At 40.5% G+C, this 144179-nt stretch overlaps 2 long non-coding RNA genes and 1 pseudogene across 2 annotated transcripts; 2 read left to right on the top strand and 1 right to left on the bottom strand.

Annotated features, from left to right (window-relative positions):
• Positions 1–30918: 30918 nt before the first annotated feature.
• LOC122917666 lies at positions 30919–55672 on the bottom strand. Its single transcript, XR_006386428.1, has 2 exons — positions 55535–55672; positions 30919–31289 (listed from the first exon to the last, which is right to left on the bottom strand). It is a non-coding gene; the product is annotated as an uncharacterized LOC122917666 (long non-coding RNA).
• Positions 55673–65071: 9399 nt separating this feature from the next.
• On the top strand, positions 65072–130175 carry LOC122917662 (annotated as a pseudogene).
• Positions 130176–130196: 21 nt separating this feature from the next.
• On the top strand, positions 130197–135758 carry LOC122917663. The gene is made up of 3 exons (XR_006386423.1): positions 130197–130231; positions 130348–130495; positions 135183–135758. It is a non-coding gene; the product is annotated as an uncharacterized LOC122917663 (long non-coding RNA).
• Positions 135759–144179: the final 8421 nt, after the last annotated feature.

Genomic DNA, 144179 nt, shown 5'->3' with positions numbered 1-144179 from the left:
CCCAAAGAAGGAAGATGGTGTGTAAGTTCCCTTCCAGCTCTGCTTTTGGAATTTGTGATTCAATCCGATAAATGAAGGCAATGATAATTATTCTGAAAGTGGTCCAAAATGACATGAGTTAAATTATTTGATTAAGGCTTCACATTTAGGCTAACAGACACATGAAAAAATGTTCATCATCATTAGCCATCAGGGATATTCAAATCAAGACCACACTGAGATACCACTTAACACCAGTTAGAATGGCCAAAATTAGCAAGACAGGAAATGACGTGTGTTGGAGAGGATGTGGAGAAAGGGGAACCCTCTTCCACTGTTAGTGGGAATGCAAGTTGGTGCAGCCACTTTGGAGTACAGTGTGGAGATTCCTCAGGAAATTAAAAATAGAGCTTCCCTATGACCCTGCAATTGCACTCCTGGGTATTTACCCCAAAGATACAGAGGTAATGAAAAGAAGGGCCATCTGTACTTCAATGTTCATAGCAGCAATGGCCACAGTCGCCAAACTATGGAAAGAACCAAGCTGCCCTTCAACAGAGGAATGGATAAGGAAGATATGGCCCATATATTTGTAATGGAGTATTACACCTCCATCAAAAAGGATGAATACCCAACTTTTGTATCAACATAGACAGGACTGGGAGAGATTATTCTGAGTGAAATAAGTCAAGCAGAGAGAGTCAATTATCATATGGTTTCATTTGTGGAGCATAAGGAATAGCACGGAGGACATTGGGAGATGGAGAGAAGTAAGTTGGGAAAAACTGGAAGGGGAGACAAGCCACTAGAGACTGTGAACTCTGAGAAACAAACTGAGGGTTTTGGAGGGGAGGGGTGGGGGGTTGGGTGAGCCTGGTGGTGGGTATTAAGGAGGGAATGTATTGCATGGATCACTGGGTGTTGTGCATAAACAATCAGTTTTGGAACAATGAAAAAGAAATAAAATTATTAAAAAAAAAAAAAAGGCTGCACATTTAGTTTCCTTAGAGCTGGATCTAGATCCAGGGGATGGATCCTTAGCCTAGTGCGACTTCTGGTCTATCTGATTTCCTGCCATCTTGCAAGTATTGAGCCCCTACCACGTGTGAAGACCCCAGGTTTTGGTGCCAGGGATATCAGAGAAGAGGTCTTTCTCCCTGAAATGTCCTCTCCTCTTGGTTTTGGTGATGCCAGGCTCTGTGGGCTTTCTTCTATGTCTTTGGTAGCCTTCCTGGACTTCCTGAAACCACATGTCACGTAAAACAAACCTATTATCAGAGAGAAGCAAGTCTGCATTGCTCTCTGCATACCATGTCCTCTTTAGCTCTAAGTTCCAGCTGTGCCAGACACTGGTAACATCTGTAAGCAACTCTTCACTGCAATGGCAGTGATAGACCTTGTATTTCTTTTCAACATCTCCGAGAGATGGTTCTTTCGCAAAACACAGTTTGACCAAGTGATTGGAAGCACAAGATGAGGCAAAAAATCAACCCTGGTATCTCCTAAGTTGCTTTTGGAAAAGTGATGTAATTGCCCAGTGCCTTAGTTTTCCAGTTGCAAAATGGAAATAATATTTGCCAACATACTCCCTTCTCCATGTTAGAGTTCATCAAAGTTCAGCACTATTGCGCAACCCTCCCTTCCCGGGCCATTCTTGTGGCATCAGTCCCCATCTACATACCGCTGCGTATGGCTTCATTCCCTTCCCTGCCTGAATGTCCAATCAGTCATAAAGCCCTAGCAAGCCTCCATTTTCTCTGTCATAACCTTCCCTCCTACTGCCTTTCTCCAGATGCTTTGCTCTCCTTCAACGCTTTCTCCACACCAGTGGTGTCCTGAGGGCTGGCGGGGCGGAGGGTGGAGATGTGTCCTGGGTGCCTTAGGAAGGAGTTACATTGACTGTAAAGAGTTTAAAAGCAATAAGAAAACCTATTAAAAGTTACCTACTAAACCTATTATCACCATGCAAAGGCAATTCTAAATGGTTTCAGCAATAAAGTACTCATTGCTGGAAAAGAAAATCTTTTTTTTTTTTTTAAGATTTATTTATTTATTTATTTGACAGAGAAAGAGATCACAAGTAGGCAGAGAGGCAGGCAGAGAGAGGGGGAAGCAGGCTCCCTGCTGAGCACAGAGCTCAATGCAGCTCAATCCCAGGACCCTGAGACCAGGGCCTGAGCTGAAGGCAGAGGCTTAACCCACTGAGCCACCCAGATGCCCATGGAAAAGAAAATCTTAACCTAAGTTGTATACAACTGTTGCAGTTGCTCTGGAATTCTAATAATTAATATATGAACTTTAAATGAATCCATTTGCAATACTTACCCTTTGATAAACATTGTATTCTATGTGGAAATGAATCCTTGAATACTCAGTAACACAGCGGGCCCCTGACTCACATGGCCTCATGAATCCACATCTTTTGAAAGTTTAGTTCATGATTGTGTGTCTTCTGGAGTTTCATATTCAAGTATTTAAATGGCTGATCCAAATTGCATGATCACAGCACAGGGAATATAAAAATAAAGAGTTACTTTAGTTCCATTATATCATATAACAACGTAGAGAATTTATAGGCTTAAAATTTTCAACAGCAGAAGTTTGATATGTCCGCTTTTTTGCTCATACACGAAGTGATTTGCTGATTTTAGATAATGTCTTAAGAAAGTCCATTTGGGGTGCCTGGGTGGCTCAGCAGTTAAGCCTCTGCCTTTGGCTCAGGTCAGTCCTGGGATCGAGCCCCACATCAGCTCTCTGCTCAGCAGGGAGCCTGCTTCCCCCGCCCCCCTCTGCCTGCCCCTCTGCCTAATTGTGATCTCTGTCAAATAAATAAATAAATAAATCTTTAAAAGAAAGTCCATTTAAAGGTATTGCAACATTTCCAAACCTGAACAGTTCTAAACCTGAACAGTTCCAGGAAGCAATAATTGTTGTTGGAAATCATTTTGCCCTATAGAGAATGGGGAGTGTTAACAATGACCTATCATATCTCCACAAGGTGGCTGGAGTGATCTTTTTTAAAAACTCAAGATAGATCCTTGCTTAAAATCACTGGGTTCTGACCCTCATCCTAGGCCACAAGGTCGCATGCAGTGTGACCTTTGCCACCTCATCTTGGGTCACCGCATACCCCCACTGTGCAAATGCAGGTCACACCAACCTTTCTTCCCTTCCCTGTGCCAGGCTCTTTCCCTTCTCCCTTCCATGCGGATTCTCACATCAGCACAAATGTCTCTTCCCCGGGAAGGCTTCTCTAACTCCGACATTACCCTTCATACAATCTTCTAGCATCTTTACTCGAGCATTGGTCAGGGTTACTGGTGACCTTGCACACATGACCGTCCCTTGGAGGTCTGCCTCTCCCAGCTGAGCAGCCTGAGAGCAGGGTCTATGTGTCTATATGGTTACATCTCCACGTGCACCACAGTGCTTAGCACTTGCTGGTGCTCAGTAACCTTGATGGCACAAGAGAGGACACCTGGAATGGGACTTATCCTGAGGGTGCTATTGGAGGGGAGCTCCTTACGGTCTTTGGTTTTATGTATTATTATTATTTTTAACTCCCAGGGAAGCAGGTCTGGATCACAGACTGCTGCATCCTACAGGATGACTGGCTAGTGGCTGCGGCTGGCCACCGGCCCTGTTCTCTCTCTCTGCACTGCTGCCGCCATGTTGTCCAGGCCATGATGGAGCAAGGGCCGAAGGACTTCTCCAGAGTTGTGGGTCTGCTTTTCAGGTACCAGTACTGGCTGCATGCCTGACGCTGTTTCTCCCGGGGGGAACAGTATGGATTGGGTTCTGATGGCTTTCTCCCTCCCTTTCCCCTCACTCCGCATAAAACATTATCTCTTTGGCATAAGACTGCACAAAAATGTAATCTGTTGGATGGGTACTACATTTGCTTGGTGTAAAAAGTGAAAAGAGTATGAAGAGCTATCCTCTGAGACTGCGCCCAGATCCATGTTGTATTAGCTGGGGAGGATGGTCATAGCAGGGTACCACCAACAGGCTTATGGGATTATAGGCCCGCCCTACACCAGTTCGACCTCATTGTCACTAATTGCATCTGCAATGAACCTATTCCCAAATAAGGTCACATTCTGAGGCACTGGGGATAGGGCTTCAAAATGTAAAGTTTTGGGAATCACACTTCAACCCATAACACATATCCCCCATTATATTTTAATGTCTGATTCGACTTTCATGCAGGTAAAAAAGCACTTTATAATTATCTGAGCATAGATGACTTTACATAGACACTCAAAGTAATTTTTGCACAGTTTTACTATGTGCTGAATTTCTCAGAAATGCAAGTACCATACTTACTGAGTTTGTTTTGTTTGGAAATTTACAAGGAGTTGTTCATGTCTTTGGAAAATTGGGATCACTACGATAATACACTAAAAGCATGCTTCATTTACAGAAAAATGTCAGGATCCTGCAACTATAAAAATGATCTGGAGTGTGCTTTTCATTTTGTTACACAGTTTTCTTCTTTTGAGGTGGGAAGAATGGGATTGCAAATGTTCTAAGCCAGATTTACAGATATTCCCAAAATAGTCCCAAAAATATTATGGGAAAAATACACAAAGAGATGTGTACACACATATACATACACATATATGATACATGCATGATATATGCATAAAAATATTTGTGGCATTGGGAGGTTCAGAACATAATGATTTTGTACAATATCTTGAAGATTTAAAATTTTCTTAAAGATTGTTAGTTGTTGTTGGTCTCACTTCTTTAATTTTCCTCCAACTCCTGGGGGCTCTGTCTTTTCTGCACTGTTTTGTCCCCACGTTTTCAAAATTCCAACATTTCTAGTTGTGTCTTTTTAATGGTGGGAAACATTCCTGGCATTTTGAATACAAAGACTTTAGGACAGTGAGGTGCTCAATGGGATACTATGCACCCATCAAAAGAAATGAAATCTTGCCATTTGCGATGACGCGGCTGGAACTAGAGGGTATCATGTTTGGCGAAATAAGTCAATGGGAGAAAGACAACTATCATATGATCTCCCTGATATGAGAAAGTGGAGATGCAACATAAGGGGGTTAAGGTGGTAGGAGAAGAATAAATGAAACAAGATGGGATTGGGAGGGAGACAAACCATAAGTGACTCTTAATCTCACAAAACAAACTGAGGTTTGCTGGGGGTAGGGGGGAGGGAGAGGGGAGTGGGGTTAAGGACATTGGGGAGGGTATGTGCTATGGTGAGTGCTGTGAAGTGTGTAAACCTGGCGATTCACAGACCTGTACCCCTGGGGATAAAAATACATTATATGTTTATAAAAAATTAAATTAAATTTTAAAAAATTTTAAAAAAAGACAGTGAGGTGCTGAGTGCCTCATTTAGCATATGCACCCAGTTACATATTTGTTTGAAAATTTCAGTCTGACAGAAGGATTCAAAAGGAATTTTAAATACTCAGGGAGAGTTTCTAACCTTCATCTGGGTTCAAAGATAAACAATTTAGGAGGACAGAAGGTGCCTGCTCTCTGTTCACATTCATGGATCAATTGGTGTGCAAATATTGGATTCTTTCCTGCTATAATAACAGGCAAATAGCAGCAAATCTACTCTCCAGAAAAGCACGATTAGGAAATACTCAAAGGGGTATGTACACCTGTATGTGCGTGGGTTTAGAATTCCTTTTAATCCAAAGATATATCACATAGTAGGGGCTCAGTAAAAAAAATTCACCAAGAATCACATTACTTAGCCATAAAAAAGACTGAAATCTTGCCATTTGCCATGACATAAATGGACCTAGAAGGTATTATGACAAGTGAAAGAAGTCAGAGAAAGACAAAATCCATCTTACTTTTATGTGGAATCTAGAAAATAAAACAAATGAATAAATAGATTCTTTTTTTCTTATATACATTTTTAAAAATTTATTTTCAGCATAACAGTATTCATTATTTTTTCACCACACCCAGTGCTCCATGCAATCCATGCCCTCAATAATACCCACCATCTGGTACCCCAATCTCCCACCCCCACCCCTTCAAAACCCTCAGATTGTTTTTCAGAGTCCATATTCTCTCATGATTCACCTCCCCTTCCAATTTCCCCCAACTCCCCTCTCCTCTCTAACTCCCCATGTCCTCCATGCTATTTGTTATGCTCCACAAATAAGTGAAACCATATGATAATTGACTCTCTCTGCTTGACTTATTTCACTCAGCATAATCTCTTCCAGTCCCGTCCATGTTGCTACAAAAGTTGGGTATTCATCCTTTCTGATGGAGACATAATACTCCATAGTGTATATGGACCACATCTTCCTTATCCATTTGTCCGTTGAAGGGCATCTTGGTTCTTTCCACAGTTTGGCGATCGTGGTCATTGCTGCTATAAACATTGGGGTACAGATGGCCCTTCTTTTCACTACATCTGTATCTTTGGGGTAAATATCCAGAAGTGCAATTTCAGGGCTATCAGACACATGAAAAAAATAGATTCTTAAATACAGGGAACTGGTGATTGCCCAAAGGGAAGGTGGGTTGGGGGATGGGTGAAATAGATGAAGGGGACTAAGGGGTATAAATTTTCACTTAAAAAATAAGTAAGTCCCAGAGCTGAGAATAGGATAGGAAATGCATTCAGTAATACTGCAATAACATTACATAGTGACAGTTGCTGGATATACTTAAGGTGAGCCCTGAGTAATGTAGAGAATTGTTGAATCACTATGTCCTACACCTGAAACAAATATAACATTGTATGTCAATTACACTTCAATAAAAACTATAAAAAGAATCACAGATTTTTTTTTTTTTTTAATGGGGAAGTGACTGTCACTGCCTCTTTGGGAGTGGGTCCTTGGGGAGTGGCGCTGGCAGGGGGCGGTGGTGCATTGTCGTCAGGTAGCCGAGTTGGGAGGGGCGTCATCAGAGTCCGTGTCCTGGTCTTCATGCCTCTTTGTAAAAGACGCCCGACTGGTCAGTTTGATTTTCGATGCTTGGCTGGAAATAAAGCTTTGCTCGACTTTCACTTTGCATCAGTCTCGTTCCTTTGATCACGGACCCTAACAGTTTGGGGTGATTTAAATTGTCTTTTTTGAGTTCACAGATCATAATCCTAGAAATTAAGACTAGAAATGTTGATGAGAATCGAACCCATATTATTAATACCTTGCATAAAAATTGTACTTTTGTGTATTAAGTATTTATAAAATGTAAGGGGATTTGGATTATTAAGGTAAAATCCTTGTGATTCTAATTTAAAGAGCAAAATTGAATAAATGATTTATACATGGAAACTAGGATTTGCAATCATAACAATCTGAGCCCTGGTTTTTCTCCTCCTCCATGCGGGATCCTCTAAGAAAGTAACTGATTAGTGTAACTCAATTGCTCTCCAGTAAGTAAGTTAATGCTTCCTTTCTGGGTGCTGTTTCCTTTTGTTTACCAGCTGTCTCATTCTGTCTGTGTGCGCTGTATACTTTCTTACCCCTGTGTGTTTCTTCATACTGTTCCAGATAACCACCACCAGGCCTATCTCTGCGTGGAAAAATTCAGCCCAGTCTGTAAGGCACAGCAGAAATGTCCCCCTAGCTGACACATCCCCCCTGTCCCTCCTCCCTAAGCAGGAGCAAGATGTTCAGCAGCCTCTGTGGTGTTCTACCTTCCTTGCCCAGGAGGAAGTATGTGTGACTGTCAGCTGTGTGAGACCATATCCATAAAGGGACAGATCATGACCTGGACACAGTGTCCATCCGCAGAAGTCACTTAATGCCTGTTCAGTTGAGCTAACCAAATGAATTAAATTGGCATTCAGTATGTTGACCAGCTGGCTCCCGGATCATAACCTGGCCAACCTTAGGATCTAAAATCATGGGGATTTGAAATATAATTTAATTCTCTCTGTTTAAAATTCTTCTGTTCTGCAGAGAATTTAACTCGAAGACAGACTTCTGTAGCATGACATAGCATGATAGCCACGGATTCTGGACAAAACCCTTCATTTTCAGATGCAGAAACTGAAGATTCTTTAAAATATTTAAAAAAATGTAGATATCAAATTTCTCTTAAACATGAGAAGACTCAGCAATATGGGTTCCCATTCTTGCAAAGTGTCCATTGGCTGGCACGGCCCCCCCATGTTTGCCATGGTCCTCAGCATCCCTGCATTTCCCTGATGCGGAAGCTAAGTGCCAAGATTAGGGTTAACACTCCAAAAAGAGGTCGCTGTTGTACCATGGTATTACACCTGACCTTCTCCCCTTGTGTATGTTACTTGCCTGTCCCCAAAGGCAATTAACTTGAGGCGCTAGATTTGCAGTAGATGTGGATCTGTGAGGTGGGAAAAATATTGTTTACAAATCAAACTTCATCTGAACTGCGTGTAGTTTGCAGTTCAGAGAAATCCACTGTACTGTAAACCAACTCTTTTGTGCATCAAATAAACACACTTGATTATAATTCTTTGGCCTTGATAAAGAGCTACATCTTAGCTTGGCATATAATATTGAGAGCTCAACTTGTTCTATTAAAATTATGTAAAAATTTCTTTTTATTATGATATTTACATTCACACAGGTGAAGACTAGGTTCAGTGATTACTTTTCTTCTGCAAGTTATCTGTTTTTCTGGTTTTCTTTTCCCACATGGATAAGATTGTATCACCTATACAATTTTTATCATGATAATAAAACTGTTGCCAAGACAAGCTGAAGACTTGTTAATTAATTAATATTAAAAATATTCATTTTTGCGAGATACATGGTGAGTTCATTAGAGCTATCAGCTGAGACATTGTTTTTTAATCTTAGAAAGTTTTCCTTTTTGTATGTAGTCTTAATTCTAAACATTATATGAAGGCTTAAATTTCAGATGAAGTAGAAAGACTTCATTGTGTGGTTTAAATGTCATTATTCAGCCAAGATCTGCTCCTTGGCTTCAACTCTGGCCTCAGCCTTTGAAAGTCCAATTAATAAAACACAACTTCAGTGGCATATCTGGTGTCCTTGGACTTGTGCATGACCAAGTAATCACTTTGGTTACGACCATATGTAATCAGTGTAACAGAAAGGGAGATCACATGGATTAGCTGTCAGTATCTGAATATGCAGTTGCAAATACTAACAAGTAATTGAGGGTAGAAAAGCTCAGATACTTTATATGTTGAGATATAAGAGCATAATTTTTACTGCAGAAGTTAAATGTTGCAATAATGGTTAGTTGGGGCCATAGTTTTATGTATAAAACTATTACTTAAAAATCTTAAAAAAGGAAAAGAAATTGAAAGTTAATACATATATATATTTTTCTTTTAAGATTTTACTTATTTATTTGACAGAGAGAGAGTGAGAGGGGGAGTGGAGGAGGGAGAAATGGACTCCCCACAGAGCAGGGAGCCCAATGTGGGGCTCGATCCCAGGACCCTGGGATCATAATCTGAGCCAAAGGCAGACACTTAACGACTGAGCCACCCAGGTGTCCCGAAAGTTAATACATATAATAAAGAGAGAATAAATTTGCTAAGTAGTTTACAAGGAATATTTTATCTTTCGGCAGTTTACAACTATTTATTAAATTAAAAAGTAATTAACTTACAAAGTTAAGAAGGTATCACTTCTATGCTTTATAAAATTGTTTGATATATCAGCATTCATAATACTAAATAAAATAATCTTTAAAAATTGTAAAAAAAAGACAATAAAAATAAAATAAAAACACTTTTATTGGTAAATAAATGTCATATAAAACATATGCATGCTAAGAGTACAGTTCAGGGATTTTTGATTTCAGAACATTTTCATGATCCCAGACAGTTTCTACATGTTCCCTTGTGGATAATCTTTGCTCCTACTCCCCAGCCCTCCCTAGCCAGTCCTGGGCCAGGAATATGCTTGCTCCATCAGGACCTCAACCTCAGGCAGTAGAGCGACTGCTTCCCTGATCCCCAATTCATTCAATCACCTCTTTCATCACTGTCATCAACAATGCCATTGGGCCTGCGGCACCTGGGTGGCTCAGTCAGTTAGGTGTCTGCCTTCAGCTCAGGTCATGGTCCTGGGGTCCTGGGATGGAGCCTTTTATAGAGCCCCCAAGGTGTCTTGCACTGAGCTCCCTGCTCAGCAGAGACTCTGCTTCTCCTTCTCCCTTTCCCTGCTGCTTGTGCTCTCTCTCTCTCAAATAAGTAAAATCTTAAAAAAATAAAACAAAAAACAAAACCCAATGCCATTGGGTATGGGGGTCACCATCACCCCAAAGGGACTGAACCATATTCCCTGGAAGCACAGCATGCCCCTTTCTTGGCAGAGCCTCATGCCTACAGAACTGGAACAAGCCGGGGGAGTGACTGGGGCTGTCTCATGCAGTCTCCCATTATTCCTTCCTGAAGTTCAGCTGTTTTTTAAGCATAAATACTTGACAGATTATTGTTTACAGTTGTCCAACTCATTCAGATCTCTGTGCTCTGTGATCTATTGCTTTCCGTTTATCTAATCATGTTCATCTCTTTTTCCTACTGGAGCTTTCCTAGTTGGTCTTTGATCCCATTTATTCTGTTTTGTAGTTGGTGCCATCACACTAGGTCCATTTTCTGCTTTGTGCTGCCCCTCAGCTGTGTTTTAGTTAGCTACTGCCATATCCCTTCCTCTACATTTCTTACATTTCCTTGTGATTTACCTTTCTATAGGAGCCTTGTGTCTCAGTGAATTCTTTTTTTTAATCATTTTTTCTTAATTTTTAAAGTTATTTTCTTCTGTGGTTTTGAAAATAGAAGGGCTTTCTAAAATTTGTATCTGATTCTTCAGTACTAATAAGAATAAATTTTCCTGAAACACCTGGGTGGCTCAGTCGGTTAAGTGACCACCTTCAGCTCAGGTCATGATCTCAGGGTCCTGGGATCAAGTTCTGCATTGGTCTCCTTGCTCAGCAGGGAATCTTTTCTCCCTCTGCCTGCCGCTCCTCCTGCTTGTGCGTGTTCTCTCTCTCTCTCTGTTTAATAAAAAAATAAAATCTTAAAAAAAAGAATAATTTTCCCCTGCCCATGTGAAGAAATAATTAATCCTTCTTTGAACTTCAAAAACCACCTTTTACATACTTTTCTTTTCTGATTTCTGAACTTTGAGTGAGGAAGATTGCTTCCAGTCTGATGTTTGGTAGCTGATAGGACTCCCATATTTTATTTGGATTCTCTGTGTACCAACATCAGTCAGAATTCTCTTTCAAGATGTAAGCCGGAGGTCAAACAGAAGACATTTATCCTGCTCAGTATTACTTTACTGAGGCAGATAATTTTGTTCCTATTAACTGGTTTTCTATGAGGTTGTGTATTTACTACTGAAAAATTTGAATCAGTGTGTAGCTCCTGCTTTGTTAGAGGTAGAACATGGGTAAGTTCAGTTTCCCAGTGGACCGCTTCCTTTTTATGCCCCCAGTTACTCATCATGTGACAAGACAGGATGCAATGCTCTACTGCTGGACTCTTGACCTCATGGCCAAGTTGAATTACTGGGCATTATAGACTGTAAAGTCAACTCAACAATGAGGGACTGAAGAATTCCCAGTAAATAATCTCTTAGGGAGGAAGTACTTTTCAGGAATTAGGTGTCTAGTATAATAATGAATTTTTATGGCTGTATTGCATTCATACATGAGCTCCCTGGCCATCATGTTTCAGTATGACCCATCTACACCACACTTAGGACTAATTCCTCCCAGTGATTGAAAAACATCATTAATATTATTGATTTATATCTTTAGTTTCCACCGCTGTTATAATTTCCCCAATATGTTGGTATTTTAAAGTGTGAAAAAAAAATTAGCAGCCTGTTACCATATGCTAAAAATATCCTAATATTGGCTACATTAATGAGATGTTTTCATATTAAGTGGGGCTTTCATTTCCAGGACCTTTAAGATTTTTAGCCCAAATCCATTTATACACTCTACATTTTCTATTATTAGTTCATACAGTTTCTGTTCTAGTTTATATACCAAGAAATATTTTGGAGGGGTGTGTGCTAGAGCAATAGATCTTTCTATTTTTTTTTTTTTTAATATACAGTGCTTCTAAAACTTGAACATGCACGTAAATCCCCTGGGGATCCAGTTAAAATGCAGATTCTGCACTGGTAACAAGGTCCTGGGTAATGTCGACACTGCCGATCGGAGCAGTAACGTGCCAGAGCTGGTCTGCTCGTGATTTGGAGCCCCCATCACTCGTATTTTGATTACCATTCAGGAAGACACAAACAGGGACAATTCTGCAATGTCATATTTCCAGATTCACTGACAAACGGAGGTTGTTCCCAAGTAGTTGCTCTGGTAATAACTGTATTCCATTTCATGTTCAAATATTCATGGCCTCTCCACCTACTTGTGATCTCTGCTTGTCAAATAAACAAATAAAATCTTTAAAAATAAATAAATAATTTTTTCAAAAAGCTTCTAAGACTTTGAAGTAGGGCTGTTTGCAACAGTTGATGTCATAAAATTTCAGACCTTTCTTCGAGGCATGGATAGAGGTTACATAGACCGAGAGGTCACAGAGCTCCCCAGGGGATTTTTGAAAGGAACACAGTTTTCCTAGTAAAATAGCCCAGGGTGTATTTGGCGCAATGGGAAAAAGAGCCATGTTGAAAAAGTTGGCTCTAGTCTAGAAGAACTGAGCTGTTCATCACGTTTAATGACAATAACGCTCCTATTGATCTAGAAGAAATGTTGTGGGAGAAACTCCAAACAGATTCCACTGTGGTCCTTTCTCTGCCCCTTTGGACATTTTTAGGGTGTCAAACCTAAATCGGAGTTAATTTTCAGGACATGACTGCTTTTTTCCCTACTGCCTGCTTGACATCCATTATTTTCCAGGCTTCTCCTCCAACATTAAGTACTTTCTTATTCTTACATTTTCCTTAAAGGACCATCTTCACCATTGGCAGTTTATGAGTAATGCCGACTCTAAGAGCTGCGGCTCTAAGAACATAACTATAAAGGCTTAACAGGTCAACTTGAGACCTAACGGAAAGGACTGATAGTGGTAGCATTTTCTAAGGTGGTGCCTTCTGAAACTAGCCCGCTGGGAGTGTTTGGTCAACGGACGCAGGTAAGAAAACAATGTGCCTGGGAAGCTTTGAGGGTCTTAGATGTTTGGAAAAACAGGTTAATGCAAGTACCACTGACCCAGGTTCTGTAGCTTTGGATAAATCACTGCTGGTACTATTTAATTTCTTATGCTGTGTGGTCTTTGTAAAGTAACTAACAATTAAATTGCATTTATATTTTCAAATAGGGCAGCTCCTTCCATGGATAATGTTCAAGACAGTCTTTTAAGTATCTTTTATCTTTCTTTTTTAGAAATGCAACAGCGTGTTGCCAGTTTAACCTGCATCCATCCATCTGGCCCTTCCTTCCGCCTCCCTGGCCTCCTTCCCTGCCTCTTAGCATTTTTTTCTGCTCCACGTGCATTCCTTTTTATTCTCTTCATACATAAAAATCCCTTGTGGCTGCTCCACGGCTGCTCCTGAATTTCCAGCCTTCTCACCCTCCATGGCTACAAACTGTGCTTAAATAAACTTTTCCTGCCTTTCCATAGCATTCAAATCAAGTGACATGCACTGGCCCCCTGCCCCAGCTGATCTAGCTTCTTTCTGACTTCAGTCAGCAAGCTTTGCGGTATCTATCTGGACCACTTGCCTTTTCTTCTTCCCAGCGTGAGCCTGTCTGTTACTGTCTTGCTGCCTCTAGCTCTTTAATCCTTCTTGACATTCACCATTGTCCTGTCCTGTCCTGTCTACTGAGTGATGTCCCACTATTACAGGAAATGTCACTTCGAGACAGACCGAGCAGTAATATTTCTCAAGATTGACTTTTTTTTTTTAATATGAATGTTTCACCACACTTAACTCCCGACTCCAATTGGTTCCATCTCTATGATTATAATCTTCATTATGCACTTACTATCTTAATTTTGCATCCAGGGAATATGTTCTTTTATCATGTGTACTATCAGGCTTAGTCCATAAACCAACAATTCCCCAGACAGTATTTTGCTACAATGAAAACGGGACTATCAATGAACACAACAGATTAGAGAGCAACATAATGTGATAGATACATGAAGATATATGTACCAAACTGCATGTGTTTGAAAAGGTTTAAGGAAGTGTTGTTTAATAGAGGGTATTATAGAAACAAGATTACATTTCAGTAAAATTAAGGTGAAGCCCTGCTTTATCGTGTTTCAAAATCAATCCATTCGGAATAAAAATATAAAAGTCATATCAGTTTATAATAAAAATTGGCAAAGCCTAGGACCTTTAGTCAATAACATACAGCAGGGAACAACTTCATTTTTTAGGAGATAAATTGTAAAGGGATGATTGATATCTTCAACACTATTTAAAATTTCTATACCACTAAAAAATCCCCAAAGGTGCTGATATATACAATATTTTTAAGAACTCATATTTATGAAGCTGACATTCAAACTTCAAAGGTTCACTAAAGAGGATATGGATGCATTTCACTAGACTGTGAAGTCCGTAAGGAAAGGGACATTTCCATATATTACATTACACACCTAATACATATGTCTTAAATATTGAATGCATAGTTAATTAAAGGGAAACATATGAAATAGAAGAGCTCATCATTCCAGAAATAAATTCATGAAATAAACAACTCTGGACAACTAAAATAGGCCAACTGAAATGTTTTGTTTTGTTTTGTTTTAATTTTTTTTTCAGCATAACAGTATTCATTATTTTTGCATCACACCCAGTGCTCCATGCAATCCGTGCCCTCCCCAATACCCACCACCTATTTCCCCCAACCTCCCACCCTCCGCCTTTTCAAAACTCAGATTGTTTTTCAGAGTCCATAGTCTCTCAGGGTTCACTTCCCCTTCCAATTTCCCTCAACTCCCTTCTCCTCCCCATCCTGGGTGGCTCAGTGGGTTAAGCCTCTGCCTTTGGCTCAGGTCATGATCTCAGGGTCCTGGGATTGAGTCCTGTATCAGATTCTCTGCACAGTGGGGAGCCTGCGTCCCCCTCTCTCTCTGCCTGCCTCTCTGCCTACTTGTGATCTCTGTTGAATAAATAAAGAAAAATCTTTAAAAAAAATTATACCTTATAATATAAGCAATGTTATAGTAGAATTGGTACACATTCCTTGTAGTGGCTCTATAAATTGGTTACCTTGTGAAAGGAAAATGAGAATTTGCAATGAGAGCTAATCATCCACCATGCAGAAATTTATCTTAATGAAGTACTAAAGGTTAAATAAATCATATGTGTATATTAAATAGATACAACTATTTAGTATTTCCTTATTCATATGTATTTCTATATTAAAGGTGTTCACTTTAACTGTGTTATATTTAATATTTGGGATATGGAATTCTCACTTTGCACAAGTGTATGTTATGAAACCATGCAAATAATAGTAAAACTAAAGATGCAGAGAGACAGTTTAAATAAAAAAGAAAACATGTTATTATTATATTATGATTGTAATTATAAAACATCCTGTTAGCCGATAGAAGACAATAGACATATATGCAGAAATAAAAGCAATTTCACAAGAGTGATGAACTTATGGTCTTACTATTATTGTTTTAATGTATTTTTAATATTATAGCTTTAATTAAAATATATAAGATGATATCTCTACTATTTATATTATATATGTAACATACACATAATTTACATTCTCATGAATGTAGTGAAGCTGTTGGTCTTCTAGGGAAATTATAATAATTACATATTGACCAAGGACTCTCCACTGAATATTGATATACTCTGATGAGCCAGGTATAGGGGCAGTTTCAACTAAGGGTTGAGGGATACCTTGGAAGAAATATTCTTGAATCACTGTCTACCTTAACACGTCTGTGAAATGCAAATACAGGTAATGTTTCCTGCCTATAGAGAAAAAAGGCTTAGAGGCATTTGGGCTGTGTCTGCATTGACAACGGGGTTATTTTGGAGTGAACTCACTGGTGGATACTCACCAGGACATAACTTGCAACACTGAAAATATTAATTGTACTTATTTTTATGTCTTAGAGTTATGGTTGGATTTTAAAGGAATAACTGGTTTATTGAGATATGATTTACAAACCATCATAAAATTCCCACCTTTAAAGCATACAATTCAACGGTTTTTAGTATAGTCACTGAGATGTACAACCATCACTGCTATGTAATTTAAGAATGCCTTCAGTACCCCAAAAAGAAATCCTGTACCCACTAGCAATCAATCCCCATCTCCCCTCCTCCAGCCTAGATCTAGCAATACTCATCTACCTTCCATGTCTATGAATTTCACTGTTCAGGATGTTTCAAATAAATGGAATTAGAGGTGTCTTTTGCTTCTGGCTTCTTTCGTGTAACATGTTTGCAAGGTTTGTCTACATTACAGCATGCATCGTTATTTCATTCTTGTTTTATGGCTGAATAATTCCATTTTATTGATATATCACATTTTGTTTATCCACGGACATTTGGGTTGTTTCCACTTTTTTGCTACCATGAACAATGCTGCTATAAGCATTCATGTACAAGTTGTTGTGTGGACATATATTTATTTCCAATCCTCTTGTCTACATACCTAGGAAGGAAATTGCTGGGTCACACGGTAACTACATATTGGACATTTTGAGGTGTTGCCAAATGGTTTTCCAAAGCAGTTACAGGATTTTACAACCCTATTTGCAGTTTGCTTTTACTTTCTTCCTTCATTTACTTAGTCTTTTATAATGGGCATATATCACTTTAATAATAATAAAAAGAGAGTTATTTTTTAAAAATCTGAGTGCCAATCTGTGTACCACAGTCATTTTGCAACTTCAAATCCATTTGGGTACCATCTTTGTCCTTAAATTTAACAAAGACCTTATCTCCTATCCGTCTATCCATCTCTCCACCCATCCACCATCTACCCAAAGCTACTATGATCAAAGAGGAACAAATTTTTTTTTTAAGATTTTATTTATTTATTTATTTATTTTTAAAGATTTTATTTATTTATTTGAGAGAGAGCATAAGCGAGGAGAAGGTCAGAGGGAGAAGCTGATTCCCCATGGAGCTGGGAGCCCGATGTGGGACTCAGTCCCAGGACTCTGGGATCATGAACTGAGCCAAAGGCAGTCGTCTAACCAACTGAGCCACCCAGGCGTCCCAAAGATTTTACTTATTTGACAGAGAGAGATCACAAGTAGGCAGAGAGGCAGGCAGAAAGAGAGAGAGAAGCAGGATCCCTGCTGAGCAGAGAGCTCAATGCGGGGCTCCATCCAAGGACCCTGAGAACATGACCTGAGCCGCAGGCAGAGGCTTAATGCACTGAGCCATGCAGGCATCCCGAAAAGGAACAAATTCTTTGTTGGATGAAAGAATCTTCTCCCAATCAGTCTGACCAAAGTGAGGGACTCGTCCCACTAGGAAGAGATGCAAACTGCATGTTCTTCACAGGATTTCTCTGTGTAAGTCCTTGAGTTCCTATCCCGTGTGTTCTCTGTTACACTTACCTGTTAAAAGTACAGTCAAGCTACCTTAGCTGTTCAGGGGACTGAGAATAAGGAGGGGAGAAGAGGGATGAGAAAGCCTGTGTGTGATGGAAAAATCCATTTCAGTACATTAGGAATACAGAGCTGTATCTATATATCTGTAACTATATGTCTGTCTCTATATCCATATCTGTATCTATAGCTATTAAGTTTGGCTATCAGAGTTTTGACTAGCACAGAGTCCCAAAGTAATTTGCTTAAATAAATAATATGCTCTGTATGTAAAATAGTGTTTCTCAGTTGCAGAGGGGAACCCAAAACAATGTAAGTATTGATCACTAGTCTGTCATACTTACCATGTGTGATGAATCGGTGTTCAATTTACCTTACTCTTAAGGGCTTCATAATAGCACTGTATCTTGCCATATTGGAACTTGAGGCAAAAAGAAAAATCAGTAATATCGATCCTGCTTTTTTATTGGAAATTTTGACATCGGTTCATTAAAGATTTCATTTGCATTAATTTTGATTAAAAAAACTATTGCAGTAAATATTTTATGTGTCGATAACTGAGATTTTGAACACCATCTTCAATTTTACATTCAAAGGGACTGTCTCGTTGGCCTCATCTTTGTCCCAGTTGTAACTTTGACTCTATTTAGAGTTCCTTAGGTAAAAGAGCTTGAAAACTGAGTCTGGTGAGTCTTGCCCAGTGTGGGGACCAGAGGGCACTGAAGTCCAGGCATGAACAACTCCTGGATAAACAGGATTTTTATCGTGACCACTCCCTGTGGAGAGAACCTGCTGCCTTTTCTTCAAGTTTTTATTTGCTTTTTAAACAGTTTCCCATACACATTTAATATTAAAGTAGGTTGTTCTCTGAAGTTTAATTAAGAATTGTAGCTGGAAAATAAAATGGGAGGAAAAATCAAAATAAGAACAATTTATTGAGATACATACATATTTTATTAAATTTGTATTTCAGTGTCCATAAAAAAAAATAAAGTTTCCTAATGTTACCAGTCTGGGAAAATCTAATTGAACAGTACTTAGATGTGATAATGTGTTAAAAACATGGCAGATGAGGAGTGTGATGTGAATTGGGAGTTCGATATTTTCTCAAGGATCTGTTTGAAACATCATCACTTCAATTCACTCTCTTATAATTTCATAAACCACAAGGCATAGGAATCAGTTTAATATTGTGTTTTTGGAAAGAGTGACTGAGAAACTAGGTATTTGCTTAATTAAAACTGCGGTTGTTTTTGGTACCTTAGCTTTTCTACTTTATAAGAATAAAAGTATTCTACTAAATTGACTCCAGTCACTGATCAACTTATTGTGAGGAGGGAGTATTAGATGGATTATAATTTATTTACAGAATATCTATCCTTCTACATATTGACATGTTATTCCTTTTTTTCCCCCCTCAAAACTTTCTCTGTGAAATGTTCTTTTAGTAGCAGGAGAAAAAATGGAATCATATAAGCCTGCTCATTAGTTATGTGGATTTAGGAAAGTTACATATATTTTCTGAACCCCAGTTACCTTACTTATAAAATATGGGTCATAATGATTATCAGGGAGAGTTGTTATGAAAATTAAGAGAAAGTATATTTAAAAAAAAAACACAAGTCTCAGTAACTGGTATTTAGTAGGTGCTCAATAAATGCCACTTTGTTTCAGCCTACACCGATTATCCCCTTCTCTGAATGCCTGTAGCATACACTGTTTATTTCCCAGTATTTCTACAATGATAACCTTGTCTCCATAAACAACTTTTTTTTTTTTAAAGATTTTATTTATTTATTTGAGAGAGAGACAGTGAGAGAGAGCATGAACGAGGAGAAGGTCAGAGAGCGAAGCAGACTCCCCATGGAGCTGGGAGCCTGATGTGGGACTCGATCCCGGGACTCCAGGATCACGCCCTGAGCCGGAGGCTGTCGTCCAACCAACTGAGCCACCCAGGCGTCCCCATAAACAACTTTTAAAGCAAGACTACCTTTTGCACTTGCAGGATCTGGCACAATACACAGAATAATTTGGGGGAATACCCTGAATCCTCCCAAGGTCAACAGGCTGTGAATTGTGTAATAGATTGTTTGGTAGAAAAACACAAGAAGGAGCATGGCCCTCTGTGATTAAAAAAACAAACAAACAAAGCAAAAAAACAGTTGCAGCTGGCCAATAAAAACCTCATCAAATTGAATTCTGATTGGCAAAGTGGATGAGTAAATTAAGAAGGCCAACATTTCTTGAATAAGTTGGCAGCAGGCTGTGGTTTCTCTGAATTATCTCGTTTTTTGAGTCCTTGCCCTTGGATAATCTTGATATATGTCAACTTTAATTGGAGAGATAAAACTAGAAATGAAGTCTTGGCAGGGATTTCCAAAATGTTCCCTGATGGTTTTGAATTTCACCTTCACTCACTCTATAATATTAATCCTTCGGTTTAGAAAAATTCCAGTGTATTTTCCTTGTTTCTTTGTTTTAGGTTTTACTATTTGCATATATTTGCTTCTAACTGTTTTTAATACACAGGTTTGTTTTTTAATAGTTTTATTTCTTGCCTTTAACATTTTAGAAAACACACACAAAAAAAACATTTTAGAAAACACTTTCCTACATTATTGAAAACTTGTGATTAAAATCAGTTTAGTGTTTCCAAAATTTATTATCCATCTCTCAAATGTTGAATAGTTAGCAGTTTCTAATATTTGAAAGTAAATACAGCCCCAGTGATGTTTCTGCATGGAGATTCCTACCTCCCCTTTTATGACTATGTATTTAGATTAGAATATCCAAAGGGAGATTTCTGGGTCTAACCACAGGAAAATACTGTAAAATCTTGATTCACATTTCCAGATGATTTTAAGGATTCCATCAAGTTATACTCCATCAATGGTAGAACAGAAAGCCAGCTCTTAATACTCTGGCCTGTCACTCTGTTGTTTGGGATGGGGTGGAGAGTTGAGGGCTGAGGACAAATTGAGCATCACTAATATGTTAGGGAGAAAAAGATGTTGCATGATTCCTTTAATACTCCTGTTTTTTCATTACTTGGTTTTATCTTGATTCATATGTTAGCTCTTTGCATTTCTTCATGTGGACATTTTCCATTCAAGTTCTACTGAAGGCATAGTGTTTTTTGTAACAAGGTTTTTATTCTTTTAAGATAACACATTTCTTTTCTCTGTAGATATTGGGTTATTATATCTATATTTTATTTTATTTCTTCTATATTTGTTGAAAATTGACTCTTAAACCCAGAGGGATTTTTAAATATAACACTTATTTTTATTTTATTTATTCTTTTATCTTGTAAAAGGTTTTATTTATTTATTTGAGAGACAGAGAAAGCAAGAGCAGCAGAGGGAGGGGGAGGGACAAGAAGACTCCACATTGAACATGGAGTCCAATGCAGGGTTCAATCTCAGGACCGTGAGTTCACAACCTGAGCCGAAACCAAGAGTCAGACGTTTAACTGACTGCGCCACCCAAGTGCCCCACAATGCTTATTTTTAAAATATAAAACAATGTATATTAAAAAAATTAAAACATATAGAATTAGATTTAAAAGAAATTAAAATGGCTCTTAATTCTACTACCCTGTGAGGAGCACTGTTCACATGTGATCTATTTCTTTCAGTCTTTTTTCTATATATTAAAAAAATAATTTAAATAGAACCATGATTGCTAGGATAGTTTTGTAGTTTTTACTTTCATTGACTGCATTGAAAGAATATTCTCAATTCATTAAATATCCCTTGAAAGAATTACTTTTAATGGTTGCATAAAATTTATGTACAAACTAACAGATATTTGGATGGTTTCTGAATGTTTGTTATTATATGTAATATGATGAAAAATCTTAGAATAGAGACTTAGAGGTGGAATTACTGGATCAAGGGCATGAACATAAATATTGCAAAATAGCTTTCTAGAAAGTGGTAACAGTAGGTATTTCAGCAGAATGTAAAAATGTCAATCAAACCTCATTTTACTGGCATTGAGCATTATTATAATTTTAAATAAATTTTTTTGCTTCTTAGATAGAATTAGGTTATATTTCACCATTTTTAAAAGACTTTATTTATTTATTTGACAGAGATCACAAGTAGGCAGAGAGGTAGGCAGAGAGAGAGGAGGAAACAGGCTCCATGCTGAGCAGAAAGCCCAATACGGGGCCTGATCCCAGGATGCTGGGATCATGACCTGAGCCAAAGGCAGAGGCCTTAACCCACTGAGCCACCTAGGCACCCCATATTTCACTATTTTTATTTGCTTCTCTTTGATAGCAGAGTTAAAAATTTAATAGAATTTTTTTTTAATATTTTATTTATTTATTCAAGAGAGTGAGAGCATGAGCATAGGGAAGGGCAGAGGGAGAGAAGCAGGCTTCCTGCTGAGTAGGGAGCCTAAAGCAGGGTCAATCCCAGGACCCCAGGATCATGACTTTAGCTGAAGGCTAAGCCTTCAGACTGACCCACACAGTGGCCCCAATAGAACATTTGTTTATCCCAAGTTTATTATTTGCTTCTATTCTGTGAAATATATGTTCATATTTTAGAGGTTTTATTTCTTTTTAAGAGCTCTCAATATAGGGGTACTAACTTTCCATTACAGCTATTGTAAGCATTTTTCCAGATTGTCACTTACATTTGAAAACTCCCATGTTCAGATTTATAAAAACTATTTAGTTATATTAATCTCCTTTATGTTTTCTTCCACTGTTTTTCATTTAAAAAAAAGCGTCAAAAACATGAAAAAATGTTCATCATCACTAGCCCTCAGGGAGATTCAAATTAAAACCACATTGAGATATCACCTTACACCAGTTAGAATGGCCAAAATTAGCAAGACAGTAAACAACATGTGTTGGAGGGGATGTGGAGAAAGGGGAACCCTCTTCCACTGTTGGTGGGAATGCAAGTTGGTGCAGCCTCTTTGGAGAACAGTGTGGAGATTCCTCATGAAATTAAAAATCGAGCTTCCCTATGACCCTGCAATTGCACTCCTGCGTATTTACCCCAAAGATACAGATGTAGTGAAAAGGGCCATCTGTACCCCAATGTTTATAGCAGCAATGGCCATGGTCGCCGAACTGTGGAAAGAACCAAGATGCCCTTCAACGGACAAATGGATAAGGAAGATGTGGTCCATATACACTATGGAGTATTATGCCTCCATCAGAAAGGATGAATACCCAACTTTTGTAGCAACATGGGTGGGACTGGAAGAGATTATGCTGAGTGAAATACGTCAAGCAGAGAGAGTCAATTATCATATGGTTTCACTTATTTGTGGAGCATAACAAATAGCATAGAGGACATGGGGAGTTAGGAGAAGGGAGTTGGGGGAAATTGGAAGGGGAGGTGAACCATGAGAGACTATGGACTCTGAAAAACAATCTGAGGGTTTTGAAGGGGCGGGGGATGGGAGGTTGGGGTACCAGGTGGTGGGTATTATAGAGGGCACGGCTTGCATGGAGCACTGGGTGTGGTGCAAAAATAATGAATACTGTTATGCTGAAAATAAATTTTAAAAAAATGAAAAAAAAAGCGTCAAAAGCCCTGAACTTAATATTCATCCACTTTTTCTATTTTCTTGATTAACTCTTTATTTATATTTATATTGATTTATATATATATATTTACATATATATTCATATTGATTTATATTGATTTTATTCTTTGGAAACTAAAAATGTACTAAGAAAATATAATTCCTTGTATTCTTTTTTTTTGTTTTCCTTTTTCTTATCTTTTTAAAGAAAAAGTTGTCTTATTTGCAAACTCATTGTGCAGAAATCATTTTGCTCCTCAAATTTTCAGGAATTGCTGAGAATTTCATCATTTTGTTACCAGCACCAATCCTGGGGCTTCAGGTGGGACTGGGAACCAAGTCATACTGATCCTTCTTGGCTCCAGAATCTATTTATTTTCTTTCAAAGGTGTTTTAAGTGTATTCCCTTCAATGACCTTTGTTTTTGGGGGGTTTGTTGTTGAAGAGCTGTGGATGTTTTCACTTTTCTCAGGTTTTGGTCATTCATTTCATTGGCTACTAGGAAAAGAGATTCAATGTTAAAGATGCAAGAAGGAAAAATCCATTCTTACATATTTCAGTCACTAGTGGAAAGTGATGATTTGGAATGACTTCTGTGAGAGGGGCCAGTCTTCTAATACCATTCGCTAGGTAGTATTAGATATGTTTCTAAATCGTATCTTGTTGGGTTAGAAGCTTTATTAGATAGTAAGCTTTCCTCCTCATCAGAATGCGTAGAAAGTCTACCCATTCTATTACATTAATGTGTCTGCCAATTCTTGTGTTAACATCACATTTCTCTATTATATTTCTATTAAATAAAAAGAGAAGTGCTTCATTTTATTTTTAAAATTTTATTCTCCATTCTTTCCCGTTCCATTTTTCTTGACTATATTTAGAATGTTTTCTCAATTTCCTCCAAAAATTCTCTCTGAAATTTTCTTATTAAAATTTTTTTAAGTGTTATGTTAACTGGGAAGATCAGTGTCTTGTCAAATTTGTAAACGTTTGCATTCTGCATATAACCTTCAGCTCAATTTCTAGCTCATTAACTCTCCCACTGCATGCCCTTTAATCCATCAATTGAATTCTACATTAAAAAAAAAGATTTTATTTATTTTATTTATTTCTTTCCAGAGAGAAAGAGAGAGAGAGAGAGAGCACAAGCAGGGGTTGCAGCAAGCAGAGGGAGAAGCAGGCTCCCCATTGAGCAAGGAGCTAGATGTGGGGCTGGATGCCAGGACCCTGGGATCATGACCTGAGCTGAAGGCACACACTTAACCTACTGAGCCACCCAGGCATCCCTGAATTCTACATTTTAATTATTACGTTTTCATGCTTGGATTTCTTTCCTTCCTTCCTTCCTTCCTTCCTTTCTTCCTTTTTCTTTTTTCCTTCTCTTCCTCCTTCTCTCTTTTCTTTTCTTTTTTCTCTTCAAATCTGCCTATCCAAGTTTGATAGTTTTTCATTATTTGCAAATACTTCTAATATTTTCTGGAATTTCTTTGGAAATATCATCATATACTCTTATTTTATATTCTGTAACTAAAAATTCCAATATCTTCAGGTTCTGTGCCTCTGACTTTGCCACTTGTTGTTTCTGGCAATTCTTGCTCATGGTGCCTTGTTTCTCATGTGGCTTCTGAGTTTTTAATGTCAGCTCATGTTTCAAGCTCCTTTCAGAACACCAGGAGGACAGGGCAAATGTACATTTCTCCAGTAAGAATTTGCCTTTTTTTCTTCCTGGTTCTAAATCAGAATCACCTTAAAAAAATCTGGACTTGGACTTGGGATTTTTTCAGATCAAACAAGTGGTACAAATTTAGGGCACCAAGGAGTGTGAGGGCCAATTTGTGATTATAAACTGAAGGGCAAATGGAGACTTTCTGTGGTGTCTCCTTTTTTGGGGGTGAGCCCAGTTTATTCTTTTACTGAAGGTAGAGACATTTAAGATCCTGGTTCTATGTGCCCATTTCTGTTCTGACTCCTTTCTTCTTATGTTTGCTAGGGTGTTAGATCCTGTCCTCTGAGTTGCCATTAAAATACAAGGTTTGAGAAAATACCCCCATTTTCATTCTAAATTAAGATGCCAGACCACCCATAGAGGACGTGCTAAGAGAGTGTAAGGTTAGTTTTGCAGGATTGGCAGTTACTCTCAGTCTGTAGGAGAAGTAAAGGTTGTAGAGCTGGAGAAGGGATTTTGAGGAGGAAGTTAGCAGTATACTCTAATGAAAGAGGGAAGTGCACCTTGACTTCAAGCCATGGGGGAAGGGATGGAGAGTCACTTTGAGAGTTTGGCCCATGTCCCCTGTGGCTTAAGAGCCACAGGGACTAGTGTCAGTCTTAAAGAAGCCATTTTGGCTTCTAAATATGGTAGTTCTGATAGTCATCATTTGTCCACACTGAGATGGCCACTTTGCATAGGATGATCTATACCTCTGAAGCCTTAACAATTCTAATGACCACAAATGAACTGGCACATTTAATTTTCTATAAAAATATAATTGCGTGGGTAATAAAATGCCTTTTTGATAAACTTAGGAGGTCTGTGTCATCACAGATCTGTGGATTGTTATTGACCTGATACCAAAAATAGCAAATGTATTCAGAAATATATTCCTTCCATTTTGGTATTTGATTCATTGGAATGAGACAGATTTAGCCTCCTGATGAACCCATAAAGCCTTTTTACTGTTAGGAAAACATTCAATTTCATTGAAGGGAGAATATATAACATGGCATTTGAGAAGAAAATAAGATAGGCTAAAGCCTTGCACAATGATAGAAATGACGATTTTTTGATTAGCAAATTATCAGCATGGGGCACATTCCTTCAATATTCAGCAGTTTGAAATCCTAGCATTAATCAGCTTTTGTAGAATGCCACCCACTGTTGGTATAGCAGCTAGGAAGGCAGTAATGAAAAACTGTAGAACTAGCATTAGATCAGAGATCATGTTGACTGGAGTGTTTTTATTTTGTGTGAAGATCCTTTATAATAATAATAATATTATTATTATTTAGGAATTGCTCAAAACATGCCATGTCCTCCTCAAATGACTCTGTGAGTGCTTTCTTTTAGGATAGTAAGTAGTGCTAATAAGTTGGCAGACCTCCCACCAACTAGACCTTTGATATATGTTGTGTGAGCACATTAATATGAAATAAGCATTACAGAAACACAAGGGCTGTTCCTCACTCATAATTGTCTTTTTATGCAATGCAAAATGAATTAAACTATCGTGTTGCTCCCAGGAAGCCTGAAACACTTATAAAATAATGACTTTTGTTTTTATAAATTAGTATAATTTATCCATTTCTTTATTGCCTATGAGTTTCCTGCAACATTCAAGGTGCTGCAGGGGCTGAACAGATGTGTGGGGATGGCCCTGCTGTGAGAGAGCTCAGGGTATCCACATACATGCCATTGTTTGGTCCCCATGTTTTTACTTCCTCTCTATCCTTGGTCTATTGAATAAACATGACAATATCTTCACATGTGAATGTGAGATTGCTCACCCCTTGTCTGTAAGCTATCACTTTGTGCTTTTTTCTAGTATTGAGGCTAAGGACCACCAGTTCATCACTTCTGGTGTTGTTGGTCTAATTTGGTATCAAACTAGACATTTTTAGAAAAAAATTTTAAGGCTAATTAGCATATAGACTGTCACCTAAAAGGAGAACAAAATACACTGACTGATGCAGGACTAGATATGGCAATTTTATTTTATTATTGGCTATACCCTGCGTAGTTCCATGGAGAGAATGAGAATGTGAAGAGGAAGTTCAATCGTTTGTGGTTCATAGAGCCAACCTGTGGACTCTTCTCAGTACAGTGGTTTAGTAGATGGTGATGGAAACCTCAAACAGGAGGTCTCAAGTTGGGGATGATGACTGTGCTTCCGAGGGTAGAACTTCCTAAGATGATAAGTAATATTTTATATTTAAGAACCTGTATATTTTCCTTTGGAGATGATCTATGGCTTTCACTGGATTCTCTGAGACAAAAATGAATCCCCCAGAAGTTACAAACTATTGGCCCAGGTCAGTACATGGCAATTTTTTTTTTTAAAGACTATTTATTTATTTGACAGAGAGATCACAAGTAGTCAGAGAGGCAGGCAGAGAGAGAGGGGGAAGTAGGCTCCCTGCTGAGCAGAGAGCCTGACACGGGGCTTGATCCCATGACGGGTCTCGATCCCAGGACCCTGAGATCATGACATGAGCCAAAGGCAAAGGGTTAACCCACTGAGCCACCAGGTGCCCCACTGGCAAATTTTTTTATGGAAAGCACCAGATAGTAAATATTTTAGGCTTGGAAGAATATATAGTCTCTATAAACAAATGGGTGTGTCCATGTTCCAATTCAACTTTTTGTTGTTGTTGTTGTTTTTGAAATAAATATGGTGACTGTAGGCTCTGGTTCTCCGACCTCTGGCTTAAGCCATGACTTGGTAGCATGAACTTTCGAAATACTGTGCTGAAGTAAGTTTATCCCTTTTATGAAACTCAGATTTAATGCAATGATTTTTATTTATTTATTTTTGTCTTCCTGAAGTATAATTTACATGGAGTAAAATGAACAAAGCTTTAAGTGTACTACTGAAAGTATGTGTCTACATCCATATAACCATCACCCACATTAAGATATATTCTATCACTCCAGAAAGCTCCCTAATGTTTCTCTTTAGCTACCATCTCTCTCCCTGGAAGTAATCATTCTTTATTCTTCTATCACCATAGCTTAGTTTTACCTTTTCTTGAACTTCATTTAAATGCAGTGTGTATTTTTTGTGTGTGTTTCGCTTCTCTCCCTCAACCTAATGCTTTGAGGTTCACCTGTGTTTTTGAACACACAGATTTTTAATATAGATATTCTGGTTCTTTATAGTGTTGTTGCTCAAGATCCCACTTGCTTCACTAGCAAGACTCTGTTGGTCCTTTTGGTTTTTATAGTGCTAGATTAGGGGTCACAAGGAGATCTAGGAGAATTCCTGTCTCTACCCTCCCACCACCTGGAGTCAAATCACAAACACAGAAACTGCAATTCAAGAACTCTTAGTTACAAATAACATCACAAATTGAAGCACGAACTGAGTACCCTTTCTCATTGAAGAATTTAAAGACTTAAGTGTATTCTTAACAAGTGAGGGCTCTTGGGGTGCCTGGGTGGCTCAGTGGGTTAAACCTCTGCCTTTGGCTCAGGTCATGATCTCAGGGTCCTGGGATCAAGCCCTGCATTGGGCTTTCTGCTCAGTGGGGGCCTGCTTCCTCCTCTCTCTGCCTGCTTCTCTGCCTACTTGTGATCTCTGTCAAATAAATAAATAAAATCTTAAAAAAACAAAACAAAACAAAACAAAAAAAACAAAGCAAACAAACAAAAAAACAAGTGAGGGCTCTTGTTTCTTTTTACCTTTAGATCATTACATGCCAATTTGGTTTTACACTACCAATGACCCATAAAATTGGGAGGAAGTTTCCAATGTCCTTTGGTCCAGGGCTTCTTAGACTTGTATGTGCATATGAATTACCTGGAAGTCTTATTAAGATGCAGATTATAATTCAGGGGGTCTGGGTCATGGCCTGAGAATCTGCATATCTGGCAAGTTCCCACATAGTGCTGATGCCGCTGACATGGGAAACATGTTTGAACAGCAGGGCTCTCATCTAGTAATTATTACCGATGTGGTCTGGACCAGAGACAATGGTATCCAGTGAAAAGTCAGAGGGAAGTAGGACATTTATGAGTTAAAATGGAGAGGCCTTGCTGAGAAACTGGAATAGTACATGAGGAACAGAAGACACTAGGGGATTCCCAGGGGTCTGCTTTAGGATATTAGATAAATGGCAGTAGCTCCGGACACCTTCCACATCGCTGTCTACCTCTTGACTGCTTCTGGCCCTGGGTCTCTTGCAGCCATGGGAACTTACGGATTTGGGTTCCTACTGGAGCAATATATATCCCATTATTTCTGTGTCTAAACTTTAAAGGTCTGAATATGCTTTGTCTTCCTCTACTGGCTTTATAGTGGACTTTTTAAAAATCTTAATTAAAAAATTGCATTCTCTACATCATAATATATATTGATTGACATAGATATATCAATCTGCATTCTCTATATCATAATATTTACCTATTTTGTTCTTATGATGCTACCTAACCACCTCTGCTTTTACAAGTTCAATTTTGGTGTAACATATGTTTTTAAATTGTTAACACATGTAGGGCTTATAATCTTCACATGGACTCATGTTCATCACATCTCCCACTGCTGTCTTTGTTAAGTAAGGCTTACTTTATTACAGGTACATTTTCAGACCCTCCTGCAACAGGCAGATCTTTTTACAAAGACTCCTGATTTTGTTGATTTTAGTCTTTTGCTTCAGCTTGCTCACAGTCATCTCCAGGAACTCCTGTACATATCAGCTCATGTTCACGCATGTGTTACCTCTCCACTGAACCCCCAAACACACACATGGTATTTGTTTAGGGACTTCATTTATACAGTGCTTCTGATGATTAGTTCCATATTTTATAACAAGCACACCCTAAATTAGTACTAGCAGGTTGTGCTACATTTTTACCTGTGACACCCTTCCTACCCATCTCCATAATTCCAGAGCTCTATTTTTAGATCCTCACATAAACATTTGCATTACAAAGTCTTTTCTATCTTTTAAAGAAATTGTGTGTATTTGAAAAATCCCTTGCGCCTAGACAGTTATTTGAAGACCTTGATGAGATGGAACAATGGCCACAGTGAGAATAGCTAGAAAAGTAGTTGTAAGCCGGAAGGAAAAGAAGTCAAGATCTACAGAAGGGAAGTCCTAGTCAGTAATTTCAGGGTATGACAAAGTTCAAGGCCATACTAACAGAGTAAGTGACTAATGCGGGTGCAGAGAAGATGATAAGGGATCAGGAGGTCGAGAACCCAAGGTCCAAGTGTTAGATGGGCCGTCCACTTGGCTACTAAAGTCACCCAGGGTATTGGCAGGACTGGGGTGGGGAGGAAGGCTGGACCTGTGCTAAAGTCTTTCATAAATGATGGCGATGGAGGGATGAGGGAATTTGATGTGTTGAAGGGTGACAAATGACATCTAAGGGAAGTTGGAGAGGCTGTCGTGTATCATGTGAGAGGAGGCGATCATTGTTGGCAAGTGATGATGGTGCACACAGAGGACAAAAATTCTCTGTCCAGATTTTGAGCTCCATGGCAATGAGGAATGAACAATTTCCACTTGTGAGGGATGTGGGAAAGTAATTGGGTGGGAGTGGGGCTTCTCCCTTAAGGCAAGGTTGAGGGATTTTTCAAACAGATAACTTCACAGATTTTAGTATGGAGAAGTATTTCCATAGAATGGAACTCAAGGGTTTAGATGGGTTTAGAGGGATGGGCTGGGTCAAGGGCCCAGAAATCCCAACAGATGGATGAGGGTGGAGGAGAGAACAGAAGGACAGAGACTCATACTTTGGATATTCCTGGTGAAAATACATAATGGGTTTTCAGTTAATCTCTCTAAGGAGAGTCGGCAATGGGCCTGTGTGCAGATGACTTCTCTTAGCTGATGCTGGTCCCAGCAGCTGCAGTTTCTGTAATCACTTGACCTCGAGTGGTGTTCTTCCAGGCTGCAACCCTGCAGTTAATGCATGAGATGGTGTAAAACCTTACTGTTATGCAGTCTTATCATCAAAATTCCCGTCTATGATTAGGTTCAGCTTTTATACCCTAGCAGCACACTTGCTTGCCATAAATTGCCCAGGATCTATAATAATGTAATCATATACTTTCATAATGTTTACAGGCCTTGAAACAGTTTTCAAGGTACTTTCAATTACATGATGCCATATAATGCCTTGAATTTTCTTTTTAAAAACACAAAGCTTTTCTCTTACAGTTTATTCACAATTATACGGTAAATTCGGGGTGAGAAAGGAGAATTTTATTTTGGGTTAATATTTTCAGTTAGATTAATTGTTTTATCAAGTGGAAATGAAAAAAACACATTGAGGGGGATTAAGATTTGAAAAATAAGCTTGAGGAGAGAGGGGCAAGGTGTATGCCTTCTCAGTTTTCAGTGACCTCGGATGGGTCAAGTTGAAGCTAGTTTCAGCTGGTGTATCTTCATGTTGTTCTCCAGGCTTGGTGGTGTCTTCCACTTTTTATTTCTTCACTTTTAACATAACGGTCCTCAGGGCTCGAGACTAATCTCTTTTTTATGACTCTTCAAGATTGGAGGGAAGTGGCCGATACTTTGACTATCTGGCTGGTAAAGTAAAGCTCAGCGTGGCCTTGGAAGTAGCAAAAAGAAACAGAGCATGAAAGGTGGAAACTTACCCTCTTACAGACGCTTTTAATGCTCAAGCTTGAGTCAGATACAAAACAGCTCTTGAACCCCATATTCCTCCCTATTAACAATATAAGTTATGAAACTCATTTACCTGGAACAAGGTAGACAGTCCATAAATGTGAAGCTTTCATTTCTTCCTCTTAGCTGAACTGTTGTTTACACTCAGCACTAAATTGGTGTTTGAAAGTACAGGAAGGGTGTGGAGGTCTTCTGTGAGGGCAAGCTAGCCTTGGTTGTGGGCAAGTATTAAATAATGTGACCTGTTTTATTTTATACTACTTGGGTGTCCCGATACCAATTTGAACATTTAGCTGGTTTTAGAGAGTGGACAATATTTTAATGTCATTGTCAGCTATATTAAAGTACCCAGACAGGGCTCACTGCCCTCTAGAGAGCAGAGGTAATCGATGTGAGGGGCACTGGGACTATCTTCTCTTTCTTCTACTGGCCAGGGTCCATGACGTTCCTTCCCACAGGCCAACCTTACTCTGTTGGGGTCCCAGGAGGTGGGGAGGGTGGGGAGAGTCCTTGGTACTCAGGACTGATCAGGACTGATCTTGTGGTTGGCCATGGCCTACCTGCTGCCCGGCTCTGTCCCCTCCCAACGACTGGCCCAGGCCGAGTTCCTCTTGCTAGGTGGGCTCTGGTGCAGGGTCTCATTCTTGCAGAGGGATCCCCATCCCAGGGGCAAGGAAGGGAATGATCACAACCTCTTCAGTGTGTGAGGATATCAGCCTGCCACAGAGAATTCCTTGGCCTGATCCCTCCCTGCTCTGGCACCCAGGGAAATAACTCTCAACCTTTTGTTTTTATTTTTTGTTTGAAATAAAGTTTTTAGCTAGCTAAAGAAAAAAAAAAGTATACAGAGTTAAGTGAGGGGTTTGACAGTTGATGCCATCTACCAAGAATATAATTGTTTGGAAAACAGAATTGACTCATCAGATGAAGCGAAGAATTTTCCAGGATTTGTCACTGAGGTTTTCTTGCTATGGGAAGATAAAGGAAGTAATTTCTTGCAGTTTGAATGGACCAATACCACCAAGTATATTTGTACAGATTCATCCTCTCTCCTTTTCTCTAACAGACCTTGATTATCAAGTGCTTTGTCACTACATATAGCTTTTTGATTAAAGGATCTCTTATGTTAGTCATCTCCTTTTATTGCACAGATGGACTCAGTGTTTCTTCAATCTTTTTCAGTAGCTTTACAGATATTGTGAAAAGAAGACTCTCCAAGGATTGCCTCCTTTTTAATTTCTTCTGTTGATTGGCTTAGAATTATGGTTTATGGTTTTTTTTTTTTTAAATTTTGGGAGGGTTGTTGTTTTAAGGATTCTTATTTTTCCAACAAGAATAATGAATTTGGGGAAAGAGTTGCTCAAAGCATAAGTTGATCACTTTATGGAAAGTTTAAGGAAATGCTTAAGTAAATCCAATGCCAACAATGTGCTTAAAGAAAAGTCCACTGATACTATTAATATCAACATATTTTCCTTTTCCTTCTGTTGGTAAGTCTTCCAGGAATTTTCACACCAAGATTTCTGAGTGTAGTCTTTGGAGGATTCTTTCATCAACTTGGCACAGATAGAAATGTCATCTTGACCTTGTTTCTGAAGGATGTTTTAACCTTACTAATTAAGCAACCTCCACCGCTATTCAGTGAAGCTCTCTTGAGAGTGAAGAGCCTTTGATTCGGGAAATCTCCTAATTGAATAGGACCTCTCATCATAAACCAGTCATAACATGATTATAGTTTTACCATTAGGAATTCCATTGCTTAACACAAATGGATTATAACAAGAATTTGATTAACCTAAGTCAATTTTAGCCTAGAGATACTTGGAACCATTGACAAGATCAAGTTGCTTTAGCAATCCAGGAGTCCAAGGAAAGAGGGCCTTTGATTCATGATGGGAAAAAAAATATTGTACAATAGAGTTTGTGTTCTTACATAATAGCAGTTTTCCAGTGATGGCTAAAGTCTAATGCTTCTTTTCTCTCTCAACTTACACTTAAAATTTTTGTTATGAAAATATTAGAAATATACAAAATTATGTAAAGAATTCCCACAACCCCATCATTCACCCTCAATATTACCAATATTTTATCAATCTTGTGTCATCAGTCCCCTCCACTTCTTGTTTGTTTTCTGGGGTTATTTAGAGCAAATCCCAGGTACATTATTTCGCCCATAAACACTTCAGTATTTGCCTCTGTTGATCTACTTTTATGTTATTAAAATTACTACAAATGCTGAAACTTACATAGTGCTTTACGGTTTTAAAGTGCCTTATCTCATTGGGTTATCACAATCATTTGTTATGTATTACTGTTACTGGTCAGCACATTACAAACAAAACAAAACAACCCAGAGGTTTTGAGTGCTGATGACATTCTTAGGAGCTACTGAACAGTGACAATGGGTTTGAAGCTTGGGTCTCCTACAAATAGCTCTGTGTTGAACTTGCCGTGGATATGACCACATCGAGTACAAGCCGATTCCTTGGGTATTCGACTTCACCTATTCTGGGCAGACGCTCTCTTCTTTTGCTCTTATGATACCTGAGAACCATGTAAAGGAGGCTGAAAATAGCCAGAGGGAAAGAGGTCATGGGAGATACAACTTTTTATTCTGATGCTTTGACATCTAGGGCCTTGGTAGCCCTAGAGAGACTGCTGTTCCCAGGGCTCCAGTTCCCAGAGAGTAAAGGACTCACTTGCAAGTGTGGTTTTCATATGCGAGCCAACCAATCCAAGTCCAAACCCTCCTACCCACATTCTTTACCTCTCTCTTACAGTCCATGCCACTATTTGCCTGTCCCAATCACAGGAGGGCCAGGCACCAGACAACTAGGACAGCCCCTGTGCCCTAAAGCCCACCAAAATTATCCAAACTAATCCTAAACTGGCTTACCCTGCCTCACCGATTCTTTCCCATGGAAACCACCATAACGGTTCTTGCCCATGTGGCCAGTGTCCCTGCCCATGTGGCATGCCCCTCCTCTTAGGAACTGTTGGTCTGTGGGCCTCGCTCTACTTGGATAACAATAACATTTTCCAACAAGGTGGTAAAAGCTGAGTAAAATCTCTTGAAACTAATATCAAGGTCTTTCTAAGATCGGATAAGCCTAGCTGGAAGCAGGTTAAGGGTCCAGGTTCAGGTAATTAAGTTAGAGATCAAATTCTATGAAAAAACAGCCACTGGGACAGATAATGAGGTCAAATGCACATGAACAACATCATAATGGAATGGCACTAGGCAATTGTTAACCTTGCTGGGCTTCAGCTGGGCTGAATTCCATGGAGAATTACATTTTTCCTTAGGTATGAATGTCATTCAAATACATTCCCTTAGGACCAGGAAGGCAGCATTCCCTTGTGCCCTGGCGTTGATGTCTCCCCAGTATTTCTTCCCTCGGGCTACTGTTCCTGCTGGTCCTGCCTATCCCATACTATCTTACAGTAGCTAACAGTGAACAACTGTACCTGAGGTTTCAGTTTCTACCTCTACCTCAAGTGCTTCCTCTTCTCTGAGACTCGAGTTCTCAAGCTAATGCTTGCATATCCACTCAGTGTCCCCTTCAGGTAGAATTTTAGATCAGGTGCCCTAGACTTCTCTAATATCCTCATTTTACAGATGAGGAAAGTGAGCTTCAGAGAGGTAAAGGATGGGTCCTAAGAACACAGGCTGCAAAAAAAGGGTAGAGACCTTTGACACTTAAGTACACATTCCCTTACTATGTTGGGAATTTTCAGTAAAATCTGGCTTTTCTTCAATATAGATCATATCTCACAATAACAAGTTCTAGCGGACTACTAGATGGTCAGAGTACAATCAGTATAATAAATATTTATTTAGGTTACTGGGAAATGACTTTCTTAAGAAAAAAAATGTTCTTTTAACAGTGTATGTCATATTTCATTATAATTCTGATACTGTAATATGATAGATTTTTCTTTTCGACTTTTGCTTCCATCTACACAACTGTCCTTACAAATTCCACTAACACACAACATAAAGACACCCCACATCTGAATATACGCTCTCCTTTTGCACTTTAAAAAAAAAAATTCTTAACTCAAATGAACGTATCTCAGTTGATGGGGCAATAATAGGCTATGTGTTAAAATACTTCACAATAACTGGTTAATTTTCATATAAGTTGATCTTGAAATAATGTCCTAAAAGCATGCCATCATTTGAGGTAGTTTATTATTTTGTACTGGTTCTGGGAAATAGGTAATTAAAGCTTCATTACTCACTAAGGAACTCACTTATCTGAGATGTCACTATGGATCCAGGACCCATGTCCCTGTGCTAAGGACTCAAGTGACCTGGACATGATGAGGAAAATTCCTGAGGTCCAGCTCTCTCAAGCTAGAGCTGCAGGGGGTGGGTGGGGCTCCACCACAGGGCCAGGGCGCTGCATTCCACCTTCAGAGCTTCTGAGACAATAGGTCTGGGGAAGCCCCAGTTGTTTGCATTTCTAACAAGGTTCTTCTGGTTCAAGAACCACATTTAGAGAGGGCTGCCAGCAGGAGCTGGCAGAAACGCCCAGATTCCTTCAGAGCCAACTCTTGATCTTGTAGCCTTATACCAAGTAGACACGCTATTGCTAACTACCTTCCCCTGCTTCTGCCCTGAACCAAAATTCTCTAAGACGAGGCTCCTAAAGCAGAGCAAGTAGTAACCCCAGTCAGACAAATGTGTGTGAAAAACAGACCTGTGCCAGCCATGTGATAGATACTGCACACTTTCAAGCCTTAGTGCTTTGCAGCAATCAGACAGGCTTTATATGTCCTGTAAGTAATTTGAGCATGAGGGATGGTTTCACACTCCTGTGTAGTATCAATCTGTAAGAATGTGATGATATTTTCGATCAACCTGCACTGCCCTTGAACATGGTTTCACCGAAATTCAGGGGTCCTTAGCACAAGCTAAGGTTGTGTTGCTTATTCTAGAAGCTGCCTTTAACCTCATCTATTATTGCTGATTTTAGTGTATTGATATTGTCGATCCTCCTTATTTGGGGATGCCATATTTGTGAACTTGCCTATTTGCTAAAATTTATCTGTAATTCCCAAGTCAACAGTCGAGGTGCCTCCCTGGTAACCAACCTGCATTGCCTGCGGTGCGTGTTCTGAGCTGACATCCAACAGGGTGAGGCTCTGCCTTCTTGTTTCGGTTCTCATAGTGTAAAAGTGTCCCTGAGGCAGTCCACTTAGTGCCATGTTTTTCACATTTTTGTGCTTCTGTTGTACTTGTTGATTCCATTGCTTAAGATGGTCCCCAAGCATAGTACTGAAGTGCTGTGCAGTGTTCCTAAGGGCAAGAGGCTGTAGAGTGTCTTACGGAGAAGTACGTGTCAACTTAATTTATTTCAGCAGGAGTTACAGCATTGGCCAAGAGTCCAATGCTGATGAATAGGTGACATATATCTTAAAATAGGCGTCTTTAGGGGCGCCTGGGTGGCTCTGTTGGTTGAGCATCTGCCTTCGGCTCAGGTCATGGTCTCTGGGTCCTGGAACCGAGCTCCATGCTGGGCTCCCTGCTCAGCCAGGGGTCTGCTTCTCCCTCTCCCTCTGCCACTCCCTGGCTTATGCTCTCAGGTGTTTTTTCTCTCTCTCTCTAATAAATAAATAAAATCTTCAATAAAGAAATAAGTGTCTTTAAACCAAAACACACATAAAACAGGTTACGTATTGACCAGATGACAAAAATGTCATGACCAGAGGCTTGTAGGAACCTAACCTTGCATTTCCTTTAGAAGCAACGATTAAGTATTCATTAATCCAGTTTTTGCAGCAACTGTACAGAACGTGACTGTCAGGAATAAGGGGAATCAACAGGACTTGTTTTTGTGAAAAATACTTCCACTCGTGAGGAATTTTATTTATCTGGTGATTAAATTTACCAGCTCCGTGTTATCAGCATCATATACTAACTTCTCGATACACAGGCTTTCCACCATGGAAGCTTCCCACCATGAAAAAGTAAAAATGCCACACAGGTAACATAAGGGATCTTCTCAGATGCAGTGGATCATGGAACGTGGTAAATTTTGCTAATTCTTCTTTCTTTCTTCCTGAATCTCCACAAAATAGGAGTATTTGGCTGCCTTGCTCTTACCGCTGGGAGTGTAGGTCTCCTGGCCATGCTCTGTCACACCTGAGGACCCTGAGCACAAGGAGAGTCCCCAGGCTTTCTGAGGCCTGCCTGGTCAGGAACCTGGAGAACTTAACGAGAAATTACCACACTTAATGCTGCTGGTCACAATATGGTGAGACCTCTTTGACCAGACTTTTAATGAAGTCTCCACATTCCTATGTTTCCAGAACATTAAACTAATAATGCTTCTGTGGCTTTCTAGCCTCATCATGAAGTAATACAGTGAAATGTGCATTAAGGAGGGGCGAAAGAATCCCACAGCACCGGGACAAAAAGGGTTTGGACATTATTTTTTCTACTTAAGAGAAAATGCTTTAAACTGTGGAGAAGCAAATATGATCTCCTTAGGGAAGCAGTGCCATGTAGTTATGGGGCAGGTGACAGACCTAAAAGTCAACCCATTAACTGCATCTTCTACCACTTTTGTAACTGAACTAGTATTTATTTATTCTGAACTAGTATTTATAACTGAACTAGTATTTATTCAATAAAACTCTTGAACAAACAAGAGATAGTGATAATTGTTATCAATTACTGAGCCCCTCTCATATTCCAAGAACTGTACAAGGCACTTGTTACAAGCATTAGTCCATTAGCTTCCCATCTATCTTCTTTGTGGGAGAAGAAACATTATCCCTAACTAGCAAGTGGAGTCATTGAAGTTCTGAGGGTTGAAAGAGATAGGGTACAGGTCACAAAGCTAGTATACCTGGACCCAGTTGTGCTGACTCCCTGCTTCTCCCCACGCTCTGCACCCCCTCCTCCCATAACCACTGGTTTCTATGTATGAGGAAGGACAAGGCGGGCTGAGTTCCCCCTCTAGGTATGATGAACTAAAAGGTGACATGACCATGGGACAGGCTGATTTTCAAAAACTGAATGTGGAGTGCATCCATGAACTTGGAGTGGACAACACTTCTGGATGAGAACATATTTTTATGTTTTTTGATACTGGTTGATTAGAAGCCAGTGAAAAGGTGATCTGTTGTAAGCAGCTGAATTAAAACTTCTTTTGTATTGTTTTCTCTTCTACAGCTTCATCTTGAGCACTGAATTGTTCTTGTCTTGAACACTGCTCGGAATGAAGTAATGAGAGAAGGACATTTCTTTTTCTGCACTTCTTTTTCTTTTAATCAAAACATCATGTCTTGAAAAGAATTCCCCATTGAAAGTTGACGGTCTGCTCTTAGCTTGCTTGATGATGTATTCAGATATGTTTGGGGAAGTCTTTCACAACCTCAAAATTCTTAGTCTCCTTTTGCTCAAAAGAGCAAACTGACATAGTAACAAAAGCTTAATCTTATTTAATTCTAGATGTTCGCTTCTAATCCACAAAGAGCTCCCAAATTAGCACTACCTGTGCCATGTTGGGTTATTGATATCCTGAATGAGAGGATGGATATTGTACAAAGCCAGAGCCTATCACTTAAATGATATGAGGCTAGTTTAAGAAATGCCCTATCACTATCAATTTTGAGGTTCCTTAGTTAATCTAAGTACAATATGGGATAAGCACCTCTATAACTCTCTGATTTATATATTTTAGTGCATTGGGAATGCTATAGATTCTAACACTAAAATAGACATACCAGATCACAGATTTGGAGCCCAGGCCCAAAGGGTCTTGGGGCTTTGGGTACTGATGTGTCAATTTAAATTTTGTGAGTCAAGTCTTATTTGGGGGGCTTCTTATATTTAAGAACTTTGATTAGAATTATTTTAAAATGAATAGCTGCTTCCTCATTTGCCCTCTGTTTAAGTTTGACTTTCTCTTATCTAAGGTTTCCCTGAAGTGTGGGTCATCTGAGTGTATGAGAAAATCACTTAGCTTTTGAAACTGTAGATGTGATTCAGAGCCCAAGGTTTGAAAAGTGGGCTTTGGACTCACTCACATAAAGAGCATAGATGTATATGTGCACTTAATCCAGACTATAAGGTAAAGGAATAACTATTACAGCACAAATATGATACATCATAAATAAATTCACAATGCAGATAAATACGGATCTAGATAAAGGCACAGAGATGGATAGATGTAGGGTGGGAGAGCATTGTAGGACTTGATTTCCCCTTCTCCATGGGTATATAAAGGGATGGGAGTTCCAAGATCCTGTTCTATTAAAAATTTTGAGAGTCTGTGTTCATTCAGTGCCTAGTATCATACTCATAGCAATTAGGTGATTATTAGTGATTTTTCCTGATGACGAATAATGTCAGGGAGAGGAATACAACCTTCCTAGTAAGGCAGTACTCAGCAGTCATTACGATGATGGTGATAAAACCATGATGAGTGGTGGTTAAGAGAAGCAGGAAACATGCGAATCCATGTCATTAATTACAGGTTAGATCTGATTTTCCAGTCTGCTTCTAGTTTGGTGCATTTCCATCCTTCATAACACCTCATTTTCCTGATGTTCCATAACTGATTTTATTCTAATAATAAAATTGAACCTAAAACTGAACTTACTAGGCCTATACCTGACATTCATTTTATAATCTTACAACTAAGTCCACTTTCTATCATTAATTTATCAAGGTCTCTCATAGTGCCTGGTTTTATTAACAGGGAACCTCGGTGCTTGCTCGCATCAGATGACCGACTCTTACCAGGTTAATTCTTAACAGAAAGTGCTTTGGGAAAAATACGGGCTTTGGAACCATCAGCTCTAGACTTGACTGTCTGCTTTGCACCTTCCTTAGGGACAGCCTCTGCAAGATGTTTAACTCCCATGTGCACACTTTCCTTATTGTAAAGTGACACTAATGTTTATTTTGTAGGACCACTGCAAGGAGTATAGTTAGTGCATACGAAGTGACTAGCTCAGAATCTGACATACCTCAGGCACTCCTCAATCAGAGCTGTTAGTATGATGATGACAATGATAATGCATCTAAAAAAAGGGCACATTTTAACCAAAACATTCCTGAATCACTGCCCTGTCTTTGCTGGGCAGAGAGCCTGGTGCTTGAAAAGAAATTCTTATTTGTTTCCTCCTGTACGTAAGAGATAGGATTGTCCAACTCATTGTGACACGGTGCCCTAAGGTGGACAGTCCTGTCCTCAGTGTTTGCTCTTGGGTAACAGACAGGAGCTTGGTGGAAATCAGTGCCCAAGTGCGAACCCTCAGGTAATCTCTTCTCTGTGAGCGCTGTCCCAGACCTCAGCACAGTGATCACGTTATTCTTTAGGACTGTGGCTTTGCTCTGTGCTTTTTCTTGATTTAAGTCACTGAAAAAACCAATACACACTTGTGGATGGATGAATTAGGAGCCAGAGTTCTGCCTGATATGTTTTTGTATTGAGCACAAAAGCCGGCATCATTCTGTGAAGGGACTTGACCCATCAACACTGACTGGAATGGAACGAAACAGAAAGGACTGGATGCATGGTTTGAGGAAGTGTGAGATTTGGTCTAATCAAAGGTTTTTTGAAGGGCAAATTTAGGGTAGGATTCCAACAACAGTTTAGCTTCTGGATAGGGATGACTTGAACTCTGGACTGAATGGATACTGTCCTCCGAAGAGCTTACACATGGCCTTTCCCTATGGTTTGGCCTTCCTTCCTCATGGCATGGCTGCCCAGGACAGTGCAGCTTTCTACATGGAAGCTCACGGCTCTAGCAGGAGTACCTAGGAAGCAAGGAGGCAGCTGTATCCCTCTGTATGATGTAGCCTTGGAATTCACATAGTATCATTTCCTCTGTGCTCTAGTGATACACGTACATAATGACTGTGCCCACTTTTATAGGGAAGGCTCACCTCTCAGCTGAAGGAATGTCAAAAAGTTTTACAGTCATTAAAAAAAAATGGCCATTCTATAGTTGAAGCACTTAAGGAAATATTAATGACTTATCATATAACATCTACGATAATTATAGATTTTGAATTTTTGAGCCAAAGAAAACCTTAAAGATTCCCCTAATCCAAACACTTCTTTAAATAATAAGGATAGTATCAAGACCCAGAGAGGGTGCTGTGACTTGCGTAAGCTCACAGGGCCGGGCAACGGCAGGACTGGGATCAGATCCCAAGTCATCTGGCCACCAAGTGCTCTCTCCCTCAGAACGAATGAGTATTAGCAACTGAGCGTCGCTCACTACAAACTACTCTCTCTGACGAAAGAGAGTTTCGGAAGGGGCGATGACACCACCAGCAGGAACAGTTGCAATGAATAGGGACTGCCACCGCTACTGAAAACATGGGGGACAGAGGAAGAGCTGGGAAATCCAGCAATATGCCACCTCTTTAATAATACTGCCTTCCATCAGAGTAGCACTTTCACAGACACATACACTGATCGCCAAAATAACTAAATGATAAACAATTACTCCCATTATTTTTTTCCCAAAGGGAAACGAGGGTTTAAAAGAATTAAGTAACTTGTCCAGATTTGCATAATTAGTAAATGGCACTGTGGGATTCCACACCAAGTCATCTGGCTGCACATCCTATGTTGTATTTTCCCCAACAGGAAACTGGTTTTAATCTTTCATTTGAATATAAGTAGATAAGGGTACCCTAATTCTATGGAAGTTTGCCTTCTGCGAGGGGAGGAGTTGAGTGTCATGGGATGCATCAGAGGACAAGGACACAAAACCCGCACTTTTGACTCCAGCCCCTGTACCTGTCTAATGAGCCTTTCATTTCCTTTTTTTTTTTTTTTTTAAAGATTTTATTTATTTGACAGACAGAGATCACAAGCAGGCAGAGAGGCAGGCAGAGAGAGAGAAAGGGAAGCAGGCTCCCTGCCAAGCAGAAAGCCCAATGCAGTGCTCGATCCCAGGGCCCTGGGATCATGACCTGAGCAAAGGCAGAGGCTTTAACCCACTGAGCCACCCAGACGCCCCAAGACTTTCATTTATTAAGAATGACCTGTTTCCTTTAGAAGAGGGAAAGGGGAGTAAAAGGCAAACAATGCCATTCTTGCTGCTAGAAATGCACCCCTTTTTATGGGCACCTATTGCTGGCTTTCATGCAAATCAAGCAAAGGCATTCTGAATGCTTGTTTGCTTCCTTGGAGAAGCCAGGCAGGAAACCTGTGGTGGTTTCTGGAAGTAAGACTCTAGAAGAGAAGACCCTGGAAGTGATTTTTGTCTCATGAGCTTGAAGGGTTGTAAACTGACTCTCCAAGGTGACTTTTGACATTAAACAACAAAAAAAGAGATTAAGAACAAAGAATATAAATAATACAAATAATAAAATGTTAAAATTTAGTTACTGTCATATCTGAGTAGATGTTTATATTACAAGCCCTTCCCTGTTATGAAAGCTGAAGCTGTTCTTGCTCTTGCAAAAATGACAATGATTTTTCAAATAGCTTTTCAATTAGAAACCTCTTTATTCTATGTCTTGATTTTGATACTTAAAAATACTTAAATGAAAGCTGCAAAAACATTTGAGCTTTATTTGAACTCTGGTCATAGAAATCTTGCTTATATTATCTTTATTGCTTTTTAAAATAACTCTCATGATCAGATCAATCTATGAAATTCTAGGTTAAGACTAAACTTGTTTAAATACTTAGAGCTCATGATAGTTAACTAAGTAGATGTGGGGGGCAGTGTAGACAGATCTCTATCTCTAGGAAAGTAAGACTCGGGCAAAGGACAATGTGATCTGAATTGCGTCGATGTGTGCCTTCTCTGTAACGGCAAATTCCAGTGAAGTGTCCTTTCCTCTCAGTGACTCAGTTAAATATGACACTAATGTTTCCCCATATAGAAACACCAACTCCTGATCTGCTGGCTAGGAAAGGGGAAACTGAGTGTGCCCATTTATGAAAAGTCCCTACTAAATCCTTTTTACTTAAACTCTACAGGTATCTCAATGTGAGTGAAAACTGACAGATTACAATGCAGGAATCCACGTGTTGGCAAGAAGCTGCCGCCAGCTCAAATATCTAGACCTCAGCTCTACAGGAATAAGCAAAAGAGGGTAGGGAAATGAGATTGCCCTTTTTTATCCAGTTGCTTTACAAAAATGAATCATGAGTTAATTATCCACTTCAGTTCGTCATTTTAAGGGCACCTAAAATGCAGCCTATAATGTAGACCATGATGTGGTAGGCCAAAAGGAATCTGAATCTGCTTATGGCATTCCTGGGCCCCAAGCAAGTCAAGGGATGTGACAAAATGCCTATTTCGGTGACTGTTAATATTTGATCACAGTTAATAACAGATACATGATATTCTATCATTGTGGTAGCTAGCTCCCAAACTAGCTCCCGATGATTCCCAGCTCCTAGAATTCATGCCCTGTGTAGGTCCTTCCAACACTGTATTAGCATTGATCTCGGAGACCAACAGAACACAGCAGAAGTGATAGCATCTCACATCTGAGACGAGGTGATAAAAGACTGAGCCTTCCATCTAGGGCAGCTTTCTTCTTTCTCTCTCTCTCTCTCTCATTATTTCTTGTGGGAGAGCCAGCAGTTACTCAGGCAATCTGGGAAGAAGTCCACACTGTGAGGAACTAAATTCTCTGGGCAACAGCCAGAAAGGAACAATAACCATGTGAGTGAGCTTGGAAGGAAATCTTCCCACAGCCAAGCCTGTGGATGAGACTCAGCCCTCCCAACAGTCTGACTACAATCTCATGAGGCACCTTGAGCCAGAACCACTCAACTAAATTGTACTTGGATTCCTGAGGCAGAGAAACAGAGATATTATGTGATTATTATTTTAAGCTAAGTTTGGGGATAACTTGGTATACACCATGTAACTAAAACTCATGGAGAAGTGTTCAGAGCTGGCATTATTTCCACTTTCTGAGTAAGACACTGATGACAGTTGTTGCCTAAGCCCATATATCAAATCTGGTTGCTTTTATAGCTGTATATTTTACCAGATATATTCTTGAGCTCTGAATGGGCCATCTCATAAAACAAAGATTTTAAGGAATTAATTATACTTCATTCCATCTCTCATAACACCTAACACATTTAGTACACCACAGGGTCATTAGTGGGTTAGCTCCAAATCAGGGTTGGTTACTTAAAGCATCTTCTTTGCCAAAGATACCTGAAAACATTCTAAAAAAATAAAAACAATAAAATAAACATAGAGGGCATATTGGCTTGGAATGTGTGCAAATATGAAAGGTCACACGCACTTTAATAATTACTGTCTGAAGTTTTACAACATTGTAAAGGATGCTTAAATTATTTCATCTCATGAAAATGGAGATTTTATATCTATAAAATAATTTAGAATAATCAAACTTATAGAGAATCAACTTTTTTCCCCAATTTATTTATTTTCAGAAAAACAGTATTCATTATTTTTTCACCACACCCAGTGATCCATGCAAGCTGTGCCCCTATAATACCCACCACCTGGTACCCCGAGAATCAACTTTTTAATGATTATAAGAAGTCAACAGATTCTCCAGCTTCTAGATGTTATTACTATCACTATTTTTCGTTTGCAGGGAAGTCGTAGGACAGGGTAATGGTTTACTGGAAGCATTTTATTTTCCTGGAAACATCAAATAATGTTCTTGTATCTATTTGCTCTTACTGGTACATATCTTTAAAATTTTTCACATAAACGATTCCTTTGTGGTTAAGTCTTTACTCCTTAGAATCACAGGAGCTGACTCTTCCCGGAGTAGACGCAACAAACTCCTGCCATCAAGTTTAATCGGCATACTTTAAATAGATAATAAATTTGAAATAATTAGGTGAGCTGTTTGCAGTAAGGAATAGAAAACAATATCCCAGACAAGTACTTCTTCAAGGTACTTATCACCTAATTTAAGAAAAGTCTCTCTCTCTCTCTGTCATACACACACACATGCAAAAATCTAAATAGCATACACATCCTTTAAGAGGGGGGCGACTTCTGGAGAATGGTTTAACCTCAGATAATCCTTGAAGGATTGGTAGGATTCAGGTGGGCAGAGGAGAGGAAAAGGAAGTCTAGTCAAGAACAAATTCTTTCATATTGTGATTTTTTAAAAAAGAGGTTATATTTGCCAAAAGCTTCCTTACAAATCACTTAAAATACTTAACTATGAATCATCCCATCAATATAGTCTTGTTTGTCCCTTTTCCATCTAAACTTATGCCATGTTCTCCTAATGAACCATTAATTGTCAAAAATATTATTCTGATGTTTGCTTGATATCCCATTACATAAATATGATATACTTAATTTAAAAATTGTCTTATTGGGCGCCTGGGTGGCTCAGTGGGTTAAAGCCTCTGCCTTCGGCTCAGGTCATGATCCCAGGGTCCTGGGATCGAGCTCCGCATCGGGCTCTCTGCTCAGCAGGGAGCCTGCTTCCTCCTCTTTCTCTGCCTGTCTCTCTGCCTCCTTGTGATCTCTGTCTGCCAAATAAATAAATAAAATCTTTAAAAAAAAAAATAAAAATTGTCTTATTGTTGGGCATAGAGATTGCTTCTGATTTTTTTTTAAAGATTTTTATTTATTTATTTGACAGAGAGAGATCACAAGGAGGCAGAGAGGCAGGCAGAGAGAGAAAGGAGGAAGCCGGCTCTCCGCAGAGAAGAGAGCCTGATGCGGGGCTCAATCCCAGGACCCTGGGATCATGACCCCAGCCGAAGGCAGAGGCTTTAACCCACTGAGCCACCCAGGCACCTGCTTCTGATTTTTTTTTTTTTAAATAACATAGTAAAAAATATTCTCGTATGCAAATATTTGCATTTTTGATTATTTCATTCATAGAAAGCTCTAAAAAAATAGAATTACTAGTTCAAAAAATTAGGAAATTAACATTTTTAAGGCTTTCAACTTAATATTGCTAAAGTGCTCTTGGAAAGGTTGTACAGTGCATTCTTCCAACAGCGGTGTGTGGACCTGCCTGCCTTGCCTCACGTGCTCTGGTACATACAGAGCCAATGTTATGGACAGCGTATCTTATTTTGATTTGATTTGCTGATGCTTCTTGACATTAAATTTTTAAATATATTTTTTAAAGATTTTTATTTATTTGAGAGAGAGAGAGAACACCATCAGGGGGAGCAGCAGAGGAAGAGGGAAAAGCAGGCTCCCCCTTTTTTAAATGGTATTTTGCATTTATTTATTTCTGTGTTGGGGGGTTTCCCTTTGTACTATTGAAACATATATCTTGGGGGGTGCCTGGGTGGCTCAGTCAGTTAAGCGGCTGCTTTCTGCTAGAGTTGTGATGTTGGGGACCTGGGACTGAGACCTGCTTCAGGCTTCCTGCTCACCGAGGAGCCCGCTTCTATCTTTTACTCTGCCCCTTTCCCTACTCTTGCGCGCTCTCTCTCTCTCTCAAAAAAAAAAATAAAATCTTAAACAAAGAGAAACATATATATGTGTAGCTTCATAGATTTGTAATATTCTTTATAGATATTACGGCATTGATGATCACTTTTTAAAAAAATTTTGTAAGTATTTGTTCCAGTATACCATTTCATGAAAAGTTTTCCAGGTGATTCTCAGGTTTTCTTGATACACTGAATACATTTTAAAGTAGAATACATAAATATGTATAAAATATACATACTTTACAATGTGTTACAATGATAAATACATACTGTCCTATTTTTCTAGAGCTAAACTGCTTGATTTACTTATTATTTTTATTGGAATTTAACTGATAACTAAGATTATATGAGTTTCAGGCATACAACATAAAAATTCAGTATTTGTATGTACTGCAAAATTATCACCACAGTAAGTCTAGTTAACATCTGTTGAATTTTAAAATCTCTGATTAAAGATAATATATGAGACATCATTTATCTTTGGAAGAGTCACACACGAAGCCGTTTTTATCGAATTCATTTGTTCTGCGGTGGTATTTTAGGGTGTGACCCCCTGTTGGTCTACAAAAAATATAAAGGTTATACTTGGTTTCCTCCTGTGGAACCGCATCTATATACTCTATGCAGGGTCTGGAAATGAGTCCAAATGGAAATAAGGGGGGCAAGTAAAATAGACATGAATTCAAACTACCCTGGTCTTTTCCATTCATTTACGACAGTATTTACTGCAGATCTATGCCCTTGGGTTAGCAGACCACTGGGCCCACACACACTTCTGCTAGATTTACAGAACCGACATGCTTCCTCTCCTCTTTGCAACTTCACCAATATCATCCCTCTTGCTAATCACGTCTGTCTATGATCGTCATAATGGATGCCGCAGTTGGTAGACAGAAGACGCTTGTCAGATCCTACAGATCTCTACATGGGAAAAAGCAGTAGAATAGAATAGAAAGGAAGACATCATAAATGTACTTCATTATAGCCTTGAGGCTGCTTTTCCTTCAGGCCCAATTTGTTATTTATGCTTAAGCCACATTACAGATGGAAACACACCCCCACTGACCTTTCTTTCATTTTGCCTTTTATCTGTACCTGAATAAAGACTGTGCTTATGATCCCGCTGATCAGCTTACTATACATGTTTGGATTTCACTTATAAACTTCTGGCTGAAATATAACAAAGAAAAAAGTGAATATACACTGTGCTGGGCTAATGATAAACCAACTGTTAGCTTTTACTGATTTGTCTCTGAGACAAAAGTCGCTCATCTGGGTGATACAGAACTAACAAAAGTGTGACTTGACTGGAACCCAAGTCTTTCCTGTGTTACTGTTGGTGGGGGGCTGCATGAATGATACACAGCTCAGGTCAGTTCCCTAATTAGGAGACTACCTTCACGGTAGAAGGGTACTGTGTCCCTAATTACACTGATATGTACCAGAGGCTTCACTTCAGAGAGGGTTTCATAAGGCTAGAACCTAGTAACAGGCAGAATTACAGACTTCTTTTTTTTCATTCTGGCTTGTCTCCAAAGGCTGGATCATACTAATTAAAGTACAGAGGAGAGAACAACCCCAGATTTGAGAGCTTATTTTGCTGGTTTTCTACCGACATGGAGATTGTAGGCTGTGTGTGTGTGTGTGTGTGTGTGTGTATGTGTGTATGTGTGTGTGTGTTTATTGGTAACTATGGCAACACACCCATTTTTGTTGGCTCTCCTGGCACTCTTACTGGATTACCTGCTTCATGCCACCTCAGGATCTGCCTTTTCTATTTTACTTTGTCTCCAATAAAACATTCAGTTAATTCAAATGTGAATTCAAAACCAGTTATGTTGCCTTGTTTACTGCCCCCAAGCCAGCCATTCAGTAGCTTAATTTAGAGAGAGGTGATCAAGTAGGCAAATATACGACATGAGTGGGTGTCTTATTATTTTATTGCATCTCTCAGAGCACGGGTACCTCTACAGCAGAGCCTATCTGAGCAGGATTTATTCGATTGTAAGAGAAAGGAATTTTCTATTCTGAAAGCGATGGGGACTTCCGAAAGTGGTTGAATAGCCTGAGAGAAACATTTATAGCAATGTGAAACCTGTCCTTACGTTGCCTTCCTCACGTTAGTGAACTTGTTTTCTTAGAGGAAAACATGGAACACTGTTTTCATGCTCATGAAAACACACAACAGAAACCTGGGTTTGCGTCCTGTGGTTTTTATATTATCATTGAGGTTTGGACCAGAAATGAACAGGAACAATTATCAAACAGAGTCTTGCCGGGCACCTGGGTGGCTCAGTGGGTTAAGCCGCTGCCTTTGGCTCAGGTCATGATCTCAGGGTCCTGGGATTGAGGCCCTCATTGGGCTCTCTGCTCAGCAGGGAGCCTGCTTCCTCCTCTCTCTCTGCCTGCCTCTCTGCCTGCTTGTGATCTCGCTCTGTAAAATAAATAAATAAAATCTTTAAAAAAAAAACAAAAACAGAGTCTTGCCCACTCATTTACTAATAGACTCTCAGGAATGAGAAGCAGATTACTTTTCTTTTCTTTTTTTTTTCTGTGAAGCGATAAGATCTCTAAAACGTTCAGGAAAACACTCATTTAATTCTTCTTGGGCAAGTAGTCTAAATCATTTGTTTCATTTGAGAGGCAGGATTGATTTAGCATGGACTTTTGAGCCCAATTCCCCGGCCCAAACCCCAGCTCTTTTATTAGCTGGGTGACCTTGGATGAGATACTAAACCTCTCTGCGCCTCACTTTCCTCATCAGTAACATGAAGATGAAAATGATAGGTCCTGCCTCAGGGTCTTCGTGGAGACTAAGTGACTTAACTCAGGAAAACATTTAGGGGCCCGGAATATGAAAAGCACTCTGTGTTAGGTATTATTATTTGTTTATAAATACCATTTAAATTTTTTTTATTCAAATCATAAGTATTATTCACTACGCATACACTCATGCTACTTACTTAAGGTGGTTATTTCTTAGAAAGTAAAAATGATAATTACTGAGTTTGAATAAACCCATTGTAAAGAACTTTGAATTTTCATAATTATTATAGGGAAGACTTGTGAGCACTGGCCTAATCATTCACTGGAACCCAAAGAGATACCAGAATTTCAATATTTATGGATATTATCAAGACATTTAAAGTCCTCTGATTTTTCTGTTATTAACTGAAAAGTAGAGAAAGTGTCCATTTTTTTAAAAATATTTTACTTATTTACTTGAGAAAGAGAGAGAGAGAGAGAGCATGAGTTGGGGGGGAGGGGCCAAGGGAGAGGGAGAAGGAATCTCCTAGCCGAGCAGTGAAGCCCGATGTGGGACTTGATCCCAGGATGCTGGGATCATGACCTGAGCAGAAGGCAGAGGCTTAACTGACTGAGCCACCCAGGTGCCCTAAGATAATGTCCATTTTAAAGATGAGGACAGAAATTGTGGATTTTTTTGAATGTATAATGTTCTTTTAACATTGAAAAGCATAGATTTCTTACTACAGATATGTGCTTTCACCAGTATGAAACATGGGGAATTATATCAGGGACTGTCTAAGGAAGCTTTTCCCCTTGCCCTTGTTAACATTAGGAGACCTCTCCATGGTATGCTATGTGAAATATTCAATATCCCCAACCAGATCATCTTTGATAGTGAGTACAGGCCACACATACTATCAGGGTCTACATCTGGAGAGCAAAGATGATAATACTTAGCATTTAAGTTTGAAAGTTCCTTTGCCTTTAACGTTGGCATGGCTTTATCTCCATGGGACCATCTCATGTTTCTGACACTGATGACTGTCCCATTTCCCAACAGTTCTGGGGATAGTGGGAATATGTTTGCTACAGACCTACTTGCCCTAACTTTCCCCTCTTCTTGCTATTCCTCATTCTTACCTGCCTTCCCACAGTCCCCCAATTTTAAATGGAGACCTGGTAACTAGCCTAACAGAAGAGTCTGAAATGGACAGAAGAATTAATGCTTACAGAGGGCACAAATACTGAACATGGATTCTGTTAAAGCAGAATTACGATTTTTAGGGAGCCCAACTAGAAGGTCAGTAAAAAATCCTGCTTCCCAGAGATTTTTTACTTTAACCTATAGATTTATTTTCAGTAATCTGTTTCTTAGAAATACAATTTGTTTAGATTGGTAGAATCACTGACAATGATTCTCTGACATCCATATTTGCTAATCATTGGATCACAGGTAGATCTGCTGTGTGGCCAAGGCTGTGAACCATCATTAAGATCAGTAATTCTCAATTTTTATGTACATCAGGATCACTCAGAAGACTTGTTAAAACACAGACTGGTGTGGGGCACTTGGGTGAGCATCCACCTCTTGATTTCCCCTCAGGTCATGATCTTGGGGCCATGAGATTGAGCCCCACGTCTTGCTCTGTGCTCATAGCAGAGTCTGCTGGAGATGTTCTCCCTCTCCCTCTGTCCCTCCTTCCATGTGCTCCTGCTCTCTCTCCCTTTCTCTCTCAAATAAATATACAAAATCTTACACACACACACACACACACACACACACACACACCTATATACACAGACTGGTGAGCCCCCACCCTGTAGTTTCTGATTCAGTGGGTCAGGAATGAAGCTCCTCTCCCCCAAATTTTCTAACAATTTCTTAGGTGATGCTGAATCTGCTGGTCCAGGAGTCATCCTGTGAGGACTAACAATTTAGGTTATACATGGATCCCTTGTCCTGGGAGAAGACATTTTACTCCCGAGATCTAGGTAACCTCTCCAAAGTTACCAAAATTCCATGCTCATGATTCTGACAAATCCTGGGGTGGGACTTACACTCTCAGGTCCCCTCCTGTCTTGTGCTTCTTGGGGTCCTGCTCCCTTTCACATGCACAATGGTAAGTCAGCCTCTTCTATCTCAATTGTGAGTGAAATAAACCTCAGTAGAAATGTTTCAGGGAACCCAAAGAAAGGCCTACATCACAAAAGAGAACACCTTCTCTCATCCTCAAGTGTCCCGTCAACTTCACCTTGCCGGCTCTGGCCTCGCCCTATTTTCTGCTTCTGTCTCTCCCCACTCCACAGTCTTTACCCAGCTGTCAGGAGGAAGAAAAACCCATCCCTGTCCACGAAGAGTGGCAGAACTATCACGTATTGTTCTGCAGGTCCTTTCCTCCTACAAACGTCTAGCACAGTATTAGCCCAAACAAAGACAGGTTCCTTCTGGGAGTAAGTCTGGTGCCAGACGTTAAGATAACGATCACTTTTACTTTATTATTATTAAATACCCATCAAAATGGCAACACTGTAATAACCCTCTGGATCTATCTACTATTACCCTTTCTCTAAGTATCTCCAAGTAGAAACTGACATCTTAGATCTTAGCCCCTGTCATCTTTACTTTTTTTGTTTTGTTTTTTGGTCTGGAAATTTTATTAGGTGGGTTCAGTATATGTGCTGCTTTTAGGGAACTATGTTTGCAGTCTCTGTCTGGATGGGAGGGCAGGACTGGTAGGGGAGGAGGGATAGTGTGGGGTTAGTGAACATGCAAGGCCAAGGTAAATTTGGGGGCTGAGTTTTTGAAAACTTCGTAAAAAAGTACACTTCACTATCTATCCTCATAACTTTTTGTTCTCTTTCTCCTTTCCAGACTTTGTTCATTGGCTAATTATTGTCACATTAGTTTGGAACATGTGATACTCAGTCTCTGTAAGAATGTCACCCTAGATGTGGTTCAAAATCTGTGAAAACTGTAGATGGTAAGAGAACATTGATTTTTGTCCACTTGTTTCTCTTTCAGTCCTAAATGTCATCACAAAATGAAAACTTGATATCAGCTGTGCATTGGTTTATTATTTAATGTTTATATTATTATTATTTATAAATTCTCAGTGTTGTTTCCATTTTATCAACACAGAGTTCTAGCTATCATTAAATATTTCCCAGAAAATAGCTTCTGGTAACTTCATTTAAGACCAAACCAAGTTTTCATGACTTCTCATATAGCACAAAAATCTTATTAGTTCCTTGGTACTTTGAAATTCATTGAAAAGTTCAGGAAAAAAATACTTGGGGGACATTAGATACTTTTCAGTTATGTTGGTCTCTGTCCTTGGGATATCATTTACCTGAATGATATACAAACCAGGGAAATAAAAACATTTGAGGAGTTTTGGGAGTTGAAACTACCATTTCAGATGTCCCATATTTCAAGAACTATTTGATTAATCCTAGTCTCCTCTGTGAAATCTGAATTTTTTGGAGGAAATCTGAGATTTCTGTAATGAGTTAATCTTTCAAGAAATAGAGGAATCCATAGAACAAATACTTCTATATGGAACCCCGGAACTTTTTAGGTTTCAAAACAATCAAAATAATGGAACAGTTTGAGGAAATTCAGTTTGCTGATTTTCTATGTCTTATAAAAATTAACCAATAATTTGTTTATTACTAAAAATATGAATTGAGAACTTGGAAGACATAATGGAATTTACATTATTTTTCAAAATCCTGAAGGTATGGCATTCCTCCACAAATGTGTTAGTGGGCAAAGAATTCTGTCTTATTCCAATATCTCATTACATGGTGCAAATGTGACCTCTAACTTTTTTTTTTTAAAGCTAGATTTCACTTTATTCATCCATCTTCATTAACATTAAAGATTTGCAAATTAAAGAATACATGTAAGAGGGTTAGAAATCCTGATTCTGTATTTCCAATTACTACATCAGTAAAAAATTAGTGTCCTAGTTCATTGCTAAGCTGAGATTCTGGGGTATTGGTGAAAGAGCCTTATTTGAATATCTCATCCTTTGAATACTGAATTATAGAATAGTTTCCAGAGGAATAGGAAGGGTTTTAGAGTTTTATAGATCTCAGTCTGACTGATCTAGTTTGTCTCATTTTGTACTTCTGGAAACAGGAGCTTTAATCTTTGTTAGTCTAAAAAAAAGATTAATATTTTAACATCTTCTCATATTATAGAATTGGGAACTTCCATGCCACATATAAATGTACATTTCTCCATTATTTTTGATGAATATAAATGTGTCTCTGATCTAACAATGCACACATTGCATTCCCTGAGGCTAAAAGTAATTTTTGAGCATTTGAGATCAAATTTATAGGATTTCCTAAGAAGAAATCCATTGTGATCTTAGGACATGATTTGTCTTTTGTTAGAAAGTAAGTTTGGGAGAATGTTGAGTGTGTCCTAGACAGTTCTAAAACAAGTAGTAAATTGGGGAACCTTATGGCTCAGTCTGCTAAATGTCTGCCTTTAGCTCAGGTCATGATCCTAGGGTACTGGGATCGAGTTCCATGTCCGGTTCCTTGCTCAGAGGGGAGCCTACTTCTCCCTCTCCCTCTGCTTGCTGCTCCCTCACTTGTGTTTGCTCTCTCCCTTTCCTTCTTTGTATCAAATAAATAAAAAAATCTTAAAACAACAACAACAACAAAACAAGTAGTAAACTAATAAGGAAATAACTGACATGATTATTGTTCCAATACCATCAACATTAAAATGCTTACAACTGTATAATAGTTGTTTATAATTATTCCTAATTTTATTTTTTTAAAGATTTTATTTATTTACTTGACAGAGAGAGATCACAAGTAGGCAGAGAGGCAGGCAGAGAGAGAGGAAGGGAAGCAGGCTCCCTGCTGAGCAAAGAGCCTGATGAGGGACTCCATCCCAGGACCCTGAGATCATGACCTGAGCTGAAGGCAGCGGCTTAACCCACTGAGCCACCCAGGCACCCAGTTATTCCCAATTTTTAATCCTGCCTCCTTTCCAAAGGCTTTAGGACTTTTTTTTTTAATAGGTAAACACACACTCACACAGACACACATGCGCAGACACACAAACACACACACAGCTGAGCAATTTGAAATTATGATAAAAAAAAGTTTGCTCAGAAACCAGGTAGAGAAACAGGAGAAATGGAACTGGGGTCAAGGTGAGTGAAGACTCAAGTTGGAGCTACTGGCAGGGAAAGCAAAATGGGAAGCACCGTAAAAATCATGGCCCTTTTCGCCTTCTGAAACTAGGCCTGGCAATTCCTTATCAACGGCAAAATTAATACATCCTGAGAAGAATTTATCACTTGATTCTTCTACAATACTAAGAAACTAAAAACCTTAGCAGTCACACATATCAGCTGATTGCATAAGATTCTGCCTGGTCAGTATTTCCTTATTTTAAAAAAATGGTAAACGAGTCACCATTGATAGAGTTTCCGCATTCTTCCTTCATGCTACCACTATTGCTGTGAGATGAATGCACTTCTTTCCCTGTAAGTTGAAATATTATGTTTATATTGGATTTGCGGAATTTTTAAAAGCACAAGGTAGAGGATTAGTTTGAAAACAAGGAGATCCTTTGCTAGAGCATTTTGTTAACTTGTGCTATGAGAATATGTGAGACATTTCCTTCCCTCACTACTTCACATAAAGTAGGGTTGGAAAAATCCTTTTGTAAAGGGCCAGAGAATGAATATTTTCGGTTTTACAGGTCAGATGTGCCTATTGCAACTACTCAGCTGTGCCTGTCTAGCGTGAAAGTAAAGCACAGGACTGTGTTCCAATAAAACTTTATTTATGGACAGTGAGTGTTACAGTAACACAGAACATACCCTTTCCTTCAGAATATAGCTGGTCTTCAACTTCAGATATTCTCACCATTCCTCACTAAGGCGACAAAATTTTAAAATGTACTTGATGTTCTCAAGTTAGATGCTATCTTTCTCCTTGAGAAACATAAAGTACTTAACATAAAGAATTTTCATGCACTTACCATGCTTAGAATCTAGGCTCCACTGTCTCCACTCCACATAATTTGGGGTCCTGTCTTTTCACTTTTTTTTTAGGTTGAAGATTCTCCATCTATATGGGTACATTGTCACCTTTGACCTGTGCAAAATAAAAGAGACTTTAAAAAGAGTCCAAGTATTATAGGATGCTAATATTTTCAGGAAAATAGAATTTCTAGTAATAAAGACATTAACAATATATTATGTTAAATATGCCCAGAAATATTCCCAATTAAAGCAAGATATAAATTATTTTTGACTTAAGAGGTAGACTATCAAGGAATAATTGCATGGTACTGTGTTGAGATCTTATAAAAAATAATCCATTTTTGTATGTCAAACATCTCTAACCCCCATAATAAAATAAAAAATGATAAAATTTTAAATATTGGTATTTTCTTACCAGATTGTACTATTTGTTTATAATGTATTTAACCTTTTACATGAGATTCCTAATTGGTAAACTGCAATCTACTTTTGAGTCACTTGGTGTGTTATGAGAGAATAATATGTCAATTAACTCTGGAAGAAATATTTTCCTTTTTTTTTTTTTAAATTTCTTCTCAGTGTAACACTATTCATTGTTTTTGCACCGCACACAGTGCTCCATGCAATATGTGCCCTCCCTAATACCCACTACCTTGTTCCCCCAACCTCCAACCCCCGCCCCTTCAAGACCCTCAGGTTGTTTTTCAGAGTCCATAGTCTCTCATGGTTCACCTCCCCTTCCAGTTCCCCTCAACTCCCTTCTCCTCTCCATCTCCCCATGTCCTCCATGTTATTTGTTATGCTCCACAAATAAGTGAAACCATATGATAATTGACTCTCTCTCCTTGAGTTATTTCACTCAGCATTATCTCTTCCAGCCCCGTCCATGTTGCTACAAAAGTTGAGTATTCATCCTTTCTGATAGAGGCATAATACCATATAGTGCATATGGACCACATCTTCCTAATCCATTCATCCGTTGAAGGGCATCTTCAGTTTGGCAACCATGGCCATTGCTGCTATAAACATTGGGGTACAGATGGCCCTTCTTTTCACCAAATCTGTATCTTTGGGGTAAATACCCAGTAGTGCAATTGCAGGGTCATAGGAATCTTTAATTTCTTGAGGAATCTCCACACTGTTCTCCAAAGTGGTTGAACCAACTTGCATTCCCACCAACAGTATAAGAGGGTTCCCCTTGTCCCCATCCTCTCCAACACATGTTGTTTCCTGTCTTGCTAATTTTGGTTATTCTAACTGGTGTAAGGTGGTATCTCAATGTGGTTTTAATTTGAATCTCCCTGACTGCTAGTGATGATGAACATTTTTTCATGTGTTTGATAGCCATTTGTACGTCTTCATTGGAGAAGTGTCTGTTCATATCTTCTGCCCATTTTTTGATATGATTACCTGTTTTGTGGTGTTGAGTTTAAGAAGTTCTTTATAGATCCTGGATATCAACCTTTTGTCTGTACTGTCATTTGCAAATATCTTCTCCCATCCCGTGGGTTGCTTCTTTGTTTTCTTGACTATTTCCTTTGCTGTGCAGAAGCTTTTGATTTTGATGAAGTCCCAAAAGTTCATTTTTGCTTTTGTTTCCTTTGCCTTTGGAGACATATCTTGAATGAAGTTGCTGTGGCTGATATCGAAGAGGTTAGTGCCTATGTTCTCCTCTGGGATTCTGATGGATTCCTGTCTCACCTTGAGGTCTTTTATACATTTTGAGTCTATCTTTGTGTACGGTGTAAGAGAATGGTCGAGTTTCATTCTTCTACATATAGTTGTCCAGTTTCCCCAGCACCATTTATTGAAGAGACTGTCTTTTCTCCACTGTATATTTTTTCCTGTTTTGTCGAAGATTAATTGACCATAGAGTTGAGGGTCAATATCTGGGCTCTCTACTCTGTTCCACTGGTCTGTGTATCTGTTTTTATGCCAGTACCATGCTTTCTTGATGATCACAGCTTTGTAGTAAAGCTTGAAATCAGGTAGCATGATGCCCCTTGTTTTTTTTTTTTTTTTAACATTTCCTTAGCAATTCGGGGTCTCTTCTGATTCTATACAAATTTCTGGATTATTTGCTCCAGCTCTTTGAAGAATACTGGTGGAATTTTGACCGGAATAGCATTAAAAGTATAGATTGCTCTAGTCACTATAGACATTTTAACAATGTTTATTCTTCCGATCCAAGAGCATGGGATGGTCTTCCATCTTTTTGTATCTTCTTCAATTTCTTTCATGAGTTTTCTGTAGTTCCTCAAGTACAGATCCTTTACTTCTTTGGTTAGGTTTATTCCCAGGGATCTTATCGTTCTTGGTGCTATAGTAAATGGAATCGATTCTCTAATTTCCCTTTCTGTATTTTCATTGTTAGTGTATAAGAAAGCCACTGATTTCTGTACATTGACTTTGTATCCTCCCACATTGCTGAATTGCTGTATGAGTTCTAGTAGTTTGGGTGTGGAGTCTTTTGGGTTTTCCATATAAAGAATCATGTCATCTGCGAAGAGAGAGTGTTTGACTTCTTCATTGCCAATTTGGATACCTTTTATTTCTCTTTGTTGTCTGATTGCTGTTGCTAGGACTTCTAATGCTATGTTGAACTAGAGTGGTAAGAGTGGGCATCCTTGTCGTGTTCCTGATCGCAACAGGAAGGCTGCAAACTTTTTCCCATTGAGGATGATATTTGCTGTGGGTCTTTCATAGATAGATTTGATGAAATTCAGGAATGTTCCTTCTATCCCTATACTGTGAAGCATTTTAATCAGGAACGGATGCTGGATTTTGTCAAATGCTTTTTCTGCATCAACTGAGAGGACCATGTGGTTCTTCTCTTATTGATTTGTTCTATCACATTGATTGATTTGCGAATGTTGAACCATCCTTCCTGCCCAGGGATGAATCCCACCTGGTCATGGTGGATGATCTTTTTAATGTACTGTTGATCCTGTTTGCTAGGATCTTGTTGAGAATCTTAGCATCCATATTCATCAGTGATATTGGTCTGAAATTCTCCTTTTTGGTATGGACTTTACCTGTTTTGGGGATCAGGGTAATGCTGACTTCATAAAAAGAGTTTGGAAATTTTCCTTTTGCTTCAGTTTTTTGAAACAGTTTCAGGAGAATAGGTGTTATTTCTTCTCTGAAAGTTCGGTAGAATTCCCCAGGGAATCCATCAGGTCCTGGACTCTTGTTTTTTGGGAGTTTTTGATCACTACTTCAATCTCATTAGTAGATATTGGTCTATTCAGGTTGTCAATTTCTTCCTGTTTCAATTTTGGGAGTTATAGTTTTCCAGGAATGCATCCATTTTATCTAGGTTGCTTAGCTTATTGGCATATAACTGTTGATAATAGCTTCTGATGATTGTTTCTACTTCCTTGGTGTTAGTTGTGATCTCTCCCTTTTCATTCATAATTTTATGAATTTGGGCTTTCTCTCATTTGTTTTGGATTAGTGTGGCCAATGGTTTATCGATCTTATTGATTCTTTCAAAAAACCGGCTTCTGGTTTCATTGATACATTCTACTGTGTCTCTGGTTTCTACCCCATTGATCTCTGCTCTATTCTTGATTATTTCCCTGCTTGTCTGTGGAATTTGTTTAATTTGTTGTTGATTCTCCAGTTCTTTAAGGTGTAGAGACAGCTGGTGTATTCTGGATTTTTCTTTCTTTTTTTCCAATTTATTTATTTTCAGAAAAACATTATTCATTATTTTTTCACCACACCCAGTGCTCCATGCAAGCCGTGCCCTCTATAATACCCACCACCTGGTACCCCAACCTCCCACCCCCCCGCCACTTCAAACCCCTCAGACTGTTTTTCAGAGTCCATAGTCTCTCATGGTTCACCTCCCCTTCCAATTTACCCAAATTCCCTACTCCTCTCTAACGCCCCTTGTCCTCCATGCTATTTGTTATGCTCCACAAATAAGTGAAACCATATGATAATTGACTCTCTCTGCTTGACTTATTTCACTCAGCATAATCTCCTCCAGTCCCGTCCATGTTGCTACAAAAGTTGGGTATTCGTCCTTTCTGATGGAGGCATAATACTCCATAGTGTATATGGACCACATCTTCCTTATCCATTCATCCGTTGAAGGGCATCTTGGTTCTTTCCATAGTTTGGCCATTGCTGCTATAAACATCGGGGTACAGATGGCCCTTCTTTTCACGACATCTGTGTCTTTGGGGTAAATACCCAGGAGTGCAATTGCAGGGTCATAGGGAAGCTCTATTTTTAATTTCTTGAGGAATCTCCACACTGTTCTCCAAAGAGGCTGCACCAACTTGCATTCCCACCAACAGTGTAAGAGGGTTCCCCTTTCTCCACATCCTCTCCAACACATGTTGTTTCCTGTTTTATTAATTCTGGCCATTCTAACTGGTGTAAGGCGATATCTCAATGTGGTTTTTTTTTTTTTTTTAAAGATTTTATTTATTTACTTGATAGAGAAATCACAAGTAGGTGGAGAAGCAGGCAGAGAGAGAGAGAGAGAGGGAAGCAGGCCCCCTGCTGAGCAGAGAGCCCGATGCGGGACTCGATCCCAGGACCCTGAGATCATGACCTGAGCCGAAGGCAGCGGCTTAACCCACTGAGCCACCCAGGTGCCCCTCAATGTGGTTTTAATTTGAATCTCCCTGAGGGCTAATGATGATGAGCATTTTTTCATGTGTCTGATAGCCATTTGTATTTATTGATTGGAGAAGTGTCTGTTCATATCTTCTGCCCATTTTTTGATGTGTTTGTCCGTTTCGTGTGGGTTGAGTTTGAGGAGTTCATTATAGATTCTGGATATCAACCTTTTGTCTGTACTGTCATTTGCAAATATCTTCTCCCATTCCGTGGGTTGCCTCTTTGTTTTTTTGACTGTTTCCTTTGCTGTGCAGAAGCTTTTGATTCTGGATTTTTCAATTTTTTTTTGAGGGAACCTTAGATGACTATGTATTTCCCCCTTAGGACTGCCTTTGCTGTAACCCATAGGTTTTGGACCGAAGTGTCTTTATTCTCATTGGTTTCCATGAATTGTTTCAGTTCTTCTTTGATCTCCTCGTTGATCCAAGCATTCTTAAGCAAGGTGGTCTTTAGCTTCCACCTCAGCCCGACCTCAAACCGACCTCAGCTGCTGGTCCTTGAGCTCCCGCTGCCGCCGCTTGCACCTCCGAAGCTGCCAGTATCCTGAAGAGACCAGCTCCCACCTGCGCTGCCTCCGCCAAGTCATTTTATAGAATATAGGAATATAGGATAATATGGGAATATTTTCCTTTTATATGCTATACATATTTAATTGTATGCACCATGGTTTTTCATGTAATACAGCAATGCCCAATATTTTATTTAGTTCTTTATCTTATCCAAGAAGGGGCAGAGTAGGGTTCTTTTGCAATTTATTTGTGTTTTAGAAGTGTATTTGATCACATAATATCTTTTCACTGTTTTGAGAAACACACTCTAACAAGATTATCTCTGATTTTTAAAATCCTTTGGTAGCCACAGAGCAAACTGATCTTTCTCAAAGTCATGCTAATAAATACAGGCAAGCTCTCTTTACCTAACCAATTCATTGGCTCTCAAAGTTTGCTCTGTTATCTCCAATTTCTCACTAGCTATTTCTGGATGCTAGAACAGAAAAGAAATGCTTCCTATTTCTTTCTTCTCCCTCATTCTTGAAAAAATTAGAGACAGATTATATAACCCTGGCCTTCCCCTGAGTATATTGCTGAAGATATTCAAAAGCATTCTTCAGCAACTTGTGACTGGCTTTGCAGAAGCATCTCATGTTTTAGATAAACTGTAGGTTCCTTACTCTTTCTATAAATCAATTATTTTTTCACTGATTTATATGACAATTTCAGATGGTTGTCAATTTGTACTTGAGCCTAATGAATTAGTCTTAAGCTTCATTACCTCCTTTTCCGTATCCCCTGATCTCCTCTACCATAAGCTTAATGATGTACAAAAAAACACTTAAATTATGTAAGGCAACCCACTAGGAACTTCAGGAATCTTCTTATAAACTCAAGAGTTCCTTCAAAATGTGATTCCTTAATAGAACTGACTAGAATGTCCAGAAATAAATCCAAATACAGAGAGGAATTGAGTACATGCCAAAAGTGACATTTAAATCCATGGTGGAGGGATAGTTGAATAACCAGTGTTAGAACAACTAGAAAAATAGTAAAGTTAATTCTACAACTCATACCAGACATGAACCAAATTCCAGACAGAATAGAACTTTAACATGAAAAGTAAAACCATAAAAAAAAAGAGCATTCCTGTGGCTTGTTTACTTGAGCTGACATAATTCATACTAAGTAACGTCTTTGTGACAGGTCACAATAAAATTGCGGAAACATTGGTAGGAACAGAAGGATCCAACTCTTCCACGAAGGCTGGGAAATGGTTTAGTTAGACAGAGGAGGGGAAAATTCAGTTTGATATACACATTTTGTGACAATAATAAGGAGCTATTATGCTAATTACATAATCAAGGGGATAGTAGGAGCGCTGATGGGATCTAAAGGGAGAGATATTGGGTATATGAAGTGGGACCAGAGGACTCTGAATGTCCAGATGAAGAGTTAACCCTTGGTTCTCTTTTTAATAGGGGAACCTCTGGGAATTTATGAGCTAGCATGTAGGTTTTCTTAACCATTATTGACATTTTTGGGCAGATAACTCTTTGTCATGGGAAGCTAGCCCTGTGTATGACAAGATGCTTTGCAGCATCTCTGGTCTCTACCTACTAGATGTTAGTAGCATCTTTCCCTTGACAAATTGTGGCAACCAATAATGTCTCCAAACATTGCCAGATGTCTCCTGGGTAACAAAATTATCACAGATTGAGAAAAACTGAGCTCTGGGTGACAGAATAATTGGTTATTAAAAGGACTGTTCAATGGTGGTTGTTTAGAATGAACAGAAAAAGGTCAGCAGGACAGGAACCTAAGAGAATGTCTTAGAGACTATCCCAGTACTTTAAGTATGATACAGTGTTACAGTAAGGGCCCCTAATAAAGGACAAGTCCTTCTCTCTGTGATCTTGTATAGTCCCTTCCCACATTGACGGTATGTTGGCTTGCCTTGTTGGCCATGTTGGCTTTGCTGGCCATGTTGGCTTGTCTTGATCAATGGAATTCCAGCAACTATGATATAACCTGAGGCTTGAAAAGCATTTGTGCATTGGGATTTAGCCTCTTGGAACATTGCCCCCACGTAACAAAGCCCATGCTAGCCTTTTGAAGACATATGGTCCCCCTAACAACCAACACCAACTTCCAGATATGAGTGAGGCCTTCTAACACCATGCAGCCACAGTGAAACCACCATGACTACATAACCTTAGGCAAGCCTGCAGAAAAACTACTTACCCAACCCTGCCCGAGTTAATGACCATGAAATTATGAACAAATGAAATGGTTGTTGTTTTAAATCACTAAGTGATTGTTGTGTTGTTATGCAATGGTAGATCACTTAGACAGGGTTTGGAGTAGATCATTACCACAGGAAATGAAAAGATGTGTACACAAGACATTTGCAAGGATCTGTATGTCTTGATGACTTTTCAGTAAAGAGACTCAGTGAAAGGGCAAAGCAGGTAAAAAAATACAAGAATTTAGAAACTGAGGGCAATGGTCAAAGTGAATTCAGGAATGAAGTTGCAGGAGCAGTCTTGAAGAAGGCACTTCTGTCTAAGCAGTTAAAAAATTAACTCTTCTATTTTGAAAACTACAGATATTTAGTAATTACTAACAGTATGATGATAATAATACTTCAAAGGTTTAGTTTAACAAGTCCATTTCTGAAGCTTTAAGGGCATCATCCAGCTAGCCACTCCTTCCCTTATATGGAAAAATCAATCTTTAGAATAAATAGGAAAGCACACAAACTCAAAATCAATAATAACTTATATTGCAATAATGATAAAATTCATTTTGATGTGTTAGCTGTCCACGTGAATGGAACTATATTCACTTAGTAATTAGACTGCTAAGATCAGGGCCTCTAATGGAATGCCTCTCATAATTTACCAGTTAAATTTATAGATGATAATTATCAGTGATATTTATGGCTTGATAGATGCTGAGCATTGACTCTGTTTATTGTACTATTCAAGAATTAACAGTTCCTCAGATGGTTAGCACTTAGTCTTATGTTTAAGAACAGCAGCCTGGAGGGATGTCTGTCAAATCCCCTACTTTATTTTAATCATAATAAAAAAAAAGTAATAAGCAATGAAGAAAATGAAGAATGAGATAAAAATGGAAATACAGAGCCATAACTAAAAGAAATGGCTGTACAAAAAGTCTAAAGCGTGGAGGGAATGGATAATGTAAATAAAGTAAAAATAACCCAAATGCATTTTCACAGGCTATTAGAATCACTGGCAGGAACATATGCATAAGTCACATGACAGAGTGAGGAGGGTCTCTTGGAAACAGGGTAAGATTGCAAAAAAGAAAGATCAAAATGATTGAATTTTTAAGATCTTGTACCCATTAAGCAGTCAGTATTAAAGAACCAACCGCACTGCTGAAATAAGTTTAAAATCAAAGGGTAACATGCACTTGGACATAAGATTTCCTTAAGATTTATCTAAAACAAAACAAAACAAAACAAAACCAAAAACACCTTAGTTTTTAACTATCGCTGCCTGCCAAAGGATTTTGATTACTAATTCTTTCTCAGGTTGTGGAGACTAGGACTGAGAAAAATTATTCGGATGCAGGGATCTGGGAGATCTATGTGATTTCTGATATGTATAAACCAGTTGGAACTTAACATTGGGAGGACATGCATTAAGGAAAGCCAGTAAAATCAGAAAATGGGGTGTTCTGGTAAATTTCGTAGATTAGTTTGCAAAAAAACTTGTTAATGCAGACGTTTACCAATGTTCCGGAATTACAAGAAACTGAAATACGCATAACTTTAACCAACTTGGAGTCCTACCCCTATCTTCCTTTGCTCTTTTTGTCCAGGTAGCTTTGCACTCTCCCGCTAGCTCTTGGCTTTACATGAGCAACCAGTGTTTTACTCCAAAGACCATGGCAAAGACTGCTGCAGCCTGGTTCTGGCCGGGTGTCCCAAGTTCAAGAGATCCCACCCGTGCTTCACAGGCTGGAGCCTGGCACAGAAGGTACAGCGACTCCAGAGGTGTGGGAGCCCAAGCGAGGCGCCCCTCCTACCTGGCTGCGCCGAGCCGCGCCCAGCGGAAAGTGTGAGAGCCACTCCGCGGGCGCTCAACCTCAATCTGCAGCGGCTGCTGCTCTGCAGTGTGCGGCGTCCGGCTCTCCGCGGGAAACGGCTGCGTGCGGGACCAGCGTTGGAGCGCCCCGCCCCCGGCCCGCGCAGGCGCCCCCCCGCCCCCGCCCGGACATTCCCGCAAGCGGCCAGACCAGCCGGAAGATGCTGACTTGGCCCGGCTCCCGGCGGCAGCAGGTGGCTCCGGACTTCCCGCTGTCACCGCTGCCCTGGTTGGCCGCGCGCTCCGTCGCGCCCCGGAGCCGGCTGGGCTATCCTCGCCGGGCGGGATGGAGGCGGACGGGAACGGGAGGAGCTGGCGCCCCTGCGCTCGCTCTTCGCTGCCTGCCACGCGAACCGCTCGGGGCGCCTGGAGCGCGAGGAGTTCGGCGCGCTGTGCGCGGAGTTGCCTGTGCGGCCGGCCGACGCCGAGGCCGTGTTCCAGCGGCTAGACGCTGACCGCGACGGCGCCATCACCTTCCAGGAGTTCGCGCGAAGCTTCCGTAAGTTCTGCCGCTGGGGGCGGCACCGAGCCTGGGCTCCCTGGGAGCCCGCGTCCGCCTCAGCCCAGGTGGGACCCGACCCCGAGGACAGCCAAGAGGACGAGGGCGACGGGGACGCGCTGGCAGCCCCCTGGGGTCGGGCGAGCGCCGGCCAGGCTTGGCAGGACTTCCAGGCGCGACTTGGAGACGAGGCCGAATTCACCCCCAGGTGCGTGTGTGGGTTGGCGGGCGGGAGGTGGGGAGGGTGTTACCTGCGCTCACTGGTGCGCTGGCCTCTCCCTCTTAACCCGCAGAGTGAGCGGACCTACCGGACCCAGCTCTTCTTTCTGAGTTGCTTTTCTCCATCCAACTATTCCGAGGGGAGATCCCCTAGAGTTGAAGAAAGGGAGTGCGTTCAGAGTCAGGGTTTGGGGAGAAAGTTTCGCTTGCTCCCTTCTGATCCTTGCAAAAGTCACTTTATTAATTACCAGGGCCGCAGTGAAATCCGCAGCATCAAGAGTTTGTTCCCAGACAAAGTTTAGGAGCGCTCTCCAGATCTCATCGCACTTTCTAGTAAGGCCCCCACGGCTGCACCCCAGAGCTGTGAGCTGTGGATTGTCAAATTGGCGTCCCTGATATGTAATAGTTCTTGTATTTGTTGTTTTCCTACAACATAGAGGACGAAACATGTTGGGCATTTGTATTGGTTGGACTTACATACTCACTGATACCTACCATGTATTAGGCATTTTACAGAATTCGTTCATTTAATTTTTGCAACAACCCCGGGATGTGGATTTTCTCATTTCTAATTGGAGAAATTTATAGACCCAGAAGTATAGACCTGTAAAACATTAAGGAACTTGACTGATTAATGAAAGAACAGGGATTTGATCCCATATGTTGTTGAACTGAAAAACTTTTATACAATGGAATAAACTGATAAAGTTATATAATAAATTCTCTATGGCTCTGACAGAAATGATATCAAGTTACTAACTTAATTCTCAGGGGGAAAGGAAATGCCTGCAGGGCCAGGCATGGAAAGATGCTTAGGTTTTATGCAAGAGTAATTTGCATCTGTGCTTTCCTTCCTGTCCTGGTGTGTCTTGAACTGCTGTATTCACTTCTTCCTCAGACACTCTAAACATGTTAATGCTGTAAAATGTATTCCTGCTCTCTGTTTGGATTATGGTTGAAAGGCAGCTTGCATATCTTAGACATAAAACTCAAAACCACACAGCCCTGGGAGGATCAGTGGTCTTGCTCACCCATCACAGCTTGAACCTGCTGGCTTGGGAGTCCCACCTTCTCCTCCTCCCAGCTCCTCCCTCCTGTTTGGAGAGTAAGGCATGGAGAATGACTCACTGCAAGTATGAGAAGGATGGTGGAGAGAAAGTGGGTGTGATACTCACCTTTTCTATTATTTACAAATGAGTTAAAAGACAATCTCTCCACTGGGGAAGTTGTAAGCATCGCTACAAACTATATTCTTGGAATTATCTTTTATCTGTAACTTGGTTTAGCTCCAACTAATTACAAAAGGCAACAATTTTAAGAATCAGGGAAGGTGAACCCATGCAATTTTTACACACGTACCTACACATCTATCTACTTTTCACAGTTGTTAAGTCTCAGCAGCAAATATTTGACACTTAACCTTGAAATGATTAGGATGGTCTTCTAAGTATCAGTATAGAAACCAGGTTTTAATATTACTGGTGATCTTGTTATTATCATGATGCCTTTCCAAACTCTTCAAAGATTATTAAATTTAATGGGCACCAGTGTCACCTGGTAGACTTGTATTTTAAGCCACACCCCCTTGTGACTGGAGATTAATAAGTACAATATTTTCCTTCCTGTGCTTGTTCAAGTGGAAAAGAACTAAACTGAGTTGCTTCATCTGATTGTTACCATGGCAGCCAGTAACTGTTTTTGGTAAATTCGATTGTTTCTATTCCACTTCCTCCTACAGCTGTTCACCTTCCCTTCCTCTCATCTGAATGCGGTAAAAATCATTTATTATCGATAATGCTGTTGGCATTATTTCAGCCAAATTAATTCTGCAGACGTTAATGAGTGCTTATTTTGGCCGGACACTGCCGTAGGTCCTGCCCTAGGTCCCTGGGGACAAAGAGAAGGATGAGATGTAGTTCATGCCTTCAAGAAGTTTATAGTGTGGGTGAAACATTTCTCAAAAATTTCATCAAAGAACATTTAAAGATAAGAGGGTTATTTGCAGGAAATTCCATATATAGTGAACATAGCCCAATAGTAACCAGGAGCTGTCTTTGAAGCCTTTTTATTTTTAAAAAGTTCATGTGTTTGTTCATTTTAACTCCATTATATATTGGGGCTTATTTTAGCATAAAGTATCACGTTTTCCTCCAGTGGGGAAATTGTTTCTCTAGGAATATGTGCCATTTCATCAGATGGCTTTTTTTCTCATCTGGCACCCCTGGTGGCTTCTTGTCCAGTGCTTATCCAGCGGGTTTTCATGTCCAGGTTGAGAAGATTAGTTATCAGGTATTAGAATGTTTGGCTCCTATAAGGAAAATGTGGTAGTGTTGACAGAATTTCTAGTTGTAAAACCGATCAAACTTCTGGTTTAAAAATATTAAACACGTTTTGGGTTAAACTCACTAGTCATCAATATTGTCTTAGAGAAGAAATAAGGTTGCACTGTAAAAGGATGAAAATGGTCTCTGGGATGTGTGTCAACTGACTCTTCAGTTGGTTTTTTTGTAGAAGATTGAAAGACTCCTTCCCCTAAAGGGGAATGTCTTCAGTAGTCAAGTGACTGTTAGCCTGAGCTAGGGAGGTGTAAATCTTCTGCCAGGGCAGGATGGCCATCACCACTTCCTGGTGACCTGGAATTAGGTCAGCCAAAGGTGAAACCACAGTGGGCAAGGCAATGGGGTTATAGAAGAGAATTCAGGAAGGAAGATTGTACAAGGCCAAGAACACTCCATGAAGTGGGGAGAAAATGTTGGGTCAGAGAGTACAGACTTGTAATAACCTAGTCTGGCCAATTTTTTGTGCCGGGGTATTATGAAAGGGAGTTTTGTACGTAGTAGATACTTAATAAATGTGCTCAGTAAATGTTTGCAAAATGAACAGAATAAACTGATGTTCTTGGATTCCTTGATTCATATACTGAGAATGCAGTTTATGGTATGTGTATTTTCTTTTGTTGATTCTCCTTTTTTTTTTTTTTTTAATGTTCTGCTGTGACCTGGTCAATGTGTTCCAAGTTTAACAAGAAAGGAGGGAAATTTTGTGTGTGTGTGTGTGTGTGTGTGTAAATATTTTACCGGGGTAGTGGGATGGCAAAACTCTCACCTCTAGTTGGACCTGAAGTTTTTCAGAGTTTTCTCAACTCCATCTTTTGCATTTGTAAGTATTATCTATGAATTGATTTCACTTTGATAAATCAAGTTAGAACCGCATATTTTTCACAAACAGAATCACAAGGATCGGCTGGCACGAGTGCCACCCTGGATTTGTGTGTGGACACAGGTATGGCCACAGTGGCCAGAGCAGGGACAGACCCAGGCTGGTACTTGTAAGGTGACAGGCGTTAGTGTGATTGGTGACCTGCCAGGCAGGGCTAGGCTGCCACTGTTGTTCCGACACCAAAATCTATCCCCTTGACTCAGCTGTTTCTTTTGGTTTCTGATCTCCTCCCCCCAGCCCCATACACAGTTGAAGGGGAGGCTTTTCTATTGATCATGGAGAAACTGAATTTAATTGAGAAGAACCAAAACTACCCACTTGTGAGTGTGTATGGGTTGTCAAAAACAGTGTACTTCAGCATATTCGTGTAACTGTAGTGATGATTATAAAAATCAGGAGAAAAAACTCAGTGGCTGAACACCAATCCCACTTAAGCAGCACATTTTTAAAACAAGTGGCTACAAGTAAGCAGATAGTTTCCACACTGGTCAGGGTTTCTTTTACATTTCCCCCTCTAGGGTTCCACGTTAGCCCTTTCCAGTCTGATCGCCTTTTTCCCTAATAACATGGGTTATTTCCCTAACACGGGTTGTTTCCCTAATAACACGGGTTGCTTCACGAACCCCCTTCTCTTCCATGATGTGCTTCCTTAGATGGGAAGGCAGAGGGCAGATTAGAGGCAGAGAAACAAACTCAGAGGTCTGGAGACGTGGAGCCGGAAGGGTGAGGGGAAGGGAAAGACAGAGGTCAACAGACCGATGGACAGACTGGATAGTGCTTCAATTTCCTGTCTCTTTCTACTGAACGAGTTCATTGCCATGAGCCACCTTGAGATGGGGGAGGCAAATCAGCTCTGCTCTACTTGATTTTAGCTCTTGAGTATCCTCCGAGTGTGAACATCTCGATGCTTTGGATGGTGTTTGTAGTATTTGAAGACACATTTTTCACTCAAGTGGCAGGAACATTATCTGGTGTTCATCCAAGGAGGTACAGACTTGTTCCAGCTTTGAGGCACGGCAGTGGGTTGGACCCCCAGTTCTGGAAGAGGATTAAGCGTGTTTTTGCCAATGTGTGATATTTACCTCTGGCTCTGGCTTTGGGATCTCTCAGTGTTCTAACAACATTCATTCCAGAATTCTCTGCTTTTTCTGGGTTCAGAAGTGGGGTCTTTAGAGATATATAATTCTAACTGTTGTCGGTCTGCTGCTTTTCCTTTTTTCCTCTTGAATGTATCCTCTACTATAATTCTGTGTGTCATTACCCCACTGCTGAGTAGAAGCAGCCAGTCTGTTGAGAAGACCATAGCTGTGCCTTGGACCTTATGAGCCTTGCTCCTGGGCTCTGCAGTAGTCTGTACATGGCTTGGTTTTTATGAGCTCTACTTGTTTGTGGTCCCTCCTGGTTTTGATATTTGAATTTTATCTCAAGGTAATGATTTCCTTTTGGCCTCCTGGCCCCAGAAACATGTTCTGGCCATTCGATCCTTGGAGGTATCTGTCTGGCTGGATGGTTAGGGGCCCTGCTCAGACTGTGAGGTTCAGTGTTTTGTTGTCAAGTTCTTGATAAGAGATGATTTATCCTGCCCTTATGGTGTGGGCACAAAGAAAGAGGCTTAAAGTGGGGTATCCTGGGAAGACTGCATTCCAGGAACCACAGACTGTTCTCTTAGCTGGCTTTTAACCTGACGTTTTGATTGACTCCTCTCCTAAATCACTGATCAAACTCATGGTCCTACTACTCCTGTCACTCTGAGAATGGAGACGTTTTTGCCTGTTTCTTCATTTCTGTCTGGGTTACATAATCTTAACTTCATTTGGAAAATGGAAGTAGCTGAATCAGGCTGATCTGCCCTGAATGGAGGTTTGGAGGCTGCCAGAAATGGGACCCTGTCGGGGATGAGAAAGAGATTCCAAAGCCTAGGGTTTTTTTCCTTCTAAAATGGTGTATAGAGTATACATTCTTGCTTCATGGGTAACTTATTAAAGCTTAGGTAGCTCCCCATTGCAGTATGTAGTTGGATGGGAGAGATGGGAAGAGATCCCTCATCATGGATATTCAGGCTCCTTCTATCTGATGATACTAGTTTTATATCAGGTTGTAAAATAGAAAGCAAACACCATATTCCAGAGGAAAGTTGTCACGGGGGAATATATGTATGACACATGATCTCCTTATTAGTTCCTCAAAAAGGAATTCCATTGCTTCAACTTGTAAATATTCGGGATTTCCCAAATTATAATTGCTTTTTTGTCAGAGCAGTTATAAAAGGAGCACAGTGAATTTTGACCCTTAAGGGCTTTGTATGTCTTATGAAAAGATCTACAGATGCAGTAGTTTGAACATGTTTCTTCAGTTCTTTCTCTCATTCACCCAATGTGCCTGCCAGCATCCTAGGCACTAGAGAGACTTTGTAGACTTGACCCTGACCTCCAATGAGCATATTGTCTCAGTTTCTTAAGTAGATGGGAGTTGATACCTGAAGGACCTGGGATTACAGTATAATCAATGAAACTATACCTCCTGGTGCATACCCCAGCCTATGCACATTTATGAGTGGTTCTCAGATCAGGGGCTACAGACCTTTTGGGGTCTTTACACGTATATTTGGGAATCTTAGAATACTGTACGTTATTGTTTTTATTTTGATGAAATAAAATACAAACTAATTTGCACACATTTGAATCATGTGGATGACTCATGGCTTACAGAAACTCCCATGGTCATTGTAGCATTATTTACTGTAGCCAAGAGGTGGAAGCAATCTAAGCGCCCATTGACAGATGATTGGATGTTTGACACCTACAATAGAATATCATACAGCTTTAAGAAATAAGGAATTCCTACAATAGGCATCATAGATGAACCTTGAAGAATTACACTAAGTGAAATAACCTAATCACAGAAGGACAAGTAACGCATGATTCTATTTATATGAAGTATCCTTAGTAGTCAAACTCTTGGAAGGAGAAGTAGAAAGGTAGGTGTAGGGACAAGGCGAGGGGAGAATGGGGAGTTGTTTGATGGGTATAGCATCTCGGTCATTCAGGATGAAAGGAGATTTGCTTTACAGTAATGTGTCAAAAGTAGTGTCTTGTAAAAGTTTTGTTAAGAATGTAGATTTCCGGGGTGCCTGGGTGGCTCAGTGGGTTAACGCCTCTGCCTTTGTCTCAGGTCATGATCCCAGAGTTCTGGGTTTGAGCCCGAATTGGGCTCTCTGCTCAGTGGAGAGCCTACTTCCTCCTCTCTCTCTCTGCCTGCTTATAATCTCTGTCTGTCAAATAAATGAATAAAATCCTTACAAATAAATAATTAATTAATTAAAAGAAGGTAGAGTTCCTGTATGTTTCTCACCACAAGAAAAAAACTTAAAAGAAATAGGAAATTTTTTTAAGAGATGAGAAATTGAGAAGGTACCAAAGTTCTATGTCTTAGCTTTTATATTTTGTTTTTGAGCTGTCCGAAGTACAGGCTCTTTCAAGTTTTGCCCCTTTAATGTACCCTTACTTGCTGTTTGTGGGTGAGCAAGCAGAAACCCTTGAGATAATGACACATTCTATTATTTATTCATTTAAAAGATTTTCTTTATTTGAGAGAAAGAGCATGAACAGGGGGGAGGGGCAGAGGGAGCAGGAGAGACAGACTCCCTACTGAGCAGAAAGCCTGATGTGGATTCAGGGCTTTGTCCCAGGACCCTGAGATCATGACCTGAGCCAAAGGCAGACACTTAACTGAATGAGTCACCCAGGCACCCTGAGATAATGACACATTTTAAGGGCACCATCCCTACACACAGACACACATATCAAGGGCAAGCACTCCCTTCAATTTTAATTTTTTAGAATTTAGTTTTGGGACATTTTATGAGAAGGTTCAACCATGAAATCCCATTGTGATTATTTACAATTATAAAATTATGGAGTGTGTTCAAGTGGCTGTTTTGTTATAGTGATGTCTTTGATCAAGAATGTTTTTTAAATGTCTGGATATAAAGCAAAAGACACAAATGAGTTATTCATTCAAAAACCCACGTGCCAGGGTGAAAGTGTCGCCTGCTGTCAGCGGTGTCAGCCACTTCGAAATTCTTGCCTCCACAGACCAGAGTCACAGTCTGCTCTGGGCTGGGCTGGACAAATTCCAGAAGAGTCACCGGACATTTGCTTAGAATATCCATGTTTGAGGACATTCGTATGTCATGTTTTCTGACAGAAATGTTATAAACCAGTGTTAGTGTTTGTGATGCATAATACTTTTTCTTTCCCTCCTCAGGGATACATGGCACAGCACATACCTCCACTGGCAGATAGTGTTCGCTTGGGGATGTTAACAAATGAATTACAGTGCAGGCATTCTTGCTCGGACATGGTGCATGCATTCCCGAAAAACGTAATATTCTGCAAACACACAGGACATATGAAAAAAAAAAGGGATGGAGCTGGTCACTCAGTATTGTATACCTTTGTAACCAGAGCACTCAAAAAAACAGTAACAATCCTAATAAGGTACTAGGACAATAAAAAAAAAGTCATGTTAGAGTCTTAATAGACACAGAAATATAATAGTCTAGGAATCCTTGTAGATAGTTTTAAAAAATAAAAATACAGGATTTTGTAGTTAATTTTTTGGAAGATGAAGGGAGCTTGATGAGGAAGGTGTGTAGGTTGTGGCTGCTGAGTTATGGGGCGAAGGACAAAATGCATAAAGCTCTGAGAGAACCAAGACAAAGCACGTGGACAGCCTGTGCCAAAAGGAAGGCCCCATATCAAGTGGACGTTGTGTCCCACACTGTATTCACCTGCTGTCTGCTGCTTCAGTTTTGGGAATTGACGTGCATTTGGTGGCTGTTACTGGGTGGGAGGTGGAGGCACTGCATTAATATGTTGGGAAGTACAAGATCTACTTTAGCATCACTCACCTATGAGCTAATTAATGCTTTAGGAACACAATTGTGGCAGAGCAGTCCTGGTCTTGAGTATGGATTCATGAGGGGCTAGAGCAAGGCACAAAGCCAGGATCTTGAGTGAGGTTGGTTCCATGTATGTAGATTTGGAGTCTTTGTACTGGTGTAAAGGGATAATGCATCACCTTGCTGCTAATAGATTACAGTGAATAATCTGTCTCCAGGCCAGTGAAAATCTGGCAGTCCACAAAGGTCTGCATATCTTTCAGACAGGTTGTTACACTCCTAATGAGCCCTGGCAACAATTAAAAATATTATGATCTAGCTGAGCATTTGGGCCTTAAAAAGTGACCTACTCTGCCGAATGACACTTAAAGTTCTTGCTCAGCAACAGAAAAGTAATTCAGTTCTTATTGAATTCAATTTATTCAACTGAGTAAGTTGAATAATCTTTTTTTAACTCTTTTAGGCAGTGCTAGCTTGCATATGCTGTGAAGCTGGTAAATTTTTGTGTGTGTTTTTAGCACCAAAGTGCAATGATTCAAATCACCATGTTATTTAGGGTTCTCTAGAGAAACAGAAACAATAAAGTGTGTGTGTGTGTGTGTGTCAGAGAGAAAAAAAAAATACTTTAAGGAGTTGGCTCATTGATTGTGGAGGCAGGTGAGTCCCAGCTCTGCAGGGGGTAGACCAGGAGGCTGGAGACCAGGGAAGAGTCAGCGTGGCCCCGGAGTGTGATGGCAGTCTGCTGGCAGAATGCCTTCTTCCTTGGCGGAGGTCAGTCTTTATCTTACTGTCTTCAGGTAATGGGGTGAGCCGTGCCCACATTATGGAGGGTAATGTACTTTACACAGAGTCTACTGATTTAAATGCTACTCTGATTTACGAAACACCTTCACAGCAATATCTGGACGTGTATGACGGATACTTGAGAACCGTAGCCTCACCATGTCGACACAGAAGATGGACCACAGCCACTAAGAAACTTTTTCAGGTATTCTCAGTTTTTGAGATTACCTGAGTCTTGGGAATCAGTTTTGAAAAGATCAGAGCATTTTTAGATGCTTCTAGGCTATAAAATATGTACCAAAAATCTTTCAGTTATTTATCAGAATCTAGAAAGACCCCTGTACATCTCTTGTACCCCCTTCCAAATGCCGAAACACTCCAAAACAACATACCACATTTCTGTGGCAACTTTAATGTTACTGTCATTTTTCTACCGGCCAAGGAAAGGCTTGCCCTCCATGTATTTATGGCTCTGATATGGACCCTGAAGAAATGAGCTTATTTTTCTTTTCTTTTTAAAAAAGATTTACTCATCCATTTTAGAGAGAGTGGGAGAGAGTGTATACATGATCGAGGGGAGGGACAGAGGGAGCTGAGGGTGAGAAGTAGACTCTGCGCTGTGTGGGGAGCCTGATGTGGGGCTCAACCCCAAGATTCTGAGATTCTGACCTGAGCTGAAACTAAGAGTCAGATGCTTTATCTCCTGAGCCACCCAGCTACCCCCAAATGGGCTTATTTTTAAAGCTCGTCTCCACCCTCTCCCTCCTTACCCTGCAGTCCCACTCTTTATCTCAGTATCTCTAAGTCTGAACTGAGCAGCTGACAGAAGAGGCTTTTTGGATTGAAGCAGCCTTTGCCCTGTGGCAAGCTATGCCAGCCTTGCACACTGCAGCCCTTGCCTGAGCAAACCATCCCTTGCTTGCTCACTTCTTTCTTCCTTCTCCTCCTTCTCCCTCATCCCCACCCTCCCTCCTGCAAATGCTGTGAGAAAGACATTATGCCAGAAGTCCAAAGGCTGAAGTTTTAATGAGAAACAGTAGGAAATTCCTTAGAGCAGGTACCTGTTCTTTCTTTACCATTTCCAACCACTAGTTTTGGTTCCTGAGTTGGTAGTTGCTACCAAGGATGCAATTTAAGAGGCATAGGGAAGCCCGGATGTGTTCCACCAGATAGAGGTCTTAAAATTCAGCCATAAGAATGCCAGTGGTTTCATATTCTTAGAATGAGGCATTTTTTAGTTCATCAGCAGACACTGCTTTTAAATCCCATCTTTTCTCAGGTATTGCTGTTCAAGGGCCTCAGACTGCAGCATTGGCAGCACCTGGTAGTGGTTCTAGAACTGCAGACTCCTAAGCCCCATCATAAACCTGTGGAAGGACCTGTATTTTAACAAGGTCCATTGGTGATTTGTGCATGTTTTTAAGTCTGCCAGGGAAATGAGAAGTGACGGTGTGGGACATGGCCACGTTAGGCTGGGAGTTCAGTATGAAAAGATAAAAAAAGATCCAGAAAGAGCATGTTGAAGACGGAGAAGGTAGCAAAGCTGAACTTCACGTACTCCAGAATTCTGCCTTGGGTTGCCTTTGGTTGTTTGAAATCTGAGTTGTGAAGCATTCATGACTGAATTTACCCTGAAGATAAGTAACTGATAGTTCACCAAGGATATGGGTGTATTTGGTGAATGTAATCTTCAAAGTCAGATAGAGCACAGTGCACTGTACATAGAGGGGCTCAGTGTATTTACCCTCCTGTCCCCAACCATATGTTCCTGAGCTTGGAGTTGTACATCTGTCATTTCCATTGCTGTAGTGTATCCCTCTGTGTGAAGATACGACAGTTGACCCATTTCTCTACTAATGGTCATTTGGGAAATTTCTGCATTGTGGCCATTACTCCTAAAATGAGCAGCCTGCCCCATGTCTTTTGGTAAATGGATGGACACATACAATGCATTGCTTTTAATAATTTCAAAATAATTTAAGATTTCCTCACTAACTCATGGTCATGATCGTGAAGCTTTCATCTTGGGCTGTAGTATAGTGATACCCCATGTTTGCAAAGATGGTCATTCAGCTTGGCTTTTTGGGTTTCTGTATACATTTTCTCTTCTTGCTCTAAGGCTTCTAAGTTTTATTTCATTATTGTCAGTTCTTCCTTTCTTCCTCGGTACCTTCTCTGCCAAAGATACACAAAGCACATGATCCCATATTTTAGAATGGTGTTTTCAAACCCCTACAGGATTATTCCTGTACCTACAGGTTATTCCTGTACTGAGCAGTGGTGTCTCAGAGGCTGCTTTTCATTCTTTCTTGCTTTTCAGACTTCTTTTGGATTTTTCTTCATGCCAGATCCTTGAATTTTAGGTGGCTGGGATACTGCTGCCATTTTGAAATCATTGTCATTGTTTTTTTAGTCTTAATAATTATTATTCCTGTGTTAGCCCCTTTTCCCCTCTGCTTATTTTGAAAGTTCCTCCAAATAGACATGATGTTCTAAATCATCTTTGTAGAAATTATGCCACTTAGATAAGCATGAACATTCAATTATATTATTATGAATACATGTGAGAAGTAGGTGTCTAGCCAAGAGTGGGTGTGGGCTTATGCTTGGATGAACCCATGGGAGTCTGGCAAGGTGTGAGCTTGCACCTGTCTCATTGGCCCGCAGCCCAACAGATGGTCACTGAAATTATTTGTAATACTTTTTTTATGAGTCTTAAGGAAATGCTACAAAAACTATTCATGGAGGTAAACAGATACTACAGCTTTATGGGTTCTCCTTGTCTACTCAAATGAATTATTATAATAACTCTATTACGGCTCCTCCTTTAGTATTTGGGTTGAAAGCAGCCATTCAACATTTATTTCCATTTTGTCTCTGGGTTTTGGACCAGTTGCACTGCCCAGAGGGGATGTTATCCACACAGATGAGAACGGAGATCGGTTCATGCCACAGGGAACCAGAACGGCAAACTAGGGGGGAAAAAAGGTTTGGGATGAAAAATATAAACTGAGATAAATGTAAATACACAGCACATTGAAATTCCTTTTTTTCCTTTTTCTTTTTTTTTAATGTGATGAAGGGGTGAGTTAAGTTGATGACTCAATTAAGAGACCAGTTTTTTTTTTTCTCAGCTCTCAGAAGGGGCTGAGGTCAGATTCCTTCAGGAGATAGTGTTTGCGTATCTGAAGGTAGTTTGCTCTTTTAGTGGGCTGTGGCTCTGGAAACTCAAAAGTGGATTAGTTTTCAGGGCAGCTGCTCTTGGTATAAAGTGAGAAAGTCAGGTTTTAGTAGGATTTTTGGCTACCTTCTTTTTTAAAAAATTACATTCCAGAAAATCACCCTTCTGTTGTTGAGAAGATCAAATGAAAAAGTAATTAAACTTTCCTGTTGGGTGCTGGGGAAGCAATGAAGTGGACAGTTGATGAGCAATGAAGTGTCGCTCAGGAAGCTTCTCCCTTGTGGAAAATATGCCCCAGATGCCACCGAATGAGACCAGGGGTCTCTCAAAAGGTCTTAACTGTTGAAATGTCAAATTAGTGATGTCGACAACATTTTACTTTCAAGCGTTCTAGAAAATTTGGAAGGAAATCTCTATAGCTCATCTGACTTTAGTTTGGTCTTTTTGATCCAGCACTGCGTAAAACAGAGACTGGAAAGCCATTATCGATTTATCTTTATGTTTGACGGTTAGGTGGGAAGGGAGATAGGTAAAATTCAATGATTCTTTAAAAAAAGTAGATTAAAAAAATCTTTGATATGCTTTTTGTGCAGGAACTCAACAAACACTACCATGTGTACAAATAGTTTTAAGTTAGTTCGAGGATGCCGTGGAAAAACTCTCTCATTTAATTACATGATCTTTCAGAGCAAACTCTTGTAACCCTCAAGAGAAGTTTTTAAGAAGGCCAGAGCAGGCTGGTATGATCTTCAATAGTATCATCCACACTCCAGCGTAAGGTCAAGATTCAGCTGTTGAAGAAAATGTGACTATAGTTTAGGCACCAAACAGTTATCTTTCCATGTTATCTGTAATAATTTAGCATTAAATGCCAACCAATCAATAATTAGTAGTAGGTTTTTCAATACCTATTATATACAAATTCAAAAAAATAGGTTTGCTGCAGAGTGAAGAGGTAGGTTGCACTAATATCCCAGAATATATTACTTTTCGTAGATAAAAATGTATTCTTTACTGGTACTCATGATTCTGTGCAATATTAAGAAGTCTTTTGGAGATTTTTTTAAAAGACAGGCAAATCCTTATCTTTTATAGAGGCTGGTTGTAGGTTGTCTGCATAACAACAATATTTTAAATCTGTGTTGACCTACATAAAATCCTGCAATTTAATCTGTGCCTTAAGGACTCACATGTGTATCATAATGTTTAGAAACTTAAACGTACATAATCCTCTGTTACAAATGCATCCTTCTTTATTATTGAGGAAATACATCCAGGATTCACAGCATTAGTTCAACCATTCAGCTGGAGTTGCGATTTCAGCAGCCTCAGTGAACACTCTGGCCGGTAGAGTTCAGATGTGCTTTCTGGAATGCCCTGCTTTCTCAGTGTTCAGAACGGGATTGGCCCCTCTCAGCTTGGCTGTCAGATTTCCCACAGTTAGTCTTGTTCCCGACCCTGACCAACAAAGTTTATCGGCTCCGTCTTCACCACGGCCTTCCTTGGCCAGCTCAGATCCAGCATAGAGCTCCACCCGTTCTGCTTCAGCGCCCACTGAGCCCTCCTTCCCTAGGCTCTGTCCTCCTTCATTTATGCAGGATCCTGTCGGGTCAGATTTCTAGTGCTGTAAGGGATATGGAGGCTGATACGTAACTGGGAAGGTAAGCATCCGCAGAACACTCAGTACACAGAGCTTCAGATTCAGTGTGGCAGGAGATCTGAAGGGGAAGATTTCTTCTGGTTGGAACAGTCAGGGCAGGCTTCATGGGGGAGGCAGCTTTGGGGAGACCCTTGACTGATGTAGGGAATACAAAACGCTGTGGTTTTGATTAGAGATCAGTATTGAACTGTAATACATCCAGGAGAGGGTGAAGGTGTTTCCCATGACATATTTGATCTGAACAAGGTCTCCTTTATTGAAAATTTATGTATTACTTGTTGGGTACTGTGCAAACTTTTGGAGGACAGTGACCACCTAAGGATCCTTAGAATATGAGGAGGTTGAAGGAAATGATATAGGAAGTAGAGTGGCTGTAGAATTGATCCCCCAACCCAGAATTTCCTTGCAAATAAAATGAGAGGAATTAATATACTTAAAATTATGTAACCTTCCAATTCAAGAGCATGGAATGGTCTTCCATCTTTTTGTGTCTTCTTCAATTTCTTTCATGAGTGTTCTGTAGTTCCTCGAGTACAGATCCTTTACCTCTTTGGTTAGGTTTATTCCAGGTATCTTATGGTTCTTGGTGCTGTAGTAAATGGAATCGATTCTCTAATTTCCCTTTCTGTATTTTCATTGTTAGTGTATAAGAAAGCCACTGATTTCTGTACATTGACTTTGTATCCTGCCACCTTACTGAATCACTGTATGAGTTCTAGTAGTTTGGGGGTGGAGTCTTTTGGGTTTTCCATATAAAGAATCATGTCATCTGCGAAGAGAGAGAGTTTGACTTCTTCATTGCCAATTTGGATACCTTTTATTTCTCTTTGTTGTCTGATTGCTGTTGCTAGGTCTTCTAATACTATGTTGAACAAGAGTGGTGAGAGTGGGCATCCTTGTCGTGTTCCTGATCTCAACAGGAAGGCTGCAAGCCTTTTCCCATTGAGGATGATATTTGCTGTGGGTCTTTCATAGATAGATTTGATGAAGTTCAGGAATGTTCCCTCTCTCCCTATACTCTGAAGCATTTTAATCAGGAACAGATGCTGGATTTTGTCAAATGCTTTTTCTGCATCAATTGAGAGGACCATGTGGTTCTTCTCTTATTGATTTGTTCTATCACATTGATTGATTTGCGAATGTTGAACCATCCTTGTAGCCCAGGGATGAATCCCACCTGCTCATGGTGGATAATCTTTTTAATGTGCTGTTGGATCCTGTTTGCTAGGATCTTGTTGAGAATCTTAGCATCCATATTCATCAGTGATATTGGTCTGAAATTCTCCTTTTTGGTAGGGTCTTTGCCTGGTTTGGGGATCAGGGTAATGCTGGCTTCATAGAAAGAGTCTGGAAGTTTTCCTTTTCCTTCAATATTTTGAACAGCTTCAGGAGAATAGGTGTTATTTCTTCTCTGAAAGTTTGGTAGAATTCCCCAGGGAATCCGTCAGGTCCTGGGCTCTTGTTTTATGGGAGGTTTTTGATCACCGCTTCAATCTCGTTACTAGATATTGGTCTATTCAGGTTGTCAGTTTCTTCCTGGTTCAATTTTGGGAGTTTATAGTTTTCCAGGAATGCATCCATTTTATCTAGGTTGCTTAGCTTATTGGCATATAACTGTTGATAATAACTTCTGATGATTGTTTCTACTTTCTTGGTGTTAATTGTGATCTCTCCCTTTTCATTCATAATTCTATTAATGTGGGCCTTCTTTCTTTTCGTTTGGATTAGTGTGGCCAGTGGTTTATCGATCTTATTGATTCTTTCAAAAAACTAGCTTCTAGTTTCATTGATACATTCTGATCTCTGCTCCAATTTTGATTATTTCTCTTCTAATGTGTGGAGTTGGTTTGATTTGTTGCTGATTCTCCAGTTCTTTGAAGGTGTAGAGACAGCTGGTGTATTCTGGATTTTTCAATTTTTTTGAGGGAGGCTTGGATGGCTATGTATTTCCCCCTTAGGACCACCTTCACTGTATCCCATAGGTTTTGGACTGAAGTGTCTTCATTCTCATTGGTTTCCATGAATTGTTTCAATTAGCAATAATCGCGCCTTGGATAAACCTCATTGGCTACGATACTGCCACTGAATTGTTTCAGTTTTTCTTTGATCTCCTGGTTGATCCAAGCATTCTTAAGCAAGGTGGTCTTTAGCTTCCAGGTGTTTGAGTCCCTTCTGAACTTTTCCTTGTGATTGAGCTCCAGTTTCAAAGCATTGTGATCTGAGAATATGCAGGGAATAATCTCAGTCTTTTGGTATTGGTTGAGTCCTGATTTGTGACCCAGTATGTGGTCTATTCTTGAGAAGGTTCCACGTGCACTTGAGAAGAATGAGTATTCTGTTGTTTTAGGATGGAATGCTCTGTATATATCTATGAGGTCCATCTGGTCCAATGTGTCATTCAATGCTCTTGTATTGGAAGAATAAACATTACTAAAACGTCTATACTGCCTAGTGCAATCTATACTTTTAATGCCATTCCAATCAAACTCCACCAGTATTTTTCAAAGAGCTGGAGCAAATAATCCAAAAATTTGTATGGAATCAGAAGAGACCCCAAATTGCTAAGGAAATGTTGAAAAAAAACATAAAATGGGGGGCATCACGTTACCTGATTTCAAGATTTACTACAAAGCTGTGATCACCAAGACAGAATGGTACTGGCATAAAAACAGACACACAGACCAGTGGAACAGAGTAGAGAGCCCAGATATGGACCCTCAACTCTATGGTCACATAGTCTTCGACGAAACACGAAAAAATATACAGTGGAAAAAAGTCTCTTCGATAAATGGTGCTGGGAAAACTGGGCAGCTATATGTAGAAGAATGAAACTCAACCATTCTCTTACACCGTACACAAGATAAACTCAAAATGGATAAAAGACCTCAAGGTGAGCCAGGAATCCATCAGAATCCTAGAGGAGAACATAGGCAGTAATCTCTTCAATATCAGCCACAGCAACTTCTTTCAAGATATGTCTCCAAAGGCAAAGGAAACAAAAGCGAAGATGAACTTTTGGGACTTCATCAAAATCAAAAGCTTCTGCACAGCAAAGGAAACAGTCAAGAAAACAAAGAGGCAACCCACGGAATGGGAGAAGATATTTGCAAATGACAGTACAGACAAAAGGTTGATATCCAGGATCTATAAAGAACTCCTCAAACTCAACATACACAAAACAGATAATCATATCAAAAAATGGGCAGAAGATATGGACAGACATTCTCCAATGAAGACATACAAATGGCTATAGATACATGAAAAACTGTTCATCATCACTAGCCCTCAGGGAGATTCAAATCAAAGCCGCATTGAGATGTCACCTTGTACCAGTTAGAATGGCCAAAATTAGCAAGACAGGAAACAACATGTGTTGGAGGGGATGTGCAAAAAGGGGAACCCTCTTCTGCTGTTGGTGGGAATGCAAGTTGATGCAGCCACTTTGGAGAACAGTGTGGAGCTTCCTCAAGAAATTAAAAATAGAGCTTCCCTATGACCCTGCAATTGCACTACTGGTTACTTACCTCAAAGATACAGATGTCGTTAAAAGAAGGGCCATCTGTACCCCAATGTTTATAGCAGCAATGGCCACGGTCGCCAAACTGTGGAAAGAACCAAGATGCCCTTCAATGGATGAATGGATAGGAAGATGTGGTCCAAATACACTATGGAGTATTATGCCTCCATCGGAAAGGATTAAGACCCAACTTTTGTAGCAACATGGACGGGACTGGAGGAGATTATGCTGAGTGAAATAAGTCAAACAGAGAGAGTCAATTATCATATGGTTTCACTTATTTGTGGAGCATAACAAATAGCATGGAGGACAAGGGGCGTTAGAGAGGAGTAGGGAATTTGGGTAAATTGGAAGGGGAGGTGAACCATGAGAGACTATGGACTCTGAAAAACAATCTGAGGGGTTTGAAGTGGCGGGGGGTAGGAGGTTGGGGGAGCCAGGTGGTGGGTGTTGGATAGGGCACGGATTGCATATAGTACTGGGTGTGGTGCAAAAAACAATGAATACTGTTATGCTGAAAATAAATAAATAAATAAATTTTAATAATTATGTAACCTTATTGGAATATTGTTTTATTGTCTGACAAATTATGTTTTTATTTTACATGTGATCCTCTGACATAGTTCTATCAAACACATTAAAAAAAGTTATTTCTAAAATGTATACACATTTTTTATACATTAAGGCAAAGAAAATGTTGCGACCAGTTATGTGAAGATTAAAAAAATTGTGTAAGTAGAATAGTTATTTTTGGAAAATACTTAAGTACTTTAATCGGTTTCTTATCTTGTACTTCCCTGAAGAATATGTCTTTTTTTTCATTGTGGTCTTTATGCTTTTTCTGCCCCATCAAATTGCTTGTAATGTTCTTTAGAAGATTTTGATTATCAAATTTGAAATTATTGATATTGAGCAATTGACTCTTCTCTGCAAGTCATCATGTTTTTAGTGGAGAAAACATTCCCTGTCCAAGTGCTGACATACAATCATAGAGAAAACTCTGCAATAAGCTTAGAGCAAATTCTGATAAATGGAGGATATTCCCAACTTAGTTTTGGTATTGAGAAGTGTTGATACTTATGTATGTGAATGAGTATTTCTGCCCTTGATGGTCACAGGCTCTGTGTTTTCTGCCTCCCTTTGAAGAGCTTTTTTTGACAAACACTTGGACAGATTTCTTTCTTAAGTTTTGCAAGATAAGCTTGTAGGATAAGTTTGTTTCCATTTATGACTCTTATGAATAAGTTTTCCCATATTGAGATGCTTCAAAATTGTAGGCCTTTTCAATTTCATTTCATTTTGGTTCAGAGCATAAATGTAATCAAATAAAAATAGGAAGTCGAGATATTCCAAATCATAATTGTGGAGTTTTGGGATTCGTGCAACATTTGAGCTCTCATTTCATCTGTTTAGTTCATCAGTGCCTTCCTGTTTTCAGGCTTATTTTTCAATTAATTCCAATCTGCTAACAGCTTCAAAAGCTGAAGACAGTTTTTATAAATTTGATAAAAGTTTTCCAACAGATATTGAGCAAAATGTAATGCCAACTTAGGGGGCAGGTTTACAGCAAACATAGGATGATTTGCTAAGTAGTTCTTCAAAGGTTCAAATGTTTCCAGAACCTGAATGTGATAAGCCACAGAGAAAACGTAACCACCACAAAAATGTTTAGATGCTGTAATTATATGTGTGAATGCATTTGAAATTCTGATAACAACAGCTTCTCTTTCAGTTGGTAGAATATCAAAGCCTGTCTGGATGCCATCAAATGCACCAGCACCATTTCCACATGTATTTCTGCTTCATATATGGCTTACTTTAGTAAAAATTATGATAATTTTTAATCACAGTGCTTTACTTTTATATTTCACGAAATTTATAGTAATATTTGTAATAAGTTCGGAAGTTTTAATCTTCCACAGAATGAATTTCTAAAAGCTTTATTGTGATGATGGAAAAAAAGAAATCAGACCATTATTGATATTAACTCAACTGATATTCTTTTCGAGGTATTGATCAGAATGATAACAAACTGGCCTCACTTACCTCTGCAAAGTTCTTTTTTTGGCTAATGGAGGCACGAAAGCACCTGTCACTTCACCATGTGTGTTTGAAGTGAAAATGCACGGAACCAATACAGAAGCATTGTCTTTTGATTGAAGGGAAAGGTCCTACTTTACATGCTCTCATTCTTCAGCTGCATGGTGACCTCGTAGACCCTGAACAGTTTTCCTCAAAGACAGATGCTGATGCTTTTTCAGGAAATTTGTTGTCTTCTGGTTTTTATGTGGTTAATGGTATCATTCTGGTCCACCATGGTGGAGGCTAAATGTTGACAAACTTAAAAATATATATATTTTGTTTGGAATATTTTTAGATTTACAGAAAAATTGTGAGGACATTACAGAGTTCCCCTATTACATGTACCTACTTTCCCCCATGATTAGCATCTTGTATTGGTGCTCTACACTTGTCACAATCAGTGAACTGATATTGGTACATTAGTATTAATTTAAGTCCATAGTTTATTAATATTTCCTCAGTTTTCCCCCTAATGTCCTTTTTGTGCTCCAGCATCCTGTCCAGGACACCACATTCCATTCAGTTGTGGTGTCCTTGGGCTCCTCTCGGCAGTGACCACTGACAAACATTTTGAGCAAGTTACACATTTATCACCATCATTTTTGTAGAGAGGAAATTTGGTTCTTAACCTTTTTATTTAAGCATGCACCTTTGTTGTTCCTTGACGTCATGGTTTCCAGAAGGGTTTGTTGCAAAATAGTAAAGCATTACCATTCAACAAAATAACTAGTTACATACATTTAAGTTGTACTAACCTGGTTAAATTCCAGTAGCAGGAGCATTCCAGATACTTCCAATTGCTGTGTGGGAGGACGGTCCGACTTCTGTTTCCTGTACCTTGTGCCTCTGATTTCCTTTTTTCCCACTGATTTGGCCAAACAGGCACCTGGCAGAGGGTAGCACAATGGATGGTCACCCAGGCGGCCAGCAGGGCAGCCGTCCCCAGGCTTTCTCGTGCACCCTCTGAGGCCTGCGGACTTACCAGTCTCCAGCTTCTCTTATCCAAGTCTAATACGTTTTATCAGTGAGTATTCTATTCTGGCTCCTGAAAGCAAAAGCCTTGTTATGCTGTGTCTGAAAAGGGTCAGGAAAGGAGAGATGGGTTTATCACTGGTTGTCTTCCCATTTAGCTACGTGTTCATGAGAAGTTTTGCCACCGCAAGGGTGTGTCCTACGCTCCCGGGTAAAAGCTGGAGGTAAAAGGTGCAAATCCACGAGCTTCTCTTGGCTTATTGTAATGCAGCTGTTAATAATTTAATGCATAATTAGTATGGAGTTCAATAACAGTTAATAGTTATGTACTCAAAATGTAGCTTTTTCATGAGCATTTATCCAGAATTTTCCTTTTTTTTTTTAAAGTCAAACTGGACAGAATACAGGACAACAGTATGAGATTGTCCTGGGTAAACCCAGGAAGGAGATAGATGTCATCTAAAGAAAAATTTTGTACAGGAACTGATGTGGCACTCTTTTCTTCCCAACTCCTATATTTCTTACCAAAACAGAAATTTTCTGTGTAAATATACCAACTTGCACTAACATTACTAGATTGTGCCTACATTAAACTTGACTCCAGGTAAACTGATAGAAGAGAAATACCGGGAGATTGAATGTGAATTCTCAGTACTCTTAAGTAAAGAGGTACCTATTCTCACGTGTGTGTGTACACATATAGAGCACACTGACAGTGTGGTGTCCATATACAAATATAAATTGATGTGCACGTAGGGGCAGGATGTGACCAAAGCCCTGTTTCCTTGTATACAGAAGGCTAGACATGCACTGCCCCATCCTTGTTACTGTGCTCAGGGCCTTCCTTATGTTAACAGACTATTTGGCCCTTGGCCTGTTTGTGTAAATAATGTTTGATGGGAACACAGTTAAGCTTAGTCATTTGTGTGTTGTCTGTGTTTGTTTTCATGCTACAGTGGCAGTGTTGAGTATTGGCAACAGAAATTGTAAATATTTTCTGACTGGTGCTTTACAAACTAAGACTTTTACTGACCCCTTCTTTTGGACTACTTGGACCCGTTCCAATATGGGTGGGTGTGACACACCCCCCCCAAAAAAAAAGTAGTCCTTGGACACCAGCAAGGTGTTCAAGAATTCAGCTCAATTCTGACACTGTCTACTTGGAGAGAGCATCAGATTCCATAGGTCCTACAGCACTGCCCCATCCCCCAGTTCAGACACCAGTCCCAAGCCCCAGGCTGTTATGTGTGCTTCCGACTGACTGGAGGTTCCAACACTCTCCTCCTTAAGTTCAGTTAATTCACTAGAGAGGCTCACAGATCTCAGGGAGACATCTACTTACATTTACCACTTTATTAAAGGGTAAAGGCCGAGTATGGTATAGCCGTATGAAGAGATACACAGAATGAGGTGCTGACCAGAGGAGTTTCTGTCCTCATGGAGTCTGGGGCCTGGCTCAGCGGCACATGAATTGTTCTGGTTTCCCAACTATGGAAGCTCTCCCAAAAGGACCAAAAAGATATTCTTTTGGGTTTTATATGGAGGGTTCATTATGTAGTCATGATAAGCTAAGTTGTTGGCCATTGGCTGATTCAACCTCCAGCCCCTCTCCCCTCCCTGAAGGTCAGGGTGTGGAGTAGGGGACTGAAAGTTTCAACCTTTAATCACACGGTTGGTCCTCCTGGCAACTATCCACCTCTTTGGCGGGGGGATGTCTAAAAATCACCTTCATTAATAAAGAGAGTCCAGTTTCACTCTTACGACTTTGGAAGTTTTTAGGAATTGTGGATGAAGACCATATATGTCTAAGAATTGCATTTTGGGTCATCTGAATGACCAAATATGTATGTCTCATAAATCATGCTATCATACCCTCGGACTGTGAGCTTCGAGGACTGACTTCAGCCATGACCCAATTTTCATTTCTCAGTTTTTCCTGCACTGGCTCTGGTAAGACAACATTTCTGTCCATGAAGTTTCCACACCACGCTGCTTTCTCCCTTTTGACTCTTTCCCCAAAACACAACCCAGAGATACACAGGAGATAAATACCTACTTCTTTCTAACTCATTAGGGCAGAGGAGTCAAGAGCATTAACAGATCGTGGTGATGGCCATCATTTATCAGTTCCCTACAATGTGCCTGGATTGTGTGTGCTTCGGTCCAGGTGAATTACGTTATGTGGAAGCTTCTATCACTTTCCTCACTTTGTGTCTGAGGAAAGTGAATGAAGCGCAGGAGGCTAAGTGTTTTGCCCTGGTTCGCAAAGCCAGGATGTGAGGAGGAAGCATTTGATCTAGCCAGGCCATTACACTTCCCCCAGGCATTATTCACTCTTGACTGAAGCAGCCCTCAACGGGGCGCAGTGTGCCCTCCCCAAACCTCTAGCACCATGCCTCTTGCTGTTTCTGTCTTCGTCCCTCCACTGGCAAACTCCCAGTAACTAAATGTCAGTGATTTCAAATAGGAAGCAATTTGCAATTTGAAACGTTTCTAGACTTTGAATCATCTCCCAGGGAGTTTCCATTTTAAAATCTTGGCGGGAATGCTACCCATCTAAGTACTTCGGGAAGTAAAATACGTCTCCAGGCCATGGGAATCCTGAAAGAATGTTACCTGTGGGAGATGTATTTGGGCAGGGGGCCTGGGTGCGGCACTGGTGGTTGAACACCTGGGCTGGACCATCTTCTGAGCAGCAGCAGAGCAGAGCCAAGGAAGGCCCAGGCCACTGGACTGGCTTGTCTCTGTGGGATGGTGGAACCAAGCTGAAGAGACCATTATTTTCTCTAGAAGGGAGAGTCAGGTAATCACTTTGTGACTGAGTTAATGACAAGCAAGAGCTTTTGTGAGAACACAGACCAGAATCACTTCCAGTTAGAGGCGGCTGGCGTCAGGCCGATGGTGGGCAGAGAGGCACACACAGCACACCATGTCTGGAAGGAAAGACGTGAACTTCACAAAGAGAGCTACTGCCACCCTGTTGTAGGGGCAGAGCTAGATTTAGTTGTTGGCATTTATTTTCTAGTTAGTTGGGGCTTGTTCTGAAAATATGTGTACTATGTAATAAAAGTATGTTTTGAAGTCAGTAACTTTTATCTAACGTGTGTGGGAGTAAAAGGATAAGCCTTTCCACTTACTGACAAATGACAGTATGGTTGGCTCAGGGCATCTAGAAAGAGCAGCTGGTGTCACCTGAGTAGGAATATACCCATTTTTCTTACCACAAAAGAGAAATAAACTGTCAGATTAAAAAAAAAAAAAGAAAGAAAAGAAAAATGTTTATTTTTAGAGTAGCTTTAGGTTTGTAGAAGAATTAAGAGGAAGGTACAGAGATTTCCCATATCCCTGTGCCCCCCACCTTCACAGCCTCCCCCATCATCAGCACACCCTTATCAGAATGATATATTTGTTACAATTGATAAACCTATATTTAACTATCCAAATTCCTTATTTTACATTAGGGTTCACTCATGTACATTATATGGGTTTAGGCAAAGGTAAAGTGATGCATACCCATTATCATATTATCTTACAGAGTATTTTCATTGCCCTAAAATTCCTCTGTATTTCACCTGTTCATCCTATCCCCTCCCCTCCTGTCCCTGGAAACTACTGATCTCTTACTGTTTAAATCCAAGTTTAATCCTGTTTAATCCTGCAAAAATCCAAGTTTTGCATTTTCCAGAATGTCATAGAGTTGAAATTATGTAGTATGTAATCTTTTCAGATTGGTTTCTTTTGCATAGTAATATGCACTTAAAGTTTCTCTATATCTTCTCATGGCTTGGTAGCTCATTTTTCAAGTGTTGGTTAATATTTCCTCATCTGGATGTACCATAGTTTACCTACTCACCCCACTGAAGAACATCTTGGTTGCTGCCCAGTTTCGGCGGTTATGACCAAAGTGGCTGTACCTGTTCATATGCATGTTTTTGTGCTGACATAAGTTTTCATCTCCTTTGGATAAACACCAAAGTTGGATAAACTTTGGATTGCTGGACTGTGTGGTTAAGAGAAAATTTGGTCTCTTAAGAAATTGTCACGCTGTCCTCCTAAGTGACTACCATTTTGCATTCCTGACAGCAATGAATGAGAGTTCCTGTTGCTCCACATCCTCACCAGCATTTGATGTTGTCATGTTCTGGAATTTGGCCATTATAATAGGTATGTGGTGCTATCTCATTTTTTTAATTTTCATTTCCCTGATGCCATATAATGTGGAGCATTTTTTCATATGCTTGTCCTCTGTATATCTTCTTTGTTGAAGTGTCCATTAAGGTATTTGACCCATTTTTTTAATCAGCTTGTTTGTTATTGTTGAGTTTTAAGGATTTTGGGGGGGTATATTTTAGATGACAGTTCTATCTTTTACAGATGTTTCCTCCAGTCTGTGGCTTATCCTCTCATTTTCTTGCCATTGTCTTTCAAAGAGCAGTTTTTAATTTTAATGAAGTCTAGCTTATCAATTCTTTTTCTCATGGATTATGCTTTTGGTGTTGTATCTAAGAAGTTGTCACCATACCCATGGTCATCTAGGTTTTCTCCTTATCTTCTAGAAGTTTTATAGTTTTTCATTTTATGTTTAGGTCTATGATCCATTCTGACTTCATTTTGATGAATGATTTAATTTTTGTGTCTGTATTTGTTCTTTTTCAAGAGGAAGCCCAGTTGTTCTAGCACCATTTGTTGAAAAGACTATCTTTGCTCCTGTGTTACCTTTGCTCCTTTGTCAAATATCTGTTGACTGTATTCAGGTGGGTCTCTTTATGGGCTCTCTATTCTGTTAAGGTGATCTGTTTGTGTGATCAGATTCTAATTGTCTACAATTTTACATATTCTGTAGCAAAGAAAAGTCAAAGTTCATGAAAACTTCTGAAGTTGTACGTTTCTGGATTCAGTGACACTGGACTTAGATTTATTTTTATACCCCCACAGGCTTGTTGCAAAATCCTGTGCTTATTTTTATGCTTCAGCCAAAAGTTTATAAAGATAGGAGTATTGGGGGCACCTGGGTGGCTTAGTGGGTTAAAACCTCTGCCTTCGGCTCGTTCATGATCCCAGAGTCCTGGGATCGAGCCCCACATTGGGCGCCCTGCTCAGCAGGGAGCCTGCTTCTTCCTCTCTCTCTCTGCCTGCCTCTCTACCTACTTGTAATCTCTGCGTGTCAAATAAATAAATAAAATCTTAAAAAAAAAAAAAAAGATGGGAGTAGTTAAGATGCAGACTTGATCAAGTCATTGTTTCCATGTAACACTCCCAGTGGCCTCCCACCCTCTCAATAACTGTCTCCTCCCATGTCTTTGCTGTGCCTTCTGGCTCCTGCTGACTTCTAACCCACGTCCACGTCTGATGCTGTTGCGCCTCCCCTGCTCCTGGCTGTCCAGACCCACCAGCTTCTTCTGGTTACAGGAGTGGCTGCCTTACCTGTGTGCACTCCCCCGCCCCCCTCAACACACATCCTGCCCCTTCAGCCTGTGGTTACTGGTGCCTGGGATTGGCCACCACCCCCTTACCCCTTTCCCACTGGCTGCCTAATTGACAACTACTCATCCCTCAGACCCCAAGTGCTGGTCATGTTCCCCTGTCTATACTGCCAGAATATCTTGTACTTAATCTTCATGGTGGATCTAATGGGGAAAAAAACCCAGTCTGTTTCTTAGCATTTTACTTCCAGGATCTAGCATCCATGCCTTAGGTGGCATGGATGTTTTAATTTCCTGCACTCAGATGGTGGGGTCATAATGTCAGTTTTCTTATGCCAGATGCTAGTGTAGGATGATGCAGATATTGATACTTTATACTGTTAGCTTTTGTTCATAGAAAACTGTCTTGAGTTTTAGATCTAATTGACTTATGCTTGAGTGACTACGTTAGCCGCCTAATTTAACGCTTAGTGCCGCGAGACTCGGGATCTAAGAGACAGTTTTCCTAACGATCTTACTGGGTCACCGTGTTCCTTAGTGTGCAGTGGCATTATCTGTGCTCGACTATTGCCCAGAGGTGTCTGTAGAGCTGAGGTGTCCAGGCATTCTCAGTACACTATTCCGGTGTATACACGTTGATGTAGATATATCTGTATATGATAAGTGTCAATCCTGTGAAAATATGTCACCCTTTTATAATTTAGATACATCCTAAGTGGACCTGTTTTTCTTCTAAGTTTATGTAATAGCCTTTTCAGCCTCAGTGGGAATATTTGTGACTTAAAATGCTTATTTCCCCCAGACCATTGTAAAATTCTAAGTAGTGAATTGTTCATTGGTAACTATCCACCCCCACTGTCTTACTGTCTTTTTTCTTTCTTTTTTTTTAAAGCATCTTTTTTTTAAAATTTTTTATTTTCAGCATAACAGTATTCATTATTTTTGCACCACACCCAATGCTCCATGCAATCCATGCCCTCTATAATACCCACCACCTGGTACACTGACCTCCTACCCCCCCCCCGCCCCTTCAAAACCCTCAGATTGTTTTTCAGAGTCCATAGTCTCTCATGGTTCACCTCCTCTTCCAATTTCCCCCAACTCCCTTCTCCTCTCTATCTCCCCATGTTCTCCATGCTATTTGTTATGCTCCACAAAGAAGTGAAACCATATGATAATTGACTCTCTCTGCTTGACTTATTTCACTCAGCATAATCTCTTCCAGTCCCATCCATGTTGCTACAAAAGTTGGGTATTCGTCCTTTCTGATGGAGGCATAATACTCCATAGTGTATGGACCACATCTTCCTTATCCATTCGTCCGTTGAAGGGCATCTCGGTTCTTTCCACAGTTTGGTGACCGTGGCCATTGCTGCTATAAACATTGGGGTACAGATGGCCCTTCTTTTCACTACATCTGTATCTTTGGGGTAAATACCCAGTAGTGGAATGGCAGGGTCATAGGGAAGTTCTATTTTTAATTTCTTGAGGAATCTCCACACTGTTCTCCAAAGAGCTGCACCAACTTGCATTCCCACCAACAGTGGAAGAGGGTTCCCCTTTTTGCACATCCCCTCCAACACATGTTGTTTCCTGTCTTGCTAATTGTGGCCATTCTAACTGGTGTAAGGTGATATCTCAATGTAGTTTTTTTTTTTTTAAAGATTTATTTATTTATTTATTTGACTGGCAGAGATTACAAGTAGGCAGGGAGGCAGGCAGAGAGAGGAGGAAGCAGGCTCCCCACTGAGCAGAGAGACCGACCTGGGGCTCAATCCCAGGACCCTGGGATCATGACCTGACCCCAAGGCAGAGGCTTTAACCCACTGAGCCACCCAGGCGCCCTCTCAATGTAGTTTTAATTTGAATCTCCCTGATGGCTAGTGATGATGAACTTTTTCTCATGTGTCTGATAGCCATTTGTATGTCTTGATTGGAGAAGTGTCTGTTCATATCTTCCGCCCATTTTTTGATATGTTTGCCTGTTTCGTGTGTGTTGAGTTTGAGGAGTTCATTATAGATCCTGGATATCAACCTTTTGTCTGTACTGTCATTTGCAAATATCTTCTCCCATTCTGTGGGTTGCCTCTTTGTTTTTTGGACTGTTTCCTTTGCTGTGCAGAAGCTTTTGATCTTGATGAAGTCCCAAAAGTTCATTTTCGCTTTTGTTTCCTTTGCCTTTGGAGACATATCTTGAAAGAAGTTGCTGTAGCTGATATTGAAGAGATTACTGCCTATGTTCTCCTCTAGGATTTTGATGGATTCCTGGCTCACGTTAAGGTCTTTTATCCATTTTGAGTTTATCTTTGTGTACGGTGTAAGAGAATGGTCGAGTTTCATTCTTCTACATATAGCTGCCCAGTTTTCCCAGCACCATTTATTGAAGAGACTGTCTTTTATCCACTGTATATTTTTTCCTGCTTTGTCGAAGATCATTTGACCATAGAGATGAGGGTCCATATCTGGGCGCTCTACTCTGTTCCACTGGTCTGTGTATCTGTTTTTATGCCAGTACCATGCTGTCTTGGTGATCACAGCTTTGTAGTAAAGCTTGAAATCAGGTAACATGATGCCCCCCATTTTATTTTTGTTTTTCAATATTTCCTTAGTGATTCGGGGTCTCTTCTGATTCCATACAAATTTCTGGATTATTTGCTCCAGCTCTTTGAAGAATACTGGTGGAATTTTGATCGTAATAGCATTAAAAGTATAGATTGCTGTAGTCACTATAGACATTTTAACAATGTTTATTCTTCCAATCCAAGAGCATGGAATGGTCTTCCATCTTTTTGTGTCTTCTTCAATTTCTTTCATGAGTGTTCTGTAGTTCTTCGAGTACAGATCCTTTACCTCTTTGGTTAGGTTTATTCCCAGGTATCTTATGGTTCTTGGTGCAGAAGGAAAACTTCCTGACTCTTTTTATGAAGCCAGCATTACCCTGATCCCCAAACCAGGCAAAGACCCTACCAAAAAGGAGAATTTCAGACCAATATCACTGATGAATATGGATGCTAAGATTCTCAACAAGATCCTAGCAAACAGGATCCAACAGCACATTAAAAAGATTATCCACCGTGACCATGTGGGATTCATCCCTGGGCTACGAGGATGGTTCAACATTCACAAATCAATGTGATAGAACAAATTAATAAGAGAAGAGAGAAGAACCACATGGTCCTCTCAATTGATGCAGAAAAAGCATTTGACAAAATCCAACATCCGTTCCTGATTAAAACGTTTCAAAGTATAGGGATAGAGGGAACATTCCTGAACTTCATCAAATCTATCTATGAAAGAACCACACAAATATCATCCTCAATGGGAAATAGCCTGCAGCCTTCCCGTTGAGATCAGGAACATGACAAGGATGCCCACTCTCACCACTCTTGTTCCACATAGTATTAGAAGTCCTAGCAACAGCAATCAGACAACAAAGAGAAATAAAAGGTACCCAAATTGGCAATGAAGAAGTCAAACTCTCTCTCTTCGCAGATGTCATGATTCTTTATATGGAAAACCCAAAAGACTGCACCCCCAAAGTACTAGAACTCATACAACAATTCAGCAACGTGGCAGGATACAAAGTCAATGTACAGAAATCAGTGGCTTTTTATACACTAATAACAAAGCATCTTGTAATTTATGAGCTGAGATGCATAGGTTCAGATTTTTTTAATTTAAAATTTTTTTATTTAAATGCAGTTCATTAACACATAATGTATTATTATTTTTTTTTTAAGATTTATTTATTTATTTATTTAGTCAGAGAGAGGGAGAGAGAGTGAGCACAGGCAGACAGAGAGGCAGGCAGAGGCAGAGGGAGAATCAGGCTCCCTGCCCAGCAAGGAGCCCGATGTGGGACTCGATCCCAGGACGCTGGGATCATGACCTGAGCCGAAGGCAGCTGCTTAACCAACTGAGGCACTCAGGCGTCCCCACATAATGTATTATTGTTTCAGAGGTACAGGCCTGTGATTCATCAGTCTTATATAACACCCAGTGCTCATTACATCACATGTCCTCCTTAATGTCCAGCACCCTATTACCCTAGCCCTCCGTCCCCTCCCCTCCAGCAAGCCTCAGTTTCTTTTCTATGATTAAGAGTCTCTTATGGTTTTTCTCCCTCTCTGGTTTTATCTTATATTTTTTATTCTCTTCCCCTATGACTCTGTTTTGCTTCTTAAATTCCACATAGGAGTGAGATCATATGATAATTGTCTTTCTCTGATTGACTTATTTCGCTTAGCACAATACCCTCTAGTCCCATCTACGTTGTTGCAAATAGAAAGATTTCTTTCTTTCTTTCTTTTTTTGATGGCTGCGTAATATTTTAGGCCCAGGTTTTAAACATCTAAATGTAATTGGTAATTTATGGTGTGTTTTTCTCTGATCTGTATTTCTCTGATGTCTTTCTCTGCCTTTCATTCACTCTCTTCCTTCAGACATAAAGTAGATTATTTTTATTTATTTATTTATTTTTATTATTATTTTTAAAGATTTTATTTATTTGACAGACAGAGATCACAAGCAGGCAGAGCAGCAGGCAGAGAGAGAGGGGAGGAAGAAGGCTCCCCGCGGAGTAGAAAGCCCGACACGGTGGTCAATCCCAGGACTCTGGGATCATGACCTGAGCCGAAGGCAGAGGCTTAACCCACTGAGCCACCCATGCGCCCCTAAAGTAGATTATTTTTAGTATTAGAGACTTTCTTGGCCCAGAAGGGTAGAGAATGTGTTGTCTTGATTGACTAAAACTTATGGCTTGACCCTTAATTTTTACCTAGTGTTTGTTAAATGTACCTGTAAGCCTCTCTGGGTGGTATTTGTGACCAAATGTAACTGCGTGAGATGAGGCCCCAGACTCAATGAATCAAAAGTGTTTTGGTCCTTGTCACCACAAGGCACGATTCTCAGTCCTCACATGTGCCACTTGGGGTCAGGCCAGAAGGAAACAGATCTGTGTGTGTGGTATTGTGCATTCTCTGCTTGCTTAACCTTTAATGCGGGGAGCAAGGACACTGGGGAGGCCATGCCTGTGGCACTCTTAGAAGCAGAACAAAGATTGTCTCGGCACCAAGTCTGTTGAGCAGAAGGACCGCGTGTGTTTAGCTGCTTGGGCAAGGCATAGCATTTCAAGTTCACAGAGAGGGACCAGGTATCATCTTTTGCTGCAGTAAGGTGTTTTCTTTAAATTTTTGTTTTGTTTTCTCCATCAGATGTCAGAATAGCCAAGTGTGTTCTGTTGGCTGTCTCTTGGCATAATCCACATGGTTCTCTAGTTTCACAGAAACAGACCACAGATATATGGGGGCTGGAGAGGGTGGAAGGAAACCTTACTGTCTGCAATAGTGCTTTCCAAACAAATAGCTGTAGGTAAACCGAATTTTATAAGATTACCTCATTTTAATCCTCATCATGCTGTCATCCTTTAAAGGAGACCCTTTGTACTGTGGACAATCCTTGCAGCAATAATGCATAGCCTCCTCCAAAGCAATTTTTAAAAAATCTTGTTATGTTAAGTTTTCTTTAGTGGAGACATGCCCTTGGGGCCCCTTAAGTCCGGTTCAGCATTTAGTTTCGGCACAAAGAGCTAGTTCTTCCGTGAGAAGCTGGACTCTGGAGCCAGATGGGCTGAGTTGGAATCCTGACTCTGCTACTAGGACAGTACTTAGCTGTCTCTGCCTCAGTTTCCTCTTTGGTAAACAGGATGCTGGTGATAACTTCTTTGTAGGGTTGCCATGAAGATTTAGTGACTAGTGGTGTAAATTCTGGATCACTGCCTGGACTACATATGTAAGGTGCCTAATAAGTGTCCACCTCAGTATAGGATGCTTCCGAGTAGTCCTTTGTTCCCTGAGAGAGAGCGGGTCGGTGGTGTTAAAGATTTACCCTGGTCATAGAAGCTTTTACGTAGTCAAGAAGCTATCAAGGAAAAAGATGAGGAAGTAATTTAATCTGGAAGAGGATGATAAAAAAAGCCCAAAAACAAAATAGGAAACTATTATGCCAACCTTTTAAGTTCAAACTGAGTGTAACAAAGAAGTTCTAAGTCCTAGTGGCTTTACAAAATACAAACGTTTCTTTCTTGTATGTCATTCAGATTGAGGCGACCAGACAGCCCTGCTGAGCAGTTAAGCTCAGTGTGGTGATTGAGGAAGCCAAGCACATTCTCTCCCATAGTTTTGCCATATTGGAATTCTTCACTTCAGCTATGGGGATGAGGAAGAGAAATGCAGGGAGGTAGAGAAGGAGCGGGAAGGGGGATGGAGGGAGAGATGCTGAGAGAGAGAGAGAAAGAGGGAGAATATGAATGAATAGAAGCTCAGAATCTAAAGAAGGATTTTAGGGAACAAGTGTGGAAGTGGACAACATACTATTTCTGTTCCTGTTCCATTTACCAGAACTAGTCACATGACCCTCGTCTACCTGCCTGGGGTTCTGGGAAGTGTGCCCTCTAATAGGATAGATGAGTATTCATGTAGTCTATAGAACAATGATTAACCATATCACATATTTCTGCTAAAATATCTGGCAGATATTTTTCATAATACCATTTCTGAAACTATAATGTCAAGACCAGCAAAAGTTTTATAAATTATTATGTTTCTCTCTTATTTTTGAAACTTGGAGAAAGTCCTGAAATCTGGTGACCTGTACTTGTGAACATTTTGTTGTGCTGTTAGTCAAGAAGCAAGGACTCTAGGTGACAGTATCTTAACAGCCATCTCTAACAGGCAGGTTCCTATTAAGGAGAGAGTTTTTATGTTTTGTATCTTGCTGGTGATCAGTAACTGACAAAAGGCAAGAAGTTAAAGATTCTGTTATACATTGAAATTGCATGGAACAGTCCAAGAGTATTTTTGTTTTGTTTTGCTTACTGCTCCAGTTAATACAGCTCACTATTGCAACTAGTGTTTGTATTCAGCTCTGATGAGAAGGATGATGGCCGCTTCCTGCATCTTATATCAAATGAAGTGACTTAATCCTGCAGCTTAATTAATAATATTTCACTTGAGCAGTTCTTTTCTATCATAATTGGCCTCTGCACAGATGGAGAAGTAAACCTGGGGGAGTGTATAGCTCACGGACACACCTTAAGGCCATGCTTAACTAAGCGTCTAGGTTAATACATACCTCACATTTTTCAGGGTTTCATAGTTCTGCAAATTAATTTTGGATCCCATTTCTTCTGCCACGGCTCAGGTGCTTTAACACAATTGGGAAGCAAACAGCGTTCTGGCGAATCATGTGGTCTTCAGCTTCAGACGGGGGATGGAATCCCAGCTCTGCCACTTAATCATTCTGGGACCTTGGACCTTTTGTTGTTTGCTGTGATTGCCTAGGAATTTCTAGTAACAAATACCAGACTGGTGGCTTAAACAGCTGAAATTTATTTTCGTACAGTTCTGGAGGCTAGAAGTCTCAGATCAGGGTGCCTGTGGGGTTTGTTCTTGATGAGGCCTGTCTCCTTGGCTTTTTGATGGCCACCTTCCTGTGTCTTCACAGAGTCTTCTCTCTGTACCCTTAGGGTATCACCACTGAACTTGAATCAGGAGCACTGCTAGCCCCACTGACTCACTCCTTTGTCCTCCAGCAGCTGAGCTGCCCAGTTTTTCTTTTGAAATGACTCTGGAATATGTGTCTTTTAATAAAAGTTTATAATGACAGCTAGGATTGTCACATATAAATACATGTGAATTTATATGAAGTAGTTTTTAACTGACCATAAAATAACAGGTACATTCACTCTTATGATCATAAAGGCTGAAATATGTCTTATCAGAGATTAGTGGGACATGTTATTCATCCGTTTAATGGTTACCTTTTTTTCCTGTACCTCTTATTACCTTTCTTTTTTCAAGTTCTATTTCTATTTCTACTTATTGATTATTCATTCATTCATTCAAGTGGGGTCCATGTCCAGTGTGGGGCTTGAACTTAAGATCTTGAGATCAAGAGTCACACGCTGTACCAGCTGAGCCAATCAGATGCCCCTATTTACCTTTCTGTTAATAAAAATACCTGCAAGGGGCGCCTGGATGCCTCAGTCATTAAGCGTCTGCCTTTGGCTAAGGTGGTGGTTCCAGGGTCCTGGGATCCGGCACTGCACTGGGCTCTCTGCTCAGCGGGAAGCCTGCTTCTCCCCCTCCCACCCCCCTACTCCTTTCCCCCCTCTCGCTGTGTCTCTGTCTGTCAAATAAATAAACAAAATCTTTAAAAAAAAATAGCTGCACACAGACCTGTACCCCTGGGGATAAAAATATATGTTTTTTAAAAATTAAAAATTTAAAAATTTAAAAAAATTTAAAAAAATGTACAGGAAAAAAAAATAGCAGCAGTAATAACAAAAAATGCCCCTTCCTGTTAATCCCTCTCTATGCATTTCTCTTCCCTCACCAGTCTACGTCTTCTAACACTAAATCATGATGGGGAAACCTAAATATATACAGTTTTTATTTATCAGTCATACCTCAATACATCTAGGAAATAATAAACTTGCTCTTCCATTTTAAAAGTACGGAGAGGGCGCCTGGGTGGCTCAGTGGGTTAAAGCCTCTGCCTTCAGCTCAGGTCATGATCTCAGGGTCCTGGGATCAAGCCCTGCATCGGGCTCTTTGCTCAGCGGGGAGCCTGCTTCCCCATCTCTCTGCCTGCCTCTCTGCGTGCTTGTGATCTTTCTCTCTGTCAGATAAATAAATAATTTTTTTTTTAATTTTTATTTTTTTATTTATTTGACAGAGAGAGAGATCACAAGTAAGCAGAGAAGTAGGCAGAGAGAGAGAGAGAGAGAGAGAGAGAGGAAAGCAGGCTCTCCGCCCAGCGGAGAGCCCGATGTGGGACTCGATCCCAGGACCCTGGGATCATGACCTGAGCCGAAGGCAGCGGCTTAACCCACTGAGCCACCCAGGCGTCCCAAATAAATAAATTCTTAAAAAAAAAAAAAAAAAAAGTAGTACGGAGGGTAGTGCCGCAGCATCACTGCCTGCCTGCTCTTCTTTCCCTTCTGGTCTTTCTGTTATTGTTACTTTTTTTGGTTCTTGTGTGTCTCATTCCTGAAAGTATTCTGAAAATTTGCCTTTTTATTTTTTACTTTGTTTTATTTAGCTTTTAATTTTAATTTTTTTTTTTTTTTTTTTTTTTGGCAGAAAAGAGCAAGTTAGTACCTTGTATCTAAACATCAACCTTGTGGAGCCAAGACTAACTCAGTCATACAAGTATGCTATAAGGAACTTTATCCGTGAGATCAAACTGCAGAGCACAGAAATGGAAAACCTGGTCATTGCAGTGAAGAGGTATTAAAGCCCTTCCTGTCTTTCTTCCTCTTCTTCTTTTTTGTTAAAGATTTCTTCACTTGTTTGACAGAGAGAGACAGCGAGAGAGGGAACACAAGGAGGAGTGGGTGAAGGAGAAGCAGGCTTCTCGCTGAGTAGGGAGCCTGACATGGGGCTCGACCCCAGGACCTTGGGATCCCGACCTGAGCTGAAGGCAGACGCTTAACTGACTGAGCCACCCAGGCATCCCTCTTCTTCTTCTTCTTTTTTTTTTTTAATAGAGAGATAGAATGTGAGTGGGGGTGTGGCAGAGGGGTAGAGGGAGAGAGAATCCTAAGCAGGTCATCTGTGGACGTAGAGTCCAACACAGGGCTCGAGTTGATGACCCTGAGATCATGAGCTGCACCAAAATGCAAAGTTAGATGCTTAACGGACTGCGCCACCCAGGTGCCCCAAAGCCCTTCCTTTCTGAATGGTACAGGGTGGTCTGTTAACTGGCTCTGTGTCCAGGAGGCACGTGGACTGAACTGCACGATTCCATTATGATGTGCATGGGCTTCCCGAACATCAGGCATCTGGGGCTTCCTAAGCTGGGCCAGCACGAAGGCTGAGTGGGGCAGGACGCTGTAAGGACCGCTAGCAGTCCATCAGTAGGTCACCGTGATCCTATCCTATAAACTTTTCAAGACCAATGATTCCATACAGAACAGTTCTGAAGGTTTGTTACTGTATATCCATCCTCTTGAAGCCTACCGGAAAGTCTCATCTGGAGAGGCAGACAGGACAGCCCTTGAAGCCTGGCCTGGTCATGGGCCGGTGTGTGACTTTGGGCAGGTTCCTGCATCTGCAGAACGAGACTGTAAACGTTCACATTCTCAGGGTGTGGAGGCCCAGGAGATGATGTCCCGGGTGGAGCCCCCCACCCCAGGCTGACCACATGGTGGGTGCTCAGTGGTGGGGTTCTTCCTGTCTCTGGCCCTCCTCACCCAGCCTGAACTGGAAGACAGAAAGCGGTAAGCCTGTACTGTCCTATGGCTTGTGTAAGCCGTAGCTGGTTTACGTAGGATATCATACTGGTCTGACCAGCAGCTCAGGGCAGAGGAAGGGATTACATGTGTTACAGTCCAAACGTCAGCCTCTTTGTTCCCCAGAAGGACCGCAGTCCTCTGGCTTTAGTGGGAAAGAGTGCATTTTGTTTGTTGTAATTCCCGGTTGATCTGCCCTGTAGTGGCTTCTCATGGTGGCCATTTCACCAGTGTCTCTGAGTGTGAGGCGCGTCCCTGCTGGCCTCTGCCCAGAACTTGTAAAGGTCCCTTTGATAGGATGCACCTCATCTGCAAGGGGGCAGGAGAGGGTATGCCTCGGTCTCTTTATTCTTTCCTTCCACATGATGATCAAGCTATCTAGTTAACCTTTTGGAGTTTAAGTGAAGGGAGTTAAAATATAGGAGTGTTTTCAAACATTGATGCTACATACGACTTTTTATAGTTCTGGAGTCATGCGAAAGTAGAGGTAGCATGAACATTTCAGTTCCTGACTCTGAAATTTTCTCTCAAATTTGTCTTCTAGGGGTTTTCAGTAGGAGAGTAGGGCAATCCCATGAGCTCCAAATTCTGTGATTCACAGACCCACTTATTGAGTTTTTAGAGTGTCCAGGAATATCTGTTAAAACAGACAGACTTCCATGCACACACATGTGCACACACACACACACGAATTTATATGTGACCTTTAAGGATAGTACCATATAAACCTACAAGGGAAAAAAGAATGTCATTCTTCATGTTGTCATCACTAGCCAGGCTGCTGTCCCTCTGCGGAGGGAATGTCTTCCCTGTTCTGAGCTGTGTTCCTGCTTGTCTCCTCCCTGCTGCTCAGCTGTTGGAGTGGGAGCCAAAGTCAGGCTCTGTCCCAACTACCAGAGACCTCACTGAAGTGCTTCCGTGATGACTGTGAAGTTCTCCTGTGTTCTTAGCTGAGGACCCTCACCCTCACCTGGGGTTGTGGATGGGGGCGGATCTCTATCTTTTCACTCTGCACTTGGACCTGAAGGATGGGCAGTGTCCGGAGGGGAGCCCTGGACCAGGAGAGAGTGGACAGTCTTCATCACACCAGACATTTCACTATGAGCTAGGAATTGCTGGGGCAAAACAGTGTCATGATAGACTTATACCTGACTTATTTAAAAAAAAAAAAAGTGTTGCTCAGAAGTGAGGAAGGCAGAAAGAACACATTCAGGAGCAGTCCTGGATATCGAGAAGGAGGGGTTGGAAAAACGGTAATAGGGGGAGGAGGGATGTGGGACTTGGCTGTTTTATAGTCTCAGAGTTGAGCAAACCAAACAAACGTTCTGTGGAGATACGTAGTTCTTAGATGTCATACAGCAGGTATTTATAAACGATCCAGAAATAGCTAACTCTTCAGAAGAGGTTAACATCTCTTCAGGTGGGCTGTCGGGTAAGAATGAAGAAAACACAAGGGGAAAATAGCAGTAAGTCATTCAGAATTTTATTTTGGGGTCTTCTCCCCACCCCTTGGACTCACTTGGCACTTTACATAGATATTAAAGTAATGTATGCACAGACCGTGTTAACAAGGGAGCCAGCAAAAATGGTGTCCCAGATCCATCAAACTGGAAGACAAGAGATCATCTGTTATGTTCTGTTTTTTTTTTTAATTTTTTAAAAAGATTTTATTTATTTATTTGACAGAGATCACAAGTAGGCAGAGAGGCAGGTAGAGAGAGAGGAAGGGAAGCAGGCTCCCCGCCAAGCAGAGAGCCCTACATGGGGCTCGATCCCCGGACCCTGGGATCATGACCTGCGCCGAAGGCAGAGGCTTTAACCCACTGAGCCACCCAGGCACCCCATGTTAGGTTCTGTTGTCTACTTTTTGTCAATGTCATGTCATTGACCCTCTAAATCCTGTGGCGTCTCTTGTCATCTAGTTGAATAGGCAAGACTTATGAATGAGAAACTTAGATAATCAGACATACATCAGAGAGAGAGAATAAAAAATACATTTTTTTGGGTTTAATCTGCAGCCTCGACCACTGTAGAGTGTGACAGATGTCTCCATACTAGCCAGTTTCTCAGGAAAACTATGCCATAACTCTCCTCAATGACATGTTCCCATTTCTAACTTTTTGGCAAATCAGTGTGCTCTTCATCTGTAGAGAGGTGATTTGGGGAGTAGTAAAGGAAACAGAATTTTTCTACAATGTAAAGACTATTTTTATTCTAGAACTTTAGGAAGCTGATCAGAAATAATTGTTGAGATTCCTTTTATCCCCTTCTAACTGTAGCATATAACATTGTGTGTTTTCTATAAAGCGTTTCAGAATTCTATCCAAAGATCTGTTTACTGTGGGGTTCTTTTTTTTTTTTGGTCCAGGATTGTCACTCAGTCGTGGGAGCAAAAAGGATTTTCAGAATTTATCGAGAACTTCCCAGTGATTTGATATCTTTAGCTGTTCTTCGCCACAAACTAGGTTAAAACTATTTTTTTCTAATTTATACCATTTACTAAATATCTAGTTTTAATGTTATTTTACACCCAAGTGGTCAAAGTGCCAATCCTGTTTTATGATGTGGAAGAACAGGGAATATTCTTTAACATAGTGTGTTTCTCCTCATCTGTAACATAGGGGTTGAAATAGACGAGGTTGAGGTTGTCTCTGCATGTTGCAGTGAAAAGGTGTGCGCCCTCTTGAATTTCAGAGCCCAGGACAAGGCAGCCGTGCAGCTGAGTGAGTTGGAAGAGGAAATGGATCAGAGGATTCAGGCAGCAGAACACAAGATGCGTAATGATGTGAGTCTGTGGGATTGGCCCTTTCTTCCCACGATTCCTGATGGATCGCCTTTTACAGACCGGGCACCGGGCAGGGTTTTCCATGAGAGCTATTTTTGGTAATGGTTTTGGAGGGAGAGCGAGGGGGGAGAGAGATAATAAGTAATCAAATAAAGTAGGTAATTTCAGTAGCTATGAGTAAAGAGCAAGTGTGGTCAGCAATGATGGGGAGAAGCAGTCGGCGGGTCAGGGGCCTCTCTGAGGAGGTGCTGCCAGAGTGGAGGCCCGAGGAAGAAGGCAGCGCCCCCCTGGGGTAGAGAAGGGTGTTTCAGCTCTTCTGCCACAGTCTCCCCGACCATGCCCACTGCCAACTTTAAATCTAGATTGCAGGGAAATTAAAATTCTGTCTGCGAACTTTAGTGTTTTATAATAAAAAGTACTTTTATTCAGCACTGAGTAAACACTATAGTTGAAACTTGCTTACCTTCAATGATTTCCATAGAAGCAATGTTTGTCTTTTTTCCTTATAAACTACAGCTGGGTGACGCATGTTTACTGGAAATGGAAAATAGACTTACCTGTAAGGCTAATGTTGGGTTGAACATTCTCTTTTCATTTGCCCTGTTAACTCCAAGAGGCAGCAGGATGGAGTGAGAAGGGCCCGAGTATTGGCATCTGATGGCATTAATGTGCTTTCGGGCTCTGCCTTTGCCCAGGCAAAGGGAAAATAGCCGGACCTCTGACCTTGGTGATGCCATTTTTAGAATGGGGTAATGCACCATCCTGCTTCACGGAGGCCCAGCCTGTTGATGGACGTGAGTGCCTAGCACCGGGCCTAAGGTGAGCTGACTGCATCCTGGCTGTAGCCAGCCTGCTCTTTCCCGTGGCTCTTCGTACTTTGTGTCCTTCCAGATCCTTTGCCTTGATCTGCTGTACCCCATATATGACTTCGGGTCTCTTTGTTTTCTTATCTCTTACTGGCAAGTTGAGTAACTGTTGGGATGTCATGTTCAACAGAGTCAGTGGCTCAGAGTCCGCGGGCCCGCTTTAGGGCAGTGGAGATCCCATTCTTCTGATAGCACTCTATTTGTTGTAGTCTAGAACAGGAAAATCATATTTTTTTTCTGCCTTTTTTCCCTCTCCGTGCATTTTATCTGTGTGCTCATTCCTTCATCGAACACTTACAAGCGCACGTGCTCTCCTGCCATCAGTCTCACTGCTTCTTAACCAGCAGACTTGTGGTTGGTGTTGGAGCTTACCAGGGCCCCACACCCCGTAACTTCTTGTTTGGCTCAGCTCGGCTCCCTGTGGTTCTGCACCTCACAGCTCTGGTCCGGCGTGATCACTGCTCTTCCTTCTCTCCGTCTGCTTTCTTTGCCCCTCCTTTCCATTTTCCCAAACTCAGCCAAGCTTAGAGAAAGTCTCCCCGTCTCCTTGATGTTCCCTCGCAGTCCTTGGTCATATCCACCTCTTCCTGACCTTGACTCCTTTTGCCCTTATAGTGTTAGTCCATTGCTGCAGGTAAGTATTTTAGACTGTAATGGCTTTCTCGAAGTAGAATTGACACACGAGGAGCTGCATATTTACAGTACAGAACACGATAACACTGGGTGTGCCCATAGTTCAGGAATCCACCACCAACAGTCAAGATAATGGGTGTATCTGTCCACCATCTAAGTTTCCTCAGGCCCCTTTGTCATGCTTCCCTTCCTCCCTCCTCTGCCCTCCTTGCCAGGCAACCACTGTGTATCTTCTTCCATGAAATATCTGTTAAAATCTTTTGTTCACTTTGAAAATTAGGTGGTTTTCTTATTATGCAGAGTTTTATTTGTTTTTAAATACAGTTTTCTTTTAGACTGATTTATTTATTAGAGAGAGAGAGCACGAGTAAGAGGGGCAGAGGGAGAAGGAGAGAGAATTTCAGGCCGACTCCACACAGAGCCCGACCCCAGGACCTCGAGATCTGATCTGACCCGGAACCAAGAGTCAGACACTTCACTGACTGCACCACCCAAGCGCTCCTTACGGAGTTTTGAAAGCTCTATATATATTCTGATTTTAAAATTCTTTCCCCACGGTGACTTGTCATTTCATTCTCCTAACAGTGTATTTTGAAGAGTAGAAATTTTTCATTTTGATGAGGTCTGATTTGCCAATTTTTCTTTAATGGATCATGCTTTTGGCATCTAAGAAATCTTTGCCTAACACAAGATCACAAAGATTATTCTTCTGTTTTCTTCTGTAAGTTTTATTTGTTTTAGATTTTACATTTAGGATCCATTTTGCAAGATGTGGGTCAAAGTTCATATTTTTTGGCAGGTGGATATCCAGTTGTTCCAGCATCATTTATTGGAGATTCTTTGTTCTCCACTGAATTGCCTTTGTACTTTGTCCCACGTTGGTTTACTGTATTTGTGTGGCTTTATTTCTGGGCTCTCTGGTGTGTTCCATTGGTTGCTTTATGCCAGTATGACATTGTTTTGGTGACTATTGCTTTATAATAAGTCTTGAAATCAAGTAATATTAGTTCTTCAACTTTGTTCTTTTTCAAAGTTGTCTTGGCTATTTTAGATCCTTTAATTTCCATAGCATCAGCTTGTCAATTACTTAAAAACAAAAAAACAAAACCCAAACCTTCTGGGGGTTGATTTGATTTCATTTCATTCATAGATCGTATGGGGAGAATTGGCATCTTAACAATAATGAGTAATTTGATCCATAAACTGGACGTATTCTCCCCTTATTTAGGTCTTCTTTAAATTTTCTTAGCAATGTTTTGTACTATAGAACATACAGATCTTATAAGTCTTTCCTCAGATTCATTCCTAAGTATTTGGTATTTTAATGCTACTCTAAACTATGTTGTTAAAAATTTCAATTTCTGGGGCGCCTGGGTGGCTCAGTGGCTTAAGCCGCTGCCTTCGGCTCAGGTCATGATCTCGGGGTCCTGGGATCGAGTCCCGCATCAAGCTCTCTGCTCAGCAGGGAGACTGCTTCCTCCTCTCTCTCTCTGCCTGCCTCTCTGCCTACTTGTGATCTCTCTCTGTCAAATAAATAAATAAAATCTTTAAAAAAAATTTCATTCTGGTTTCCCATTGTGAATATATAGAAATACACTTGATTTTTACATACTGATCTTATACCCTATCATATTTGTTTACATTGCTCACACTCAGTAGCCTTTTGGGTCGATTCCATCAGATTTTCTAGGTAAATGGTTTATAATCTATGAATAAAGACAGCTTTATGTCTCTCTTTCTGACGTGAATGATCACTTCATTTTTCTCTCTTTCTTGCACTGGTTAGAATAAGGAAAGTGAGAGCAAACATCCTTATCTACATTCTCTCTCTTAAGAAGAAATATGGTGTTAGTGGCATATTGTTCATGGATGCCCTTTATTCAATTTTGAGCATGTTCCTGGTTGGCTAAGAGTTGTTGTTCTAATTAGAAATGGAATGTTGGATTTCATCGAATGCTTTTTCCGTAGCTATTGAAATGATCATGGCTTTTCTCTTTTTTCAACGATCAATGTGGTAATTACATGCATTTTCAAGTATTAAAACACACTTGCAGTCTGGGGATAAACCCCACTTAGTTATGATGTATTTTCATTTTTATATCTTGGTTAATTCATTTTGCTAAATTTTGTTTATTATTTTTACATCCATATTCATTAAAGATATTAGCTTGTGGGTTTCTCTTAATGTGTTTGATTTTTGTCTCAGGCCAGTGCTGGTCTCACAGAATGAGTTGGGAGGGCTTCCCTCCCTTTCAGTTTCCTGGAATTTTGTGATGAGTGGTCTGAAGCACCACCATTTCTACCTAAATTACTGTAATGAACCCCCATCCAATCTCTTGGTGTCTGCCCGTGACAGGTTGGGAATGGAAAGAGTTACATAGTGGTGATTTCCTTTATTAAGCTCTGAACCAGATATTTTCACACCATAAAAGTTGTTATGTTTAGCATCATGATACTGGTTTTAGCGAGAAGACTTGCTGAGATGCCAGGAAGGCTGTCCGAGGTAGATGCTCATTGGGAGGCTTCATGTCTTCGTCCACTTGTGAAGGGGCAACACTTGCTTCCTCACCTGTGAAGCTCAATAAACTCAAGAGACTCGCTTAAAACAAGGTTACCAGGAGTGAAGATATTGTTCTTCTCCAGATATCTCCTCCTAAGCATAGAAGATTTCATTTACATGGATTATTTAATTTATATGGATTATTTAATTTTACTTGGATAATTTAATATACTCCTCACATTAATCCAGTAAGGAAATGGAGGCTTCAAGTAATTTGTCTCAGCTAGACAGCCAAGTAAGTGGGATGTAAGACCGTGTAACTCTGGTAGGTATTGAGACATGGGGTCATGTCTCCCCTGCAGAGTCCTTACCTTACCTCCCAACTCACTTCCTGTCACATCTCATTGTTAGCTTCTTCTTGTATTGCTTCCTGAGATCATCTTTGCTTCCTGTCTTCTCCCACCAGGATGCCTGTTGGTCTTCATTGCTCCTGCTCTGTCCCTCGGTGCTCAGGACTATTGGCATATAGGAGGCTATCAGTGCATATCTGAACACTCAGTTTTACTGGCTATTAACATAAAAATTTATTTGAGTTCTAAACACAGGCCGTAAAGTTCCATGCTTTGTGAAGAGGGAAGGGAAACTTAAAGAGAGCTATAGCCCTTGACCTCCTGGTGTGCTCCTTAGTTTAGCATTCTCTGATACAGGCAGGATACTTCTGAGAAGAGCCAGCCCAGGCAGAAGCACTTAGCATAGAAATTTGCAGGTGATGTGATTTGAATTCAAGTAAGGTGTGAGCTCTTAGAAGAAGGATACACCCACTGGACCTTCCTGGGCCCTGATGCCATGATAGGGTACAGGCAAGCACTTGGGCCCTTGGCTCTTGCTGTATCTTTTAATTAACAATAGCAGTAATTAATCAAACTAGTTAATAGATGCTCCCTGGCCTCCTGTCACAACATGAGTGATAGTCTTATATGCGTCTTTCCAGGTGATGTGTGCATGTTGGCTTTCACTTCCACAGGTTTCAGTTCCAGAAGAGCTGTACCTCGAGAGTCATTTGGTTTACTTCCGCCATCCCTTCTTGCCCTCCCTGTGTAGGAGACTTGGGATCAGCCTTAGTTTGACACAATACATTTCTCACTTAATGGGGTTTTGAAAAACCTATTTAAATCCGTAAAATCTTTTTTTCTTTTTTTTAAAGGAAAAACGTAAGGCTGAGGAAGCCCTCAGTGACCTCAGATGTCAGTATGAAACAGAAGTAGGGGATCTACAGGTGACAATAAAGAAACTTAAAAGGTAGGTTTGTGGCAGTGAGGCTTCTAGGAATAGCCTCAGTATATCTAGGTGTTTAAGTTTTTAGCGACTGAAAACATTGGGAATCATATTAAAGCAGCAGTTGGAATCAGATTTCAGAGTCAAACGGAGCTTCCTGAAAGATGGTTTTTTAAAGGTCCCTGATTTTCTGTTTCAAGGGCAGCCTTTCTTCTGCACAGTCTAATAAATATTTCTGACCCCTTGGACAGTTGTCCATCAAACCCTAGTTTTCCTTCCTCGGGTACCCTCAGGGCCCACATGTTCAGTGGATTCTGCTCAGGACAGGAGGGATCCTGTCTTTACTGGTCACATATTCTCATATCCTTGCCCCCAGCTAACTGCAATGGCCAGTATTCGGTGAATATTTATTAAATAAAGTAAATAATCTTGTTCTGTGCAGAAAGTTCCACATGTAGGGCACCTCCAATCAGCAGGAGGTAGGAGGGAACTTGCTGAAATGTGAGCAAAAGTGTGATTGGGTTTGGCCTTTGCTATGTTTGGTCTCTAATGAGTAAGGTATTCTTCTCCCTGTGATGTGCTGGTAGCTACTTAACAACAGGCTCTGGAGAGGCTAGGGGGTCAGGCACAAATCTGTAATATTTGCTGATTTCCATGGTGTTAAGGCTCCCATCATTACAATTTTAAGCTGCCAAGTTGACATTACTGAGAGCAGAGTTTGGGAAGAGGTACGTCCCATTGGCTCTCCGCTGCCGGCCCAGGCTGTCTGCAGCTTGGTACTGGATCCACCGCTTGGGTGTGGGTTGTCTCTGCAGCGAGCAGAAATACCTTGGCTAAAGTGAAAACAGATACTGGAAAAAGAATCATTCCTGAAAGTGGCACTGTGGCACTTTGCTTCTCTGGTTCTTCATGTGATCACATTTAATGCTCTTTCCAGTGTTCATAGTCAATGAGATTAAGTGACGATTAGCTGTATTTTATAGTCTATTGCAGTTCAAACCTCTGGGATTATTAAAAATTCTCCCCAATAGCCTTCTTGGGAAATTATGATCAATGTGAGCCTTTTCTCTAGTTGACAGAGGCCATTAGACAGACATGAGATGCTTGAATTGCACAATTTGAACAGACCAATCCCTTGTTGATGCCAGAGTCACAGATCTCCTCACCCTGGTCCTTAGTTATTTTCCTGTCTTCTGACATCTTTAGGCTAAAAGCAAGTTACGCGGAAAAGACACAAATTTCTTGCCACGATGAGGCATATGATGAGGACCACATAGGCCCTGAACAGTAAGAGTCAGAAGTGATGGGACCAGAGTCCTCACTGTGGCTCTGCCACTTTCTGCCAGTTGCACCTGGGACAATTGCCTTGTTATCTTATCATTTCGTTTCTCATTTGTAAAATGGGATTAATAATTGACTGTCCCGCCTCACCATGATAGCTGAGACATTAACTGACTTTATAGTTTAATAAGCTCTTTTTCACAATTGTCAAATTTAATTCTCAAGCTTTCTCTGAGGAGAGGTGAATATGCTGCTTCAGCGCTGAGGACACGGAGTGCTCGCGCCACAGCGCCAGTGAGCCGCGGAGTGGTCTCGCCTCGCGGTTTGCGCTTTCTCACTTGTACCGGACTTCCCGCCTGCTGGGGAGGCTTTTTTATAAGATGGGGATTCACGTGAGGGAGCGTTAAAGGCTTAAACTACGGAAAAGATTACAAATTGATTATGACTGCCGTTACCCTAAGCCATGGATTCCAAGGAACCTAGTTTTGTTTTTTTTTTTTCCTTAGGATTTTTATTTACTCATTTGACAGAGATCACAAGTAGGCAGAGAGGCAGGCAGAGAGAGAGGAGGAAGCAGGCTCCCAGCTGAGCAGAGAGCCCGATGCGGGGCTCCATCCCAGGACCCTGGGATCACGACTTGCGCTGAAGGCAGAAGCTTAAACCCACTGAGCAACCCAGGTGCCCCAGGAACCTAGGTTCCCCCTCCATTTTTCTTCTCTGAAATTGGCATGCATCTGAAAATATCAAGGGCTCTTCTCAGAGCTGGCCAGGGGGCAGAGTTGTGGTCTCATGTGAAAACTTTTAATAGAAGCATCTGATAAGATGAAGAAAGTCCAGCATCAGATTACTTAGGCTTTGACTTAGTGTGATGAAATTTAGCATTCATTTTGGTCACTGCGTAACTACTCAGTTAATGGAAACCCAAGGGTCCCCACCGTTTCCAGGGACTGTCGGCTCTTTGTAGGAGAGACATTTTAGTTGTCCATGTTAGAGATGCTCCTGAGCTGGTTTAATCTGGTGATACTGACAAGTCACCCAGAAAGCATGCTCAGGTATATATCCATAGAGTCTGGGTGCATATGTCACTTCCTGTCACACTTACCTGTTACTGATTTCAGTTATTCTAATAAGCACTTACTGGAATCACTGTGAAAAAAAGAAGTGAATCTGACGCTAACACTGCTGTTAAAAATCTTGGACTCTGGTAGGAGAGGTAAGGCATTCGTAAATAATTATAATACAGGGTAGAAAGTGTTAAGTACAGATAAATTTCTAGGAGAATATAAAGGTCCAGACTCATATGCAACGTAACTGAAAAGGTGAAGTTAGGTCGCTTAGTAGTTGAATGGCTTCCCAAAAGGACTGTTCATTTGTTTCAAAGGAAATTCATTAAGCCAAAAAAACCAAAACCACAACCAAAAAAACAACCCTTTTTAAATGCTTAAATTATTGAAACCAAGTTTTCAAATCCTCATGGATTATATGTAGCTTAATGATTTACAAAGTTGTATCGTGTTGAAAATTGAAGACTTTTAGAATTCCTATAGCTATATATTCAAGGATACTAATAAACTTAACTGAATCTATCCAAAGTGAGTTTGTACATGAACAACTTTTATTTGTTCTTTCAGCTAGAAGAACAACCAAAACAACTAAGTCAAAAAGAAGATGTGGCTGCCTTAAAAAAGCAAATTTATGATTTATCAATGGTAAGAATCACCTTTCATCCCCAGAAATACATTTCCTCTTCGACGACTAGACATGATCCTGCTGTTTATCGGTGTTCCGGGGATGGAGAGAAATTAATACTGCAGTGAGAGAAAGCTGTACCTTTGACCAAACATGTTATTCAGGCTATTATCCTCAATGATTCCCCACCTGTGGTGAATGCTTTTATTTATTTTATTCACAGCAATGGTGGCATGGCCCTTGCAGTTCACATAGTTAACCCTGCATTCCCGCAGCTTCAGCTCTGCTCTGTATCCCCAGCTTTGTGGGACGAGGGGATAATTGCCCTTTTCTTCCTCCAGAGTTCCTCTTTCTGTCCCTTTCCCACCTTCCTGACCCTGCCTTTGGTCTTTCTGTTGCCAAATTGACAGCCTTTGTGTCTGTTTTATCATCATCATTAAGTTGTCTTTATTTTGTTTTTAGGTGGACTCTCGAAAAGCTAACAGCCACTAGCGAACATTTCCTTGGTTAGGACTCTAAATATTCTCATTGCCGAGCCCAGAAGTGAGCCAGCTTGCTGCCAGTGCATTTCTTTCTCTCCATTCATTATCCCCATACCACTCAGAAGAGAAGGCTCCTAGCTTCATGGTCAAGTTGGGATGTGCCATCGGTTCCAAATTTTGCCACATCTTAGCTCTGTATTTGGATCATGACTTTCTTGTAGAGTTGCTAATTTTTCTTGCATTTCCTGGTTGAGTTTTTGGTTTCTTGTAAAAAGAAACTCTGGCATCTTCAGGATATCATTCACCGATGCCTTCCAGCTTCTTATCTATTCTTCCTGATGCATGGAATTTGTTTTTTCTCTTTGAAAATGTTAATTTTGGAGTCTCCAGAATTTCAGTTCTTATTGGACTGATTGTTTTTTAAACTCACTACCCATACATCATCCTGGAATTTCTGAACATTTTAGGTAGCTGGTGTAGGATTCCTGTGCAGCTAGGTAAATACACCTGTTTACCTTGGGACCTCCCCTGAGAGGGTGTCTTCCTAGGAGCTGTGTGTGTGAAGCTGGCTTTTGGAATGGGGGACCGCTTATGACCGGAATTAGTGGGATATGGATAAGAGGACTTAGGACACTGTATAGGGGTCATTCAGTTCTTTTTCTTTTTAAAGATTTTATTTATTTGTTTGAAAGAGAGAGAGAACAAGTGGGGGCAGAAGGAGAGGCAGAGAATCTGAAACAGACTCCACGCTGAGCACCGAACGTGAGGCGGGACTCTATCTCATGACCCTGAAATCAGGACTTGAGCCCAAACCAAGAGTTGGATGCTTAACTAACTGTGCCACGCAGGCACCCACTTCAGTTCTTTATAAAAAGACAAGCTCTGTCTTACTGCTTTGGGAATTGACCCTGACTATCTGCTATTCTTTGCTAGTGTAAGAGAGGATGGCCTGGGGGCTGCGGGCTGCTTGCCTTAATACACAAATTTAATCTGTTTTTAAGCTCCATTTCCACTTGTTGGGAAGCGGGTGCTGCCTAGCTAATTGCCTCCTCCTTTGCTCTGTAGCACAACCTTCCCCACGCCTCTTCCAGACCTACTGTGCTCCTGCTCTCTTCTCTTCTGTCAGCACATTTCCATCCAGTTTCCATCTTCCAGGAATGTATTTAATTCACTTGAGTGTTGGGGGCCCCTCTTGCATTCTTGTAACCTGTATTGGTTTATTTCATGTTATTTGGTATTTCGTGGGCATGGGGTCTTCAAAGGGAAAGAAGAGTGTCCAGTCCATCATTTTGTACTGGAAGCCTCCAGTGTTTTTTTCCTTCTTTTTTAAGAAAAACATAGACTTTTAAAAAAAAAAAAAAAAAAAAAACTATTTTTAAGTGCAAAAATCACAAATGTTAGGTGATGAGATTTATTATAAAAATTAGCCAGTCTGCCTGGTGATAAATACTGTTAATTCCTCAGCATATTTGTCAGTAGATTCATAGCTCTCATTGAGTAAAACAGATGTTTACATGTTTGATCTGAGTTAATTTGCCAGTAACATGTTAAAGTACATCACAATCCCGTCTTGACTGAGTTTTTTGGCACCAAATGTCAAACGTTAAAAAAAAGAACAATTTCAAAGATTTAGCTTTTTGAGACTTTGCTACCTTATGATATTTTCAAATCACCTTGAATTGGTAACTAGTTCTTCAAACACCCAAGAATCGAAGGACTGTGGAGGTGTGGGGGTGGGGTGTGAGGTTCCATTACCCTTGACTCTCCCGGGTGGAAGATGCCCGAAATCTAATGCTTGTGCTGTTCCTTTCCTTCAGGAAAATCAGAAAGTTAAGAAAGATCTTTTAGATCTTTTAGAAGCACAGACAAACATAGCCTTTCTTCAGAGCGAATTAGATGCTTTGAAAAGTGATTATGCCGATCAGACTCTGAATTCAGAAAGATATGAAACTTGACATTTTATTCTTTAGTTTGAGCGGGTTGTTTGTCTAGATAGCCATCCATGTGAATGAAGTCAGCTACGTAATCATAAAGGGTTATTTATTGACCTTACTTGTATGTTCTTTGCTTTCCAAAGATTTCACTTTCAGTGTCCTATTTCCTAGTAATTTTTTATGGTAAAAAATTTTTTTAACAAAAAGATTAATTAGTGTAATTATTGACTGCTTTGGAGAGTGCAGGGCTTAATAGATGTTTGAATTACTGGGAAGAGAAGAGTATACCTAACATGTCGGCGGTCAGTGCTAATTGAAGTGCACACACATAGAGGTACATATACACACATATATGTATGTATATGTATATGTATATACATACATATATGTGTGTATATATATGCAAATTCCTATGTAAGTATCCATATATATCCATACACCCATATATGTCCAAATATATGGATACTTATGTGGGTATTTGCATTCACAGATTTGCATACAAATGCATATATGGAGATATATCGACCCCAAATACATACATGTGTGTACATGTGTCTATATAAACTTGTACATTTGGGGAAAATGTCATGCTTTTTGTTTTATTTGCTTGCAAACTTCAATCACAATTAAGGTCCTATAATGGTCAGCAGTGAAACATTTAAGTACTTATTTTATACAGGTTCCTGACTTATAGAAGGAGTAATGAGTGTGGAATATATGAAAAAAAGAAAAGCAAAGATGTGGTCTCTGCTGTATGAGAAGTTCAGGTTCTTTGAGAAAGCCACGAAGCTGAAGGGTTTCTGAGCTTCGTAGGAGCTAAGCAGTGTCAGAAACAATCCCAGCAGTGTTGCTGGTTGGGTCCACTGCCATGTGATGGTAGATAAAGTGTCCTTTTTATTCAGAAGAGGTGAAGAGATTTATTCGAGAGGAGACGCTTGAGGTCAGCTTGAGAGGAGCTGGCCTGTGCTGATCGGGGTGGGGAGGTCAGGGGCAATGTCAGTGAGGTTGCACAGGCGGCCCTGCCATCTGGCAGGCACTGTGCATAGGACCTTCCTAGCATTAAGTCTTGCAATCCATAGAATGTCCTATGAGATACAGACTTTTAGTCTCTCCATTTCAGAGACTCTTAAGAGTCTCAGAGTTGCTCTAAGTGAGCAGTAAGCAAGGCAGAGGCACGAACAGAGGGACAGATAAGACTGGCTTGGGGCACAGTGCTCACACATCTGGATAGGAAAAGGTATTTAAAATGAAAGAGTAAAAGTTAAACAAAATCTAAAAATTTAAAAGCCAGTTTAAGGCTATGATGCAAGGGCCCAGCATTTTTGGCTAAGGAGCTTGAATTCCTATCGTCAATTGGGAACCTTTTATTTTCTTAAAGATCTTATTTATTTATTTATTTATTCGATAGAGAGAGACAGTGAGAGAGAGAACACAAGTAGGGGGAGTGGAAGAGGGAGAAGCAGGCTTCCTCAGCAGAGCAGGGAACCCGAGGTGGGGCTCGATTCTAGGATCCTGGGATCATGACCTGAGCCTAAGGCAGACGCTTAATGACTGAGCCACCTAGGCACCCCAGGAACCTTCTCGCTTTATCACCAAGAGAGTGAGTGGACAGGTTATTGTGGATGACAGTTCAGGGCCTGAGAGTCTTTGAAAGCTAGTGATGGGGTTTGTCTGCTCAGAAATGAGGCTGGGGCCAAATAGGGGCTGGTGGTGAGTGACTGAAGTTCTCAAGGGACCTTAGCAAGAGGAGGCCAGAGCTTTGTAATAAAGCAACAGGAATCACTGAGCATGGTTTTATGACAGATGGAGAGAGCCTGGTCCTATGGACTTCTCTTTGGTTTACCGTGAGGAGGGGAGAACCAGGCAGGGAAAGGAGAAGGAATCACAAGGAGGGAGAAAAATAGCTGGGCTGGGAATGTGTTAAAAGCAGAGAAAGAGCAGGGGAGGGTCAAAGTAGAGAGAGCAGGCTGGGTTGAAGGGGCTGGTAATCAGTGCCTGGGGAGAGGGGGTTTAGCAGAAGGTGAAGGGTCATGGTCCTGTGAGGAATGCAGCTGGCTTTGGGAGGGAGAACAAGACCTCGCACAGGAAGCAGAGTGGGGATATGCAGGCGTGTGGGGCTGCTGACCACATGGAGGGACTGAACGATAGAAAACCATGGCCAAGGACACAAATCTTTGAGAAAGGTGAAGGGGGTTCTGGAGGATAGGTGTAAGGCAGGACTGCATACCTAATTCTGGTTCAAGCATAAAATATGGTTTTACAGGGATCTGGAAATAATCCGAGAGTACACAGAAGATCGAAATACTCTTGAGAGGCAAATTGAAATACTCTAGTAAGTTCTCATATAAAATGCTCATTACATTTACATTTTCCTAATGTTTTGTGAATGAGACATGTGCGCCATGTCACACGAGTGGTCATATTCTCAAGACTGGGTTTGCAGGTCCAAGTGGGTTTCTTCTTGCTGTGGTGCATTCAGCACTTGGCCTTCCCCTGCTTTTAATCCTAAATAAAGTATTCAAATCCAGGGACTAGAGTATAATTCTCTCTAAGTCCTTGCCAGTCAGGTGAGATGTTGTTACACCTCCATAAAGACTCAGGGCTCAGACCTCAGCGGCTGTCTCTGCAGCTCAGCACACCGGAGGCTGTCAGGAATCTCCTGTTCGCTCATGTCAGAGCACCGGACACCCACGATCATTCTTGCCCAACATATTGATCTTGATGAGGCAGCTATTTTTCTTAGTTTTTTTTTTTTTTTAACCCTACTGGAAATATTACACCTGCTTATCAACTTCACACTCAAGTTACCGTAATTCCAGCCTCTGAGGGCCTTCCCCACAAGAACCCCCCTCCTCTACCCCAGCGCTCTCTTCTACCCATGTGAGTTCTCGTTTGTCTCCCCACATGAAGGAGGATCAGACTTGGCAAGTTTGTTTTCCCCATTTTGAATGACTGTGAAGTCTCACCTGTGGCAGTTACAGAGTTGACATGTTACAGTGATCCTGCTCATTCATTTATTCATTCGTCCGGCAGACTTTATTCAATACCTTTTACAGGTCAGGTATGCCAGGAACTGAGCATAGAATGGCATGTGAAAAGAAAAGAAAAAAGTCTGTCTCTTTATGGGGCTCATCTAGGGGAAGAAGATGGAAACTGATGGCTTATTATAGAAATAAACATTAAAATGCCAAAGAAGTGGGATGGGGGGAAGGGGTGTGCCTACTGGGGGCATATAGTGCAGAGTTTCCTCCTAACCAGGAAGGTCCAGGAAGTGTTCTGGTGGATGCAGCAACCAAGCTGAGATCTGAAGGATGGATCAGCCTTCAGTAGAGAGAGATTGGCCACTCTCAGGCAGAGGCTCTGTTATTGTCCTCAGTTTTTAGAAGAGGTTGCCGCTGCTCTGACAGGTCAGATGACTCCCATCAATGATGTGGAAGGTACATGCCTGCACGGGATTTGAACCCAGAGTCAACATCAGAACATTTCCTCAGTACCTGACAGTGCCCGGTGGGCAGCATCAGGCCATGGGGAAGACATGGGAGTAGCCGGGAGAAAGAAGTGTGACATAACACATTACATCTACGCCTGGCTGGGACACATGCACAGGGACAGAGAGCGGCACATGGGGCCACCCGGGTCCAGGCATTTAGGAAACAGAGAACTTCAAGAAACCTATTTATACTGTGAAGCTACCTGAGGGAACAGTGGGTTCCAACAGCATAGCTAATTCCTGAAATGCCTTGAGACCTTTAAAAGAGAGGTAATCCATTAATAAAGTTGTAGTTCTAGTAGTGAATTATGATCTCAGTTTAGGAGGTTTGAAGAGGAGTGGTAGAAATTTGCAGGAGGTGGTAAGTAACTCAGTATTCTGAACTTTGCAGCCTGTGAAGAAGGTGGCTTTTACCCCAACTTCCCTTATCTGTTTGTTTGTTTATTTGCTGTGTAGAACAGCTAACCAGAAGTTACATGACAGTAATGATGGCCTTAGGAACGCCCTTGAAAACAGTTACAGCAAGTTCAACAGATCTTTGGTATGTAGTAGAATTTTATAATACATTCTTTTCTTTCTTATAGTAGAGTGGTTTGATGAAGATCATGTATTTTCTTACAGGGGGAACTTACGAAATTGCAGAACTATTCCATTTAAAATAGAAGAGGCAACATTTTCCCAAATTAAAGAATATGCTATCCTTCTGCTGAGATAAATGCCTAGCTGTTCACCAACTATCTGTTAGCTGTTCAAGGAAACCATAGAAAGATCTATAAGGTGTGACCTGGGTCCTGGAAGAGTTTATAGTGTAGTAGGGAGTTCAGATGTGCACAGATAGCAATGATAGAAGAAAAAATGGGAAATCTTATCGAAGTAGGAAGAAAATACTTCCCATTTCAGAGGAAGGAGAAGGTGCTTCTGGCTGAGGAGTATGTTTAGACACACTGAGTATTCTTTAGGTTGTGAGATGATCAGAGTGGGGGCCTTGGATTTAAAACCCCACTACAGAAACAAGCTAAGCCCGTCTTGGAATTTTGAGGAAATTTTCCTGACTGCATTTATTGGAAATCCTCTTCTCCCACTTCTGGGGGTCGGCTTCAAGTTTAGGGTTCTTTTGCCTTAGCTTTAGGCTTTAGACTTTAGCTCAGTCACTGAGCCAAATTATGGTTTGAGAAGAGATAAACCTAAAGACCTTGGTATTCAGAGTCCTAGACAATGCAGGCAACCAGGATGCCCTTTATGGCTCATGCAGTGGGATTTGGATCTAAGACACAATGCAAAGAGAGTAGTACTACAGGAGTTATCTTGGTGTTTGTGCTCACATTTACTCATGTAGGGTACCAAACTTTCAATTACATTGGAAGTTAATTAGTGTGTTATATATATGTGTATATGTATTATGTGTTTATGGAATAACAAAATGTTGCTTATATATTTTATGTATTTCAGCACATAAGTAATATATCACCAGGAAATACAATTTCTAGGAGCAGTCCCGAATTTAATGATCATTCTCCTCATCCTCTGAGCTTTGACAGGTATGGTAACACCTACTTACTTTTCATTTGATTTCTGGATCAGAGTGATAAGGAAAGTAAATTTCCTTAGAGGGGAGTTAAAATAGTAGAATCTACTTTGGGCACTAATTTCTATTTTCTGCTATCTATTTAAAATTTCTGAAACCTGTAAAGATGGAAAGTAGAAATGTCTCAGAGAGGGCAAAGTGATTTCCTTAAGACATTGTTATGACTTGATTTTATGTATGCTTCTCCTGACCTCGTTCTCTCGTTACATCCTGTTCCTGAAAAGTGAACTCTGAAAACTCTTAGAGGGAAACAAGCAGAACTATAGTGTTGGATGTTGCCATATACGTGGGATAGGATGTTGAGACTCTTGGCATGATCTGCAAATGTTTAATAGCTCAGCATAATATTATGTAAGCTGTGTTCGAGGAAACTTTCAAAACAAATAGAAACATGACTAGCAGACGTCTGTGAGCTGTTGTATTGAAAGCATCAGAGAGATTTAACAGAAGTGAGAATTTAGCTCTATTTTGAATCCAATGAAGCGATATATTGGTCCTATGTAACCTGAGATCTGGAGACAAAGACTGAACGATTACATGTGTGTACTTGTGTGTATAAATACATATGTCCATTGTTATTAGTTAAGTTAAATTTGGGGGATATCAAACCTTGAAAGTAGAAGTTAAGGCATAAGCTATGGGCTTCTAGCTCTCCATTTCCAATGCAACTTTCCAATTCATATTCATTCCCTTTGCATTTGAGATCTTCTGTTCTAAAGAATAAAAATGTATTGAGAGTTAAGACGGCAGAGCAGTAGGGGCACCCTATGCTTGCCTTGTCCCTCAAACACAGCTAGATAAAATATCAGATCTTCCAGGGACGCCTGAGTGGCTCAGTTGGTTAGGCAGCTGCCTTCAGCTCAGGTCATGATCCCAGCCTCCTGAGATCGAGTCCCACATCGGGCTCCTTGCTCAGCGGGGAGCCTGCTTCTCCCTCTGCCTCTGCCTGTCACTCTATCTGCCTGTGCTCACTCTCTCTGTCAAATAAATAAATAAAATCTTTAAAAAAAAATATCAGATCTTCCAAACACTAAAGAATAGATCTGAATACTGAGAGAACAAAATGCAGAACTAGAGGGAGAAAACACTGTAGTAGGTAGGAGGTGCAGAGGCATGGTTCTGCAGATCCTTCCATAGAAACCTGGCAGGCCAGTGGAGAGTGGCATGATATATTCAAAATGCTGGGAAAAATATGCAGCCAAGAATACTTTATCCAGCAAGGCTAGCATTCAAAGTAGAAGGAGAGATAAAAAGTTTCCCAGACAAACAAAAACCAAAGGAGTTCCTGACCACAAAATCAGCCCTGCAAGAAATACTAAAGGGGACCCTCTCTGTGGGACAGAAAGACCAAAAGCAACAAAGACGAGAAAGGAACAGAGAATCTCCAGAAGCAGCAACTTTACAGGAATACAATGGCACTAAATTCTTATCTACCAATAATAACTCTGAATGTAAATGAGTGAAATGCTCCAGTCAACAGATATAGGGTATCAAAAGATAAAAAAACAAGACCCATGTATATGCTCCTAACAAGGAACACATTTTATTTATTTTTTTTTAAAGATTTTATTTATTTATTTGTAAGAGAGAGAGGAGCGAGAGTGAGCACAGTCAGACAGAGTGACAGGCAGAGGCAGAGGGAGAAGCAGGCTCCCTGCCAAGCAAGGAGCCCGATGTGGGACTCGATCCCAGGACACTGGGATCATGACCTGAGCTGAAGGCAGCTGCTCAACCAACTGAGCCACCCAGGCGTCCAAGGAACACATTTTAGACTTAAAGTCCCCTCCAGAGTGAAAATGAGGGGATGGAGAACCATCTGTCATGCTAATGGACATCAAAAGAAAGCTGGAGTAGCCATACTTATATCAGATATGATAAATATTAAACCAAAGACTATAACAAGAGATGAAGAAGGGCACTCTATCATAATTAAGGGATCTATCCAACAAGAAGATCCAACAATTGTAAATATTTATGCCCCCAACTTGGGAGCACCCAAATATAAGAATCAATTAATAACAAACATAAAGAAACTCATTGATAATAATACAGTAACAGTAGGGGATGCTAAAACGATCCTCATGCAGCAATGGGCAGATCATCTAAGCAGAAAATCAGCATGGAACAGGTGGTTTTGAATGACACACTGGACCAGATGGACCTAACAGATATACTCAGAACAATTCATCATAAAGCAGGATAATATATATTCTTTTCAAGTGCCAGTGGAACATTCTCCAGAATAGATCACATACTGGGTCACAAATCAGGCCTCAACAAGTACAGAAGGATTGAGATCATACCATTCATATTTTCAGACCACCATGCTATATCAACTTGAAGTCAACCACAAGAAAAAACCTGGAAAGATCAGGAAGATCAGGGAATTAAAGAAGAAATTTAAAAATGCATGGAAGCAACTGAAAATGAAAACATGGTAGTCTAAAAACCTTTAAGATAAAGCAAAAGCAGTCATAAGAGGGAAGTAAATAGCAATACAGGCCTACTTCAAGAAGCAAGAAAAGTTCCAAATACACAATCCAATCTTACTCCTAAAGGAGCTAGAAAAGGAACAATAAATAAAGTCTAAAGCCAGAAGAAAAGGGGAAATAATAAAGATTAGAGCAGAAATAAACAATATGAAACAAACAAAAAACAATAGAATAGATCAATGAAACTAATAGCTAGTTCTTTGAAAGAATTAATAAAATTGATAAACTCTTATCCAGACTTATCAAAAAAAAAGGAGAAAGGTTAAATTAAATCATGAAAGAAAGAGGAGAGATCACAACTAATACCACAGAAATAGAAATAATTATAAGACAATATTGTGTATTATATATTATATGCCAACAAATTGGGCAATCTCGAAGAAATGGATAAATTCCTAGAAACATACAAACTACCAAAACTGAAACAGGAAGAAATAGAAAATTTGAACAGACCCGTAACCAGGAAAGAAATTGAACCAGTAATTAAAAACCTCCCAACAAACAAAAGCCCAGGGCCAGATGGATTCCCAGGGAAAGGGTTTGCCTGATGTTTAAAGAAGAGTTAATACCTATTCTTCTCAATGTTCCATAAAATAGAAATTGAAGAAAAACTTGAAACTAATTCTACAAGACCAGTATTACCTTGATCCCAAAACCAGACAAAGACCCCCCCCCAAAAAGATTACAGGCCAATCAATATCCCTGATGAACGCAGATGTAAAAATTCTCAACAAGATACTAGCAAATTGAATACAGCAGTACAGTAAAACAGTTTTTCACCATAATCAAGTGGGATTTATTCCTGGACTGCAGAGGTGGTTCAATATTCACAAATCAACCAGTTGATAAAATAAAGGATAAGAATTATGGGATCTCCTCAATGATGCCAAAAAAGCATTTGATAAGATACAGCATACATTCCTCATGAAAACCTTCAACACAGTAGGCATAGATGGAACATACCTCAACATCATAAAGGTCATATATGAAAGACCCACAGCTGATATCATCTTCAAAGGGGAAAAACTGAGAACTTTCCCTCTATGGTCAGGTATAAGACAGGGATACCTGCTCTCACAGTTGTTATTTAACGTTGTACTGGAAGTCCTGGCCTTAGTAGTCCGACAACAAAAACAAAAGGCACCCAAATCAACAAGTAAGAAGTAAACTTTCACATTCGTAGATGACATGATACTTTAAACAAAAAAATTACTAGAACCAGTAACATGAATTCAGCAAAGTCACAGGATATAAAATCAATGTACAGAAATCTATTGCATTTCTATATACCAATAATGAAGCAGCAGAAAAAGAAGTCAAGGGATAGATCCCATTTACAATTGTACCAAAACCTTAAGATACCTATGAATAAACCTAACCAAAGAGGTAAAAGTTCTGTCCTCTGAACACTATAGAACACTTATGAAATATAAACCTAATCAAAGCGGTAAAAGATCTGTACTCTGAACACTGTAGAACACTTATGAAATATATTGAGGAAGGCACAAAGAAATGGAGAAACATTCCATGCTCATGGATTGGAAGAACAAATATTGTTAAAATGTCTATGCTACCCAAAGCAATCTACACATTCAGTACAATCCCTATCAAAATACCACCAGCATTTTTCACAGAACTAGAACAAACAGCCCTAAAATTTGTATGCAAAGAGAAAATACCTCAAATAGTCAAAAGTCTTGAAAAAGAAAAGCAAAGGGGTGCCTGGCTGGCTCAATCAGTTAATTGTCTGCCTCAGCTCAGGTCATGATCCCAGGATCCTGGGATTGAGGCCTGGGTTGGGCTTCCTGCTCAGTAGAGAGTCCACATGACCCCCTCCTTTTGCCCCTCCCCCACTATGCTCACATGATCTTTCCCACTTGTGCACTCTCTCTCAAATAAATAAAATCTTAAAAAAAAAAAAAAAGGAAGAAGAAGAAGAAGGAAAAAAAAAAAAAAAACCAAAGCTGAAGGCATCGCAATTCTGGACTTCAAGCTCTATTACAAAGTTGTCATCATCAAGACAGTATGGTACTGGCACAAAAGCAGACCCATAGATGAATGGAAAAAATAGAAAATCCAGAAACAGACCCACAACTATGTGAAATCTAATCTCTTGACAAAGCAAGAAAGAATGTCCAATGGAAGAAAGTCTCTTCAACCAATGATGTTGGGAAATCTGAACAGCCACATGCGGAAGAATAAAACTGGACCATTTCCTGACACCACACATAAAAATAGACTCAAAATGGATGAAAGACCTGAATGTGCAATAGGAAACCATCAAAATCCTAGAGGAGAACACAGGCAGAAACCTTTTAAACCTTAGGCATAGCATAGTCTTCTACCTAGACACATCTTCGGAGGCAAGAGAAACAAAAGCAAAATGAACTATTGGGACTTTATCAAGATAAAAAGCTTCTACACAGCAAAGGAAACAGTCAACACAACTAAAAGGCAACTGACATAATGGGAAAAGATATTTGCAAATGACTTATCTGATAAGGGATTAGTATCCAAAATCTATAAGGAACTTAATCAAACTCAACACCCAAAAATAAATAATCCAGTTTAGAAATGGGCAGAAGTCATGAATAGACATTTTTCCAAAGAAGACATACAAAATGGCTAACAGACACATGAAAAGTTGCTCAAGATCTTTTATTATCAGGGAATTACAAATCAAAACCATGATGAGATACCACCTCACACCTGTCAGAATGGCTGAAACTAACAACACAGGAAACAAATGTTGGTGAGGGTGTGGAGAAAGGGGAACCGTCTTACACTCTTGCTGGGAATGCAAACTGGTGCAGCCACTGTGGAAAGCAGTATGGAGGTTCCTCAAAAAGTCAAAACAGAATTACCCTGTGACCCAGCAATTACATTACTAGGTATTTACCCAAAGGATACAACAATACTGATTTGAACGGGTACATGCTCCCCAATGTTTATAGCAGCATTATCAATAATAGCCAAATTATAGAAAGAGCCCAAATGTCTGTCAACTGATGAATGGAAAAAGAAGAGGTGGTATATATATACAATGAAATATTGGCCATCAGAAGGAATGGAATCCTGTCATTTGCTGCAATGGTGATGGAACTAGAGTGTATTGTGCTAAGCAAAATAACTCAGAATGACAAATACCGTATGATTTCACTCATATGTGGAATTTAAGAAACAAAACAGAAGAACATAGGGGAAGAAAAACAGTCAAAAGAGAGAGGAAAAGCAAATCATAAAAGACTTAACTACAGAGAGCAAACTGAGGGTTGTTGGAGGGAAAACAGTGGGGGATGAGTTAAATGGATGATGGGTGTTAAGGAAGGCACTTGCTGTAAATAGCACTGGGTATTACATGTAAGTCATGAATCACTAAATTCTACTGAAACCAATTTACCATATATGTTAACTAACTACAATTTAAGTAAAAACTAGAAATCAACAAAAAAAAATAAAGAATAATGTTCTTAACTATCCTGGCAATAGCAAAAATGGTCAGGAAGGTTTATTACCAGGGCTTATTATTGATCACTTTTAGGAAAATGCTATACAGGTATGAGATGTTTTTATTGTCACTGATTTGTGAAATAACAAATGTTGATGGTTTGTAGACATGTAGGCAGCTCACTTGCTCTGTTATTAAGAAAAATACATTACTTTTAAAAACTGTGTGGGTGCAGTGTGATTTTTCTGGACTGATATTTAAGACCAATTCTAAGCACATAGGGGAAAAGATACATTACTGAAAATTATTTCAGAAATTTTACCATGGTTCATTTTGGGAAAGGTTACACACCATGAATAAGGCTCTTGGTACTGGATTAAGAACTCCTCAAGAGTAGGTTCTAAGGGACAAAGTCATCACACCCAGTGGCTCAGAGGGACAGAAGTAGAGCACTCTTGTTCTCATCCCCCTGAATAATAACCAGCGGGCCACCAGGGTCTGGACTGATGTCCTCTTTGGAAGGTCATTATTTTAATATCAGAAGCTTAGTATCAGAAGTTTTTGATGCTAATATAAAAACTTAAAAGCATATTTTAAATTTAATTTTATTGCTTTTGTGACCTTACTGGATTTTAACTTGTATACTTGTTTTAGTTTTGTGTTTTTCTAAGATTTGTAACAAAAAAATAGCTTGTTCTATATTTGTACTGTTGGGTCCATTATCAAAGGAATGAGACTGAGACAAAGTGGAAGTTATGCAAAGCCTTATTCTACACTAAGCATAAGAAGTTAGACTGACTGGCCAGGGGCAGACTGACCGGCCAGGGCCACCTCTGAAGAGAACAACTACCCCTTGGTCTTACAGGCTAGTTTTATAGGGCACAACTGCAGACATCTACATATGTGGCTTTGGCTGACTGGATGTATCCTACCTGTGTGTTTTAGTAACGGTTACCCGGAACCAATACTAGTAACTGCTGAGGCATTTATTAAACAACAAAATGGCCTTGTTTTAGGTATGTGTTTTAGCAACATTACCCGGAACCGGTATCAGTAACTGCTGAGGCATTTATTAAACAACAAAATGGCTACCTAGGCAACATGGAGTCACTATGGCTAAGTAGGCCCAGGCAGGCCCTAGGGGTTTAACAGGTTTTATTTTGGAATCGGCCCCAACAGTACATACTTACTTATGAAAATATTTTTTGGGCAGGTAAAAATAGTTTAATTTTTTAAAGGGTATATATATGTTGACTTTGAGAAAATCTGATGTGTACCTGTGTTTTAAATTAGGAGTCTGGATATTCATGGAAGTGATTTCTCAATTCTGTATTTCACTTCTTCCCTTCTTATCAAAAATCTGAATGTTTTTGAAAACAGTTGTGATTAATAATGATATGGAGCTGAAGTAGTTTGTACTATGTTATAGTGAGAATGGTTTTCTTTGGTTCCTTATAGCGTGGCTAAAAGTTTTAGAATGATAATTTCATAAATGATGAAACAACAAAAAAATGTATGTATGCACACAGACACACAGAGCTAGCTAGTTAACAATCTGGTCTGAATATGTGCCCCCAGGATAAAGACTTTGTAATTAAGTAACATATTTAGGGAGAATTTGGTGGTTCTTACTTTTTAAGTTAATTTTAAGCATTTGCTAATGGTACTAAAATAGTCTTTTTTAAAGATTTATTTATTTATTTTGGGGAGAGAGCACATGAGCGGGAGGGGAAGAGGGAGAGGGAGAGAGAGCTTCAAGCAGACTCAGAGCTGAGCACGGAGCCCAACATGGGAATCCATCTCACAACACTGAGATCATGAGTGAGCCAAAACCAAAGAGGCCGACACTTAGCAGACTGCGCTACCCAGGCACCCCGGCACCAAAATATTTTTGACTTCTCAGACTTGTGTCACTTATACTTATTTATATTGAGATCACCCTCTGTTTTCTGAACATATTCGTCTCTTACTGTTTTTATCTCTGTGGACTATATACTCTGCCCATTTCCTCACTCTGATGAGACAGTGTTTGCCAAGTGACCCAAGATGGTGCTCCAGTGTAATGGAGGCTAAATAGGCTGTGGCCCTTGTTTTTCTTCTTTTCTTTTTTCTTTCCTCTCATCTCCTCTCCCATTCCCTCCTTCCTTCTTTCTTTCCTTCCTTCCTTCCTTCCTTCTTGTTCTTGTTGTTCCTCCTCCCCCCTTTCTTCTCCTCCTCCTCCTCCTTCTTCTTTAGGACTTATGATGGCGGGGGGGGGGAGGTGCAGAGAGAGAGAGAGAATCTCAAGCAACCTCCACCCTGAGCACAGAGCCCGATGTGGGGCTCAATCTCAATGCCCATGAGATCATGACCTGAGCCAAAATCAAGAGTCTGACACTTAACTGACTGAGCCATGCATGCACCCCACTATTTCAGTATAAACAGGTTTTTGGGAAAATCAAATGGAAAAGCAAAAGTAAATAGGGAAATAATACGGTTTCTTTTGATTCTTTGTCGGATGTTAATTTCTCCCTTACTTATAAGATGTTAAGAGAGTTTCACAAATGAAAACATCCATAGAAGCCAGAGGTTCCTGCCTTTATCCGGGAAACCTCCCTGTCAAACGTACAAGCTTCTTACTAGACTATGTATCAACACCTAGTGTCAGAAAACTCCCTGTGTCATATTCTGGTACCACACCTTTCTAACTGCCTGTCATTTTTACCGTGTTGATTAGAAATATGACTCCCGGGATGCCTGGGTGGCTGAAGCCTCTACCTTCAGCTCAGGTCATGATCCCAGGGTCCTGGGACTGAGCCCCGCATTGGGCTCTCTGCTCAGCAGGGAGTCTGCTTCCCCTCCTCGTTCTCTGCCTGCCTCTCAGCCTACTTGTGATCTCTCTCTCTGTCAAATAAATAAATAAAATCTTTAAAAAAATATATGACTTCTAGAAAAGTTTATCAGTTGGCCCTTATTTTGTCTTGTGCAACCTAAGAGAATGTATTCTTTATCTTCATGTGTCAGCTTCTCTGAGGATTTGAAGAGGGACACCAATAAGACTGAAGTTGAGCTCATGGCACAGTTTCTTGTCTCTGAGGGTTTTGAGTCTCGTGGTCATCATGGTTTCCCATCTAGGTTGTCAGCATCCCTTTTAAAAAGTAGAGCTGTTATCCGGAAATGGACGAGCTATTTGGAGTATGGTCTGACCACATTAGAGTAAAAAGTTTCACATGTCCTGCATACATTTTTCTTAACTTGCATTTATGCTCTGAACACTGCAATTCCTTTCTTGTTAGGAAATACAGAATGTGATTTTTAAAAATGGCTTCATTTTTATTAAATATTAGACTTGAGTGTCTTTATCTTAATTGGTTGTTGCGTAGAATGAGCTGGTGTTGCTCTGAACACTTTGTTTCCCCTGATGCATAGTCATGGAGTACATTGTGATTCTTGGCAAAAGGGAGAGTTGTTAGTCTTCTTGAGTCCATTGCTGTGTAGTCCTGAGCTTTGTGAACTCTCGGGTAGAGCTGTCTTCTCCTTTTTCACCAGGTCATCCCGCTCCTCCTACGTGGATGAGGACTGTGACTCATTGGCCCTCTGTGACCCTATGCAGAGGATGAATGGTGAGGTGGACAGCCTTCCCGAGAGCTGCTTTGACAGCGGCTTGTCTACCCTGAGAGATTCCAACGAATATGACTCGGAGGTGGAATATAGGGAGCAGAGGGCACCTCAGAGGTCACACGACATGCAGGAGAGCTTTGGGGGGATGCTTCAGACATAGACATAAGCCCCAGAAATCACTGTCTCCTGGGCCTTCGATGGAAATCTATCATTTCCATGTTACCAACAGGTAACAGATACCTGTTTGACTTGTATCTGTCATGGGAATATGACTTAAAGGTTATAAATATGAAACATAGTCAGTAGAATGTATTTTTCTTCATCAGGGTAGGGAGAAATTTTCACAGATTGCCATTTAGGGCTCCTCTGTTCCATAACAGAACTGATTATAGATTCATCTGCATATTTTTCTTCTCTTTAATCCATAATATATATGTGTAATGAGAGACTTTGTTTTTTAATGGCTGACTAAAAAAAAAATAATAACAAAAACCAGGTTCCTGATATAAGGGATGAAGAGACGTTTGGTGCCGAAGGTGTGGCTGCCATCTTAGACTGGAAGCCCCAGGGGTCCACTAGTGAGGGCAGTGTCCTCAGTTCTTCAAGAAAGCCCATCTCAGCTCTGTCACCACAGGTAGGTAGTTTCTGGGATATTTTATTCACGAACACTGTGAATTTTTGGTGCCTTATAACTTATTAGGAAGACAACTGGCCCGACCTTTGTCACCCACCGTGGCTTTGTCCCCCTAGACAGACATGGTGGATGGCGACCATAAATCTTCCAGCTCACAGAAGGCTTACAAGATTGTGCTTGCTGGGGATGCTGCAGTGGGGAAGTCTAGTTTCCTCATGAGGCTCTGCAAGAATGAATTTCGAGGAAATACAAGTGCCACCCTGGGTATGGTTCCTTCTCCAGTTGGTAATGGGGAAATGACCTTCTTTTAGCTTGATTTTATTTTCCATAGAAAGTATATACACAGATCTCTCTGTATACATATATAATATATAGGAATGTGTGTGTGTGTGTGTGTGTGTGTGTGTGTATCCTTATCTACAGAATGGTTTTCTGTTTTGGTGAAGGCCTAACTTTAGGAAAAGAAGACTGACAAAAGACAGAGGTATCCACTTAGCCAGTCAGAGCAGCCAGACCAAGCTTAGAGCCAGAGATGACAGATTCATTTATTCAGCAGACATTTCCTGAGTTCTCCTAGGAGCACGATACTGCTGTAAGTGCTAAGGACCCACAATGAACAGAGGCAACTAAATCCCAGCCTGCAAGGAAACTTCACCCCAAAGGACAGCAATGGATAAAAAAAAGATGAAGTTTGGAGAGAGGTGCAGTTTTACACAGAGTGACCGCGGAAAGCTTTTCTGATAAGCTGTCACTTGGCAAAGTGACATTGTTGATGGCCACTTTGTCATGGTCAAAATCATCGCCAGGTGTATGATCCCTTCCCCTCCATTACAGCGGAATACATGAGTAAGCAGTTCTGAGAACAAGAGAGGAAGTGTCCTGATTTCCCAAATTTGCATACTAATCAGTAAAAGGAGTTGAAGGTTTGCAAATTATCGTTCACCTTTCTTCTTTATCTAAAGAGTTCTTATTTTGATGATGAGAGATATTAGAATAGATTGATTATACCCTCTTCACAGTGGGCGTCTTTGTAAATTCATGGTCCTTCATCATACCCCTCAAGATAACAAATCTGCAAGTTCACTTTTATTTGGTTCCTGAAAAGCCCACCACGTTTTGTTTGGTTGCTCAAGAGTATGGTGTATATGCACACCTCCCACGTATCCTCACACAGATACATACACACATACACATCCACATGCACACAAGCACACACATAAACACGCAGAGACATACCGACTTCGTGTAATCACACAAACAGAACGTAGATTTTCCTTTTGTCTGTATCATCTAAAAAAAGGTTTTACATCCTGTAGAAAGTTACGTATAATGTAACTATGTTACGTTCTCAATTTAGATCTTGCAAGACAATTACCATCACCGCTGCTTTCATGCTGTCTCATGTCATAAAACATGAGCTAGATGAGTTTATGGATTTGCACGTCTGAAACAGAATTCTGTTTTGAGGGGAGGCCATGAATGTTTGGTTAACACCCTGAACTACTAGTATTGCTTTTTTCTAGAAACCTCTCAATCCCAGGAAAAGTGTTTCCTAGAAATGCAGTTTCCTCGCAGTGCTGACAGGACATTTACCACAATCATTGTCCATTGGCAAGTGAGCTTGCCAGGATCAGAACCACAAGCTTTGTACATTTTGCAGTAGATTCAAGTTCCAAAGTGTTTAATTGATCAATGGTCTGAGATTTGGAAGAAAAAAAAAACAAACAAACCCACAAAAAGTGCTCAGGCTGATTATTTCCATTCAGCCCAGGAGCTGAGCCTGTTGGGAGGAAATCTGCCAATGAGACACCTTACATGCAGTTGCCAAGCATATGGTAGTTTTGGTGAGAAAGTGTAGTTTTCCCAGGCTTACACCTATTGTAGGTGTTTGAAATATCTGATTTCCTTGAAGTGGGAGGGACATGCCTGGACTTATAGTGGATTAGAAAAACCAAAGGCCAGATGGACCATGTGGGTATGTATTTTTCCTCCCTAATAGTTGCTTTCAGGTTCAGTAAAATGTCTGCATTATTGTGAGCTCTCAGCCTGTGGAGACCCCATACATGGTTCATTAGTGGTATCAAGGAAATGAATATTTGCAGGCCATGCAGTGTAATGAGAAGGGGGGACAAGAGAGAGAGAGAGAGAGAGAGAGAGAGAAAACATTCGACCAGACAGTCAGATGATTGTAGCTGGTAGAGGCTATTGGACCACCTAGAAGGGAGAGATGTGAGTTGTCTTGTGAAGGCGCTATGATTAGTATACCCATTGCACAGATAAGAAAGTGGAGGACTAGAATGCTTAATCAGCTTGCTCAAAGTGACACAGCTACTAAGTGGCAACATTGGGACTTGTTGCCACCACTCTGGCGCATCGGCTTGCTGCTTCCTTATTGGCAATCTCAGGATTGCATTCCACATTCTCTTCTTCTTTACTCTCTCTCTCTCTGCCTAAGGTCATCTATCCCCAGGGCTTCTAGAACTGCCTCTAGCTGGCGACTTCTCCAATTTCTGTATTTTTTACCTCCACCTCTTTTTAAAATTCCATAACCACATCCCCACCCCCCACCTAGAGGAAATTCCAGAGCCGTGACTGTATCCAACATGTGCAAACCCTCACAGCCTGGCCTCACCTACCTTTCTGGTCGCATTTCTTAATCTTACTTCCCAAAGGAATGATAATCTGTAGACACAGCAAACCTAATTCCACTTATGGCCAAGCTCTTTTATGTCTCGTTGCCTTTATGCAGGCTGTCCCTTGCACCTAGAATCTCCTTTCCTCATTAAGCGAAGGTCAATTCCTGTTCTTTCAAGAGGTCCCTCCTGTGTCAGAGTGTCCACGCAGCCCCATCTCCACAACGCTTTCCTTCCCCGCAGACCAGTACGACTGGTGTACCGTGCTTGGTGTTAGCAGCTGTCTCGGGACCTGGGAATGATTTGTTTAGCCTTCTCTCTCTCCTTCAGTGCTCACTAATAGAGGGTCCCAGCGTTTGGCATAAATTGAGCATTTGTTGAATGACCAAATGTCTGAGATGATGCAGTTGGAAGTTGTATGAGTTCTCTGTTGTTGCTGTAACAAATTCCCACAAGTGTTGTTGCTTCAGCAACGCACGTGTGGGATGTTCTATGAGTGTGTACCTTCCTTCTTCTCCTGGGTCTTTGATTCCTCGTCTGTGAAGTGAGGATAATAATACTATCCTGTCACCTGTCAGGGTTGCATGTGTGTTTGTGTTGTGTGATTGTTTATGTGCATTAAATAAGAAAAATGTGAAAACATATAGTATAGCGTTTATTAGCTGGCCTTCAGCAAGAGTTAATTCCTCCCTCTTTTTTTTTTTTTTTCTTCTCCTGAGATACCTTCTTTCCAACTCACAGTATAGAGGTTTTCAAAAGTTAGCACATATCAGCACATTCTGGAGTCCTGCTGACCAATTTGGCCTCCATGGGCCACCTGGATGTGACAAACCCAAATTGAGATGTGCTATAGGTACTGAGTAAGTACTAGATTTTGAAGACAGTATAAAATCATAAAATACTTCATTATTATTTTTATTGATAAAATGCTAGCATGATAATATATTTGCCATACGGAGTTAAAATATATTAATAAAATTAAATTTACCTCTTTCTTTTTATATTTTTTCAATATGGCTGCTAAAAAATTTAAGATTACATGTGGATTGCATTATATTTTGATATAAATATCAACCCTACCCCTAACAGTGTTGCTGTACTAGGAATATGCAAGTTTTTAGTAGGTTCAGTTGTCTGCTGCTCTGCAATAAACCAAAACGTGGTTGCCTGAAACAACTACCACCTTTTAGTTTCTTGAAATTATCAGGATTGGCTGGATCTCAGCTGGAAGGTTCCTCTACTTGGAAGGTTCTTGTTTGGGGTGTCTCATGCATTTGCGGTCAGGGGGCCATGGGGGTAAAGCTGAGGCTGGGTGTCTGCCACCAGGGTCCTTGTCCTTCTGGCCACTCTGCTGGCCCTCTCCACTGAGGAGCCCTGGCAGCTGAGAGCAGCTAGGCCTTATTTTCGCTTGGCTTGGAGTCCCAGCCCACCATTTCCCCTGCATTCTATTAATATAAGCAGTCACAGAGCCAGTATTGTGAAGGGACAGCCCATAGTGGGAGCTCCCCAGGCTTGATGGGGAAGGTAGGATTGTTTGGAGGCCTCCTGGGGATGAGCTGTCAGAGTCAGGAGTGCCATTCAGGGTCTGCATGTTTCACAGGCATCCCTGGGAACCCACTTGGAAGGATACTATCCCTAGGAGGTTTTCACTTGTGAAAGTGAAGATCTTTTGTCATTGTAGCCTCTAGGTGTTAATTCTAAAGGAAAGTTAGGAAGAGGTGGAAGGAAGATTTTTTTTCCCCTGGATTTTAAGCATTCATCATTATCTCCATGATCCTGTATCATTAAAGAGTGGTCTTGAAGTCATCATTGCTCTTGTTAAGGTCAGCAAGTACTAGTCAGCGATGGAAGCCAGGTTCCAGAGTGCTAAGGAGTGAGCTGTGCGTGCGGCAGACTGTAAAGCATGTGAGACCACAGGAGAGAGCAATAGGGTATGTGTGTGTGTATGTGTATGTGTTTGTGTTGTGTGTTGCTGTGCATGTGTGTCTCGTGTATGCCTGCCTCGTGCATGTGTGAGCATGGCCGGTGCTCAGAGTTCAGACGTGGTTCCAGGCCCGGCTCTGTGGCTTCTCCAGCCACGTGACCGAAGGGAACTTGCTTCACCTTTCTTTCTTTGCCTTTGCTTCCGCACATATAAAATGGGGCCCAACAAATTCACATGGTCCTCACTAGAACGGTGTCTGGATGACATACAGCAAGTGCTCAGCCGTCTTGTTTTTATTTCTACAGAACCATTTGTGGTTTAGTTTTGTACCTCAGTAATGCATTCTCTCTCTCTATGTCTCTCTCTCCCTCTTTCCCCTGCCCCTTTCCCGCAGGGAAGTGAAAACAAGGATCGATGAAGATGACAGCAAATCCATCACCAAACTGACCGGGACCAGTTCCAGAAAGTCAGCGCAGACGAAGAACTGTTGCAGTAGTTAAATCCCAAACATCCATGGCCTGTCAGGTCTTCAGGCCCAGAGTCCTGGGTGTCTGTGACGAGTTTGCTTCTCACAGAGGCGTGCGTCCTCCAGACATGACCAGGTGGAAGCTGACAGTGTGGGCCTCGGAACTGTGCTCTGAGATCCTTCTGGAGCCCTGGCTCTTTGCTAGGTTTCAGTGAATGATTTGGGCCCCATGGTTGAAGGTACTTGACTTGTCCTTACAGAGTCTCAAAAGAGGACATGTAAAAAAATGGTTAAAAAAAATCATATGCTCAGATCAAAGCTGTAGAAGAAACTTCCTGATGTAGACCTACGTGGTAGCTGACTTTGTAGATAACCTAAAACAACATTTTTTTTTAAAATATCTGTTACTAGAATACTAGTAAAAGGGGATTATCATCCTAGCTTTGCTGTCTGTGGTCTCAGATGTGTCAGCAGCCCACGATAAATCTGTTTCCTCACCTGCAAAATAAGCAGCTTGGCATTGCAGGCCTTGGCCTCTCGGATTCTGTGCACTGTAAGGAGTGGGAAGGAGACCACGATGACTCACGGTTAATAAGGACTCTGGTTAGTCGGACTTTTTAAATATTGGGGCATTGACTTTTCTCATTTCTGAAACAACAGAATTTAATTGAGAAAAAATAATGTTGTAGGCTTCAGTGGAGACAGAAAAATCTATTTTTATATACAGAGGAAAAAACGTTTGTGTGACAAAAAGTTAGGAAGAAAAAAAAAAAGGGTACTGACATCTCCACAAAGTCTGTGGTTTAAGTTTCATGTTAAAAATTCTAATGAAAATCATAGGAGGCCACATACTGGTAAAAGTACAATGCCCAGGAAAGCTGTCACTCTTCACTTAAAAATATATACCAGCCAGTCATGGCCATGGCTAGGGAAAGACAGGAGCTGGAGTGACTGCTAATGGGGGATGTGGTTTATTTGGGGAATGAGAATGTTCTGGAATATATACTTTGATAATGGCTGCTAACTTGATAAAAACATGAAATAACACTGAATTGTTAAAAGGGGAAAGTTTATGGGATGTGAATTATATCTCATTTTAAAAAAAACAACACACTACCACTTTAACATTTGCCCAAGGAAAATGTGCATGATTGTTTCAGACCTTCCCATGATTTACAAGCATAATCTCCAATATGGTACAAATCTCTGACCTCTGTCATGGCCAGCATTCACTACCTAAAATAATGAACAGTGAAAAAAATGTTATGTATAGTTTTGGAAATTCATCTCTTCACAAGAGGTACTGTCCTTAGGAATGGGAAATCAGAGTCTTTTGTTTAATATGACTCGTGACTCCTCCTCACCAACAATGTGGTGGGTCTTGCTCTCCTTCTAGAACGTGCAGTGCCCCCCAGATTTCCCCACTGAAAGGTCTCTAACAGCTGAAGGAGTCAACACCTGACCCTAGGGAAGCCTGGTTTTTGGTTTTTGGCTTTTGGTTCTCAGTGGCCTTGAACCAATTAAGTTATCCCCAACTAGAGGTTTGAACTTACCTTGGTTCATATAGTTCCAGCTTCCAAGTAGTCTGCTGGAAAAACCTTAAATAATAACTTATTTATTGTATTACATAAGCTAATAACATTCCTTTTTGTTCAATTAAAACAATTCCGTGGAGCAGTTTTTCCCGTTTATGATTTTTATGATCAAATCTTTTGTTTCCCAGCTTCATTTTCTTTTAAGTGAAAACTGACCAGATATGTTACACACCAAGATTATAAAGAACCACAAAATCCTCGAGTTTGCAAAAGCATGCCTTCTCTCTATTGACATCTAGGTGTTTTTACCGCAAAGTTTGAGCTATCCCTGGCAACTCTACCATGGATTTCTGTTCAATGGCTTAGGTCACACCAAGTTTACATTTTTGACCAGAAAGAGCGCCTCGCTGGTCGAATAGTGTCAAACGAGCGGTGGGGGAGGTGTTATTTCTGTGCCATAATGAGATGCACGTTTTGCCACTGCTGGTTGCCTCTGCGGCATCTTTGGAACCTGGGTTAGAAAGGCTCTGTGTGTTGACATATGGGACAGTTGTTCAGGTGTTTGGTGCAGTTGCATAAAACTCTGTGAGTATAGTTGTTTCTGTGTTGCCTTTATTTCCCCCCAGTGTGTCTCTCTGTATTTGTCTGATGGTTTGTACTTAGAGTGTATCTTTGTACAGAAGTATTGCCTTGGCTTTTGTGTCTGGCTTGTATGGCTAGTACACCCAAATTGACTTGGATGGAGATTACATAGACAAAAGCACTCATCTTTATTCAAACCTGGATAAATATTTTGGCAACAAAATCCAAACCACAGATGTAGAGTTCTGGTGAGCAATCTTCTTTAAAGAAAAGCTACTTAGAAGCTCTTTCAGCTGCATTAGTGGGAAATCATCATTATCACCGACATTTCATTTCAGGAAGGTGTTATCCAAGTGTATTTTTTGATTCAAAAATAATGTTTTTAGCCTAGAATTAATGTGGCACATTCATATAATCTTGAGCAACTAATTCATCTTGACTCAGTTTTTCCTTTAAGGGCTTTTAAAATCACAATTATACACTGCTCCTTTTTTTTTTTTTTTTAATGTATCCTGACACACTTGGTAATATTTTAATTTCATCATGGAAAAGAATGTTAGATAAGGAGACATTTTTCACTGTTAACTTTTGGCCTCATGCATTTTCGTACAAGACAGGAAACAATATGTGTTGGAGGGGATGTGGAGAAAGGGGAACCCTCTTCCACTGTTGGTGGGAATGCAGGTTGGTGTAGCCTCTTTGGAGAACAATGTGGAGATTCCTCAAGAAATTAAAAGTAGAACTTCCCTATGACCCTGCCATTGCACTCCTGGGTATTTACCCCAAAGATACAGATGTTGTGAAAAGAAGGACCATCTGTACCCCAATGTTTCTAGCAGCGATGGCCACGGTTGCCAAACTATGGAAAGAACCAAGATGCCCTTCAACGGACGAATGGATAAGGAAAATGTGGTCCATATACACTATGGAGTATTATGCCTCCATCAGAAAGAATGAATACCCAACTTTTGTAGCAACATGGACGGGACTGGAAGAGATTATGCTGAGTGAAATAAGTCAAGCAGAGAGAGTCAATTATCATATGGTTTCACTTCTTTGTGGAGCATAACAAATAGCATGGAGGACATGGGGAGTTAGAGAGGAGAAGGGAGTTGGGGGAAATTGGAAGGGGAGGTGAATCATGAGAGACTATGGACTCTGAAAAACAATCTGAGGGGTTTGAAGTGGTGGGGGGGTGGGAGGTTGGGGTACCAGGTGGTGGGTATTATTGAGGGCACGGATTGCATGGAGCACTGGGTGGGGTGAAAAAATAATGAATACTGTTATGCTGAAAATAATTTAATTTAAAAAAAGATAAAGATTTTCATAGTTGTACAGTGATCGGCTTCAGAGTGAAGGCTTTTGTGGGCTTTTATTGTATATGTGTGTAAGAAATTTCATACGTATATATTAAGTAGGCCTCTGAGTATAGAATAATTGTTTCATGATTTTGATTTACATGGTTTACATTTTTGTAGTATTGGCCATATTTTGTTTATACTGTTTATTTCTCTTCAAACCATTAATAATTATACCATAAAGTATAATTTTTATAGCAATGCAAATGTCTAAGGAGCTACAAATATTTTCTGCATTGTAAATTCAATAAAGCATGCTTCCAAAAACAAAAACAAACAAACAAAAACATTCTTCCTTTGGTCTTCGGGCTGTTCCCTTCAGTTTTACCGCAGGCAACCCTGAAGTAACTTTATTTCTAGGGTGTGCCTGCATGAAACCATGGCTTTAAAACAGTTGTCTTTTCGGGCCTGGGCAGCTCCTGGTTGGAGAAAAGAATGAATATGTGGCATTTGGTACTGTGCCAGCGGGGCATCAGATTGGCCAGCTTGGTGTGTGACAACTAGAAACAGTGAGGCTTTTGTAGAAGAATTTCAGGACGTGTCTTGGCCATCCTCAGGACCTCAGGGGTTAGTCCCTTTCTCTGCCACGCATCCTGCTCCTTCCATCCCCCACATGGCCCCAGCTCCTGCTCATCCCTCTGTTTTAGCTGAAACATCACTTCCTTCAGGAAGTCTTCCCTCTTCGCCCCTATAAACTAGGATGAGGCTGCCTGCTCTCACCTGTGCAGCACCCTCTTGAACTGAACAGCGTCTGTACTGCCCTTGTACTTGCTGAACTAGACGTATACCTGGAGCCCTGAGCCCTTCATCTGCTGCCTCCCTTCTATTTTATGCAGTGCTGAAATGGCTGAGCAAATAATTAAATAAGGCAGGCTTTGCAGAGCCATGTGTTTCTGCAAACACACAGAGGCACATATGCAGTAGTCATGGATGGTGTAATAAGAGGCAGCACATTTTAGCTGCCACAGGTCTGAGCTCTGCAGCCAGCCTGCCTGGGTATGAACCCAGCCTCATATCCCACTACTGGGGTAACAGTGAACAAGGGGCTTACCCTCTGTGTACCCCAGGGTTTTCTTTGGTAAAATAGAGATAAAAGTACCATTCTCATGGGGTGTATATGAAGGGTTTGGAATAGTACCTGGCACTTGGATCACCTTCAATTAAAAATGATGTTTTTGGGGCACCACAGTGTCCCAGTTGGTTAAGCATCTGCTTTCAGCTCAGGTCATGATCCCTGGGTCCTGGAATGAGAGCCACACTGGGAGTGGGGAGGGTCCCTGCTCAGCAGGGAGTACGCTTCTCCCTCTCCCTCTCCCCTCCTCCCACTCATGCTCTTTTTCTCTCTCAAATAAATAAATGAAAATTTCCTTCCTTTTTTAAAAGAGGTTTTGAAACACCATTGATTGCATTGGTTTTGGTCGGGACCTGGAGCAGAACTCAAATTTACCAGATTACCTGGGGGATGGGGCATTGTAGAAGATTCACTGTGACATAAGTTCATTGTCTACTTCCCATATATATTCTTGATATTTCGATGGCCATGAAGTTGGGTATCACATAGCATAGGATATTGTATTGATGGACTGAAAGAGGAGGAAATCATTGAGAGAAGTGAAGGTCTGAAAGTTAAAATTGGGAAACCGTGAAGGGATTCCTTTCAGGTGTAGGACCACCATTTATTAAGGTCTAATTGGATCAAGTAGTTGAAGGGATGGAGAGAACACCAGAGCTCTGATTGAGAGTGTGAAAGTAAATGACAGTAGACATGGTAGTGGGTAAGAAGGCTCTTGAACTAAATAAAAAGTAACCTTTATGTTTATACCATGACAGGTAACCTGTTGAGAAGGATCTCCATATCCAACCGTCCACAAGAGGGGAATTAATTCCCAGGAAAGCATAAGCTTTAAAGTAAAAATTATATCTTTTCTTTCTAGATCTAGATATTAAAATGTGTTTTCATAGCTGAAAATGGAAAACAGGCAAAAATGCCTCAACTCAAAATTACAGGGTCTAGTGGATTCTCACATGCAAAATTCTACGAATAGTTAACCAATTTCCTTTATTTTTTTCTGCATCTGTATCAGATTCATTTGTGAATTTATATTTCTTATATTTTAGTAGAATAGGGGTTTAGTTGTAATGTCCTTTAACTTGTGACCTCTCTGGCAGTTCATGAGCCATATTTCATGGCATTTGACATATACATTTGTAGTGTTTCTCTGTACCTTTGGATTTTGGCTTTCTGAAAAATTTTCCATGCAGGTTTTCTGGCACTCCCAGTGCTGTGCAGCAGGGCAGAACATAAGGGCTGGATAAAGATCCCTTCAGGGGGCATCTCATGAATAGTTCCAGTGTCATTTTAGGGGTTAATTCACCACAACTATTTTCTTTTCTTGATCAGTCATTCGAGAAACAGATGTTTTCCCTCTTAGATAAAATCCCCAAACTTGCCATGATCTCTAGGGCCCTCTGTGATCTGGCTCCTACCTGTTTGCTCACAATGATTCTAGACACTGGGAATGGAGGGGGAATAAGGTAGACTCTCAAGAAGATTACATTCTGGTGGGTGTTGACAACAAATTTGTGAACAAATAAAGAAGATCCACATTCTGCTTCCTCCTCCCCTTTCTCTACCTCAGAGTCTACATTTCGGCTTGGGGAAGCCTATGACCCTGCCATTGCACTCCTGGGTATTTACCCCAAAGATACAGATGTTGTGAAAAGAAGGACCATCTGTACCCCAATGTTTCTAGCAGCGATGGCCACGGTTGCCAAACTATGGAAAGAACCAAGATGCCCTTCAACGGACGAATGGATAAGGAAAATGTGGTCCATATACACTATGGAATATTATGCCTCCATCAGAAAGGATGAATACCCAACTTGGGGGAGAGAGCAAGACATGCCGTACGCTCTCTCCCCCACCCTTTACTCAGGCTCTGCTTTCTGCCTGGAGCACCATCTGTCTGCTCGTGTCCATTTGCCGACCCAATTCCTGTCCACCCTGGGTGTCTCGGTTCCTCCCAGCAGGTTCCTCAGACCCTGAAGTCTGAGCTAGAGCCTCTCCTCCATCATGTCTCCCTGTAGTGCCCATCATAACATTTCATCAGTGGTTGCAATGATCAGCTGACTTGTGTACTTGCCATACTAGATGATTTCTGCCTCCTGCAGCCCTTTAAACTTAACTGAGTGAAGTAAACTTTCTCTACCCTGCAGCATACTTCAGCAGGCTCATGACTCTTCTGAGTCCTCTGGGTCAGCTCTCAGCTTTCCTACACCACAGACTCCTCTGAAGCCCAGGATCCCCTCAGATTAATGTTTCTAATAAAGGAAACCAATGTTGTTGAAAGACTATTCTCAAGATATTTCCAAAATTTTACAATAATGCAGTATTTTTATTGCTATATTGGCACAAGATCTGTTGATAGAGCTAATACGCACCGTACTTATGATGTAGTCATGAATTTTGAGACGTCTACACCAATCTAGAGTAAATTATGAATAACCATGGTTTTGTTGGTCGTAGAGTCACAGGTACCAGTGATTTTACTGCATTTTGTTGCATTTTATGTGAAAAGAAATGCTAAATTTCAGTTAGAGTTTAGTTAGTGAAAATAAACATCTGATTTTTGTCTCAAATTAGAAATATGGATTTCTACCCATAGTGGCAATGGGTCCATGACCCTGAGTAAGAACCTCTGGCCATGGGTAAGAAGGTATGCTCAGATGAGAATTCCCATAAAGTAATCAGAACTCCAAGTTTGACTTAGTAGTGTCAGTCTTCTCTCTGCTCCAGCTCAGGCCTGCTTCATCCTGGAAACTGGAAATGGGGTAAGAGGCTTGGTTGCCCTGATATGTCCTGCATCCCTAATGTACTACTTACTACTGATATACTCTCCAAGGCTCCAGGCAAGGAAAGCATGGTGCTTACACCCTGGATACTGTTTTAAGCATTAGCATTAGCAAGATAATAAGCATTAGCAAGATAAATATCACAGAAGAAAAGGGATGCATGTGGCCAGCCATTCTTGACCATCATGTGCACTGAAGTTTAAGGAAAAAAATAAGACCCTTGAAGAAATGTGTTGGAGCCCACCTCCTGCCTCAAAACTGCAGTTCTGAAACTAGCCTGATTTAATGATTCCTCTTATAGCCATGAATACTGCCTGAGGAAGTAAGGAAGGTATAAAGCCCTTAAACCCTCAAGAGCAAAAATAAATAAGTTGATGACAAAACCTCCCCAGGGTGGCACATGGTGCAAAAGATTGAGGATAAGATTGGGTTAAGAATCAGAAATATTGAAAAAAAAAAAAAAGATTCAGAAATGTTGAATGTTTTCTGGAGGAAGCTAGCATTTAAATTTTCTTCTCTCTAAAATACCATTAAATCTAGAATCCTACAGATTTTCTTTTAGATAGTTTGACCAACAAGAACAGAAGACAATTACAACAAAATTGTGAAGCTGCAAAGTAGAAGGAAAATTGGGAGCTGAATTAACAACATAAGGAAGCTGAATCCTAAACCAGGAATGGGAGAAGGCTGAGAATAATCTAGATTTACATTGTGAATATCCCAAAAGGCTGAAGAACTAGGAAGCATGTACCCCTGTAACTGGTGAGAGAAGGGAAGGTGGGGTAAAAGCAGTTTGAGAAGCAGTTCTATCTTTTCCTTATGTATTTTTCTCCCATGCTGTGCCACTACTATCCAGACCAAAGTCCAGAGGCTTTGGAGTAAAACAGAGCTGCTAGATTGGGGGATGGATGCCAGACACAGTTGAGTGTTGGTACTATTCAAAAAAATGAGGGAATTAAGTGATACTACATATTCTGGGTACTTGGTGCCCAAAGCCAATATTTCCCACTCAGCTTTCAGGACAGTGACAACCTTTATCTTCCCAAGACTGAAAGACTTTCCCCTGGAGTATGACCAGCCACAGGGGAAGACCTTAAAATACTGACCACAGACATCATTCCAGAAAATACAACCCTCCCCCATCACCCTACAGTAAAGTTCAAATTTGGCAAGTCACACCACACACTTTCCATTAGGATTTTAGCTCCCCTGAACAACCCAAGGATCCCTGGATATTTGTGGCAAGGCTCTAGCTTGGAAAGTGGAGAACAAATAAGACAGAAAAATAGCAACTTAGGGAAATGGAGCACATGCAGAAAAAGAAAAAAAAATCACGAATATATTTAGAGAGATAGACAAAACTATTTGCAGCCATGAAACAAGAATAAGTTACTATCAATAAGGAACATTTCAAGAACAAAAGTAAGCTCTTCAAAATTGAAAGCATGGGAGCAGAAATATAAAAAAAAGTACATTATAGGGTTTGGAAGATAAATTTGAGGAGTCATTCAGAAAGAAACACACAGAAACCAGGAGTGAAAGAAGTCCAATGTCCAAAAACAGCTGTTCCACAAGGAGACATCAGAGAAGACAAGGTG

Source organism: Neovison vison, chromosome 9 (genome assembly GCF_020171115.1).
Source record: "Neovison vison isolate M4711 chromosome 9, ASM_NN_V1, whole genome shotgun sequence".
In the NCBI taxonomy this organism is placed as follows: Eukaryota; Metazoa; Chordata; class Mammalia; order Carnivora; family Mustelidae; genus Neogale; species Neogale vison.
This window is presented reverse-complemented; position numbering and strand designations above follow the sequence as displayed.